Below are 144,179 nucleotides of genomic sequence, written 5' to 3'. Positions count from 1 at the left end.
CATGCATGAAGAGAAGCAAAAAGCACTCAGTCATTTGAATGGGAAATATTCAGAATCACTAGAGAAAGATAAAGCCAGTATTAATCATAAAAAATAGGCATACAGAATTCCCATGTACTTCCTACACACAGATGCACATTCTAATCTTCTATACTAAGATTTCTAAAAGGCATCACATACATACATCACTCTAACCTTTTATCTGCTTTGACATAACCCACATGATATCCTTCAGCCTCAATCAGTCTGACATAGTCTGATTTCTAATAACAAAGAAAAGCATTAAGTGACAAAATGCGGTGATAGAAAGAAAAAATCAAAGCTGAAATAACACTTTTAAGAAGTGTTATACTACAAGCACTAGTGTAAGACTAAAAGAGAGATTTAGCTCTGGATTAAGACATCAACAGCTGGACATGGTCCCATACGCACCTGAGCTCACATCTTGGCAGATGTGAGCTTAGAGGATGCAAGAGGGAGCCAAGACTGCTTTTAGAGCTCACACTAAATTATGACACAGGAGACCAACCCAACCACACTCCAGGCTCTGCTGCCTGCACCTCCACTGCACCACCATGCAGGCTACGAGACACAACTTGTACATTGGCCCCAACAACTTGGCTTTTTGGGCTCAACTGAATTCTGTCTACAGCTGATTATTGCTAGCAAAAACACTGCCTTGACTTAAGTCAACTACAGTTGCAGGGGACTGGGAAGTGGCGGATAAAACAAGTGGTAGAGGCAATCTTGGGAATTTCTTTCCTTGGCATATCTGTTTCTGACTGCAAAGGAAAGAAAAACATTGTTACCATGTTTATTTTGAGCATAGCTCCTACCTTTAGCACAGAGCAAGATTACTTTTACAGAAAGTGCTGAAATTCCCCATATGACTCCATTGTATAAAAGTTAGTTATCCTACTCAGATTTTATAGATGTCGAGCAGCCGAAAGAAAACCTGAAATACCCAATCTCATCAAAGGCTGAAAAAAAGTTTAAAAATATAAATTGCATAACCTGATTTAAATGCTAATTTTTGAATGACAAACTATGACAGCACTGCCTTTAGCAGCAGGGAATGAAATTCAAGAATGCACAGACACACCCTGTTATCTGAACCTGCGCAAGTTACTAACTGTGCAACACAGAGATTCAAATAATTAATTGGAACTTCAAAAACAAAGAGCACCAAGTAATCACAATGGCAGTGTCCACATGCAGCTTTGTTGTGATTTTGTCCACAGGGAAAGGGATGTTATCACTAGTTCTCGTCAAGGTTTAAGTGTTCCTGGCATGTCTCAAACACTGAATGAAGAAACAGACTCTGCCATGTGCTTTTGCCTCTTGACTAAAATTTTCTTAATCACTGATTTGATCTTCTAGTTTTAGTCAGATCTTTGAGATTTAAAGTGAAAAGGTTAATAGCTACAAAGACTCCTTTTCTGATGTTTTATTTGAAAGCCTGTGACATAGCTAAAACAGGGGGCAGAGCTAAGATTTACTCTGACCACCAGTAAATTAATATATTCAGTTATAAAGAAACTTGGTGAAATAAAACTGTTAAGAAAACAAACTGAAAACTTTTTCTGCTCTCAGCTAAGCAAAGAATGACTGGATATTAAAACAGGTTTGCCAGAACTGCACACATACATTTAACTGCTCACTGGTTTGAAGTTTCTTTTTATTACTTCAACTTACTTTTTAAGGAAGCACTTGAAAACTGAAAAACAAAAGCATTGTAAAGCTTAATTTAGAATATTGAAATGTTTCCTGAAACCTATCCGTGGATGGCTAAAACAGACACCGATTTTGGGTTTGTACAGTTTTATACAGACCTAGAATAATTCCACTGAAAGGGCATTCAAAATTAGAATTTCCTGGTCAGCTTAGTGTCTACTGGAAACAATCTGAGATTACAATTGTAGAGGAAACATCAAGAGGATTCCCATGCTCAAACAATTTTTAAAAAACATTCATAGTATTTATTTAATGATTCTACATAACTTCAGGGAATTACGCATTTTGAGAAGTTAACAAGCTTTGAGAGGAACTGTTTATTTGACTGACAGACAATTAGAATCTCTTAATATTAATATTGTCAAAATTAGATTTAGAGGATTTCTATGGAAATTGGTGTTGCCCATAAGGGAAGTTAACAGAGAACAGGACACCCCATAAAAAGCAGACTCACATATTTTAACTGCTGTTTCAGCACAGATACATTTGGAAAGAAGCCCTTCTCCTTTAATGGCAACTTAAATAATGGACACCAAAGTTATGAGTGAAGACTATTAACAAAAATACAGTTTACTCTAAATGAAGTCTCAGAAGTAATCAAAATAACTAAAGTATCAGAGAAAAAAATCTACATATGGCACAGGTTTGGGATATGTTACAGTAGTTTACCTACTTAATATTGTTAAGACCCTGGGATGTTCCAAGAAGATGACAAGAAGAGACACATTAATCTGTCTGTGTAACAATGGGGTTAGAGAATGAAGATCAGTGTGAAGAGAGAACAGGTATTCACTCCACAGTTTCTCTTTGCCTGGCCACTGGCTTACCCACGTTGTCTACTGTGGACAGCAGCATTTCAGCAAGTAAAGCATTCCTGTACATGGATTTGGATTAACAGCAACAGCACAGCTAAGACTTTACATGAGATGCTATCCTGAAGTCATCTGAATTATTAATACAAGGTTACTTACAAAATTAGGTCTAAATTATGGCTTGCAGTACATAGTAACATGAAATAACATGCACCTTAAGGGAAAAGGATTTTATCTAAAATAACTCTAAAATGCTTAGCCTGCAACACCTTATTCCAAAGCTGTGGAAAACAAGGCATAACCTAAACAGATTGCACACTAAAGCCAACAAACAGAGGACTTCTTTCCAAAGATGACCCTTACTCCTAAAGACACTTTCCAAGGCTGTGGCCCACTCTGGATTTAACTTTTTCCATCAAAATAGTCTTAGTTTTCTCTTCCCCAAAAAAATACAAGAAAATTAATTCCAGGTACCTGTAGAGCACCCTCTATTTATTGAAGATGCCAATTTTAAAGAGAGACTACCTGTGAACACTGCAGGTCTAGATTCTGAGTGTGCAATAGTGGGCACTATTGCAAATAAATAACACAATTTTATTCACTATGCATGCAGCACTGGACATTACAAGCCCTGCTGCTGGGTAAGAGAACATCAATGAAAGTAACACAGAATACCTGTAGGAGACAGCAAAACAAAACAAGAACTATCCCAAATACTTTGTGGCTTTTAGCACCATCTAGTGACAAAATGAGAATTTCAGAGAGATTATGATATTCCTACTTTTCACACATTATAAAAGAAGCAAGCACTTAGTTATCTGAGCTGCAATTTACTATTATTTTCCTAATGCAAGTTTTCTACACTGAAATGTGACCAGTTATGCTGCTTAATCTTGATGCATAACTTACAACTATCCAGCAGAGTGGAAAATCCACACAGACTGACAATTTCATTTTAAGTACTGTGCAAGGACAAGTGAAGTTAAAATCTTTCCTACACATGGCTACACTTAATTTGTAGTTTAGTACATTTCACCTAGGAATACATGGTCGGATTGTTGACAGTGTTTTTAAGTAATTTTCACCATGTTGTTACTACAAAAGACAAATTCATTGCTCCATGATGTGTGCCTCAAATGCCTAGATAAAGACACAAGAGATACTTTCAGACATCCTTTAATGCAGAAAACCTCTCACAGGCCAGATGGGCAATCAAGCAGCAACAGTCTTGTACAGCACAATTTCTGCAATGAAGCAGCATGGTACAGCTTTTAGCCTTGCATACTATTTAAGTGCAAAACTGCAGAGCTCACTTGTTTTACAGGCCTTGTTGATTCTAAAGGTAAATTTTTATATTGTTAGGCAAGAACAGGCTCACAACTACAATGCTGCCAACAGCAGTAAAAACATTATCCTCTCCTAGCTGTTCCTAGTATCTACTGGAAGCTCAGCCCTGTTTGCTGCCAGCTAAGCATGCATGAAAAACACTGAACTATGAATGTGTATGTTAAGCTACAGGAAAGGTTACAAGTACAGAGGCACTAAAACATGACATTGTCAGAGCAGCCTTTGACTAGTCTCCTAATCAGCATCTAATGTGCTTATTTAGCATGCTCTAAAAAATACCTCAGATAAGTTTACACACAGGTGACAGGTGGCTTGGTTTTCTGACAGACTTTTTGATGGTTTGGGGCATTTGTTTTGTTTTACACTAATGGAGACTATACTATAAAAACGTACAAAACCACTCCAGGTGAAGGAACCAAAGTTTCACAAAAGCACTAAAATTATTTAAGCCTTACTCAAAAATAGAAAGCACTTAGTAAAAGCAGAGGAGGGAATGCTGTACATACCCACTACTTCTGTTGCACCACCAGAGGAGAGTGCTTCAGCAGTGCAGATGAAATACCTGGACTCTAAACACTGCTGCAATACAATGTTACTCCAGTACCCAATACAAACCTAAAACCTGCTAAGTTTGACAACACAAACCACTCCCAGAAACTAGTCCTAACTCCCAGTACCTAGAAGTCCAATCAACAGTTAGGAATCTTGCTAATGCACTCCACACCAACAATCCCTCTTACACCAAGGACCACTAGCACAGGATTGAGTCCCACTCACAGGAAAACATCTGTCACTACAGGGACTTTCCTCCCCTTCCAAGGGCAGAATATGATGTAGAGAGAGAGATTATAGACAGGTATGAAAGCTGCATGTGAATGGAGTGTCCCAGTTCTGAAAAGACTACTGTATTGTTATTTGGTTTTGCAGAGACAACTTTCAAATGAATTTGCCTGTGTTTAATCACATGAAAATAGTTCTGGTCTTACAGTTCAAATTGGAGCTCCTTGCAGCACCAAAGCTGTAAAAGGACAACTACTGTATAAAACCTGCAGCCATAAGAAGCAGCACCAAAAAGCACACATTTTTATTTCATAAATAAAAATATTACTTCTTGTTTCATAAAAGCTAGTTAGCAAACTAAATTACACCAGATTGCATGCAGCTCACTAATGCCACTATATCCTTTGGTATGATAGCTGAGTGCAGAGGACTTACACATGAAATCAAGACTATCTTTACTCACTGCCTGTACAAAGTGTAAGAAAAGGGAATGAAATGTTTCAGTGAGTGAAACATTCAATATGTCTTATTTGGAAAAAAACCCCAGTAATTATTAGACAGAAAAACAAATCCATATCTGAGAGGAGGTTTGAACAGCACTTTGTTTACCAGTTCTCACTCATCCCAAGTACTTAAGGCACACCAGTTTTAACAGACATCAGTTCACAAAAAACAAGTGCTTTTTAATGTCTGAGATTTTACCTTTCGAGCTTGTTCTTCAGCTCTTTCTTTCTTGATTTTTTCCAGTTCAGCCAGAAGGGCTGCAGTGTCATCATCATCACTGTCTTCCAAGTCCTCATCTTCATCATCTTCCTAATAGTAACAAATGGAAAGCAAGAATCAGCTCATTTCCTTTAATAAAAAATGGCCCTGGGCTGCCAAACTAAGGCTACATTTTGCTGCTGGCTGATTTCTGAAATACTTGGGTAGCAACAAATACAATACAAATAGGGTTTTTGCTCTTTTATAGTAAAGTCAAGAGAAAAATATGTTTATGCTTTTGGGATGACTGCAATTAAAAATGCTATGTAACTGACAGGCTCTAGAGAATGGCTGTCCCCAGTCACTCTCCAATCATTGTGATACAAGTCATTCTGTGTGCCTGATTAACCTGTCCAGTACTGCTGGGACCAAAAACCACAGGATTAAAAAACACAGAGCTTACTGTCAAGCCTCTGACTTAACTCCTAGATATCAGCAATAAGAAGCACAGTCAAAGGCAAGCACTGGTGGCTCCTGCAGACAGTCATTCGCAGGTACCCCAACAGCTCTACCCTTGGGGAATTCTTACTAAGCCAGTGGTAATTCCCCATACTGCAAGTGGTATTTTCAGTTTCCTAGATTTTTTGTGCTTTCCAAGAATACCACTACAGCATGGACCAGAGTCCTCTGAACCACTCTGGACTTTCACCACACTTCAGAAGCTGTAAAAGGAAAATACATTGGAACCTGTCTGAAATCTTTAGGCAACCTAGAAGTACCTATAGCATTAACAGCAAATCCTTCAGGCAGGGTAACAAATGGAAAGAAGACAGAAAAGAAGATACATACATCAGTAAGAGGATCATCTGCATCAAGATTTGCAGCAGGAATCTGGTCTAGCCGAGGCTTCTTAGACACAGAAGATGATGTTGTATGTTCTACGGTGTAAGAGTAAAAACAAAAAGTGTCTAAGTCACTTCATTTAACAGCATCTAGTGTCAGAAAGCAAAAATCTTCACAATTTGTCTTGCATTAGAGTAAGAGAAACAAGCTTATGCTTACCTTCCCCTCACTTCTCAAATTTAATGCCCACGTTCATTCCCACTGCAGGAAACCTCAAGAGCAGCAATAACATCCCACACTTGTAGTTTGGCCTCCAGAAGTTTTTTTAAGTAATTATTATTGACATTATTATTAATCAGAAAAAAAAATCCATAAAAAACAGAAGTGGAGAAATATTTTTATTACGTATATCCAACTGGAGGGTTGCCATTTAGGATGATCTCAAAGCATTACTGTCTGCTAGTTTGGTCCAAACCACATCTACTTTCTCCTGTGAATTTGAAAGCCATGCAATAGCTTCACAGCTAAACCTAAAGTACAAGAGGTTGTACTTAAATACTAAAAATGAGAATTTCTCAAAAGGCTCTTTGATTTTGTTATTACTTCACCATATGTGAAAAGAATAGCACACTTTCAAACAGATTTATTGTTACACTGGTGCTGTAACAGCAGAAAATGAGTCATTACTTTCTCCTTCCTGTCTTGCTTGTCCAAGTACAAAAAAAAAAGCCTTTATTAGCTGTACACACTTGTTGCCAATTCATTACAATTATCCTGTATCAGCTGGCCATGCTTCTCTATGGGCTGGCCTAGATTTCTGCTAGCAGGAAGCCAGCGTGAAAGACAGTGGACATTCCCGTGCAGGTCAACAGCTCTGAACTATCAGGCCAATACCTTAAATTCTACTCTCATGACATGCTGTCTGCAACTGCAAACTTCTTACAACACCAAATTTCATGCAAGAGCAATGTTTCACAAAGGAGTTAATATTTTTGTTTCTTGGTTTTTACCTCTGGTTGGTCTGTCTCTGTTCTTTTCTCTGGCAGCAACTCGTTCTCTCTCCTCCAGCTCCCTTCTGAAATCCCGGTTACGCACCTCCTCAGGAGCATCCTGAGTGGTCTGTCTACAACAACAAACAGGGAGAAAGCCTGGAGTTTGACACTCTGCAGCTGGGGACAAGTTTTTCATGGAGGCCACTAAATCCTGGGCTGAACAGGTAAGGACAGGGAACAAGAACTGGGTTCCATGTACATATATGTTTATTCTCTCTTCAGCAGAGCCCTCCTGTGTGCGTATCCATTGCACACACAGACCTGCCACACCACACAGCCCTGCTCCTCCTGGTGGCTCTTGAATGGATGAAAAGAGCCTGCTTAAATTCCTACAAAACAGGATGGTAACATCTGTCTGCATTTCACTAGGTTGAAATATTCTGTTCTCCAGCAGTCCAATCCCAGTGTCCTGGCAGACATCTACAAACATCATGGTCACTTTTCTTCACTGTTTTACCACCCAAAGTTGCTGCTGCAAACCCAATCTCTAAGGTTCACGGATAGGATGTTCTACAGGTAAGACCAAGACTAGAACATCCTCTCCATGAACCTTTTCTTCTCCATGAGCACAGACCATGACCAATAATAAAAAAGTTGGGACAACAGGCAAAATACCTTGTAAATACATACGACCTCTCTTTTATATAACAACACACCAGTGCACTACATATATCTGAGCCAGATTAAATTCCACCTAGAGGCTGCTGAAATTTTTGTGGATATCTTGAAAAGAACTAGTGAATAAAAACAAGCACCTCTCTTTGAACCCAGTGCTGGAAGTAAGAGTGCCTGGAAGAAGCCCAGACGTGAGCCATTATAAACACATTGTGTGCACAGCCCGTCTTTATAATGAAGCCTTTAATTTGCTTTTGTAATTAAAAAACTGAATTTGGAATCCCTGTTAGAGCTGCAAAATCTCCCCAAACCCTGTGCCATGCACACAAACATAAGTGGGATTGAAACACTGGACTTCTCCTGCAGTGATGCAGTCCTGGCAATTTAACAAAGACAACTTTTTATTAGCTATTTGGGAGGAAGAAGAGAAGACACTTGATGCTCCCTCCATCTCTCCCTCTCACACAAAAGGAGGGACTTAAAACATATATTGTATATTCCTGTCCCCGCAGACATCTTCCAAAGCAACAGACTGGTGCTCCAAACCCCAATTTTTTTTTACAAAACAAACCACCAGATATTTTCCCCATTTGGGAGCACTTTTTGTGTTGTTTGTTTTGGTATTCTCCAAAACACTCAGCTCCCTTATGAATACATATTCTTGAAAACCAAAGGGGCAGGAGGGAAGAGGTGGCAGGGTAAATATCTACACAAAAAAGTGCAAAAGCAAAACCTTAACAGTAATTTCACTGACAAGAGTAACATCGATTAGATAAAATGAGCATTCTTAGAGTGACAGATTTAATTTAAATTTTATCATACTGACTCAAGGTTTTATTTACTCTTTCAAAAAGAAAAAAAAAATATTCATTTCAAACATAGGAAAATATTACTGAGATCACATTATCTTTCTCACAGGTTAAAGAAATTTCTTCTCCCAGGACCTGTGTAAACCACCTACAGCTTAACATCAGCTCTTCCAACACATCCCACTACCTGAGTGCTATTCCATGGCTCCCCTGCCTCCTCTCAATGCCCTTACACAGTGGTCCTTTGCCAAATACATGACGTGGTTTTCCAGCTCTCAAGATGTGCTCAACTTCATTTCTCTCATCCCAACCTGCTCTGCAGGTGACAGTACTCCCTGTGGTTCAGCCACAATGCCAACTCACTTTCTACTTCACTGCCCAAGAAGTTCAGTCTCCAATGTTCATCTTCTGATAATTCATGAACATAAACAGCAACAAATTATCACTAAAACTAAACCTCCCCAAATCACCTGCAATGCATTTGAACTCCTAGCTCTGCTTTTGAGACTTTCACTTTTAGCCCACCTGTTCAGCACTCCTGCACAATCTGTGGACCTTGCTCAGTGTCAAGCACATCAATATTTATTGAGAAAATTTTAGAGTGCCACTCATAACAAAACAGTCATTCCCAGCCTGCTTTGCCCTGACACTCCAAAAATGATACTAACCTGTATTTGATTTTAGTATGAGAAGGAAGATCTCTGCTAGAATACTGTTTGGATAGCTGGCTTAAGTCTCCTTCACCTTTTCCTCTTCCTCCTCTGGCAGGTTCAAATGTCGGCCTGGCTGCTGTCGTCATCTTCACTCCTACAGAACCAAGGGATGAGACAAGTTGTTACTACAAGTTGTTACTACTTCACAGGGTAAGGCACTCATGAGGAGCTACTCTGCCCCTGGAACAGTAGAAGCAGAGACAAGCCCCAGTGGTAACACATAGGTGGTATACCAGCTGTCACTCAGCTCACGATCCTCCAAGTTTAAATAGCATTTTATTGACAGAATCTATTCAGGTTTCACAACAGTCTTTTCCAATATGCTTGGGAAATGATACATGGACTCTATTTAAGTATGAAGCTATGTTTGTAAAGCAAATAACACAGCCAGGAACTGATCTCCCATCCCTAAAGCAAGCAGTACAGTCTGGTAACTAAACTCTTTCCCCTCCTGAAAAACCACCCTCAAGAAGGACTGCCTACTGGGCTGAGCCCTTCATCACTCCCCAGAGCACTCCTGGCTCACAGGGACACAGCGTGCCTAGGATGGTGCTGATCATTAACCACTCATGAACACCAGGCAACATAAACAATGGGCAAGGAAAAAAGCTTGGATAAAGAAACTGCAGGAACCCAGCACGTCCTAAAAACCAAACTGGCAGATGCCCAAATTTCTACTATCAGCTCTTCCATGCATGAGAGTGAAACAGGCTCCAAGCAGCCTCAGCCACCCCGGGAGCACACACCGTGTTCAGCACTGCCTGATAGGACCTGGAGACCCTGCAAGCCCAAACCAAGCTTAGTTTGTTAGTTTGTCACTCTGAATGAGAGCACAAAATACCCAACTTCAGCATCAAAATTATAAGATCATGTGTGGCCCAAAGTAACATCCCATCAGGAACAGTTACTGTCACTGAACTACTACTCAAAAAACAAAATTAACAGAGGGAAACACCTTTTAAAAGAAGTGAGATGGTAACTAGCCTTGGTTTATTTAATCAAGGACAGCTGTCACTCTTCAGTGATGCTGTACCAGCCACCTGAAGATCAGTGAGCGATTTTAGATCGCTTGGCACACATTCTGCCAGACCCATGATCCAAGAAAGTCACTTGTTCCCACAACTTATCCTGTTCTAATTATGTATAACAGGGGGATCCAGGAAATCAAGTGAAGAATAAGATCTGGTGTGGCTCCAGTATTTTCAGGAAGCATCTGGAAAGCATCCCTGCTTCTCTTAGGTTACAGAATTAACCAGGTTGGAAAAGACCTCTGACATTGTTGAGTCCAACCTGTGACTGAATATAGCCTTGTCAACTAGACCAGGGCACTAAGTGCCAAAATCCAGTCTTTCCTTAAACACCTCGAGGGATAATGGCTCCACTATCCTTAGGCAGCTCATTCCAATGTCCAATCACTCCTTCGGTGAAGAAATTCTTCCTAATGCCCAACCTAAACCCCCGCTGGCACAACTTCAGGTCATTTTCTCTTGTCCTGGAACAAGCGCCCACCCAACTGGCCCCAGCCTCCCTTCAGGCACTTGTAGAAAGCGATGAGGTTCCCCTGAGCCTCCTCTTCTCCAGGATAAACAACCGCAGCTCCACGCAGAACTAACTCAGTCTGGATTCAACCTGGCCTTCAAAGACCCAGACTCAACACTAAACCTCTCGGATTTCAGAAATACCTGCAGAAGCCTCTTTAGCACTACCAGGAGCTGTCAGCCAAGAGGGAACGACCGAGCTCGGCCCGCAGCCGGATCGCCTTGGCCTTGCCGGGCTGAGCCCTGACCGGGGGATCCAAATCGCAGCGTCAGGCCCGGCCGCAACCCGGCCCCTCGCCGAGCCCGCGACACCCCCTGCTCCAGAGCCGCCTTTCCGCCTTCAGACACCTCCCGCAGCCCCCCTGCCGCTTTCCCGGGCACTCACAGCACGGCCTCCTCCACCCTGCACAGCCGAGCCCTACACCGCCACCATAACTCCGCCAGGCACCCACAATGCCCCGCGGCGGGCCATAGACACGGGAGCGCTGACCATAGAGACAGGCACAGAGAGCGCGTCCGCCATGATGGGGCCGGAAGTGCTGGAGCGGCAGCGCCGCCTCGGCGGCAATGGCGGCTGCGCTGCGGGGTCAGGGCCGGGAGGGATGGGGTTAGGAGAAAGGAGGGTTGAGTAGCCTTGGACAGATAACAGGGGAGGATAGAAACAATGGCAGGCGGAGGAGAAGGCATTCTCTTTATGCGGCGGGGTGTATTAGGAACATCAGCCTAACTCTGACTGTAAGGTCGCAAGTCACGTCTGACTTGTCCCTGCCCTCCTTGCGAAGAAGTCCTTTACATGGTGGAGATGTTCATACGATAGATTTAGATTGGCTGTAAGGCAGACGTCTTTTACTGTGACAGTCTTGAGGCTGTGAAAAACGCCAGTCACTTGTTTTTAAAATTTTAAAAGTTTAATAGTAATAAAATTATTATAAAAATAGTAATACAATTAGAGTAATAATAATTTGGACAGTTTGAATTAGGACAATATGAGACAACAGAGACAAAGAGTTACGGACGTCCGGGTACCTTTTTCTGGGCAGCACGAACTCGAAGAAGGACACACATTAACAAAGCATTAATCCTTAAAAACAGCCTGTTGCATATTCATACACTTCATACATGCTGCATAAATTCCCTTCAAATACAGGATTCTGTCTGGTCATAGTCAACTTCTTCCTCTGAATCCTAACAGCACCTTCGAGGTGGGAAGAAGTTTGTTTCTTCTGATAAGAGGGCAATAAATTCTTTTTCTCTGAAAGATTCAGGTGTCCTGTGGCTGCTATCGCACTGCAAGTCCTTTCTTTTAAAAAAAGTATCCTACATAGCATAGTTTCTATTTTAACTTTTTTTATAACCTAAAACTATACTTAACACACTTCCTAAGAGAATTAATACAGCATTACTTTCTAACACAGCAAATGTAATATTCATTTTAATATTTGCGAAAAGTCAATCATAAAACACGCATTTTTCACAAGGCGCTGGAACAGGGTGCACAGGGAAGCCAAGGATGCTCTATCCCTGGAAGCATCCAGGGCCAGGCTGGACAGGGCTTTGAGCCATTCGACAGGGGGTTAGAACAGATGCTTTTTAAGGTCCCTTCCATCCCAAAGTGTTCTGTGATACTGTAATCATTGCTGTCTGTGTAAAGAAGCCAAAGCACGAATGACTATCACTAGAGGAATTAAATTCCCTCTCTTAAAATGCAGCTCCCTCCTTGTGTTTATTGCTCCTTTTAGATGCACTTTATTGTCAAGCTTCTGCGAATCCACACTTATGCATGTGAAGTAAAAGGCTCTCTGATGTACCTACAAGTGAGCACAGAAACATTTTCCCGAGTGCCGGACATCCAAAATGCAGTTTAGGAGAGAGCCCACAAGAGGTCCCACAGATATTGCTGTCCAGGGAGCTACAGCAACCATGGCAATTGCACCCTTTGCCTCAACGAGCCGTCAGAGAAAGCACTTGGAAGAACTGGACCTTTAGTACAGGAAAAACCCAAATATTTTAAGCAAGTTAAGCTTCGCTCTGAAGTTGAATAAATAGTGGCAGTAATTAGTGTGTCACGTTCTCAGAGCTATACCTGTCAGTAACCAAGTATCCAGTATTGCATTTTCTCATCTGCAAGCCTCTATCAGCACCCTGTGAAATGGGTTTATGATTTCTGCCACTACAGGCAGTTTAAACTCAAGATCAAACCTTGCAGAGAAGTCTGGCTTTGGGAAATTGGTGGTGTTGGGCTACAGCTCACAGCAGCCTGAACTGAATGCATCATTTGCTCTGGTGGTGTTAATCCTAGATTATGGGATCTGTGGATGCACTGACTGTTATGCTAATTTGACTTTCGTGGTGCGGCAGAATGTCATGTTTTGCTCAGTAGCATGTCCTGAAGGCAGTGCCTACTGTCCAGTTGTAATATCCATCTGGCAGAAGGTATCAAGTCTTGATTAAAGACCTCCAGAACTGAAGGGACCTCTCCTGCTCTTGGGTTAGAGGAAAAGGCAAGCATTCCATTGTGTGTTAAAAACTAGCACAGTCCCTGCTCTGAACAGATTGGAAATTCTTCAAACAGTAAAGGAATGGCTTTGTGGCTTTGGCCAAAATTGTTCCCCAGGGAGCTTCCCTTCCCCCAGATTGTGTGTACCAAGATGTGGTTTATGGTCAAGAGCTTGATTTTCTTAGAGGACTTGAGCACTAAAGAAAGGTATTGGTGAAGTGGAGGTGCCTGAGCCCAGACTCCTAAAAATACAAACTCAGTTTTGTTGCAGAAGCACCTAACCTTCACAAGTGCACAACTTTTGGGTTTAAAGATGTCAAATCATACAGAGTTTTTCCCAATCTTGAACTTGTTTGGGTTTAGTTTAGGAGTAAGAAGTGTAGCACCGTGTTGTCTCCAGGGCCTAACAATAACAGCTGGTCTATTCCCCAGCTCAAGTGCTCAGAGAGCCTTCCCCAGTAATTATTCTCAGAGCACATCCACATTCATCAATATCTATCACCATCAGCTTCTCAGTCCCTATGGGTCACACCACAGAGCTCCTTCCCAAGCAGGGCTCACCCACACATGGAGAATTATTGACCCACCAGGCAGGCTTTGACATTTAGGGGCATTCTCTGTGTGTTTTTGACTAGCCAAGCCTATGGGAAGGGATTAAAGATCCACCAAAGTGCAGGGATGTAGAAGGGGACATCACTCAGGTTCAGTGGTAAAGGTGGAAAGTGTGAATTCCTGTGTCCTGGATTCTGCATTGAAATGTCATCAGATAATGTAAGCAAGTAGACAATAAAGAACCCCCAGATCTTCCCCCTTCCCATGGCTGCTCCAGTCTTTGCTGAGCAATTTAGCTGTGGCAATGCTTAGAAAGGTATTATGTGCTGCATGGAAAACATGAAAAGCAGAAGTCAACACTTCCCTTGATCATTTCCTTCAGTGATTAATTATCCTCACAATTAAAACTGCACCTTATTTTTAATTTCAGTTGTCTTTGTTTCCAACCACAAGTGCCTTTTGTGCCTTTGTATGGTAATTTTAAAAGCCTGTGTTCTCACTAGGTATTTATACTTTGTAATCTAGTCTTGCTGCTGCCTGGGCTCTTCTAGTCTTGGGATTGTTTTCTTCCTCACACCAATTATTTGAGGGCTTTTTCTTGCTCTCTATCCAATCCGTCAACAACAAAAATATAAAAACTGTTTCAGCATCAGCTCCATCAATGTAAACTAGAGAGATGTAATCACTTTCTTACTACAGCTTTCTATGTAGTTGTTTATCTGAGGATCACGCTGGCCTTTTTACCCACACCACTGCACTGGGGGCTTGAATCCAGGTATATGTCCATGGTGACTCTTGAATCCTTCTCAGAGTTGTCATTTTCTGGATTAGAAAATGCCATGTAGTCTTTGAGCTGCAACAAATAAACATATTTGGTTGTGTTACAGGCATCGGTCTTAAAAATAAATCCTTTGCTGGTGTCACTGGCAGGCATACCCTCTTAGTGTCCCAAATCCTTTATGGTACCTTACACATTCCCAGTACAATTTTGTATTTGCTTGTGGATCACACCAGGAGACCAACATTCTTTGGCTATCCCAGTGCTTTAGGATATAGGTCTCACCAAAGTGCTGGTCCTTCTCTGAGATCATGGCAGGACTGAAAAAGACATTGTGTCCTGACAGAGAACAAAAACATTTCTAAAAACCTTGTGCCTGTCTGGAGCCTTGTTAATGTTTTTCTCATCTACTGCTTGGCCTGTAGTGTTATGAAGATTGTTTATGTTTCTAATGGACTTTAAAAACTCCCTTTTAACCTTGCCAGTGTAGGGATTTTTTCCTGTTTCCTGTGTAATTTTTCTGTTCTTGAAATCTTTCAATGTATATTCTTTGGGTTTTGGTTCTCCTTTCTTCCATCTCTAGCATTCTTCTTACTTATTGATTTTCACAGATTTTTTTTCTGGATCCAGAAAGGCATTTAGTTGAAGCAATTGTAATTCCTGAGTTTTCATGTCTCCCACTGTAGGCTGTCTTTTTCCCACCCTTAAGTACAGCAGAACAATGTGCATCTCCTCTTTCAAAGCAGTGCTCTGAAGGTGAGCGTTTTCCCCAGCAGGGCAGAGGTTCAGTGCTGGAATGGAAATCTCCCAGCTTGAATTTTCCCCTTGCCTCCCGTTTCTTGAGAGAGCCTGTTTTTGGCCATCTAAGGCACAGCTTGCATGGCTGATCAGCAGTAAATGTAAATCCTGTTTCTGCTTTGGAGTGGCCACAGAATCACAGCACTGTTTCCTCCCTCAGGACGCTGTGTGCTTTGAAGGTTTGTGTCTCCTGCTAGGAAACAGATACAGAAGGGCACAGGGGACTGTCAAGAGTGGAAACTCGGTGCAGGAATGCTCAGCATCCAAACCAGCCTTAAAAGACGTTCCTGGGAAGTTGCTGTTTCCTTGATTGGAAAAAGAATAGAAGCTGGGCAGGGCTGTGAGTCAGCTGGTGAGTCAGCAGGGGCTGCTTTCCGATGTTGTGTTCTTTTGCTGTCTGCCACACCTTCCCTGCTGCCTGCCATGGGACAGTAAAGGCCATTTACTGCTGCTTCTCTCTGATCACAAAGTCATTCCAGCCTGTAGCCTCTGCCCTGACTCCTCCCACTGCACCATCTCTCCAACTCTCTGCTTCTGCCCTCCATTCCATTCCCTGGCCTGCTGGGATTTTTGTGCCTTCAGTACTCAAGTCATGGGTGCATTTAGCAGCTGCAGACTCTTGCTTTGCAGCAACAGAGACGTGACCTAGATTGGGACCTATTCACTACACCGGGAAAATCCCAGGAATGAGCAGGAATTCCCTGGAAGAAAAGACACAGGATGAGGAGCTGATCTGGATCCTCCCGAGGCAGGGATGACCTGCATCAGACACTGCAGACTGTGGCTCCTCAGCCAGCCATTAAACGAGCCAGACCAGTGCTGCAGGTCCAACACACTGGGATTTGAATACATCTTCTGTCAATTGTTTCTCCTCTGTCTGCTTCCCCACAGCACGGCTCTCCGCTGAGATCCCAGTGCTTTTCCAACGTGAGCCGTGATGTCAGCCAAAAGGCACTCAGGGACTTGGGGAAGGGAGGGTGCTGCAGGAAGGAGTGGCGCCCCAAGACACACACAGCTAATGCTTCCTGGACTCACGGTCTTGGATGCATGCTCAGCTCCATGGAAGCTCTCTTGTTTCTACTGAAGGGGGGTTTTTTTAGCTTGGACAAAGCAAATAATTTTAGCCATGCACTATTTACATCCAGGCAAGCAGCCAGGACATACCTCTGTCTATGGTTGCATCCACTGTTAAGCAAAAGTGTCCTACTGTTTTATTTATTAACCAAACATTTCTAATAGCCAAGCTAATTTTATCCTTTCCTTAATGCTGACTGACGATGACTCAGTCTGGCTGGGAGGAGCCTCAGGAGCCCGGTGCCCAGATTTTGAAAACTGGTGTTATAGTAGGGAGGGGCTGGCTGTCCATGTTCCACAGTGGCTCTGGCCTTGAACCTGCTCACTTTACCTCTGCCTTTGTGTAGGTGTGGAATAAAGCAACCAGTGAAGTAACTCACAAGTGAGTTTGTTAGGCAGGGTGGAGTGGAGATGACCTTGTCTCTGTAAGAGTCAGCTGCAGTTATAACTTTTAGCAACAACATCAGTTGCTGGTACACGTACTTCTTTGGTAGTTTTTTAATGTTTTAATGCTTTATCAATATTTTCTGTCTGAATCAGTCCTCAGTTTATGTGCATCTCTCCCTTAGCTTTAGGCTTACTCTCATACCACTCCAGGTAAGTGAGATATATAGTCTAGGCAAATCTTTAGGGTCATTTATCTGTTCAGTGGACAGTGACAGGTTCCTCACCTCAAGGGAGGTGATTCACTCCCTTGCTTGAGCAATCCCAGAAAATCCTGCTCTATATTTCATTAGTAATTTACAAAGCAACCAGAAGATGTGGAGTTTACAATGTAAAACTATCTAAAAAGATGAGGTTAAGTTAAATGAGATCCTTCTGGATTCAAAATTTCAGTTACTGAAAGTTTCAAGATGCAGGTAAGTACTTCTTGTAAACACGGCTCTAAGGAATAGAGAACCCAGTGTGGAAGGACAGAATCTTCTAATTTATCTCCAGTCTCCAAACCAGGAATACAAGGAAGAGTTTATAAGAAAAGTGAAGCAGTTCTATGTCATCCTGACCAAGTTAAAACACAATTCAGGTGCCTTTCCAGCAACATCTCAGTAGTGCAGTCCTCAAACCAATTGAAAGAAGGTCAGCCATAGGATCAATTTCTACTACCTGCAAAGATGTCACACAAATATCATATGTGCTCCTACTTAAGAGGATTCTAGCTGGTATCAGCCAGCAGTGAGTTCTCTTAACCACTGTGATAACCTTTAGTTATTCTTAGTTATCCTTTATTTACTGAACTGGCATACTGAGTAAAGGGTTCGGCCAGTAATGAGGCCTCTTGGGCTTTGAAAGAGTTTTAATCAGCCACATTGTTTCTTTCAGACGTGGGCAGAAGTGAGTTTATTCTGATTCAGATGGAAACAAAGAACAAGAGCTTGAAAAACAATGAAATCCCCACAAGTGGGATCAAGCAGGTTGTTTTTCTTTTAGTTCTTGATTGCAAATTCACAGTATTTTAGCTTCTGGGGCCTCAAGGGAGCCTTTTGCTTTTGTGGAACTAAGTCAGTGCAGAGGCCTGGCACTCAGGAAACTCTTATTTTCTTCCTAGCACTGCCACTAGCCAGGGGACCTTGATAAAGTCACCCCCTCTCCCCAAGTCTTGTGCATTTCCCTTTTTGTAAAATCACAAATAATGGACCAAAGGCTTTTACTCTGCAACTTCTAGATGTAATGTCCCATTTAAGTGCAGGCTCTGAAATTTTATTTCCCATATTACAAAGCCCATAGGGCTTTGACATTTAATTTTACCATCCAAACCATCATCTCTATTTGAGCAAGACTTGTGAACTGTGTCCTGTTGTGGGACTCAGACTAAGGATAAAGCAGGCTTCTCTTACCAGATCAGTAATGTTGACTTAAGCCACTTACAGATTACACCAGCCTCGCAAAACTTGTTCCCATCCTGGGTTTTAATCTCTGCTTTGTGATTTGTGCAGAAAGACAGGAGGGGTTCAGTTGAAGTTTAAGTGGTTAATACTGGTTAGGAGTATGAAAACACGATTAGCAGAATTGGTTTGTTCAGGATTTCTGGTGGCCAGTTCCTTCAGCTGAACATGGAGCTCCACTATGGGTGTAAGCAGGAGGCCTTTTGAACGGGGCATTGCATGCTCCCCTGAAGACTTGGGGCACACCAAGAAGGTGTGTGTGCTGCAAATGCCTCTGCAGACGTTCCTCATCTTGGCAAGACACTGCCTGTTTCTGTATCACTGCTATTGAGGATTAGTAATTGCATCCAAGCTTTGCATTTCCCTCCATTTTCCTGATCTCCTTGTCCAGTTGCCTGTCATGAGCATGGTGAAAGCAGCCACATCTCTGTCCCTGTAAACACATGCTTAGTGAGCAGCTTGACCTCATTGCTCCTGTCCAGAACTATCTTACTGTGCCCCTAATGACTTGGCTTTGCTATCCTTGGAGGTAAAAATTTAGGCAGGAATAGAGGGAGGAGTGAGTCCTGGTCCTGTGCAAGGTGCTGCATCCCACTGGTGGGGAGTCCCACCCACCAGAGCACGGCAGCTTGTGAGCAGCTGTGGAGGGAGGACTGATAGAGCTGGTGCCTGTGGGGGTAGGGCCTGCACAGGAATGTTTGGCGTGTGATGAATGTGCCTCACTGTTTACATCTCTCCCCCCTTCAAGTTTTCTTTGTGCAGGACCCTGCCTACTCCAGCAACTCCAGCTCCTGCAGTGTTTACCAGCTATGAGCTTGGTAGTCCCTGCTTCAAAGCACTTCCCATCAGGTGTAAGGATGCTCAGTTAGGAACACGTGGGGTGGTTACACAGGCCTTGTGCTGGAGGGAGGTTAGAGGGCTGTGGTGCTCTCAAGGGAGTTCTGGCTCCTTTGGCTGCTGCTCACAGGAGATTGAGAGCACCATGTCCTGGCACAGGGATTGCTGCTCAGAGGCACTGTAAGCAGGGTGGTCCAGGCTGCACTGTGAGACTCTTGCTCTTGTGCTTTCACTATAGAACTAAGGGGCAGAAGGTGATTCTCCTTCTGACTATTTGTGCAAAGTTCAGTGGCAAGCCGCCCAGGGCAGCAGAACAGTGACTCCTGTCTCTGGCTCTTGCACGGGTGACACACTTGATGCCAAACCTCCTCTGCCTCCTGATGGAAATAAGATCTAAACCTCAATTTCCTAGATGCTGAACTAGCTTGAGAGAGACAAACAAAGTTACCTTGAGCTTGAGAGAGACAGAGTTACCTTTCCTCAGGGACTTTGGGTTTTGCACTTGTAATTTACCTGCAATCCCAACAGCCACCTGTTTGTTTAGACATCTAATTTGAGGCCAGTACTTCCTTCCACCCTGCTGTCAGTGTGACGAAAAGCATTGCTGCTTTTTTATTTTAGAGGAAATACCCTGTCCTGGCTGTCATGCACTGATGCTATTCTGTGAGCTCTAAGGGCAGGATCTGAGCCCTATATTCATGGTAGTGACAGGATCCTGGGACTGGTGATTGTGTTTTTCACATCTGAATTTTTCCCTAGGCAGTACTGTCCAAGAAGCAACATATGTGGAAAATATGATATTACATTTATGCCTAGAGCAGTTGCTATATATATTTCAGTAGCAAGCCAAGGCCTGAAATGAGAATGGAGAAAGAGCTGCTCACTCTTCTCTCACACAGCCAACACACTTAATTTTTCATGAACTAAGTCTCTGTGGTGGCAGAAGTACATTAGATCCTGCCTGAGGTTTGTCTGACCAGCTGGATGTGGAGATCCTGGATTCACTTTAAGCTGGTGCAGAGACAGAGGCACATCTGGAGGTGCCACCTCATCCTCACCTGGCCATGTAGAGTGATGCAAGTCAGAGCCTTGTGGTGCCTGCCTCTCTGCTTTGGCTGTTGGGATGACTGGGCTCCATAGGGGCATCTCCATGGCCAATCTGAGTGGCACAGAGGGTGCTGGAGCTGGGGGGCAGCTGAAACCTCAGAGCCATCTATCAGGTCTGGCCAAACCTTTAGTGCAGAACATCTCACTCCTCCTACTACTCCTTGGTTCCAAAACACAGTGCTGTTTCTGGAGACAGGCAGTCCTGGGTGTGGTTGCTATCTTGCCTCTTGATTAGAGGTTCTGGATCCCGCCAGCAGGTTTAGCTTTCTCAAGGGTTATGGCTTTCTCCTTCCCTCTTCTGAAGATGATGCAAGCCTAACAAGCCTGTACTTCTAATTTTCTTCCCACTCACCAGTCTTTTGTCAATGCAGACTGTCAGGAGCTCTCTCACGCCTTGTTTTGGGCAGCATGCAGCACAGCAAGCTCTCATCGTTGACTGAATCACACCGCACTTTTGAAAATACAAAATAAAACAAATAGTAAAAAAAAAATCAATATTAATACATAGAAGAAAAGCATGTAAGTGGATAACTTCCCTGTCCAAAACAGATTTAAAGTGTGGAAGAACTGTTGTGGCTCTGACTAATTGACAATCTGTGAAACAAAGGCCATTACAGTTGAAACATCATCTCTTTTTTTTTAGCTGTTATCATGTTAAAAAGCACCTCCTAATTTAAAGAATGGACATACTGCAGCTTTCAGCAGATCTCTAAATAGCTCATTTTGACAGATAATCATTTGCACTATTAAAAACATTGCCTTATACTGCTAATCTACATCCATCCTGCTTTTGCTGTCTAGCATGGGATTGTCATTGTGCTTCTTTTAGACAGTCTGAAGATTAACAGAGATCTCTTGGGTATGAAGACTGTGATAAAATGCCAAAGGAAGCAGCATTTGGATTTTATTAATTTTATTCAGTATTTATGCAATGCATTTATACGTCATGATGCATGGTTCATTTATACTTTACAAGGTGCCTGTCAGACTTCCACTGTGCAAGTTTTTGTACAAAATGAGAATGTCTCTTTCCTAATGGTGTTACCATCCATAGACAAATGTGGGTGTTTCACTCTTCCCAGTTGTCACCTTTTCCTCTGATTGTGCACCATGGACAACCTCCTCTATAATGTTTTGTTTAAAACTTCATGCTCTTTTTCTCTTCTGAATTCAACTGTGACACCACTTCAGGGCATCCACTGTCTGCTGTGGGTGGACACTGAGTCTGGACAGGAGAAAATGCAAGTGAAGAAGCAGAGGAGCCAGATCAGCATCCTTGGCAGTCTGAGGCATTCGTGGCCTCTCCGAGGGCACCCTTGCTAGTGAGCATCATGGCAGAGCTGAGCAACAAAGCGGCACTGCCAGTGGAGGGCCATTCCTCACCAGCACCAGGGACACCGTGGGGAAGGTGGGAAGACAAAAGGCAGCAGAGATTGGCATTAAAACCTCATTTTAGGTGGGACTCAAAATCCCAAAAAATGTGTTTTTAAGCTCTTCCCTAGAGTTCGTTGTCCTTCTGCCCACCCCCTCCCCTTGCCCTTGAATCTCTTAGTTACAATAGGAAAATTGTTTCCCTCTTGCTTTTCCCTGTAGCTCAGCACTGGGCTCCCTTCCCAGAGCAAGTTTTAAAACTGATTTTTAAAAGAGACTGTTTCCCCATGAGACAGTGAGGAGGCAGATGTGCTCTCTGACATGCCATGGCGTGTCTGCTGGCACTGCTGTGCTCCAAGTCCAAGCTTGGCATGCCTACTGAAACAAATGGTGTCTCTCTGATGAGACTGCTTGCCCTTGGAGACACTGTCTTCTTCCTTTTCTTCTCAGTCACATACAACACTTGAGTCTCACAGAGGCCATGATAGGAGACTGGAGATCCAGCCTGGAAAAATATTTGGAGTCAAGAATGTTTTGAAAGGCTAGGGTAGAGGGGTCAAGCATGTGAGGGGATAGATTTTCTATTTGTAGCAAATCCAGTGTCAGTCGTGTGAACAGAGACAGGGCTGGAGAAGCAGTGTGGGAAAGCAGACAGACAAGCCTGGCAGCTTCTTAATGGCTAGAGAGTTTGGATGCTGACACGCTTTTCAGGTTTGTTTTGCAGGGAGGTATTCTTCTTTTGAGACATTGTTCTTGATGCTTGTTCTTGGTCCTGCTCTTGACCCTTGGAGAAAAACTGCTCATCTATGGCAGGTCAATGAAGATGGATGTAAACCTTTCATTTTCCTTTCCCCCTATTCCTCCTCATATTTTCTCCTCATTTTCTTATCACAAGAGACTTTCCTCGGATTTCTCTCATCTTCTCACTTGACCTGTCAGAACCCGCCTCCTGGGTTTCCTCACACCTATTTCCATTTGTTTTCCTTCTTCACCTTTTCTTAGCACCCTAGATTTTCAGGAATGCAGATCCTCCTCCATTCTAATTTTTGCCCAATATCTTCCTTTTCCTGCTGGTCAATGCCATTTTTTGGATCCTTACCTCTTTTCTTCCCTTCCTTCTCTCCAGCCTCTCTTAATTTTCCCAAACACTCTACCTGTGTCATGTCTTGCAAACTCTGTGTCTATACAGTTTGTTGTCTACAGCTTCTCTTGTCTCCCACAGCCTCTGTCTGCCACTGAGTGATCAGCTTCCTCATGAGGGGAAGAGGAGGGGCAGGCACTAATCTCTTCTCTCTGGTGACCAGTGACATAACTCAAGGGAATGGCCTGAAGCTGTGTCAGGGGAGGTTTAGGTTGGATATCAGGAAAAGGTTCTTCACCCAGAGGGTGGTTGGACACTGGAACTGGCTCCACAGGGAAATGGTCACAGCACCAGCCTGACAGAGTTCAAGAAGCATTTGGACAATGCTCTCTGGCACATGGTGTGACTCTTGGGGTGTCCTGTGCAGGGCCAGGAGCTGGACTCAATGGTCCTTGTGGGTCCCTTCCAACTGGGGATACTCTGCGATTCCACGATCACTTTTCTCACATGTCCCTTTGGCCACATCACTCTGCATCCTCCCTGGGTTCCCTCTGCTCCATCACATGAAACATCAGGTTCTTGCCTGCACTGTTGGCACTGCTCAGCTTATTGCACTGTCACTCCTTGATGGGTTTGGAGAAGGCAGCCCCAGGTCCCAGGGCCACACTGCTTCCACAGTTCATGCTGACACCACCAGCTCACACTGCCCATTGCCAACCCAATGTGTATTTTGCCAGAGTCCTTCTGCTCACATCAACAGCCTTAGGGCTGTTTTGAATCTGATCTTAACATTCCTTCTGGCATCAGCTCCTACAGGCATCACCGCTATCACAGCCTATAGGCATCACTCCCTATGATGCCTATAAAAGTGTCTGATAGCAGATAAGCTACTGCAGCACCAGCTCATCAAAACCTCTGGCCAACTCCATTTCTCTGTGTTTGAGCCCTCTGTCTGTGGTGCCTTGGCTGAGAATGTAACCTTCCTAGGGCAGGGCAGTCCTTTTGTCTTTATCTTTTCAGCATGGTGAGTGACACAGCACGATGGTGGCACGAGTCCCTTTAGTAGTAGTGATGTTAGCAAGAGCTAACATCAGCTCTGTGTTCAAGGATCACAACAGCTATCTTAAATGAGATAGAAACTGGACAGGCACCTCGTTTGGACAGCAAATCAAACTGGGAGCAGAGGAGTGGAAATCCATGCTGGCTTTCAACTGATGCTCTTCATGGGAGGTGAGAACCTGAAGCTCCTGCTCTTCAGGATGAGTCAGATTTAGCTGTTTGCTGGTAAATGCAGAGCTGAATTGGCAGACAGACCCCAGCCTCACACCCTGAAAGGAAAGAACTCCTCAGAGTTTCCCAAAAGCCCATAAAAGCCCTTTAGGCTCAGAAGACAACTTGGGGCTGCACATCTGATGAGTCAGAGTTGCTGCTTTGAGGCAAGGGGTTGATTCACAGGTGTAGGACAGAGGCAGGATGTTTCCTGGTGGGAATCATTGATCTGTTCAGCTAGTGCCTGCTGTCTTGCACATTTTGAGGCACCTCATGCTGCTTTTTCATTGGACTGGGACCATGCCCATCCTGAGGTAATGCATGCCAGCCTTGAAGTGGGGTGTTCAAATTCATTGTCTGACCTAGCTTTGCCTGGTAGTAGAGCTTACCAGGCTTATGAAAATATTTTCTTCTTCTGCCCAGGCAATTGCAAGTCTGGGATCAGAAAAGCTCCTAACAGCAAAGGTTCAGCTTCAGTTCTTGATTTTCCAGGAGCCTTTTTACATCCAGGAAAATGAAATTTTATGTCTGTTCTTTCCTTTCCATCACCTTTCCTGAACATGACTAACTCTTTCTGGCAGGGCTGGGTGACCAGTCATCTGCCTGGACCAAACCCAAGCCCACTTACTACATTTCCTGTTGTTCCCCAGCCTGTCCAGGCTGCCTCCCCTAGCTGATATCACCACACCAAGAGGCGTTGACGTATTTCCTTGTCTTGGTACTTCCAGAAGTCATCCCTGAGCAGAGGAATGATAGTCATACAGTGTGGTCTATTTTTAGCCTTTCACAGGCTCCTTCTCTGCCCTTGGGCAGGCTCACCACCTTTAACCATTTACTGTTCCCCCTCATCATTTTCAGTATGGACATAATCCTACCTTGTCTGCAAGCTACTTGTGGGATGGTAGCACTTGGGAGGTTTTTTTTGCTTGGAAATTGTATTACAAAAGGGACTTGTGTCCTATTGGCATCAAGGATTTTTAAAAATTGTTGGCAACACAGCTGATGGCATCTCACTTCTTGGGTGGGAAAATGCTACCTTTTCTTGACTCCAAAGTACTGCTCTGTAATCCCCTTTCCATCTCCATTATTTTGAAAACATCATTTTCCCAGTCACTGAAGGAATGCTGCTTTTACCCAGCAGTGGCCAAGGTATCATAGGCAGCTGCTTATTGGGGAGATGGTTACTCTACTGAACATAAACTCAGGGGAGCAGCTTCATTTCCTTTTTTTTTTGCCAGTTCCATAGGTTTGACCAAAATGTTCTGTGGTGGATGCTGATTAGGGGTACCTGATCTGAGGGTCCTCATCCTTCTGCCTGTTGTTAATCTCCTCTGAGAGAGGGTCTCCCAAGATGAGGTGATGAGGGAGGGTTCTGAATTCCCCAAACAGCGCCAGGAGAGATGGAAGCTGAATGCCTTTCCCAAGCATCTAAGCAGCATTTGGCTGGCAGCAATAGTGATGACAGACACCCCAAAAAGGGACAAAGGGGGCTCCCTGCAGCTCCAATGTTGCCACCTCTCTTCTATCTCTCCCTCTCCTTTGGCCAGCCTCACAGCCGGAGAGAGGACGGCTAATACCTTCTTTGGGGTGGTGGAATCTGACTTTGCAGCATCCCCTCTGTCAGCCTCAGGAACATTTCTGGCTGTGTCAGCCAAAATTCCTGCCGGGGACTGCTGCAATGCAGCACACCACACCCCCAGCCCGGACAGCCGGCGCTGCTGCTCGGCCCCAGCCCTGCCGCTGCCACGGCCGTCCCTGCTGCCGCTCCCGTTGCCCGGGAGCAGCGCCGGTGACCGCGGGTTGCCGGGCATCCCGTCCCGCGGGCAGCGCCCTCCGTCCGTCCGTCCGTCCGTCCGTCCGTCCGTGCGTGCGCGGCGTGTGTCGGAGCGCCTCGCGCACGTTCCGTGTCCAACGCGCCGCCCGCAGAACGCGCTGCCGCCCCGGGCACCGGCCGCGGTTTCGGGTTGCATTCCCCGCACACCCCGGCTGCAGACGCTCCCCGGCCGCGCTGCTGCATGGACTCTGCGCGCAGGGCCCTGGCCGTACCCCGCTATGGCACACGGCGCTCCCCTCGGCTCCAGGGACTGCACCATGAAGACGTCAATTGCGCTCTTGCTTTGCATCTCGCTTTTCCCAGGCTTTTCCCAGGGCAGAGTTGTTAGGAAGGACGAAGCTGGTTTTGCGGAGTGTAACGTGTTCTTCTCTGGACAAGTCCCACCCGAAGGATTTACGCAGCCGTTCCATGTGAAAATCTGTCAGCAGTACAACAAAGAGCCACGCTTTGCAACCCTCTACAGTACTAAGGACAAAATCCCTCTTTATTCGGCTTTTAAGTTTACAAAGTCAGCTCGAAGTGGGAAGGAGAAGTGGCTGGTTGAACCGCAGGTAAGGCAGCTTTTCCTTTGCTGAAAAGCGACTCTTCCTGGAGAACGTTTCCTCTGGGGTGAAGCTGGGGCTAGAATTTGGCTGAGGAGGCAGGAACTCTGCTTATTGAACTTGTGTTGGTATGAATCTAGCATGAGCAGAACTTATTTTTGTGCTTGGAACTGAGCAAACAAATAGTTTCTTGTCCCAGGGAGCTTGTAATGAAAACGGAGAGGCTGCTGCATGAAAGTGCAGTGCCAGAGGAGAGGAAAGCCCTCTCTGACACCCGTGATGTGTTTGTCCTGCCCAGCCAGCTCTTGTGGGCAGGGAGCTGCTGGTGGGTTAAACATCGCAGTGTCAAGTTCAAGTTTGTTCTGCTGCCAGTATGATCACAGTGTTGATAGGGACTCTTTAGCTTCACTGAGCAGAGATAAAGCATCCATTTGTGGTTCACCAAGTTGATGCTGCAGCTTTTCAGTGTGTCCCAGTGTTGCAGACTGAGGAAGGAAAATGAGTTGCTGTGTTGTGGGGCGTGCAGGTTACAGTCAGGTCAGAAATATGCAGTATCAAATGAATTTTTCCAGAGCCTCGATGATTTTTGTCTCCCCTGTCACTTGGCATGTTTAGCAAGGCCTTCGGGCTGTTCAATTTAATGGAAATCCTTTAAAAACTGGTGGTTCTGTAAGAAAATTTTAGCTCTTCTCTCCCCCTCCCCCCCATGTTTTAGATTTTTCAGCAGTGATAATGACGAATATTGTAGCAACATTAGGCTACCCCATCTGTTGAGCTCAGTAGAGATTATCAGTGTGCAATGTGCTTTGTTAGGGCAGGAGTGGCTGCAGAGTCAGAGCAGTGTGTTGGGAGTGTGGCCTTCAGCTGCTGGATGTTGCCACCATCCAGTGGCAGCTCACCCCTCTCCCAGGAGGATGCTGTGCTTATTTTTCTCATGTGTGGGGATGAGATACTGAGGCCACAAGACCACAGGCATTGAAGACAGGAGATATTAAGTGGTTATCTTAGCCTGGACTGTCTTCTGTCTCTCTGGGCTGGGTTTTGAGTTAAAGGAGTTTCTAAGAGCGTTTTGGTTTAAGCTCCTTCCACTTCACAGGTAAGCTGTGGGAGCTTGCCCTTTTAAAACAGAGCAAACTTTTTGCAGAATCTGTCATTATTGAGTTGTGGAAGGGTGGCAAATTTTTAAAGCACAAAGGGAACCAAGGCTGGCAGAATCTTTGGGCAGTGCCATGGAGGCAGCAAGGTAAAGCAGCAGAGATGCGATCCTTTCCCATTTACCTTGGCCTGTGGCACCCTTCATCACCTCTAGCGCCCACATCTGCTCCTGCTTCTTGTGGTCCAGCTCTCCCAGCCCACCTAGGTAGGCTCAGGAGCTGCTTCTGCCAGGGAGCAGTGGCCAGGTCCCCCATCACCCTGTAACTTTGGTCCCCCTTGAGCTGCTTCTCTGCCCTTCCTGCTCCATCTTTTTGACCCCTCATCTTGTCTTGACTCCTGCCAGCACTCCAGAGTCCCAAACCTTGTGTGTCCTGTCACCAAAGCCACCTATGGCCTCAGAAATTATAGGGTAGGTGCTGCCTTTATTTGGTCTGGCTTCTCCAGAGCAGCCTCACAGGATGACAGTAGTTCATAGTCAACACTAATGGGTCTCCTTCGTCCAGACCTGAAATGCAGATGTCCCTTAGCAGCACCTGCTCTGCAGCACGGCCCAGTGAGCTCCTATCACTGATTTCCTGGGTAATTTCCTTGCCAAGACAGGCATGGCTGGGTAGGGGCTGGCTCAGCTGCACAGTGCCATGTGCTTGCTCATGGAGATGCAGACACACAGCAAACAGAAAGAAATCACTATAAAAACACTCTCAGCACTCCAGTGAGGGCCTCAGAGTTGTCATATGCGTTTTTTGGGATAATGATGTAAGCGGTGAGGGCACCATCTCACTCCCTCCTCAGGAATGTCTGCCAGAGAAACAAATGCCAAATGTAGCACAGAGGCAGTAATTGGGTGAGAAGTGTGAGGAATGTCAGTGCCACCCACTGCAGACTGGCAGCTGGAAACAATGAATTAATTCAGCAATTAGTGAAAAATTAGAGAGCAGGAAGGATAGGCTGATGAGCAGGGTACTGATGGGACTCCCCCAGGCACAGGTCTGAAAATATGCTCTGCCACAGATTTCCTAGGGGTTGTGAGCAAGTCACTCAGGTGTCTTTTACCTCACTCCATTTTGGTTGTCTGAAAATCTCTGATTCTTTCTGTAGCTTAGAGAGAGACAGAAAACTCTGGAGTTGCTTTTTCCATCCTAATTTATGAGGGGCTGGATGAATTACCTTGTGTATTCATTTGGTTAATGGCCACCACCAGGCAGACAACCAAGGTGGGATTCTTGCCCAGCTCTAGTGCAGCTACCTCTGAGCTGCTCCTGCAATCTCTCTTGGTAGAGAGTCAAGAGAACAGGCGCTTCTAGAGCCCCTGGTGAATGTCCTACTGCAGAAACTTCAGTGTAAGGTGCAGTGTGCCTCCTCCCTGAGGTATGAATCCCGGCTAAGGTTGGATCCAACATTTCCACTTCAATCAAAGGTGCAAAGGTGCCTGAGGAAGTGGTGGTGGGAGAGGGAAGCTGAAGTTCAGGGATCCTGCATAGCAGGGTGGGGAAGGTGGGGGGTGGCAGCGTCCTGCCTTGTTAAATGACCAAACTCAGTGGAAGCTGCCTGCCCTAATAACTGTGTGGTGCCATGCTTCTAATCCCCCTCCGCCTCTGTCCCTTCTGTCAAACTGCGCCCTCCACTTAGTGACACACATCAATATTGTTATGTGCTAACATCCATACAGGCTGCAGGCACATTAGTTATTTTTAAACCCCCATTCTGTGACAGGGAGTTTATCTGTCTGCTTGGGTTTTGCCCTGAGCTCTTCCAGGTTGTTTGGACAGGTGTCTTCATGGCTGACTCCATGAACACAGGTATGTTTTGGGGTGACACAAGCCAGAAGCTTTTTGAAGGAGGGAGCGAAGGTATCTTGCAATGCAGATTAGATGCAGTGCTGAGACAGCCTGCCTTTGGGACTGAGCTGGAGGAGGCGTGGAAACCTCAGGTGCACATTAGTTATGACAAACCATAATAGGATTATTATAAGCATAATTAGGTGATGTCAGAGCCTGACACATGAGCAGCACACAGCTGTATTTTTGTCATATTCTATTTTAATTGCACCCAAACAATCTTGATGATAGGTGCAAAGGCCTGCAATGGGACATATTTTCTTGATAGGATCTTCAAGGTTTGCATGCAGCAGCTCATAGGGAGAGTTTGTTTTGCTTCATGTAGGTTGGTAATTCCTGCCAGGAGGCAGAGGTAATCCATTTTAGGTCTGTGTGTCCTTGTAGATTGGCAGCACTCACCATGGGGGTGAGATGGGATGAGTGTCTCTGAGAGGATGTCAAACTCCAAAGGATCATAGCACTGAGGACAGTTCCTGGACACAGCCTCACATCTGTGCCCAATCTCCCTCACGTCTTCTGTGCTATTAAACACACTGGGTGCATCCCTTGTCCCATGGCACACCATCATCTCATCAGAAGGGGAGAATGGCAAGGGAAGGGGGGGCAGGAAGAGACAGTGGAATGCAAAATGTCTGGCCTCATCAGCCAGCTGCAGCCTGTTGTTTGGGGTCACTGAGAAAGAGGAGCAGAATAAGGCAGCAAAAGTGCAGAATAAGTCTTTTTAAGTGGTGCATTTAGAAAAAGCTGTGACTTGTGCTTCAGCACATGGGACTCACCATGATCCTCCCAGTCCCAAAGCAATAAGCACCAGATACTTCAAAAAAAAAAAAGCGAGAAGCCTCCTTTGCAGGAGGTGGGGTAATGCAGCCCTCTGCAATGGCCAGGCTTGGCACTGTGACCAGGCTTGGTGCAGAGGGAGCCCTGTGCCTAGACTGCAGGGGTTTGGCTGGTTCAGGAGGCCAGCCAGAGCTTAGCTCCCAGGTGAGGGTGATGGACAGCTGCTGACACTGGCCCTTTCCCCCTGACAGGCCTGTGCAGAGCTGTGAGGAGGTGATGTGCCACTAAGAGGATGCAAACTCTGTGTAAGGTTGCAAGGACATAGTTGGGTATCTGTCCAAGGGCACTGCAGGGTGGTCAGGAGACAAGGATGAATGACCTGGCAGTGATTCAAGGTTGACTATGAGCTGTCTGTCATAGTGTCTCCAAAGTGCACATTATATAGTGCAGTAAACAATTTATGGGCCAGCGGCAAAGGCAGAAGGTTTAATTGGGCCAGCACAGTGTGGGGAACCTGAGGGCCACACCCTCTGAAACAGAGACTACAGAAGGCAGTGGCTGCCAGAGATCATCTGCCACCCCTGAGCTTCTAGCAACGTGTTCACCCTCTAATAATCTGAGGAACAAAATGACAATTTGGCACAGCCCTCTGGAGCGGCTGCAGCAGTGTCAGTAGGAATGACTATGGATCAGACAGAGCTGTGGTCACCTGAGAAGGACCTGAACACACCCTGGCATTTAGTGCTTCTCCTCCCACTGCTCTTTGCCTCCCCTGCCCGCTCCCTTCCCTGGCGCGTGGCTCCAGGACAAATTCCCACTGCAGTAATTGCTACCTCTGGCTCCGCTGCTTGGGAGCCGCAGACACAAGCAGGGAGCACAGATTCCATCGAGGGCCTTGGGTGATGGCACCCTCACCCATGTTGTGCCAGGTGGTCATTAAGGATGAGGTTCAGACTGTTAATGACATGAGGATCAGGTTACTGATGACCAGCCCTCCAACAGCCCTGGGAGCTCACTGCTGTGTCTCCTGTTCAAGGTGGGGCAGTTCAGGTCATCTGACATGAACTTGCTTCATTCTTGCTTCTTACACAATAAGCAATGAGAGGTAAATGCCTTCTGTAGACATCTTATACACCATGGCTTGTTTGGTTTTTGTTTTTTGTTTTGTTTGGGGTTTTTTTTGTTTTGTTTTGTTTTTCTTTCCCCATGACTTGGATTTGATAGTTCAGAGGGTCTTAAGTAAAACCATGGTTAAGTTCTTAATTGAACTGCAGGTACAACCACAGTAGGAAGTGTGACTATAGATGGCTAAATCTAGCCATCTATTGGTCTTAAAATCTCTTCCAGGACAAATTACAAGTCAGAGGCTTGGTATGTGGTGCCTGGTGAGACTTTGAAGGCTGTGCTATGCTATATACCAGGCTGAGAGCTGCAAATATTCTTTGGAGCCTAACCCAATGTGTTTGGCTGAGAAGCTGAGTAGAGAATACACTCCTCTGAAGCACTTCAAGGAAAGTAATGACAGGATGCAGGATATAATCCAAGGCATGGCATGTACTAGTAGTGCTATGTCAGGGCTCATTTTACACGTTGTTTTCTAGGAAGGCGAATTGCATGCAGTAACGCTTCTCCCTACTCTTTCAGATAGATGATCCAGAAAATGACTTGCATGAAATGGTGCGTGAAGCTGATATTCGTGGCACTGTGGCCAACCTTGGTGCAAACCAAGCCCTGACCTCAGACTACGTGGGCTCTGGCTACGAGAGAGGCCTTCTCAATCCCAGTTTGCTCAATGAGAAGGATTTCCAGGTGGCCACTTACACACTCACGAATGCCGTCCCTCTGAGCCCGGCTCTGAGCAAAAGCTGGCACAGAGACATTGGGAAGGTAGTGGAGCAAGCTCTGGTCCCTCACTGTTCCGAGATGGATCATCTATACCTCCTTGCAGGTGCGGTTCCTTCCAGTATCAAAGTTAAAGACAAGGTGTCAGTGCCAGAGAGCCTCTGGCTGGCAGCCTGCTGTGATGCTTCAGAGGGATGGTCCTTGGGACTAGTGAAAAAAACCAATGATGAAAACAGCTTGGCAGACCTCACGGTGAGAGACCTGGAGAAGCAGCTTCTCCGAGGAGCCCGCTTGTTCAAGGGCAACTGTGGGAAAGGCAAACAAAGCCAGGAGAAAAGAGAAGCAGTACTGCAAGCTGTCAGTCAGATCCGCTCTGGAGAGCAAGTAGGAACAAAAAACGACCAGGAGACCAAAGAGAATGGCTTGGTGAGAACAGTGGCTGGCATAATTTCTACCCCTTTCATCAAACTTCTGGAACTCCTCATCTACATCTTTGTGGAACTGGTGAAATTTGTGTTTTACTTTCTGTGGCTTGTTGTAAAGCAAGTTGTTGGCACAATTCTGGGTGGAGTCTGCAGCCTGTGGAATGAGATGGTGTCCTACCTTAAAGCCATCAGCATGGTGCTCATCAGCATCCCCTATGATGTTGGGAGGGTCATTGTCAACATCTTCCTGGGCTTCCTGCAAATTGTTCAAGATGCGATGTCCCTCACCTACGGGATCCTGAGCATCCCCGTGGAATTCATCCTTCACCTTGCTGCTTTCCCTTACCACTCCATCTGTGCCATTCCCTCTGTCCTTCAGGACATGGCCACCGGGATCCTGGGCACCTTCTTGCTGGTCATCGATGCCATGGCCACGGTTCTGCATGGCTCTTGTTACCTGGCTTGGTACATCCTCAAACCGTTTGTGCCTAAAGGCTCTTCTGGCGACTGAGAGGAACAGAAACCAAGGCTGCAGATACATGGAATAAAGGAGGAACGGGGCAATGCTTTAAGATACACGGCCAAATGCTGTCAATTTCATTCTGGTATTTATTGTAGTGACATTAATAATAATGAACTGACTGGGGAATTACAAGGAGGGCCAAGGCGGTGTCGCTCGGGGCCGCCACCACTGTAACTAGAGTTCTGTCTGCTGTCAAATGTTCGGGTTTTATTGGTGCGGGCCACTAAGTTTCTGTGATTTGCAGGTGTCAAGAGGCTTCCTCTGGGAAATGCACACTAAATGTGGTATGAGGTAATTTTTTTCTGGCTGTGATGACACTGAGACTTATGCAGTGGCAGTGAGCTCTGCAGCCCTTCCAAGGAGCAGGTGGTGGTCGTTAGGGGGGGACATGAGTTACAGGGGGTTGCTGGGACTTGATGGAAGGAGAGGCAGGCAAGAGTGCAAGGACTTGGGGGTGGGAAACAGCAGGGAGCAGAGTGAAATAGAGGCAAGGTCCTGATATTGACTGCATTGCTCATTTCTCTGGTGTCCCACTTGTGGAGGGGAGGCAGCTGGGTATATCTCACAGTCTTCAGGCCTTTCCAGACATCTGAAATTGCATGGATCTTGCTGCAAGGAAAGACCTACTTCCCGTTTTTTTTTTTTTTTTTTTTGCATGGTGGGAAAGCATTTTTCCTTAGCTCTATACCAATATCAAGGTTGTCTTCCTCCAAGCCTTCCTTGCTGTCTGGTGACCACGGAAGGTCTGAGCCCTGAATCTTCAAGATGTGGTGTTCTCTGAAGGTCTAAACCCACAAATACCTTAGCCCTGAAGCCCTCGTGTCTGCTCCAATGCCCAGCAGATCCGGGAGCCACACTTTTGGATTCAAATCTGTTGCAAACTGCCTTGTCTCCCCTGAGAGCTGACTGCTCCCGGAGCACGCAGGGGACTATGGACTATCAGGTGGGAGGAGAGGCAGGAGGGATCCCGGGCTGCAGCGCTTGTTTTGCTGGGTGCAGATCCACACACAAAGAGACACCTTAATGTCAGAGGCAGAGCCAACTCCTCTTCTGCACTGCACATCCTCTCTGCTCACTCTGCATGAGTCATGTCCCCCCACATCTGTGAAATTGGAGCTGGGGCACATGTCAGGGCTTTTCAGGGGACCAGCAAGTGTTTGCAGCCAGATGAGGGGCACAGAGACATCTGCCACTGCTGGAGAAGGGCACAGGAGTGCTGCCCTTCCCTGGGGCTCAGCAAGGGGCTTTGGATCTCTTGGTGCAGTTGCCCACAGGAGGGAGCTTCCCGTCTCAGCAGCATTTACTTTGGTGGGACTCCACGAGGTGTTTGGGAGTCCTACATGCATGGTTCCTTCCTTTCACACCCATCTGTGTCTCTCCCTCCAGTGCCAGCTTGGTGTGGACCCTAATCTACTGTAGCATCCCATAATGAGTCCCAGGAGTGAGCAAGCAGGTGCTGCCATCCCAGTGGTGCTGTGTTGGTGGTGGCCTGCCCTGGGTTGAAGAGAGCTCGGTTACTAAGATGGCAGCTTTGCCTCTCTGCATCATGCAGCAAGGCTGAGCTGGTATGGATGGATTCAGAGGGAAAAGGAGATTTGGTTCATGATGGGACAGAGCTGTTTCTTTATCTCAGGGGCTGTGTTCAGTGCAACCAGATGTGTGTGCACATCCCAGCCCAGCACACCTGGCCAGGTGGCACCCTGTTCAGCAGTGATGCAGATGGCAAAGCTGGGGATGTCAGCAGTGGTGATGAAGTGGGGAAGCAGTGGCATGAGTGGAAAGAGAGGATGACTCCTTGCCTTGCCCTTCCTGGGCTGCTGCTGTTTGGTGGAGAAAGAGAGGCTGTCTGCAAGCAGAACTGGCTTTGTTCAGAAGGAAAAGCAGCTTTTGGGTGCCAGTATGGGTTGCAGTTGGGTAAAGTCAGTGGCGTTTTGATATAGGTATGTTGGGTGCAAGGTCATGGCTCCTAACAGGCAGAGAGCAGCCAGTGGATGCTCTCCAAACTGAACTTTGCATGTCTGCCCACTCAAACATGCCTGGTCTGCTGTCAAGACAGATGTGGAGCTGATTTCCCACTCCTTCATGAGACCCTGTCTTAACCCTGGTGCTCCTCAACAGCTACATGGCAGCTGTGAAGGCAGGAAAGAAGCCAGCTCAAGCCCCAGGGGATGCTAGGGTGGGGTGACAGGATCCCCAGCAGCCTCTGAAGGCAGGTGTGATGGTGACAGCTCTCAATTGCAGCCCAAGCACTGGGGAGAAGGGGGAGCTGCCCCCCACAGCTGTCTTGCACCTTCTGTGTGACCTTGTTTCTGGCCCATTTTAGCTGCATGGCACTGCACAGCAGCCAGCCATGCACTTCCTGGGGCTCTTCCCTGCACCTGAGCCCAGTAGCCCCTGCATCCCAGGTTCACCAGCATCTCCAGGGCAGCTCTGCAGTCACAGTGACATGGGGGCTCGTGGGCTGACAAGCAGCAGAGCTGAGGCACCTCAGGAGGTCTGCGCTGTCAGTTTGCCACCACCATTGCTACCCCACCTAGCTCAGGCCAGCTTGTCTCTGCTGCAGCCATGGCTGCTGACAGCAAGCGGACAGTCCTTGAAATCCGGGGCGCTGCAGCTGTACAGGATTTGGGCAGAGGTGCAACAGTATTATAAAAATTGTCTTAACATGCTCAGATTTCAAATGGTAAGAACAGTAACTGGCATGGGGCATTTCTCTTCTGTGCTGCGTGTCTGAGCAGGCAGTGGGAAATCTGCCTTGAGCATCGAGCAATTATCACAGAACAAGCAACATCCTGCAAAAAACCACTGTTTGAGATTCTTCTTATCTAGGCATGATTTATGGCTCCTGAGCTTTACTCTATCCTTGGAAACGTATGGCTTCAACAAAATAAAATGACTTTTCCTAAGAGGGGCTGGTATCATTTTCTGTCAGAGAAATGCAAATGAGATAACAACCTAGGGTGTCCTGACTAATCAAGAAAACAGCAGCAGCACAGTTTTTCCTTGTAACAGCTTGCCATCTGATATTAATGGCTCTTTTGCGCTTTTTGAACACCTTTCCTCTCTCAAAGCAATTAATTAAACTGCAGAATAAGTGGGTAAAAGCTGAGGTGTTGCAGGCAGTATGACAGTGTGTGTGCCAGGAGAGGGGATTGTTTTATTCTTGAGAGATGCGGTGAGATGCACCTGGAGTGCAGCATGATAGCCAGTTTCATACAGAAATCACAGCACAGCAGCACAGTTCTTCTCAGCTCACAGGGAGAAACTCCCTCTTGTGCAGTGCTGGTCCCTGGACTGGCTTTGTCACAACTTCCTTACCTTCTCTAACAGGGGTAATTATATTCCACTGAAGGTATGGAGGTCCTGTGGTGAGTAAACCAGATGCTGGCACCTCCATTTTGCAGGTACCTCTCTTTGGGCAGATGAACCCCTGCAGCTGAGTGTATCTGTCTCAAGTCTGCAGGGACTGGTGAGGCACTGGTACAGGTTGCCTGGAGAAGCTGTGGATGCCCCATCACTGGAAATGGTCAAGGTCAAGTTGGCAGGTTGGATGGAGCTTTGATCAAGGGGGTCTAGTGGAAGGTGTCCCTGCCTTAACCAGATCACCCCGAGCTCTGACACAGGGGTCTCTGCACCTCGAGGTGCCCCTTGTCTCTGCTGCATCCACCTTGGGGCTGGGCACCCATAAAGGCGGAGGGACTCAGTAGCCCTGCAGGACAGCCCTCTGGGTCATACTGCACATTTTGAAGCTGCTCACCTTGCATGGAGCTCCGTCAGCAGCTCTGTCCCTCCCTTGGTCAGGGAGCAGCTCCTGTTCAGCAGAGAAGTGAGCCATGCTTGCTCGCAGCTTATCTCTCCAGCCTAGCCAGTGCCAGAAAATGGAAAAGGTATTGGATAATAAACACCAGTGTAACTCGTTTGGCCAGGAGGGATTGTCTGGGAGCAAGGAGTGTGAGGTGTGTCCAGGGTGTGTGTGTATTAGTGAGGTTGCAATACTGTGGGTTTGGCATGGGCTGATTTCTCTTTGCTGCACAGACTCCTGGGCTCTTGGACTCACTTTGGTGGATCTCACACTGGGTAACATCTGCTATTGATTTCCACACAACTGGTGTTTCCAGCCAGGCAGAAACGCCTAAAGACTTTCCAGTGGTGTTAGTGTTACAGCTGGTTGGAAAATCTCCAAGGAATTGTATTCTGTCAGAATGGGGTGATTTATCATACAGGGTTCTTTTCATGGCAATTTACCATTTTTAGTGGAAAATAGTTTTCAAGTCCAGGTTGGAACAAGGACAGGAAACCTCCAAGAGCAGCCCAGGGTCTGGATTAGCAGTTTGGATGCTGACATTCAGCACCCACTCCTGCCTAACAGCAGGTTTGGCATGTGAACGTGGCTCTTTCTGTCTCAGAGGCATATCCTTCAGCCATGGCCCATCTTAGCACATATGTGATTTTATTCCATTTGTAAGGGTGAAAAAACCTTGTCTCCTTTCCAAAAATACTGAAATTGTGACAGTGTTCCTGGGAGGTAGAAGCCATTTTCTACTAAGCCAGCAGCAAAGTTGCCTGCAAAACTGAGGCACAGGCTTCAAATTCTTCTGCAGTATCATCTTTATTAATAAGTTGATGTTTTAATCTAATTTGACATGGTGAAGAATGGACATCTGGAGCAGATGTCACTGTGTGACTTTTCCAAATCCCCAGTACCTGCTGGTAGAAGATGGTTATGGACCAATGCCAGGAGCTGCAGCAGGTGGGCAGGACTCTGCTGGTGAGCAGGGGAGGATATATGGGGGAGGAACATCAGACTAAGTAAAAGGAAGAAATTTCCTTTTAAATGAAGGTAAATTACAATGAGTAAAACCCTTGCACACGTTGTCCAGAGAGGTAGTAGGTGCCACAGCCCTGGAAACATTCAAGGTTAGGCTGGATGGGACTCTGAGCAACCTGATGTGGTTGAAGATGTCCCAGGTTGAGCTCTGTGGCCCTTAAAGGTCCCCTCCAACCCAAATGTTCCATGACTCTGTGAAACCAAAAGGCCAGCAGCTAAACAGTGAGCAGTAGGGGCTGAGAAATGGTCTCTGCTTGGTCTGACACCGACCAGCTGCTGATGTGAGTGAAACAGCTCCAGAGGGATGATACAATAGGCTCATGGAGACATCACTTTCTGGATTTGTGCCATCTAAATGTAGCCATTTAAAAATTCTTCTCTGCAGGCACAGGGGTCCCTGTGTTCAGTAGAAATGTGTCATCTGCCTTTCACCTGGGCCTCTCAGCTGGGACCAGTGAAGCTTGGCTGGGGTTGGGGGCTGATGGGGCTTGTCCCATCACCCTTGAAGACCTTTGAGGTGCCCATTGACATGGTTCACCCAGATGATGGTACAGGTGGGATGGTGTTTCCCACAGCCCCTTGGAAGGGGTTAATAAATCCTTCCATGCAGGTAGGACTAATATCAGGGCCTGATGCCTCCTGAGTGCTGCTGGCCATGACCTGCAGTGCTCACAGCCACGTTTGGGTGGTGGGGGTTGTGTGTGGCCCTGTTGAAACAGATGGGATTAACCACAGTGTGCACCTCAACCACACAGCTTGGCCTGACCTGTGTGGCATGAATCCAGCTCCCAAAGAATTTGGCCCAGTTTTTTTGAGTTCATGGAAAACATGTGCATTTGTGGGTTGGATGACTTCATCCCTCACCCTCAGGCACGTTTGCCCTGGAGGTGACAGCCTGCACTTGAAAACACCACTACACCTGCAAAAATGAGCTGAGTGTCTGATGTAGGGCAGGGGGCTGCCTTCCCAGGGATCTGTGAGGGCACAGAGCCCATGGCTGCAGAAGAGGCTTGAATGGTAACAGTGCCTTTCCTTGGTGTCAGAGGGGTGCCAGTCTGAGGCTCATCACCACAGCAGCTGAGGATGACTACTCAGACACAATCATTAAGGTTGGAAGAGACCTCTAAGATCATCGAGTCCTACACAGCACTACCAAATGCACCCCTAAACTGCATCCCCAAGTGCCACATCCATGTGTTCCTTGAGTTCTTCCAAGGTGGTGATTCACAATTCCCTAAGCATTCTGCTCCAATGCCTGACCATCCTTTCAGTAAGGAAATTTTTCTTAATCTCCAAACTAAACTTCCCCTGGTGCATCCTGGGGCCATTTCTCTTGTCCTGTCACTTGCTACCTGGGAGAAGAGACCGATCTGCTCCTGGCTACAATCAACTTTCATGTGTGATCAAAGACAAGTGAACAGGCTCAGGCTCCAGCAATGAAGGATAATTTTGTCCATTCCCTGATCCTGTAATACTTTAGATCATGCTCCCATTCCCAACCCAAGGGAGGCTTGGTGGTGCAGGATCTGTCTGGGAACCTGGTCCCTGTTCTTTATTTCTCTGAGGAGTTTATTCAGCATCTCATTCTTTCTCCATCCCCAATTTCCAGCTGTGAACAGATGCAGGTGCTCACCATTGAGCACATTCCCACAACATGTCCTGCTGGCACTGCTGGGGCCCCTGTGGGCACAGCACTGAGGCTTTGGACCTCTCCAGTTGTGGGGATTTGCACTCAGGTCTGCTAATTAGAGCTGGTAATGAAGCCTCCAATGGAACTGCTCCTGTTCCTGTTTTTCACAAAAAATTCATTTTTGTTGTTTTGTTTTTTCATCACGAAAAAAAAAAAAACCAACCCAGAAAGAAAAAGCCTAGGGGTTAGCTTAAATCTAATACCGCGTTTTCAGCTGATATTTTCAGCATCGCTGTGCTGTATTGCAGATGTGAGCTGCAGTTTCACCTGCGAGGTGAACGCTACATCCCAGCCGCGTTTCCCCTGGCGTGGAGGGTGAGGTGGATCAGAGTCCCCCAGGAGATGATTCAGGGCAGATGCCACCCTCTGGTGGAGTCTCTGCCTCTCTCCATGCATTGCAGAGGGAGCCTAGAGAGAGTGGCTAGGTAATTTTGCCAGGCAAATTAAACGCCTGTGTTCAGGCAGCAGCACCTCCCCAGCCCAGCCCTGCTGGTGCTTTCGGGGACATAAATCAGCAGGACAGAGGTGCTCTGGGCTGAAGCTAAGCCCCCTCCACGGGGCTGCACCTTGTGGCAGCAAACTGCTGGGAACTCTTTCCTGAGCAAGTCAGCACTGAATGTTGCAGCTCACCACTGCTGAAACACTTCTGTTTTGACTGTAATCACATTTTGCTGCATTTGCTGTATCTAGTTTTTGGCTATGTTTTATTGCCTGGATATACAGATACTCTGAACACCAGCCCCAGGCAGGAGAAGGAGGAGAAGGAGGAGAGGGAGGAGAAGGAGGAAAGGAGGAGAAGGAGGAGAGGAGGAGAAGGAGGAGAGGAGGAGAAGGAGGGCTTCCCTTCTGCAAAAGCACTTTCCTGCAGGTCAGAATGGTTCCAGGTTTGCTCCAAGGGCGTTAGAAAAGCCTGAGAGAAAAAAACACTCATGGAAGATGAGGAGGGTTTTAATTTAGCAGGGAATACAAATGCAGTGATCCTTATGTATTGAAAAGCTTACAAAAAATCAATGATGTTTCCATGAGCTCATTGGCATGATGAATGATGTTATTTAATATCTATGTAATTCCAGCTTGGGTTTGTAGAGCCTCTGGTCCTCTGCCCAGGTGCCTCACCAAATAACTCCATCATGATCCAACTGAAAGCTTCTGGGGGGAGTTTTCATGACCCCACATTGCATAAAATTTGGTCTAATTAAGCATGTAGTGCTGAAATGAAGTGGTGCAGGTGGGTGCACTTCAGTTAATGTACACTTGGGAGAGCAGATCCACTGATGGCTCTGTACAGGATCTGAGGCTGGTCACCATTTCTCCCCCATGCTATGGCACAAGGAGCATGAGGTGATGCTGGGAAGAAGCAAAGGAGATCCCAGCAGAAGTGGAAATCCAGCCCTGCAGCTGTGGGCTTGCTTGGGCCATGAGTGGGCAGGCAGTGTCCATGGGCAGTGGCACACCGCTCTGCCAGCCACCCTGGCATGCTCGTGGCTCCTTGGCTCCAGCCAGGAGGCTGGGGGTGCCCACACTCCAGGCTGATGGCCTTGGGGCACACCAGGGCGTCCCCCTGTGCTCCCTGAGGAGGGAGGAACCTGGTGAGGCATGGGGTCAGCCCAGCCAGGTGTCTCCCCAGGGATGTGCTGCCCATGGCAGGGCTGCCTACCTTTATCTCAGCCATGGCCCTTTGCCAGGTGCCAGGGACATCCCACAGCTGTCACCATGGGCTGCGGGGAGATTGTCCCACAGCCACTCAGTGTGGGCGCACTGAGCATCCCTGTGACACGGTCCCTGGTCTGCCACCACCCTGTGGTGTCCAGAGTGGGCACAGGGGCAGGGGATAGATGGCAGCAGAGTGGTGGCCCAGGAGGATGGGCAAAGAGGTCTTGGGGGAATCACCAACACACAAATGTTTTTGGCTCTGAATTTCCTGTGGGAAACCAGCTGGAGAGGTGAGGTTGGGGTGTGGGGGAGCAGGGCTGTCCTCTCCTGTGCTGGGTACCCCATCTGAGCACTCACACCACACACAGGGTGTGAGCAGGCACCAGAATCAGGGCATGGCTCACTTGAGGGTGGCACTGTCCTGCCCTGCTGATCATCCATGTTCTGGGACTTCTAAGGGCTAAAGCAGGAATTCCACAGCAGCCCTTGGCTTTGAGGAATGCTACAAGATTTTTATCTTTTTCAGGATGGTGCTGGTGACATGGTGCCCCTCCCAGTCCCTCTAGTGACTGGAGGTGACAGCCACACCACCTGTACCAGGGACCTGGACCTCAGAGTTTTGGAACTCCCACTGAAAGCAAATAAATAAGCACTTTATATATGTGCAGATATTTATATACATACATGTATTTATCCTATTGTGATGTGTGCATCCTGCAGCTGGAGGCAAAGTTACACCTGAAATATCCCAGGTCTGCAGCTTGTGTTAACTAGTTTAGTCTTTCTGAGGGGAAATGATCATCTCGGCCAGGACAAACTTCCCTGGTGATCCCTCAGCATTAAGTCACCCTTCTCTGGGGATAGATGGGGCAGGGTTTGGGGACTTGGGGACAATTTGACTGCCAGGTAAGCTTGGCACTGCCCTGAGCCAGCACCCTCAGCACACATTTCCTCTCACCTTTGCTTGCCCTTCCTGTTTTTATGGCTCTCACCCACTTCTGCCCTGGGGTTTGCCCAGGTCTCCCTGGAAGAGGGATTAAATAATCTCTGTATTGAATGATGCATAAATTAAAACCCACTACAAAGGCATGGAGAGGAAGGACATTTTGAGGACTGGATTTTCCCAAAACACAGGATGTTCTGCTCTAAAGATGTGTTCCCCAGCATGTGGCAAATGATGGCTCAAGCAGGAGTCAGGTTTTATCCATTTTATTTAACCAATGAAATTCCTACTGATAACAATGAAAGTAATTTCAGCAAGTATAAATGCGATACAGTTTTAAACAAACCCCATTGTTCCGTACCTATAAATAGATTTTTCAAAACCTCATAAAAAGTGCAGATTTATGAATTGCTGTTAAAATGTTAATACATGATTCCTTTGTTTAAAAATGCATTTTTGTCTCTTAACTCACAAAAAAAAAGAAAGTTCCTTCTGCATCTGTTCAGATAAATTCAAGTCGGGTAACTTAAAAACTAACAAAAGTCACACACAAAAAATTCCATCTCACTAGGTCAGTCTGTCCTTTCAAAAAAAAGAAAAAAAACCAACAAACCCAACCAGCAACAACAGGAAAGAAATTACAAAAGCTGCTGTGGGAACCCACAGTGAGCTCCTAGCAGCTGCCTCACCTTGCAGGCAAACCTCCCATGAAAGCAAGGAGCCCGTGGCGTATCCCTGGGGCTCAGGACAGGTGGTGACCTGGGAGGCAGGACAGGAGATGTGCCACTGCCCACAGGATGCTGCAGGGACTGTGGGACCCACAGTGCCGCACTTCCTCCCTTCCTGGTGGTGGCAGGGAGCTACAGTGTCAGAGCTCTGGCCTTAGCCCTCCGTCCCAAACGCCCGCGCGGCCGCAGCACAGGGAGGCAGGAGCTGACAGCTGCTGGGCTGGGCACAATCCACCCCCTGTCCAGAGGGCCAGAAGTGGGAGATGCAGTGAAATGCCCCTCTCTGGGCACGGCACTGCCCTGCCTGCTGCCCCAGCCTAGGGGGCTCAGACCCACGGCTGCCAACAGGGAGCCAGTGCTGCTTCTCACCCCCATGTGCCAGGCTCTGCAGTCAGCAAATCAGGGGCTAATGTTTGCACTCGAGAGAGGCTTGGAAGCTTTTTGGCTGCAGAAGTGCCATGACCATGTTTGTGGTCCAGCAGCTGCTCTGTCCATCCCTCTCATGCCAGCGAGCTCGTGCGTGCCCCGTGCACTGGTGAGCAGAGTGTGGGAGGCAGCCTGCAGCAGGTTCAGGGGTACAGGGGGCTGAAACAGACACCAGGCCCCAGCCCTGGCTGTGTTTGGGTCACACACAGGGTGGCTGTGTGGCTCCTGCTTTGTGCAGAGAGGGGCTTGGCTCCCACAGTCGAGAGAGGTCAGCTGGTGCTTCTCCCTGTATCTACAGTGGTATCATATCTACAGCAGGGTCTGTTTAGCAAGAGCAGTTTAAAGTGGCTATGTTTATCAAGTTTGCTACTTTATGAATTAAAAAAAAAACCAAAAAACAAAACAACAAAACAAAAAAAACCAAACCCCAACAACTATAAATACAAAGACTCTCACACACCAGACACTTGCAGCCTGCGTGACTCATCAATAACCGCATCAATATTCTGTTAAAAAGCTTATTCTACTTAGAACTATACATAGTACAAGAGACCGAGAGTGGCAGTCGTGTTCGGGCACGCTACCTGCCCCAGGGTGGCCCACAGTCAGGTGCTTCCTAAAAAATCAAGGAGTTACAGTAACATGGCACAGGACTGCAAAGCCGATCACAGCTTCTGCTTACACTGCATACGAAGTACCAAGGGGAACACAAAAAAGAACTGGTGTTAATACTGATGGATTAAAGAGTAACTATAAAGATCAAAACAGACGTTCACAGCATGCTACATATATTGCTCACAAACTTTCCTTTTTTTAAAAAAAAGGCTAATACAAAACAAGGAGTCGGCAGTCTGATTTTCAGTTTTGTCAGATAGAAGGGTAAAGCATATACATTCATCGTGTGGCTTTCCAGCAAAAGGAGAAAAGGGTAAAATCCAGAGATTTCAAGTTTGCAAAATTCCTATTTTTTTAAGCTACAATTCATATCCAGTTCTGGTCACAGTCATGAAAAGACCTCTGACTGCACTGCCTAGCAGAGTCCAAGGGTTGTAGCCTACATATTATTATTTTCCCCCTAAAAGTGGCCACATCACCCACCACCATGAGCAGGCTGCTCCTGCAGCCACCTGGGCACATGGCAGCTGGGCTGGAGGGAAGAGGTTTGGGTCTGGTGGCACGACATGAGCATGAAGTGAGGAATGAGACACAGTTTTGGACTGTTGGTGTTTGGAGCTGCTGCTGTTGCTGCCACCCAGACTCCTCAGCTGGAGACACAATGCTTGGTGATTGACCCATTTTGCCTCAAAACTCCCTTCAAAGGGCTGATGGGGATGTGAAAATGCAATTCAACAGCAGCAAGTTTTTCTTGGGCAGAATGGTTCCCTTCCCCTACTTCATCTCTGGAGTAAGGAAAGGGTCCCAGCTCTGTTCCCAAAGAAACCATCTGGACACCGTGGAGGGAGGCATCCTCCACCACCTCCCCTATGCACAGGCACACAAAAGAACCTCTCAGACAACTTCCCTCAAACATCAGGGAAGTTTCTTCAGCTGACCAATCCCTCAACTCCTCCTGAGCTGGCCGTGTCCCCTTGGAGTGCCTGTGCCTCCCAGTGCTGACAGACTGGCTTGCTCCCCACAGTTAGGGTAACAATTGGCATCTCCAGTACCTCTAACTACTGTCAGGAACAAAGTTTCTATTTTCCACGAGCCTGATGATACTCAGTACCCTAGGAACACCCAACTCTGTCTCCAGCAGCTGCTCCACAACATGCATTTGGATTTTTTCCTATAGATAAATGAAAAACCCAAATCCACTTGTTCCAGAGGCTGGATGCAGTCTGCCCGGCTGCAAAGCACCCAAGGGACTGCAAGCCAGGTGGCCTTGTAAGCCTGCCTGGCAGAAAGGGACCTCAAATTCCCTGTTAGATGTCCCTCTGAGAAACCTGCACAGCTGATAGCTCAAGCATGGGGCGTTTCACCAAAGAAAGAATTTCCTTAGTGAATCCACTGCATTTTTTACTGTAACTCCAGACACACTCTTTGACTCTGTAACTCTTTGACACACTACTAAGCAAATACTGAGTTTCATCCTTTTGAACAACATTTAGCATTTTCCTGTCCAGAAACAATCTACTATGGCAATTAAGTGTCTCTAAATGCGAGAAAGAGCCTCTGCCCTTACCAACAGGCAATGACAGAGGAACCTTGTTTTCAAGGTTAAGGCTGGGAGGTTGTCCCTGCATCTGGGAGGCTGCTTGGGGTTGGGAATTGGGAAAACAGGAAGCACTTGATGCAGGACAGGGGTGGTGGCAGGTTGGAAAATGACAATTTTTCCCCTGATGAGCAGCAAAGGATTAAATATCTGCAAGAGAGACCTGATGCAGACTGGGGGAGCAGCAGCACGACCACCTGCCAGGAAATGTGCTCTAAGGAATAAATTAACACTGATCAAGATGCTCCTGAAGTTTCCTCATACTACTGTGCTCTCTCCATCTCTCACACCTGTAATCTATGCAGTAGGTATGAAATACTATATTAATTTTCATTTGGAGATAAAATGTTTCACTTACAATTCCCAAATATAGGAAAGCTGGTGGATGCATCTTTTCAGACAGACATAGTGCTGGGGGACATGAGGAACTGTAAACCTGAAGTTCAGGTAATGAAAACTGATATTTTGTCCAGCTCTTGGAATGACTGCTAACAGCAACTAAATCTTACAGCTTTATAGTCAGATCTGCTCTGGCAAAGTTCATTTACAACAAATCCACTCCCTCTTTTGGTTTGTGCAATATCACCCCTTATTTATGGGAGAAGGATCCAAACATACAGAAAGTAACTGAAAGATCACTTGAGATCAAGAAGATTTGGGGTATTTCTTTTGATCCAAAAATGTTTGGTTCAGTTACATGCTATCCGCTTACTCCCACCAATGAATGTTTTCTGCAAGTAGAGCCTAAACAACCCAGCTCTTCTAAAAGGGAGTCCAAATTCTGGATCATGAGCCTGAAATGTATGCCTATGTTCATGGAAAACACACATGCATGAGAAACATTGAGAACCTGTTCTGCAAGAGCAGTGGCTTACAGTTTAACTGCTTTAGGAGAGATTTCTCTAAGTCTACATTAGGTCCCCAAAACAACTCATTTCATTAACAATCACTGTGAATCACATGGATCTGGTGTATATTATTCCTTTAGTCTCTGTGGAAATTAATTTTATTCTATTTTATTTAGGTGATTCAGTTTCTTTAAAAATCTGACTCAAACATTCAAATGGGCATTTTCTAGGATTTTGCTGAGTGCCTGGGTGCTTAAATCCCCACTGAAATTTAGGCAGCTAGCTGGTTTTCTCAAATCCCATGAAAATATCAGTAGCACTACAAACAAAAACACACTTGAAAAATCTGGTGCTTTGACTTTCTGCACTCAAGTAATAGAGCAACAAAATGTCTTCCTTTTCGTTCTCTTCTGATCTGTTCTAAATTTATACTTACATTTGTAATTGTTTACAAGCACTGACTTTCCTGTCCTTAAAGCTTTTTTTTAATACATAGGAAGAGCTGATAGTGGCAATTCTTTAACTCTTACAGCTGAAGTAAATCCTTTTCAAGGATCAAGGTGTTGAGCAAGGGAGGGGATTGTCCCACTGTGCTCTGCACTGGGGCAGCCTCACCTTGAGTGCTCTGTGCTGCGTTGGGTGCCACAATAAGCAAGATATGAAACTACCAGGGAGCATCCAAAGAAGGGCAACAAGGATGTGAAGGGCTTTGAGGGGAAGCCGCATGAGGAGTGGCTGAGGGCACTCGGTCTGTTCAGCCTGGAGGAGACTGAGGGGAGACCTCACTGTACAGTTACAAATTCTTTGAGAGGGAAGAGGAGGGGCAGGCACCGATCTCTTTGGTGACCACTGACAGCACTGGAGAGAATGGCCTGAAGTTGTGTCAGGGGAGGTTCAGGTTGGACATTAGGAAAAGTTTGTTCCCCCAGAGGGTGGTTGGGCACTGGAACAGGCTCCCCAGAGAAGCCTGACAGAGTTCAAGAAGTGTTTGGACAATGCTGTCAAGCATATGGTGTGACTCTTGGGCCTGTCCTGTGCAGGGTCAGGAGCTGGGCCTCTTGTGGGCCTCTTCCAACTCCACATTTTATGATTCTGTGATTTTCATTTTAATGAAGGCTTTAGGACAAAGGATATATGTTTCAGTTCAGCCTTGATGAAAATAAATCCATCTACAGCTCACCAAAATTCTCATAGGACACCACAGCACTAGCTGTAGTAGCTATCTGCACAAACTGCACCCAAATTTAAAATTATTATTTCTGTTTTAATGATTATTTCTGTTCTTGTATAATGATACTCTCATGAAATTCAGCTGTGGGTAGAGTGTTCTGGGAAATGCAAATGCTTTCTCCAGTTGGCACCTTTTTCACTTCTCTTCATTACCAAAAAAAATAGAGCAAGGACATACTCTACAGCAACACACAAGTTTTAAGTGACTCTGCAATGATAAGAAGCTGTTCATGCTCAAAAGCTCTGCTCCCTACTCACAGTGTTCCCTGTGCTAGCTGGTTAATTTGTACCTATCAGGCTTTCTCTTCAGCAGACAGGAGACTGTACACTTTGTTTTTATGTTGGTCACGGCTGGGATTTTGTGGACTAACATGAATGCTGGTAATTACCAATTCCAATGAAGGAACACAGAGGGAGAGGATCTACACTTCCAATCATTATGGTACCCTTAAGAAAAATATTAATGAACAAAGTGTGAAGATTCACATTCATGCATGCTTTAAAAATGCAAAAAAAATTCCAAGAACACTTGCACATTAAAACCTGGCACAGTGTGAACCTAAAGCACACATAAAGTGTATGGCAGCGTTGTCTGACTTTAAACACCTATTTCTGAGCAAACATCTATTAAAAATCCCAAATTTGTGTATAAAAACTAGGCTATAAATTGTTGCACTGTAAATGCAATACTTTCAAAAACTGCCACGTGGAAAACATTTCCAGATGTTTCAAGTTTGCATGTAATATTAAAGAAAAAAAACCAGAAATAGCAAACTAGTTTTACAATGACATTTCCTGTGATGGAATGTCTTGCAGGCCATATGGGACTTGATATGGCACTTAAAAAACCAAAACAAAACACTGGTTTACTACAAGTTTTATGAAGCAATCCATTTATGGTTTCTGTATTTCAAATCTGCTCATGTACTTTGCTCATGAAGGCATTTGAGCTGGCAAGTATATTTCATAAGGAAAGAAGTAAAGGCACTCATGTTTCCAAATGTAAAACTCAACCTACTCCAGAAGTCTTTGCATTTCTGAGGGGAAACAAGCCATCATATTAGTTATCCCAATCTAGTTTCACCTCCTTTCCAGAGATCAACTGTGCTTCTTGAGGACTACTTGACTTTTCAATGCAAAGAAATTTAAAGTAGTACTGAACAGTTCCCATCACTTGAAAAAAACCAGAAGTATTGCATGAAAACTTCTCTCAGCAGAAGCCATTAGGTATGGCCACTACAATCACAAGAGGGGGGAAAAGGATCATAACAATTTAGAAAGCAAATCTAAGTTCACACATAAGAGCATCTCAGTATTTCTGAGAAATCTTTGCCGTTAGCTATACAAGATGATGTTCTACCCAATGCTCTCCAGCAGACAGACCAGTGCTGTCTGTTGGGTAGTTTTCTAAATAGCCAACATGACACTTAAAAAAAATTAATTACTGATTTTTTTCTTCAAAAGGTTTTCACATGCAGAGTCTGCAGTCTGAAAGTGCAGAAAAGTGTACAATCATTGGGCTTTCCAATCTGGAACGGATAGATAAAGCAGAAAAAACAACATGCAAAGTCAAAGCAAGGATCATGAAAAGGAAGAAAAGAGAAAACTAACTTCAGTAGAGTACTGGTCCATGGTTTTGTAAATTGAAAGTGTCAAAATATGACTGGTAGTATTTTTTTTCTAACTATTCTGCAATCACCAATAAAAAAAAAAGTCCTGCATTAACTACTGCAATCCAACAGAACATTAAAAATAAACCTGTCTAGTTAGTTTTGAATGTATACCACAGAAATAAAGGTCACCCTCCTCAAAAGAAATATGAAAAGTCCAAACCAACAGACAAATTTGAAGCAGTTAACTTGTGTTCTACTGGGTAAGTTTAAGCATCTCTTTAGGCACTTCACTGGTTCATTAAATGCAATACAAAATAAAGCTATAAATATCAACATTTTGTGCTCTCAAAAATTAGTCAAAAGCAACAGAAAACAGCACAAAAGTGTGACATTTTTGGCAGCTTATTTCTTCCCTTCCCCAATATTACTGGTTGTCCAAAAATGGTCTGTTTTGGGGATGCTTTGGCATCTCAGTATCAAGTTGTCTTAAGCCATAAAAGCTAAAACAAAACTGCTAGGCCTTAGACATTAAAGAAATTTGGTTTTAAAATTTCTTTATGGCTATATAAGAAGGACACTTTAGCAGGGGCATGTCAGGGAAAAAAGCTTGCTTTCTTTTTAAATATTGCACTTTTCTTTTGTTCACTCACACTAATGCATAGAAACTTTTAAAACTTTGAATATTACAATTTCATGCTATGAAAAAGTTATGGGAAATAATTTCTATACATCCAATATGAAAGAATAGATATACTAGCCTTCCTTTACTTTCCTTATTTAAAACATTGATAAAGAAGAGAGTGCAAAAAACCCCACAACCCAATTTTTGGTCAGCCTGTGTATTAATTTTATAGGTGCCAACTAAACAAATTGCAACACGTGATGAGCATGGATGTTGTCAGGACAACTGAGGGTGACTGTCAGTAAAACAAGACTATGCATGATTGAAACACAGTAAGCGTGGCTGAAATGGCAAATCGTGAGGCCTCTTCTCCTTGCGAAGGGGCACGACAAAGCGTGAATGAATTTTGCACTTCAGTAGCATGCTGTAAGATTTATCAAGATTAATTTCACATTAAAGTGTGCTCGATGTTTGCATCCACATCTTGCATCACCTCCAATTGCTGTAGTAAGACAGTGACTGGCAGCAGTCTCCGGGACACACAGGAGAATCCAGTGGGCGATTCGATGCAGCACAGCCCGCGCATCTCCGTCGTGAGTCACGACGTGGTGGGACGTTCTCAGGACAGGCAGAACTGATCTTCTGCTGGACTCCACTCATCTGAAAAATGATTGCTTGGAAAAAGAAGTCTCTAAGCACTTCACTCCAGTGCCTAAAGAACAAAGCGCTAGGATTGGATACAATAAAACCAGTTCCAGGATCCTGACCGCTGTGCAGAAATCCAGCCGGAAACAATGCAGAGTAGCGCTCCTCAGTGTTACTTTTGTTATCATTAGTAATGTTAAGCATCAAGAAAATAAAACACGTCATTGCACATTACAGCCGCCAAGAAGCACGGCTAAACTTTGACACTAGAGAATTGAATAACCTGATGCTACATCACAAATAGCTTCTGGTGTGTATCTATTTCAAAAAGTCTTTACATACTCAGTAAAAGCCCTGTACTCCTGGCCAGCGAGTGCTTCAGGTTAAGTGACGAGTTATGGCACGAAGGGCATACAGAAGTTCAGCTTGCATCCGAGCTTCCATCAGAAGTAGATTGACATGAACCTGTAAAAAATTGCATCAGCCATTTAGCTCACCTCTGAGTGCAACACGGTTTATTCATTCAGGCTGAAAATTCTAACCTTTAGTAAAGTATAGCTGCAAGAAAACTTTGCCATTTCTCCCTGTACCCCGCTGCAGGACTACAGTTCCTCTAGAAACAGCTGTGTAGTGATGCCAATATGGACAACATCCCAGGATGTTGTCAGGACAACAAACAAGATTGCTGCTTCAAGCAATCTTCCATCTGAGAAGCCAACCTTAAATATTTTTTTGTATCCTAATGGAATTAGTTCTTTCAAATTATATTTGGTTATCTTTACTACCACCTGGGACCATTATATAGGAGAACAGAATAAGGAACAGTTTCCATGCCAGATAAGCTAGAAGGCACTCATGCACTGAACCCTTCTCAGGAAGCATTTAATGTGATATCTGAAAGCATGTTGACATTTTTATTGCTGAAAACCACTATAAAGTATACATATATATATATATATATATATATGAGTTTAGTATTTCTTGATCTCCAAATCCCAAGTATTGGCATAGTTGATCACTTCTGCATTCTCAAGTTTATCTTTAAAACTTTTTAAAAGTAAACTATCTTGACTTTTCTTTTACAGTTGTCCATTCAATTTTATGGAGAAGTGACTCAAAATAATAACAATAAAAGTTATTTCCAGCACACTAAGAAGCATTTTTGTCAGACTGGTATCTAACACTCAAGGAATGCTTCTCATTTGTTTTTCTCTGATTTAAAACAGTTCATGTGCCAGATGCTGCCATTTTAGGTGTCCTCATATTTTAATTTTCAAAGAGCACAGGGCTCTGTGTGAAGCCACTTTGGTTTTGGAGCACATACCTTCTCCGAGTGCTTGAACTGGCGCCAGTAGCTGTCGTACATGCGCTTGGTGGTTCTCTCGGGGTAGCAGGTCACTGTCTTTATGTAAACCTTCAGGCTGCGTTCAAGTAGCTGATTCACTTCTCCATAATCGTAGTCATCATACCTACACAACACAAGCAATCATTCTGCTTGATGTAACTTTCTAAAAGCGCTGTCTTTTGCAGCATCATGTTCTTAAGCCTGGGAACTGGAATGTTTATCATACATGACCAAAAACCATGTGCTAAGAGAGGATCTTAAAGGCTTAGTAGGATCATAGAATTTTAAGGCTGGAAAAGACCTTTAACATCATCAAATCCAATGGTTAACCCAAAACCACAACCATGCTCACCATTAAACCACGTGCCCTATCCACCATTTTATGAACACTTCCAGGGATGTTTTTTCTCCCACTTCTGTGGGCTGTTCAAATGCTTTACAAATCTTTCTGTGAAGAAATTTTCCCTAATATCCAATCTAAACCTCCCTTGGTGCTACTTGAAGCCATTTGTTCTCATCCTGTCACTTGTTACCTGGGAGAAGAGGCTGACTGACCCCCACCTGGCTACAGTCTCCTCTCTCCTCTCAGGTTGTTGTAGACAGTGATAAGGTGCCCCCTGAGCCTCCAGACTAAAGACCTCCAGCTCCCTCAGCTGCTCCTCTTAGGACTTATTCTCTAGACCCTTCCCTAGCACCACTGCCCTCTCTGGACATGCTCCTGCTCCTCTCCTCAATGTCCTTCCTGTAGTGAGGGACCCAAAGCTGAGCACAGGATTGGAGCTGTGGCCTCAGCAGTGCTGGGTACAGGGGGACGGTCACTGCCCTGCTCCTGCTGGCCACACCAGTGCTGATCCAGGCCAGGATGCCATCGGCCTTCTTCACCACCTGGGCACACCCTGGATCATGTTCAGCTGCTGTTGTCCAGCACCCCCAGCAGCACTGAGCAGCTTCCCAGCCACTGTCCCCAGCTGTAGTGCTGCCTGGGGTTGTTGTGACCCAAGTGCAGGACTCGGCACTTGGCATCGCTGAACCTCATACAATTGGCCTTGGCCCACTGATCCAGCCTATCCAGAGCCCTCTGTAGGGCCTTTATCCACAGCCCTCTGTAGGGCCTTCCTAGCTCCTTCCAGCAAATCAACACTCCTCCCCAACTGAGTATTGTCTGTGAACTTGCTAAGGGATACTGTTTTTCCTAAGTGAAGGATACAGGCTGGCTTCAGAGAAGACATTTCTGTAAAAATTTCCATCCTGACTAATTTTCTGCACTGGAAGGAGAAATTATACTAATATGCCAGCAAAACTGCTCTAACTTCCAGACAGAGGTACCATTTCCACTTTAAACACCCAACCTAAAATGATGCTTTACACATGGTTGATTTTTCTGTTTACATAGTTTTAACATGTATTCATAAGCCAGGGAATTTTTGTCCATACCTGATTCCATACATACAGTGGACATAGTTAAATAAAGCTCTTCTTAGTGTAGTTGTATCAACATCTTCATGTGTTGCCATAGTGTTATATGTGAGGTTATACACCATCCGAAACTTCTCATCCAGGAGATGCCCAATATCAGAATAAAGCCTGTTTACAAGGGAAAAGCCATGATTTTCCCAAGTATAGTCCTGCAGGAAGAGAAGAAAATATATAAAGGCACAAATGAAGTGAATTCCTTATGTCATCTTCTCTACAACTCAACAGTTTTTGTTATCTGATAGTTATGACTTTATTCTCTTCCAAAAGTTTGCATTTTGAATCCTTCATCCACATCACTTACTCCATTTCCTGAGAATTCTTGGCAATGAATATCACATTGCAACACCCCAACCCTGGATATCATTAGCCTATAGACGAAAAAATCCCAAGCTTCTCCTGAAGTGCTTATGGAATCTTCTTCTGCTTTTCCACTGTGATCAGTATCATTCCATGTGGGATTGGCTTTTAAGTTTAAAAACTTGCTCCTCTTGGAAGCTTTGGTGCTTAGCCTCAAGCAGAGATGGAATCTACTTCCAGCGAGGATGTACAATCATTGGGTAAAGTACTGAACCATCCCTAAAAACCAGATAAAATCCAGGCTGCTTTGGTCTTAGACAGCCACCTGGATTGCAAGATAAAAGCCTGCCTGCTTATATGAGGAATGGGGAATCTTTGCAGAGTGGTGGCACAGCAGGAAGAACCATCCTGCTCCAGAGCAGGGAGCAAGGGCGCTCCGCACAGCCGTCACACAGACAGTGAGAGTGTGCCCACATCCTTGTCAAGTGCTCTGTCATCCCATCACTGATGGCATCTTTACAACTGAGGGCATCATCTCCATGTCCCTCCTGTTTCTGGCTGTTTTCCAAAGGTACTGCCAGGCCAGGATGCTCACCTGGGCACCTTGAAGCATGTCCACTGTCCTGTCCCCCGAGCAGGACAGCAGGGAAGAGCAGAACAGTGCTCCGTTGTCTCACAGAGGCATCAATACAACATCTAAAATATGTCACACTATCACGTTTGGCCTCTGGCTGCCAACACAAAAGACTATAAGGCGTGTGAGAAATATGCCATACTCATACAGCCCTGGAAAGGTGTCCAGGACATCACAAAAGCCTCTCAGAGCCAGAAGGCCCAGAAAGGGGAAAGTGCCGTTGACTAATAGCCATTGATCCCCATTATCAGTGAAACCTCCAACCCAAAAACAAGCTTAAAGACATTCTGCTGTGTATAGAATAGCTTTTCTCTATTAATAAATTTAAAACCATAGAGACAAAGGCAGTTTCGGTTTTTCAGAGTAAGGATTAGACTTATTGCAGGTGTCTGGGATGCTTAAAATTTAAAATAGCATTAATAGGAGAAAATTTGGGAGGCTGTGGGTACATACATCCAACTGCTAAAAGTAGGACATAATAAAGTTAAATTATCAAGGTGACTCCTTTGAATGTAAGCCAGAAGCTGTCCTGTTTATTTAAGAGCAGAGAGGTTTCAGTTCCGATTTCAGCTTCTTTGGAGCTTTTTTCCAAGGGAGTCTGTTGCTCCTAAAGTAGTTAGGCAGATTGTTTGATATATAGGCACTGACTGTGCCTTATTCTTTTTGGCAGTAATAACCTACTTCAGGATCATATAAAGACCACAGAATAAATTATCCAGTTCAGCAGAGACTGCTACAAAGCTAAATACATTTCCTGAGAGCAATCGTGGATTCTTTATTTTAAAGTCTCAGATACATCTTCTGACCATGGAGTTTTCCTGCACCCACTGTCATTTTAATTGAAGTTCTCTGATTTGAAGATTCCTTCCATTGCTTTCCATTTACTTCTAGACTGCTTATGAATGTGCTCTGTAAGATAGAACAGAACCACCCAGAATGTCCCTACTGTTATATATAATATGAACGTCATGATTCTGGTCATGGCAAAGGATGTCAGTATAGAAGACAATCTACACATAAAATGTATATTCTGTACTTCCAACAGCACTGAGAGATACATATTAAAATACTGCGAAAACTTCAGTAATCATATTTCAGAATTCCTTTTCTTTCATAGCATTCCAAGTCCAGAGATTTGGTGCACATATGAGAACAATACTCCCCAAATCACTCTCACAGACCTGTATGTATCCAGGTATTGAAACCCACTGGACAGAGAGTACTTGGTAAAGTGACAGGAATAAAGAGTTGCTCCAGTGGATTTTTTTCTACAACATCTGAAGGGATGGGAAAGAAATTCTTGCTTTTCTACCTTTCCTTTTTATTTCAGATATGCTTTACAGTTTTCAAACAATAATACTAGTAATAACTGAAGTAAGGTGGAAAGCCCAGTACTGCCTTGCCAGAGATTGACAAATAGTGAAAGACTCCATCTCAGGGAGATTTATGCAAGGTTGTGAGTTATTTAATGAACCAGAACAAGAAAAGGAGCATGCAACCAACATACCCCACTATAATCACTTTATGCTTTGTAGTGCAATATATAAACATTCTTTGAGTTGAATGTGGTTTTAAGAGATGGTACCTGAGCTCTGAATGTTGGCAGATGGTCTTCTCCTCGCCTTGCAAAGTCTTTGTACCCAAACCCAGGATCTTCAACATAACGGGAGACATCTGTAGAAACTATTTCATCATCAAATGCTGGGAATAAAACAGTAAAATGCTTTGCTTTAGGCAAGAACATGAGTTAATGCTGACTTCCAACTACCACTCTACTACAGGACTAGAGGACAACTTTAGAAGTTATGCAAAGGAGAAGAGTGATACAAAGGAAAAAAACATTTCAATCCTCATATGCTTATATTGGATACATTACTTTCATTGAGCCCATTAAATGTCAGCCTGTACCAGATATCTAATGTACTTCTACAAAAAGACAAGAGATGGGCTATACTTCTGTCTGGAGGTTTCCTTTTCTCTCTGTTGACTTCTGAGGGAGGCTAATTAAGTCAGGAAGATGAACATCATTAGCAAAGTCACTGTGTTAGCGTAAGAAACAAAATAATGGATCCTTGACAGCAGGATTGTTGTACTGATTAGCCTTTGTGTCAGGAATCACACTGGCTCTGTCTGTAAGCTGGAGTATGAGCACCAGACAGCAACACAACACTCCACTGGTAAATATCAGCTGAAGACTATGTGAAAGCAAAGAGCTCCACAGTACATCAGGGTGAAATTCTGCCAGAAGCTGTAGTAACTAAGCATATTCAAAGAGCTCCAAAACATATCACTAAGCACACGCAGGTTCTCTATCAGGAGTCAGTCTTTCCCTCCCGAATAAACAGGTGGCTTGATTGTGTAACTACCTCTGCAGAAGTTTGCTGCATAGCTGACTGCATTTGACCCTGATGTTAAAATCATGGCTTGCTTCCACATGCACTGGTAGAACAGTTGCCATATGTCCACTGTTAGCACCTTGAAAAGTCTGTTAATCTAAGAATTGCAGAAGTGCTTTATCTCCTCTTTGCCTCATTAAACAATCAAAACATAACCGTGTAGGAAGAAGCTTGGACAACATCTGCTACAGTAAATTCTCAGCAAAGAATAAAAAAAGCCTGTACACATACACTCCTCTGCCCTGACAAGGACTGGATTTCATGAAAGGGTAAAGGGCCAACACACACAGACTCCTCAACTGAAATCAGCAAATGGTAAAGAGGAAAGAAAGTCAACAAAACTATCAGCAACCCTACTCAAAATCCCCTTCTGTCTTGAATGACCCCTTTTCCTTAAACACCTGAAGTTGCACAGACACATGGAAGTCCTGATTTGATAAAGAAACTGCAATGAGTGTCCATTTAACTGCACTGCTAATACTGCCTGACCAAAGGAAACTACAGCAGGAATTTACAATATCCATTTCAAAAAATCCAGCCTGATGTTGCTGGATGTATCTTCCTTCACAGATTTTTCCATGTTCCTGGAGAGCCACAGAACAATCTCTCTGCTGATCCTCAGTGCATTCTTCCTCCCTTTGGGGCTCTTTGCAAAAACCCATTGATTCTTTCAAACACATTTGGTCTGAAGCTGTGGAGATCTAAATTCACTAAGAACAGTGCAGTAAAATGTGAAGCATTTTAGTGGTCACTTTTTAAAAAGACACAAGCAATCATCTTCAAGTAGCTTCTACTATGAGGAAATAGCTAGAGATTCTGATTGTCTTAATAATATTCTTTCTTTCAACACTTTCTTGGGGGAAAAACCACTTTTCTGTCTGTATGAAGCAGTCTTCATTCAGTAGTTTGTTAGAGATGAAGGCCTCCAGAGCATATGAAGAATATGGGAAAAGAAGGTTTCAGCTCAAAATTTGGAAAATCATTTGAGAAAAAAAAATGCTATCAATCTCCATCACAAGATAGGCAGTGGAACAGCACAGCAGTATGATCACTGAGAGCAGCAAATTGGTAATGTCCTTTCCAGGTGGGCAGTAAATAGTAAAGCAGTTGAGTCTCATCATCTAATTCCTAAACTAAATGCCATATCTGAAAGCTACTTACGAGTGTCATTGAAGTTCTAAGCTCCACAGAACCTACACCTGTGAAATATCACTGAATATTTATTACTAATTTATTAATTATAATTAATAAATTATTAATTATAATTGATAAAGTAATTGTTTTGGTTATACAGAACATATAAAGAAAAATGTCCACCCTACTTTTTAAGGAAGCCTACAGGCCTTTTTTCCCCTTAATATACAAAAGCTAAATTCAAGTAGTAAAAAGGATATTTGCCAATCAAGAAATCCTAAGATGATGAAGCAAAAGGTAAGACCACCCTTACTACACACCTCCTACATGAAGAGCCAGAATAAAGAAATGGACAGAAAACATTTCAGTCACTGAACTAGCCTCAAGCATTTATTTCTGAAAAAGCACACATGATATTGAACCGGAAAAGCCCAGATACCTCCACTAATTACTAGCAGACTCTCCTTTTTTTCCTTCTCAAAGCGAGTTGCCATTTCTTCCTGAGAGGCTTCTTCATCCTCTTTATCTTCCTGTAGTCTCTTCATCCTTTCCATCAGGGCCTCCAGCTCACTTAAAGAATCTGTAATCTGCAAAAAACACCATGACATTCTGCAAAATTAGAAGATAGACAACCTGTGTCATCTTTGGATTACATGCTTGACAGTAAACGTTCTCAAAACCAGCCAGCAGCAGCAAACACAAAAACTCAAGGCAGAATGCATTTTGCCACATAGATCATAGACAAACAGCTTTCACACAGCAGGGAGGCAGGAGCTGGGAAGTGTTAATGTGGCCTGCTGCAGCAATTTACTGCAGGGGGATTAACAGTGAAGAGGTGGTGTTTGAGTGTGGAAACCACAGTCACTCATATTCCACCACATAGACAGCTCAGGAAAATCCATCTGCGTGCCCTATGTCTCCCATAAACAACTTTTCATACTAAGGGAACTATATTCAGTCCATTGGCAAGGGAAAATATGCTTCTGAAGAGATGCAGTGCAGCACTGCCTCATAGAAACACAACCTGAGATGGCAAATCAGTACTTTTCTTTCATTATGTGTAACCAAAACAGCCACTTTTCCTTACTTTTGTGAGGAAAAAAGACCTCTTTTAATTAGAAATGCGTCAAAATTTTGGGTGCCCTGTACCTATCATTCAGATTTTTTATAAGATAAATTATTTTATTTTTCTTTTCCATCTTTTTGAGTCTGTTCTTTTGCCCACAGTTCCAATTCTAGCAGACTCCTCACTGCTTAGCAATAGGCACAGTCAGCAGCAATGCTCTGCCCACTACAAATTGGGAATACGGGACCTCCATGGCATGAGCTGGCATGTTTTACAGCCCAGAAATTTAATACACAGTGATTGAACTGAGTGATGACATGCTTACATTCTACTGGTAATTGTAAAAATTGTATCTAGCAACTCTGCTCATAATCCTGATTTTCCATCAAAGGCAATGAGGCTAATTCATCAGTCGGCATTAATTCAAGGGCATGTCTTCAAAAGCATTCTAGAGCACCTTCCAGGAAAAAATGTCCAGTTAATTAACTAATAATCAAATTAATCAAGTTAATTAACTTAGTAATCAAAGTTCTCTGCTGATTCAAGACAGGAATGCCAGCATGAAGAATTAAGTAATTTTATATCAGACATTTCCTCCCATCTACATGGAAGTGTTTCAAACTGTTTCGTGACTGTAGGCCTTGAAGTAAAAATAATAATTATTATTATTATTACTACTACTACCATTACTACTTGTATTTTTTTTCCATCTTTCTTTTCACTCCCTATGTTAGGAACATGGATGGAACAATGCTCTAGTCAATGCCCCGCTGTCTAAAGAAACTGGGACTTTGAGTTTTCTGCTGAAAGCAAAGTTTTAGTCTTGCCCGATGGGTGGTGAGATTAACTATCAAAATCACACTGCTCTGACTGCCATCCACTGTTACAGGGTGGTTTTCAACAGATTACACTGGAAATTGCCAGAGTGTATCTAAGAATTACCGGACTCAAGCATTCCTGTAAAGTAGACGAAAAAGAAATTTCAAACTAAAATTTAAACAGGACAGAATGGAAGTAAGTTTTCTAATGCAAAACAGAGGCAAGCAAAATAATTTTCTTGCAACACTAACCCCGAAGTTGCTACTTGTGAGGGATGCATTTTCTATGTTGTTGTCATTGGCAAGATCACAGACACAGAAGTTGTTGACTGCTATAAGTCTGACTCCATTGGATGTATCCGGATCTCTCTCTGGATTAATGCCACTACCAAACACAAAACTTGCCAAGGCATGATAATGGGCCAACAGGACAACAGCATGAACCAGTTCAGGAAGAGACCAATTATTTTCCCCAGTCTTGACAAGTTTCTGAAATGAGAATAAAAAAAGTGTAAATATAAAATTTCTTTTGGCCCCCAGATTTTCTATAAAACACTACACATTTCAAAAAGGCATCAATTCTTTCTTCCAATAATACCATATTCCCCTTGCACACAAACTCTCATGGGATAAAAAAAGAGACACCTAATATATTACTTCTTTTCTTTTGGGCTATTTTAGCCAATGCTATTCCTCAAAAGAAAATCTTACTGGCTTTGTCACACAGGAGAATCAGCTTGTTTGGTGCACTAGTACTGCCCTGAACTTTTTAACTCAGGGTAATGAAGCCTAACTAGGCAGAGTTCTGCCTGTAGTTCCAAGCCTACCTTTGCACAGTTCTAGGCAGTTCTTTTCACTAGACATTTACTGGTTGGTATTTGCAGGGCATGACTGAAGAGGTACCTGGATGTGCTCTTTTGTGATCAGCCAGGGCCGGTGTGCAAGAAGTTTGTTTATTTCGTTCAGGTTTTTCAGTCTTTGGGGAATGTATTCTAAACCATTCAACCACTCTGCAATCCCACCAGTCTTCAGAAACTCATCAACGTGCATATTTATTAGGTAGGAACACTGATGTCTGGCAGCAGCCTGGAATAAACACAGAGGGAACAGTGCAGCACATTAGTGTGAGATCTGCTTTTGCTGTGGGTGAGAGACAGGTTAATAACACAAAACAAAAGTAAAATATCATTCCAAAAGGCCTCGTGCAAATGCATTTCAATGCACTTCTATACAGTATAGAGGATTCTCCAACAAAAATATATTTGATTACTCTGGATTGCAAAATATAATTTTGAGTGGAAGTGACCACTAGAAGAGAAACCTCACAGAGCTGACTTAGAACTTGTTGCTTGGAACCTTATCCAGACAAGATCTTCACCCTTGGAGATCACAGAACCTTTCTTGCTGCAATGTCTCAACATCCTCAGAGAGAGAATTGTTTTCCTAGTGTCCCTCTGGAATTTCTTGTGACTTGAGTCCACTGCCTCTCACCCTACTGCTGCACAGTGATGTGGGCATGTGAGAGGAGCATCACTGCAGGAAACAGGGCATGATGTAGGTTGCCAATTCTCCTCCCTCACTGAAAACCTTCTGGCTAGGCATGCTTTACTGTGATTAAAGTCTACAACAAAAATTCAGCCTCTGTCAAAATACCACCCTAATTTCTCCTTTCTAAATTCTTCCTGCTTTTTTTCTTGTTTTAAATCCAGAAGTCAGAGTTGCAGGAGAGGAGGCCCAGCCTGCTGGTACATACCATGATGGCAATGTAGTGCCTGTAGGGCAAAGGAAGGGGCCCATCCATGCGCAGCATGTAGAACTGGCTGCGGAGGAAGGACTCCAGGTACTGAGTGTGGATGCTCATGACCTGGGTGATGTTGTCCAGGCGACCAGACGTAGAATATTCTTCCACAAGAAGATTAGTACGTTCATCCAAACCATTTGCTTGCATAACCTTGAAAATAAGATGGAGAAAATTTAACAGAGGGAGAGATTTTCTGTAGCTTTAGCCTTTGGGAGAAACACACTGTGGTATGAAAGGTTTATCTGTGTCCAGATTTAAAGACAATGATGGAGTTCTGGATGTGTACTTGCAAACACACATGCCTGCATGAATGCAAATACACACACACAGATCCTGCTTGTATACTGAGAACTGAAGAGGACTTTACACTGAACCTCTGTTATTTTTTATACGTTTCTAAAAACCCAAAGCCATTTTTCTATACATCTTCTTGAAACAGAGGAAGTCGCAGATGCTGAAATCAAACCTGCACAAGGAGCTGAAAGTAAGTAAGAGCTAAATGGGAAGTAAATTCTTTATGGAAGACAACCTGTTTAGACACACACCACCTGAGTGCTCAGCCCTAAAATCAATTTCAAAATTAATGGAGAGGAACTGGATTATGTAACCAAATTATAGAAACAGCCTGGCAATCTAGGCTGTGCTTGTATAATTGAAGAGGAGATCAAATGCTAATTTGTCCATAACATTCAGGTATTATTTAGAATAGGAATTTAATGCTTTCTTTAAACAAAAGCTGTTCTTTAATTATCCCAACCAATCCAAACCTTGGGCACAAGATGAAATGAAACAGCAGAAGAGTAAGTAGCTCTTGCATTGCAAGCCCTGACACAGTATGAGTGCTATTACTCAGTGTTTATCACCAGGAACAGCCATTCTCAACATGTTCACCACTGAAGTTACAAGCACAAGACTAGAAAACCCAGTATTTATTCTGACACTGTGCAGTAATAAACCAGCCAGCTTACTATTGCAAACACCATGAAATGAGAACATATTTTAGTTGTTTTACTGCACATGAAGGTAAAAGTGCCTAAAACCAAGAAACACAATGCTTTTGCTGAAACATTCTATTTAAAATATGTTTTCTTCTTTATGATGGGCTGATGAGTGGGCCATGTCTCAAATATTTTTCTACCAGATCTTATTTAGAAGTCACATGCAAAGAAACAAAACAACATATTACATCTTCATTTCTCACCACTGTACTTTCCTGGTTTAATTTGTGGGCCCAGAAAGAAAGGGGAGAAGCAGCTTCACAGTTAGGCAGCTCCACCTTTTTAACATGTGTATCTTCACTATGGCAACTTTTCTGTGTCTTATACCCAAACTGATGCCTTCTCAGTGGTCCTTAACAATGTTTTTACCATCAGAATTTTATTCACACATTAGAGATCATTTATCTTCCTGTATATACCTCACTCCACTCCTAGGAGTCCCCCTTATTCTTCAGCAAGTGTATCTTCCATGTATTTAAGAGATTCTTGTCTCATTTAGTAGTTTCTTTGGGAAATAATATTTTTCGTATTTCCAGTAAGGTTTCTAATCTTCTCCAGCTTGTCAGGAATTTTTCTTGTAACAGTGCAAGTTATAGAAAGAAATTCTGCTGACAGAATCAAAATATAATCCTGTAGGACTGTGCTGTTGCTATGTTAGGCATAGCAATATGCCATATGATTATTTCTAAGCTTTATCTTCATCTCTATTACTATCCTCTTCATACTGTGCATGTACTTCCTCCTGATTTATTTCCATCTACAGACATTTTTTTTTAAATTCTGCTTTCCAAGCCTTGTGGCATGTTAATAGGAACCTTTACAATTAAGTCATTATTCTCTGCCCATATTCTTTCCATTGCAACAATAAAGCAGCCTTTAACACCAGTAGTGTTATTATCACTTCGGTGTGTTACTATTCTGTCACTAAACCCTCTCTATTCACTGCACTATTTCATGACAAGGAGTGAGGGAGAAAGGCAGTCGTTTGTTCAACAAACCACAGTTGGCATTTGTCATGGTAGAAATCTCCAGTCTGAAATCCACTCCTTCCTTTCAACCATAAATTCTCTCAAGAGCCACAGCTATAGTCTAAGGAGTGAAGTCATATTTGCAGGTTCACTCAAACTGAAGGTCAGGCACTGCTCTGAGAGCTAAATAATCACGCTGCTGCAATATTGGACAGGCCTCCCCTCAGGTCTGGCATTATAAATAATGTGCTCACACCTACCTGAGAGGAGCAGAGCTGTCACTCATGGCTGTCTCTGGGAAAGCTGCTAACAGAAAAGATGTCAAACAGTACCACTTGTGTGAAAGGATGGGGTGGGTGTTACCCACTGGAACCTGCTCCAGAGACACCATTGCTTTTGCTTTCAAGGGAGCTCATCCAGGTATCATGGAACAAGCAGGGTCACAGAACCATCCTTCAGTGTCATTATTTTCAGAACTATCACCCAAGCCCAGCCAACTGCAAACTTACTTCATTCTCTGGTATAAAGGCACTTGGTCCTCTTGTCAACGGCGGGGAGACCTGTACTCTCTTTTCCTGCAAAACAGTCACACAGTTCAGTCACTGTCAGGAATTACATATTCACCTCAGGATGAGATCTTCAAGGTCTAGATTCTATTCTCTTCTCAAAGCCCCCTGAGTGTTCACTGAGGATGTATGGCACCACACCACATTAGATCAGCTTTGCATCCCCTGTACTTTGCATGAAGGAATGGCATTCATTTTGGCAAGAAATAGCACCAATTTTGGGCAGGGGTAAGGCAGAAACAAACCCCAAAAATCCAATTCCAGTTGGTTGACAGACTAGTTTGAAGATACACAGACAATAGCAACAAAACATGTGGCATGATGCTAAAATTAGCCAATTTACTGGATTGAATGGAAATTTGAAAACAGAGGGGGAAAGAAACCGCACTCAGGAAATTATAAGCAAGATGCTGGCTTTTTTCAACATTGGCATCTGATGAGATCCTTAATGTTGTGAAGACTGTAAGAACTTTTTGTGCCAAATATTGGCATGAAAAGCAAACCAGCAAGACCCAGTTACATGCATTTTCAAGAAACCTGATGAAAAGGCCACCTGGCTCACTGCTGAGCCTGGAGCACACTGCAAGCAGCACGAGCCTCGGTGTGCAAACTGCAGCTACAAGGCAGGAGGATATATTTAGTACAGAACAAGCTGATAGTGTAAGAAGAGCTAAAGGACTTTTTTGATTTATTAGGGATAAGAAGCTGGATTAAGATAAACTGTGCTGCCAACCAGAGGAGTGAAGGGGACCTGGGGAGGCTGTCTGCTCCTCCAACTCATCAAGGGCAGGACCAACACTGTCCACATGTCCTGAACAGTGTTGGTCCAATTCTCCTGGAGGTTCCTTCCTCTCCATGGGTCATTTATTTCAGTGACTAACTCCTCAAACTGTTAAAGTTTTCCTAATGTCTAATCTGAATTTCCCTTGCAATAATTTAAAGCAGTTGCTTCTTGTCTTTACTTCTTTTCCTCTTTATGGTTATTTTCCACCTATCTGGCTGGCTGCACACTTGTCTCAAGTCCCTAATTGCAACCACAGTGTTGGTGACTCTTAATATGTTATCCATAAACAGCAGTATTGGATTTGCATACTAAGTATTTCATGCCCCTAACATAAAAGGCTGAAGTTTTCCATAACAAATGACTCTTAAATACCTCTACCAGGGGGGCTTTAGGCTTAGCTGCCAGTGTGCACAAACAGCAGTGCCAGTCCCATAATGAATGTGCCACTGATTTCCACCCAGGAAAATTAAGCCACTGGAGCTGCGTAACTATTGTCCTGATCCTTAAAAACATCCTGTCCTTTCTAAATTAGATTAAAGAATAACATGCAAAAATCAGCAATGATTATTCAGGAAAGATGTTCCAAAGCAAACTCTCACAGGACAATTGAATTTGTGACTTTGGAACAATTAGCTGCTAAAAGATGCAGAAATAAGCTGGATCAACCACATGAAGCCCAGCAGCCAGGAGACAACTTCCTGCATCTGCTGCCTACTGTCACAGCCCCAAAAATCCTGTAAGACATTTCTCATGTACAAAAAGTACTCAATCTAAAGTATGAAGAAACGGTGAAGAGAGTATCTGCACATGCAACCCCTTCCTCACACAGTTACACAAGGCACAGGAAGACATCTTCTGCCCTCAAATACACTGTCTTGCCAGCAGCCAGTCATTTCCACCAACATTAAAAAAAAGAAATGCTTTTCAAGATTGGATCCAAGCTTGGATTTTACTTGGTTCATGAAGGTTATCTGGAAATTAAAGTTTAAAACCATTATTTCACACTACATAATCTGGAGGAAGCAGCTTGTGTGAGTGATACAACTTGGATACCTGCACACGGTCAGCTTTTGCTGGAGCATACCAGAGCTCAACCTTCTCCATCCTGCTCTCTGATCTGTGCCTTCTTCAGGCTCTGCAAAGCTGCTCCTTAAGGCCAGACCATGGCAAAAAAATCCCTTTGTTGCTTCTGGCAGGATCTGGGCTCCATTCCCCTGTTCTCCCATTCAGTGTGACTGCAATTACTCCTTTGTGCCTGCAGATAAGCTACTGCTGAGGAAAGGAGGAAACAGTACTTGGGTGGATGAATATAGGCAAGTATCAACAGTTAATTCCTGTGAATGATGACAGAAAGTTCAGGAGATAGTCAGACATGAAAAATGTGTGCAAATCTACTACAAAAAGAACAAAATCCAACTCCTTTTGGGTGGTGGCAATTCTAAAAAAAAAACAAACCTGGGGAAAAAAAACCACAAACAACCAGAACAAGAACAAAATCCCAAAAGCCTGAACATGATCATTCAAGCGGATGAGTCTTATCACTAGACACTTACAGGGAGCTGGGCTTTTTTGATATTAGAAATTATATTCTTCTCTTCCACCAACAAGAAAGATTATTTTGCCTTCTTGCCAAAGCTTCTGTTTTATTAAAACTGGTTAAAACAAGATTGTGAGGAGAAAAGGAGCAAACATCATCTGGTTGCCCAAGTTCTTGGGATGCTATAAATAAAACCACGTGAAGTTTACAAGCATTGAGAAAGATAATGTTGGCTTTGTTGAGCTGCAGATAAGAACCACTCCTTCTGGGCATGCTTTATCTAGAACAATGATTTAAGGTCTACCCGAGAACCCAAACATAAAAACCAGTTCATGGGAATTAGAAAGCAACAGTGCAGATTTATTGCAAAGCTTCTTGTTTTCCAAGAAAGCCATTTTGTTTTCCTGTCCAAGTAGTCTTTGCAGATTACACTATCACTAAGTCAGCCAGGGTCCTAAATATCTTATTTGAAACTGGATTCTTTTGCTAAGAGGCTGAAGCAAGAAACAGGTTGCTCAGCAACTAAAATGCTGCATGCACATCTACCAGTCATTCTCTGCTTCATGATCCTCCAGAAACAAAATTACTTGAGTAAGAACAATTTCCATTTACATCAACACTAATACCTTTTTGAGGGCTGTTTCCTCAGAAGGAATGAGATATGAAGGGTTTCAAAGCAGAAAAAAGTGTGCCTGAGCATGTTCCTGAGAGAGGGGCTGCTGCAAGCCAGAGCCTCAGAGCAGGTTTAGCAGCAGTGTCACTGTCACACTGTGGTGTCAGACAGCAGAACAAGTCCCCTGCAGAGCATGGGAGAGCTGATGCAGGAATTAATGAAAAATCTGACATAAGCTCAACCTGTGACTTCTTCCTGTCCTTAAACTGCACTTGCAATGGTGTTAGAACCTTCATCAGGAATCTGAATGGTGACAAAGTAGCAGCATTTCCCCTTTGCCCAGGATAAACTGTAAGAAATACCTTTGTCCTTGGGCGAGCTCCACACAAACCCAGCCACAAATCTGCAACTTGCCATCTCACGGGTTTATTTTCAGTTGTGGCAGTGACTGCACACCCTTCCCTCCAGAGCCAAGACGGGCACTGGAATGCAGCACCTGCATCCCAAATAGCTGCCAAGTGGCAGAGCAAGGAATGCCAGAGCCACTGGGGGTGGTGATGTGGCCATGAAGGCCAAGGGGGAGCAAGCATGAGCCCAGCTGGCACTGGGATAGCACAGCAGCTTTCTTCCCAAAGCCCAAAGCTAAAGAAATAACCTTTCTTCCTCACCACCACCACATGAATCACCGTGTCCTCAGGCTTTAAAGAAATGGCTATTTTTAGCAAGCTGTAAAAGGAGGCTGTTTTGCCTGAGAATGGAAGTGCTAGCTGGTGGGGCTGATCAAACAGCTGCTTTAGCAAGCACTTCTGAATATCTACGGATTCAGAAAACATGGACAAGAAGCAAGTGCTTGCATTGCTATGGGTGCAGGGAGGATTCTTACACACATGGCACATAAAATCTAATTCATCCTGAGCTTGACATCAAGGTGGCCATGCTTCAACAGGATGGGGGGAGGGGGATCACAGGGAAGAAACATTCAAGAGGGAATTTTGTGAGCCATGACAGCGCTGCCACTTGTGTCCCTGCAAACTCTTAGCGCAGTGCAAGTGTCTGGGAAACACTCACGAAGGGGCTCAGAACCTCCACTCTCACAACACCTGCCACCACTGCCAAGACATCAGGATAATAAGCAACACCAGATCAAATATAAATCCTAAGGGCATCCCAAAATTAGCTTTTCCTGAGGAACAAATTATTTTTCTTAAACAAGCAGAAATGTTTTGGGGGGGAAGGTAATGAGTAACTTATTATTTATTAAACCTTTTCTTCTATTATAATCTACAAGCCGTTTTGCTACCATCTAGGATTTGTAAGGATCTTTGTTACTTAAATTCAGTGGTCCATCTCTTTAAAATACTCATTATCATCTGCAGCAATAATCTGAGTCAAGTGTGTCACTGGATGGGAGTGGAGAACTAGGTTTAGGATTCCCTATCCGGGGCTGAATCTTACCAAAGGAATAGCTTTTCTTCCCCAGTCTCAGTTTTATCTTACAGTTCTTCAAACTCAAAATACACCAGCTCAATCTCACAGACTTAATGTAATGGAGCACATATTTGCTTTTCAGCTGACACACACAAATGCCTTGAATTTTAGTTCACATTACAAGCAGCATTATTTGCTGCTGCTGCTGGTTAAAACCCCACCTATAAACTGCTTTCTCCTACTCCCACTGTTGTTACTGAACATATTTAATTTTTTGTTCTTGGATCCTGGAACAGGGTCTACACCGACTGGCTCTAATTACAGTCAAATGCTCTGATTTTCGGTAAATTGTAACACAATTTTAGTCATACAGTCATACTGGACCATCTGCTTATTCCATCCTCACTGGAAACAGAAGAAAGCATTAAAAAAAGTTATCTGAATGCCAGTTGTGTCTTAGCATCTACTTTTATTCAAATTCTTCCCTAGGATGCAGGAGGGATTTTGTCTATTTCTGCACAAGTTGCCTTTTGATTTAGCTCCCCAACCTTGGCAGACGAACAGTAGTTTAGAAATGTGGCAGAAGTTTAGGATGTCTCTAATTCATTTTAGGTGGTAACTTTATTATTTGTTGTAAATTTGCAGAGGATTAATGTAATAGTTAAAACTACACATAGTCTTGCTGACTAAAATGAAAACCTCAATAGTCACAGTTTACCAGTCGTCACATGTAAGTTCTCCTGGGAGAGACTGATTTACAAGAACAAATTAGTATATTCAGCAAAGCTGAGAAATTTTGACATTTATTGACAACAATTTACTGATGTATCATTCTTTAAAGAAAAAAGAAACTGTTTATGGTATCTAATGTAATAAAACTGGGAGCTTTATAGCTTCAGAACATATCTACAATTCATGTCACATGAAGTTTCCATTGCAACTTCAAAATTTTAGATATACATTTAAAGGGTAAACCTTGGTGTCCTGTTATTCAAAACAATTTATGTAGAAAAAGAAAAGCCAAATGACAGAAATGTGAAGAGCAATGATTTGAATGATGCATAACATTTTATTTGCTGGCAGTGCAGAACTCCTTACAGCTGACCTATTCCTATAACTAAACCCAGGATATAACTCCAGAAGCAATAAAAGAAATGTTGAGAACAAACAATGTCAAAATGTTGAGAGTTCACAAAGCAAAAGTCCTTGCCTAGGGTCATTTGTTAGGGGTATTTCAAGTGATTTTGCAACAGTTTCTTCCTCTTAACAGACTGTCCAACTCCAAAAACGCAAACTAAGCCATAAAGATGAAAATTAGCAGAGGAAGTCAAACAGCAGGAAATCTTGTTTTTAAATGAAACAGCATTTCAAAATACTCAAACCAGTAACTTTTAACATTAAGAATTTGGCATCTTTGTGCCTCACAGCTGATGAAGTGGTGCAAAGAGCTGGGAAAAGAGCCAACGTAGCACAATTGATGGAGAGCTTTTGCTCTGGTAACAGGTTACAGCCCTTTTGGATTTCACACAATAAAAGGAAGCCTATCCCAAGTTCCCATCCCTCTACCAGCTATTAAGAACACAATCCACACTAATTAGAAACCAAAGGTCAGCAATTTCTACCCAGCCCAAGATGGATGGTCAGGCAGGAGAAGTCTCACAATGGCTCCTTGCTCTTTGAAAGATATCCGGTACACACGGGACAAAAACTCAGCAGTGAACACGAAGTTCTGGCAGAAAAGCCTATCACCTTTTCCATAAAGGAAACTTCTTCTGCATCCTTACTGCTCCTACTGCTGTGTCTCTCTCCTTGTGCTGGAGATCATTCCTATGAACCAAAACCAGCCTCCAACTGCACCTTGGAACCTCCAACTGCACCAAGGACCACAAGTCACATGGCAGAAAAACAAGTATGCTGAAATACAATTCTTTATTTAAGAAACCTCAAATGTATTTAACTTTTTTTCTTTTATCAGAATGTATCAAAATGTATCAAGTTAAAGACACACCTGTAGCTTAATATTGACTGAAGTTCAGGGTACATCTAGTTGTGTAACTAAATCTCAGGCTCCTCAATAGAAAAATGGAAAGACCTTCACAGCGAAATTTGCACAACTAATGGTGCCAAGCCAAACCTAAACATTGATTATTAACACCTGAAAAGGATGAGAGACAACCAACAACCTTTTCTACTTCCTTGTTGCTTGAGAAACTCTTCTATTTAATAGAAGCCAAACCTCAAAGTCTGACTTTTCACTCATGCCCCAGTTTTCTCAGATACCAAGGATGAAACTCAACTGACCAAACACAGGCACTCAAATCAGAGTTAGCCTGCTGGTTCAAATGAAAAAAGGAAGGTGATGTCTAACTCAGGATGAGAACAACTGTGTCATGGAAAAGCCTGAATTTTCACCATAGACTAAAAGGACTTCATGGCTAACCAGGTATTGGTCTGAAGACCAGCAAAACATGCATCACCAGCAGACAACAAATGGTCTTCTGGTCTATTTCAGCCTTCAAAAAACTGCTCAAAAAACCAAACAAAACAAAAAATCAAAATTATGGGGAGAACAGAAAAAAGGAGAAACAATGCTTCTCTCATCCATCCATGGAGAACTTCCTCCTTCCCTCCCTGCACACCCAGCAGTAAGACTGGAGTTTGTGTGCTCCTTAAAAACTGCCCTCAGGACAGAAGATCTTGTGAGTGAATGTCTAGATGACTCAATACACTACAAGCGCAGCAGAAAAGCATTTTCTATGTTTCAACAGCACCAGATATTAAGAGCAAAAGTTAGAAAACTTCAGTGGTTTTAGCTGGGACTTGTTTCATCTGTACCTTGGCTCCCTTCCACCTTCAGGTTTAGTCCACATCTAACATACTGAGACAGACCAGCATTATCTAGTTTGGAGAACATAGCCTTTAGCCATTAAGTTGGCAAAACTGCAGAACTGCACGGAGTTAATCTGGCTGCTCATCAGCCAGGACAGGAGTGCTGCGTGTTGAGAAAGGCTCACTGAAGCAGCACAGCATATCCTTTAATCCCCTGCCTCCTTGCAGAGGGCTGCCTTGTCCTGCCTGGGCACAGCCCATCTAAGCAAGCCTGGTTTTGCTCTGCCAGAAGGGTCCCATGAGCTCAGGAGGCTGCAGGCACAGCGTGGGCAAGGGCAGTGACTGTGGTGACACGTGTGGCCTCCATCCTCTAAGGGAGAGACCGGATCGACCTCCCCGTTGGATCCGTGCAGCAGAACACTGCCAACAGGTACAGCAAACATTTGCTACCAAGTGCAGACAGAACAGCAGCTGCTTTGACAGGCCTGAATTAATACCTAAATTAATGACTGAGAGCACAGCCTCTTTACAATGCAGTAATTGAATGGTTAAATACTTCAATTCATAAACACACACACATTTGATTTATTGGGCATACTGCCAATTGGAGATTAAAAAACAAAAAGAGAGAAAGACCCCTGGGGTATGCAAATCCATCATGTATCTCTGGCAGAACTGTCTCCCAAGAATGCTCTACCGAATTTTTAATAGAAGTATTGTCTAAAAGGCATGCCTTGTAAGCAAGCAAAATAGAATGGTATTCATCCATACTGTAAATGCATAATGGTATCCTCCTACTGTTAAGAAAGTGGCCCAGGGTTTGGTGTTTTTTTGTTGTTTGGTTTTGGTTTTTCCAAGTATTTCAAAGATACTAAATGATTGAAACACTAAATTAATGTAAGGGCAGTACACTGCACAACACTCTGACAATTTTTAAAAGAAAGTCTTGAAAGGAATCCACTGCAATTCATGCTAGAAAAACTTCAAATGCTAGTATTTCAGCAGAGACATCATCACCAAGGGTTTATAGAAAAGAAGATGCATTTAACAGCATGTTACTATAAAAACAAACCGGTTGAATTTTTAACTAGGGACCATCATCAAGGCTGCATTCTCTCATCACTCCTCTTTGTTACTGGTGTTGCATTCATTATGACAAACAGCAGAGAGAGAGAGATTTTAGGCACAGTGTGCCCTAAAACATTAGGATTTGGATTTTTACCATGGTAAGATTCTTGAGGTTATGCCTACATTGCAGTCACTAGCACAACTGCTGCTCTTCTACAAGTCAGCCTTAAAGAAGTTCTTGAGATTCACTGGTTTTGAAGAAGTCCTTGGTTAACAGTTCCTAAGTCAGGCAGGCACATGAAGCTCTGCTGTACAACAGGCTTGAGAAACCAGACAAATGTTGAGTCAGCCACTGCTGAGTTTCCAGTTAAAAGGATGAAGCTTGACAGCTCAGAGTGAACATAAAGAGATCTGCTAACAGCAAGTATGGAGTCCTACCTTTGCACTTTAATGGAAAAAATAATAACAATATCCTCCTCTGATTAGCATCTCAGTCCCCCACAGCTGCAGGGGAGGAAGCTGGGCTCTGACCTCTGCACCAGCTCACTAAAATTATTTTCCTTCCCAGCTTCAACTTACCTGCATGACAGACTACCAAAAGCAACAAGGTCTCCTGCACTGGTCTCCTGGCCACAGAAAGTATTTTGCTGCCTGAGATGTTATTCAAGCAATGTTTGTGACTAATGTCAAACACTTGATGTTTGCAGGCTACCAAACACTGAAAAATCTTCACAAGCTGAGTGTGGTGGAAATCCACCACAGAATTTAACTTGAGAAGGCAAAGGTTGAGGACCTTTTCCATGTGAAAACCTGTTTGACCTGTAACTATGAGATTTTAGATCACACAATCCAGTTTCCCAGGCATTTCCACTCCTTTTCACCCTGCAATATCACTGTACAGCTTACTCTTCTTGTAGTTGTTCTTTTAAAATTCAGTAGGAGGTGCACTCTGCCAGCTCCCCCGACTGGCCATTGAACCAGGACATATAAGTGGGAAGTCTGAATTTTATCAGAAGAGCAGCAAATCCGCTGCAGAGACACATTTTGCTACCTGGAGCACATCACAGGTGCTTCTTTGTTGCATTTCAGGGAATAGGTACATGAGCAGAAGCCCCACCCTCCAGAAATAAACTTAGCATGTGTCCCTGCCAACACTCCTTTCTGATAAGTCTGTGTCCTTGTAGTGTTTTCAGCTCAATAAAAATTTCTAGGAGACCATCTCTTTGCTGAGTAGCAAATGCTGCTGCAGACATACACTCCCAAGCACCTTTCACTAACCAAGTAGTACATAAAACCAAATTCTCTTCAGAGACATAAGAAAGTCAAACAAATGGCACAAGCATGGGCTTTCAAACTGCTTTTCCCATACCTTTAATGTACCAAATGATCATAGCAGTTATTTTGAATCTCTGTGTATGAACTATCTTAAGTGACATGGAAGTAACTTGCCAAGCTTTAGAAAACAAAATCCTCTCACACAGATTAAAGAGGGAAATGTGCTCTGCTCAGTACTGGAGCTCCTTTAGCTAGTTTTCTGCCATCTTTTTCATACATGATTGTGAAACACAGTAGCTTGAGTCTTAGAAACAGCAACTCTGAAGATGTTGCTGTCACAAGCAACATCTTTATTTTAATTGATTGCCTCCTTGCTGTCACAGTCCATGCATAGTGTGCTTGTGCCACCTTCAATAAAAAATTATCAATCAACCAGCGGGCGACAAGCTCAAGCAGAGATACTTAGCTTTTTCCACAATGTGCAACTAAGCTGTGGAAATCCTTGCTTAAGATGCTAAGGACAAAAAGCCAGAGTGTGTTTAAAAATGAAGTGTTCAAGTTCATGGAAGAGAAATAGAAGAACAGTTATTAAATACAGAAAATTCACCTCAGGCTCAGGAAGATTTCAAATGGCAAATACTTGGATCCTGGGAGGTAGTGCTGTGGGAGTGCATAACAAACTGTTCTATTTTGTGTCTCCTTTCTTTGATATCTTCCCCTGGCCACTGTCAGGGACTGGAATCTGAGTTGCAATCCGACCTACTGTATCTGCCCTAATGTTCTCATATATCTGCAATAGATTGGTGTAAAGATAATACTTATTTTTTATCTTCTATTAAAAATGGAACTTATTTTCTAATAGAGACAGGAATTGACATCCCCCAAGCAAGGAAGCATTTTAGCTAAACTGAACCATTTCAGAAATAAGCATTGTGCTAATCCAGGGTAGATGATGCAAGCCATGTTATGGAGCTCCTTAGTGCCTGGGCGAGCACATTCCTGCACTGCCTGTTCAACACAGGTGGTATCATATAATTTACTTCAGAATCTGAAGTACATTACCCTTTAATTCTTTACTAATATGGTTTTAGGAAGCTGGTGTTATTATTCCCATTTTCTAAATGCACCTCATCAGAAATGTCCTCAATTTAGATTTGAAAAAGGTGAAGGACAAAATGCCTATTGTCTTTATGTTTTAATGCCTTAAAACATGAAGACAATACACTTATGATCTTCACTACTCACCTAATGGGCAGAGGATGTTTATTTAGATAGATGGTACTGGAAGAAAAGCATATTTTGGCTATGCTACCTCACCATGGAGAACTTTAACCCATTTGCATTCACATTCAAGACGACATCAAACATGAAAACATGAGCCAGAAACATAAGGTTTCTAATTTATAGCAAAATTTGTAGTTGATGTTCCTTAAATTTTAAGTTAATCCATTGAAAAGCTTTTAAAAGAAAAGGAGAAGCCCCCTTGGCACAAGTTTCTTGGACAAATGCTCACATACAAGTGATGGTCACTGACATCTTTGCAACAGTTCAAGCAATGTAAGGCATACTGATGCTGTTCTCCTCACTCTGCCTGGGAAGGGACAGCCCTCCTGGACATCCAAAAGGAGCAATATCCTCCTGCTTTAAGAGAAGCACCTTTTTTCCTCCATCTTTCTTTGGCTGATGATTCAAACAGAGAGAATGTGCCAGACGAAAATAAAATCTCCCTGACTAACATGCTTTATGTCTAGCCTAAAGGTACAATTTCCAAGAGCGAGCGCCTCGCTGTCTATGCCAGGAGTTTAAGCCTCTTTTGATTAGTTGACTTGTAAGCATTTTTCAGAAGGAGGTGGCATCCACACCATGCCTCTGAGTTTACTGAACTAAGTCTTCTTACACAGTCTTCCTGAAGGAAGCCCAGAAAAATCCTATAGGTGCTAGGGCCACAGATGGAAAACCACGGGTGAGCCCTTTTGATTTTTCACCTGATAGGAAATCCTAAAATGGTCACCAATTAGAACAAATTATTTCTGCAAGGAGTCTTGTTTGCAAAGGCAGGAGACTGTTTTACAATGAGCAGGGAGCTGACACACTGTTTTACATTTGATTAGTCTGGGAAAGTCTGGCTAAGAGACAGACAGGGAAAGGCTTCATCCCAGTAGCACATTCACAAGCCACCGACTTGCTGGAACGACCATAAGAATTCTTGCAGTCAGGCCGTTTCTTCCCTTTTTTTTTCTTTTTAAAGAACATTTTGCATCTTAAGTTACATCTTACCAAAGTGAGTCATTAGTGAGATACAATCTTCAAAACACACTGACTTAATGTAGCTGAGCTGGTGGCAGCAAAGACCTAAGATACAAATGTATTTTCATGACGGAGCTTAAAAGATATGCTGATTTTCAAAAATGAAGACTCCTAACTGTTAGAGAAGATTTATTGCATGTAAATACAAGAATTGTCTAGAGACAGATCAGCTACTCCTGCTCTCTCCAGCCACCCAAGCCAGCAGATTGACAGAACTTCAGATTTACCTCCAGCCTCTGCTGGCAGGTGCTACCATTTTCTCAGAGTACTGCCTATACTTTTACTAAGAGGGCTTTTGCTACAGTTTGGTCACTTAACGACTCTACCAAAAAAAAAAAAAGCACCAGCAATAAATAAATAATAAATAAAAAAATAATAAACTCACTTATTTTATACTGTTTGAATAATGACTTCTGTAGCTATGGGAGAGTGATTTACATGCACTGCCTAATAAGGTTCTTCATTGCCCTCCAGTCGACTTGCCCTTTTTCTTAATGAAGTCACCAAACCCAAACTGAGACCTTTTCAACAGAGTAAACCCAGCTCCAAGGAGACATATTCACAGCCTTTACTTGCCCCAGCCCTACCTCTATACAGACAGAGGTACAATTTTTTGTCCAGCTTTTCTGGGAAACAAGAACTGACACCATAGACCTACCTTCTCAAACAAGACAAATTAATTATTTTGGATGGCTGGATGCTGCCTCTATGCATTCATGAGGCACAGCTTAACTCCAAGGAGTGTTCCATACAAAACAGCAACAGCACTGGATAGTCAAACTGCTTTTGCTTGTATGGCGAGTTTCTGTTGGATAAATAGGTCAAGTAACTACACCTTTATCTAATACCTTTGGCATTAGTGGCCTAAAGAGCAGGGGCACGGAGGGAGACCCTCCTTCCCCCTCCTGCTTTTCTAAGCCATGTGTGAAAGATGTTTGCAGCAAACCCTCCATGGCTGCAGCCTGCTTTCCTTCCCCTTGGACTCTGCCTGCACCAAGCTCCATCTCTCCTGAAGAACTACAATGCTGGCTGCAGGCTCCTTCAGCCTTTAATTACATTAAGTTGACCTTTTCAACCAACACACCTTTCCTCCTAACTACTTGTCAAGCACCAGCACAGAAGTGAGACAACGTTTAAATTGCTGGAATAAAAATCACTTATTTCAAAGCAGATTCTACTTGAATGACCCCCAATGTTACTGCCTCATCCAGTCTTTCCTCAGTAACACAAAACTTAAAGTAATAATGTAATTGAACAATTTGTTTGTGTTTTCTGGAGGGAAAAGAAGATGAAAATATTCTATGAACCATTAATATGGTATAAACTAGTCAGGAGTTTTTCTAGTTCAACCACTGCATTTGGTTAAATGTGACAACTGCAAAATGTAAAAATATTAAATATGGTGGAGAAACAGAACTGAAAAAAAAACCCCAAAAAACAAAAGAAAAGAAAGAACACAAAAGGCCATATCTGATTCTAGTGAGATGCATTAGAGCCTGTCTTCTGGATTTCACAGGGAGAAGGCAACCAATCAAAATGAACTGTTGACTCCTGAATACCAAGCACCTCAAGTGTTCCTAAAGTATTTTGATACATCTCCTACCACTGGGGACTGGAAGTGTCCACCACAGGATATTAACAGAGTTCCAATTTAGAGTTTTCTAGCCATAGTGGTCTAGAGTGAAATTGGCTGCAACTGAATTAAAGAGGACTTACAAAACATGGGTGCTCAAACAGCTGCCACTGCACATAATGGGTGTTGCAATCAGCTTCTGGAGGGAACTGAAGGAGCCAGCTCATAATGGGGAGAGAAATGTGGTGCTTCAACTTTAAATTCTTATTAATAGTGTGTTGTTGTCACCTTATTACTGGACAACAACAGGGACAAACTGGGAACTTCAGCATGTTTCTACCTCATATACACATCAAGCTGTGTATAATGTATGCGCACAAGCACCTGAAGTCCAGCTTACAGAGTTACTTCTCTATTAACAGTTGCCTTAATTTTCTAACTCTAAGCCAGATATTGCAGTCAGGCAATCATTGCTCACTGGAATAATCACATCCTGATGCTGATTTCCAGGGAGGCACAAGGTTTGCTCTGCCTGCTGAATAGCCAGTGGGTATTTGCATGCAGGCAGCACGTTGACTTCAAGACACAGAACATATTGTAGTGAAGCAACATTTCAAGTGTTCTTCCACACTGGATGAGATCCAGCTGGTGTCAGGTAGAATATTTAGACAGCATGTAGGCGCTCCATTTCATTAGAGGTCTAATCAAATTTCTAAATGCTAGAACAAATTACTATTTCCACACCTCTAATCAGCAAGGAGGGTGCTTTACTGAGAGGAATGTCAATCAACTCAGAGGGGAATATTTTTTATTTTTTTAGTTAATAGGCATAATTACTTTAAAACAGATTTAGAACCATATGGCCAAAACCCCTCCAGATACATTTAGACAATAATGTAACTATATTCCCTTTACCACATGCTACAGCAGGAGATATTAAACATATTTACAAGCACGTGCTATTAAATTAGGTTCAACACTGTTAAGACACTGTCTTATTAAACAGTTTTTAACTGCAGAATTCATATGGAGGAGAGAACATATGCTGGCTTTCAATTGTTCTGTTAGTATCAGCCAGAGCAAATCCAATGCAATAACAAACTGCCGAGAGACAAATAAATGATGATTTTGAATAAGCAGCTGTGTACTGCTCTAGAATGGTTTACACCAAGACAGCTTGTATTCCTTCACTGTCATGAGTATAACTTTGTTTACTGAGGTTATGTGCAATTGCTCAGAAGCATGAATTTTCATTTGAAAATGATAAGTGAGGAATCATTCCTGCAACCATTCCTCCCTTCTAAGGAACAATTTTAATCCATCCTATAAAGTGTCAAATGACTCTGAAGGAATTTACATTTCTCTCCAGTTTAATGACAAAACTAATTTGAAATTTAATATGCTTTAAAACAGATACACAATTACACATTTTGATTCCAAACTGCAGCAATTGAGACATATTGACTGTATTTATGACTTTACTGCTCATTCTGAATAGACAAAAACCTGATTTTCAAGTTACCTTTTACTTTTCTTCTAAATGTCTTTTGCACTTGCAGAGGTAACAGATCTATGACTCCAAAGAATTCTCATGAATGCGATTCCTCCTGGTTTTCCTACACTTTAACCTAAATTAGTGTTTGTTGGAAGACTTAAATCACAAGCCAAAGGGTGGTCCACACACCGACCACACCATATTCCCTTGTGATAAAGACTTATTACTTCTGTTCCAGCCTACTCTCAACACATGGAGCCAAGAATACTTCATATTCCACTCCATTATTGCTTTTTACCACCTGATCCCCTGAGGAAGGGGACTACAGGTAGCCTCACACTATTACCAAATTCAAAAGGTTGGAGGCTGAGCTCAGAATCCATTAGAAATCCATTGCTAGTCTAACAAAACAAGCTGCTTACCTTAGGAGCAACATGAGAGTCATTAACAACAACAAAAGGTGTTTAATCAGGAGGTTGTATCTGTTTATTTATCTTACCCTAATTCAGGTAAGCAGGGACATTCAGGGAAGAATGAATATATCTTGCTCGACTAAGAGCACTGACTTCTGTCTCTTACCCTGAGCACCATCACTTACATCAGCCTCTCCCTAACTTAAATCCATGACTGCCACAAAGATTATGCCCACAAGAAAAAAGCCCATGCTTCAAAACACCTTCCTCTCAATTTAAGAACGATGTGAGAATGAAGATATCTGAATAAATAAGTGGTTGATATGGTCTGTAACAGGAACAAAATAGTTATTCAGCTTCATAAACACATAATATTGTCTACCATCTCTACCAGTATTTTGGCCCAAGTGATAGTTATCTAATGTCTGATATGCAAGAAGCATCCTATAATAAAAATTTGAAACTAGTAATTAAGAGAGACATTTAAAATTAATACCCCTTGATCATGCCTCCCCTGTTATCAGTAACACTGCTCTGCCCAGGATGGCACACCAAGAACTGCATAGAATTTCTTGAACTATCTGTAATGTATTTCATGGACTGACTGATAGGCAAACAATCAGAAAAAAATTGTTTGTGGAGAGTATCCCTACCCCCCTCTAATGGTATTTCCCAATTTGATTCATCTGCATTACATTTCCTACAGCTTCTACTCAAAGCACAAAGACTACCAGGCTGGGCTGCAGAGACAACAATGGGGAGCACCTCTGCATACAAACAGGAACACCTGCAAAGAACAGAGAAATTAAACAGCATAAATTATTTCCATACAGGTTTTTCCAAAGATGATGAGGTGCAATTTCTCATTAACTGAGGTCTCCCTCCTGAGAATTCAAATTTCTTTTCTACTGAAAATGCCCCATTTCCCCCTGGTCCATCCTGACCCACTTAGAAAAAAGCCAATATTCAGCCCGGACACGCAAACTATGCTTGAGATCCCCCATTTTTCTCTAGCCCTGTACATGGAAATCTGATAATAAAATCTCCAGACCCCAGCTATGCACAGCCAGGGGAGAATTATACCACTATCTTCTCTCTCTCAAATCTCCCTAGCCAGGAAAATACCAGTTCAAATCAAGAACTAAATGAGTATTAGCAGCTCCCTCACCAATGTGGGAGAGAGGAAAAACCAAGGATGCTTAATGAACCATAGTATTTTTTTCAGATTTCAAAACACTGCCATTTAAAGAGATGTGAGATTTGAAGCCCTAATTAAGTAATATGCATAAATTTAAAGCAAATGTTCACAGAGTCCACATCTCCAAACCACAGCCTGTGATTTGGCTAATGCAATGCTCCACTCCCAGAAGTAAGTCTAGCAGAAGACAACCTCCACACTTGGCTAACCCACTCGCAACACTAAACCTCAAAGTTTCTTTTGAAGAAAATCCTCCTGCCCACTTTCTTTCCTTTCTCACCTCAATTCCCTCCCTGTAATTCAGGAAAGATTGTGTTTTTGCTTTTGTTCTTTTTTTTTTTTTTTTTAAATAGAATGACTACTCTAAATGAACATGGTTGCTACAAGGCCACCTCTTACAGCTTTTCATTGCAAAACAGCGTCGCTCACCAGAGGTTCATTTCACTCATGCCACTCTCATTACAGGTCTAATGAAAATTTAATAGTTCTGACATCTCATTTTCAGCCAGTAAAACTAGGAAAACACAAGGAAGTTTCTTTACAGTAGTTTTTAAGGCAAAAGTGGGAGAACCCAGGCAGCCTTAGGACCAGCATACATGTGCAAAGAGCAATACTGCCCTTTGATTTCAGGATACAAAGAGACTCTACTCAGGGGATGGGAGAACAACCAGTTAAATGGATCAGATTCTGAAAAGGTACAAATTACTGAAACACTCATGAGGATGGGGAAGGAGAGAAACCAGTCAACTCTGGATTTTCACTGCATTTATTTCACAGGAAAGAACCTTGTTCTTAGTTGTTCATTTGTTGGGAGTTTTTTTAAATCAAATCTTTCAATAAAAAAATGAGAGTGAATTATGAGAGTGAGCGGCCTGTTGCTGTCAACTTTAACTGCCCTAAAACGTTTAGTTTGTTGCTCTTGGTTTACACCTTTACATTTTTGGATCCTAAAAATTCCATCTTGTCCCCCAGCTGCGCATGCAGGATTAGTTGGAGGAGTGACCTGAGCTGGTTTCACCATGTTTCACCAGGGCTCCAGGGGACTGGAAGACACAAACACTGAAGGCAGACACAATGTTTTACACAACAGAATGTTGCTAAAATTAGAACCAATGAAAACAAGAGTTGATTTTTCATGACAGACTTTGCAAATCATTTTGAGAACTCCTTTAAGAAGAAACACATTGGAGATTTAAAGCCATCTAGGCAGCTCCTCACACCCTCTACAATATGAAGAGAGATTATTATTAAGAGGCATCAAACTATAGAAGATATAATGTGGTTTTACAAATTAAGATTCTCTGTGACAGCCAACGTTTGTTGATGAGATTTCCAAAGCCAACTAGACTATGCAGGTTTTTTCCAAGCAACGACATAGCAACTTTGGTTTGCCTATGCACAGAATAGACTGAACCAGGTTCACTTCCCTCAAAATAGCTGAGATATCCTTGAAAGGCCTCTGGATTTTTACAGCGCAGGTAACAGCATCTCCATGCATCTTCATGACTCATGGTGACACATATTTTAACTTACACAGGCTTATGAGACCTGACATTAAACTATTTTTGGCTCACTTTTGGGCTACTTTCTTATTCACCCACACAGAAGAATAACGTGAATGAAAGTGTGTCTTTTCTTTTTTTTTGGATATGACCTCAACTCCCTGAGCCCAGGTTAGTGCTATTGTAAGCACAGCATCATTTAATGATGTTCACACATTTTTCTATCTTAAAAGCAGGTGCTTTTTTTGGCAGCATCAGAACTAGAACAAACTCTTCCAGATCCTCGTACCTGTGGACACTTCAATTTTCCAGCCTAAATGATTTATGACCATATTACATCCATCTACTCTTGAGCTAATTTCTCCTCACTTGCTCTTACCATGAGATGTATTTATAGACACTGATCATATCCCTGTTAGCCTTTGTTTCTGCTGGATTAAAAAACCAAACTTTTTTAGTTTCCTTCTGCAAAATCAGCACACCCTTTCTCCCAGCACCCAGCCAGCTCCCCTCTGTGCCTGTTTAATTAGGGACCATCCTTCCCAGCTTCCCTCCTCTTCAGCACCACAGCCCTGCAGGGGGACAGGAAGGTGCTGCTCCTGCACTGGCATCCTTCTCCCTGCTCCTTCCAAGGAGCTGCTCTTATTAAAGTGATCAGCAGCAAACAGCCAAGCCTGTAATCCTCACCTTTCACACCACTGGATTTCACACCACTTCAAGTATGCCTGTGCTCAACATCTCCCAGCTCTCCATGAAATGTCCCTGTCTCCCTGGACCAACAACATTTATCACTTGTATTGTCCTCTCCGCACAGTGACTTCTCCTTCCAGCATGGCCCACCATAATTCCCATTCTCTTCAATTCCCAATCCCTGTAATTAACAGTAACAGAAAAATAGACAAACCGTGTCAGATCAAAGGTCCCTCCTGCCCAGTAACCTGTCACTGCCAGGGGACAACAGGATACATGTAACAGCCAGGAAAGCATACAGAAACTATACTGAGAGGTGTTGCTATTTCATATTTACATGTGTTGTTTAATTTTTCTCTTATGAATTTGTGCAAATAGTTTTCAAATCCAGTTAAACTTTTTGATATATAGAACATTTGATGTAAGTAAATACAAATATTTAATTAGCACTGACTTGCCGTGTCAAGTTAAACCTTTGATGTTACTTCAGATGTTTAATGACTACAGTGCAGTTTTAGTCCATTGAAAGCTTTTTAAAGAGGACACGAGTAGCTGTCTTATCAACAGAAGACCACTACATTAGTCTAGAATGGCCTGCTTTTGGTGATATCATGTAATATATATTTTTTTCCATATTTGCTTTAGTAACTTTGTACATATTGAGAGTTGTACTAAAGGAGGAGACATGCATGGGAGGATGAGGAGCAAATTATGTCCATCATTTTTATGGGTATTTCCCATCTATCAGGATCACCCTGATCAGGTAGGTCTATAAATACCAGGAAAGGCCTGGATTTAACATGCCTTGATGCTGCACTCCAGCACAGACACTGGCTCAGGCCAGGAGGGCCAGCTAAGTCAGCTCCACTTCCACCTTGCCAATACTGAAGGTTGCTTTTAAACCACACTCCCCTGTCACCCACCTGGCCACTGCTCTTCTATCTCCCTCACTGAAATCTAACACAAACCAAATATTCAACCCTGGAACCATGTTTATATTTTTCTGTCCTACCAACTTGTATGTACACGCAAAAGAACCTTTTACTTCACACGCTTTGCAATTTGCAACCAAGCTTGAACAGTTGGCAAATCCTCCCTGTTCCTACATTTCCTGACATATCAGGATTTTTCCATCCCCTGAAGACTTTTTGCTCATTCCTACAAGCCTTCTTGAAGCAGTGATTTATCCAAATAAACACTGAGCTCTTCCTATATAATATTCTCTTATTTCTTGCTTGGATATTGATTTTGTTTAGGCAGGAGAACCTTGGGTGCTCCAGGATAACACCCAGGTACTCCCCTACATGTTGCATTTTCCAAGGGGAGAGCTGGAGCTGTCCTGGTTACTGAAGTGGCAGCAACTCTCAGGCACCTCTAGCAAAGACTTGGCAACAGCACCCCTGTGCCCTGCTAAGCACTTTCCCCTCCTGGTATGCCAAAGGCTGACCATCCATCCCATGAACCAGAGCTACTCCGCTTGTTTTGGTCATTCCTCCATGTATTTAAAACTGATTTTTAAGAGCATTAGCCTTGGTTGTGTGTTCAACAAGCTCACTCACCAAACCCAAGACGGTATCACCTATAATCACCTATTACTGGCTGTCCTTTTCTTTTTTCCCTCCTAAACCAAATAAGGATGCAGTTGTTGTACCTGTGACTGTCTAAGCCCTTCTGATTAGCAACAATTCTTCTGCAAGCAGATCTGATTATCTATAGAGTGCCATAAAAATAAACTCAACTGGAATATATATCCTTTTATTATGAGAAACCTTCTTCATAGGCAAATCCAACCCATGAATCCTTAGCAAGATTCTCAGTGCTGCCCTCATAGAACTTTCCATAATAAATGTAACTTTGATTAATCTGAAATTGAATGAAGCACAAAGTGCTGCATCTAGCTTTTCCTGTTTCCCAGCTGAAAGAGAAACTTACCTTCACCCATGAGAAACCAAAACCTGCTAGACTATTTCAAATTTCATTATATGCCACTGAGTTGAAAGCTTGCTTTGCCCCTTATGATTTTGACAACAGCTCTATCTAAACTGTGAGCATTCAAATGACTTCAAATAAAGACTTAAAACGGAGGAGGGCAGAAGAGATTCAACATGTTCCGAGGCAAATAATTTTTTCCAGTATATTATCACATGAACATTAAGAAAAAAAACCCCAACACCATCAAAAGAACAGATGAGGCAGCACTTATCTGAAGATTATTACTCCTCAAGATTAAGGTCAAATTTACATCTTGCTTCTATCAAGCGTTTTGTTTTGGTTTTTTCCTCATGTCTTCTACTTGCATGCTAGCCCATGAGGTGCAAAAGATTAAAATTTACAGTGATTTTTAATACACCAACTTTTAAATAACGACAGATGTAGTCAGAAGCTTTGCACTTCTGTTTTTATTGTCCAGCCTACAACAGAGATGGAACCATGTCCCAGTGCCACCAATGAAAGCACAGAACACCTTTCAAGAGGCTTTCATGACTCAGTTTCTTTATTCTTCCCCAATTTTGTATGGTTGGAATGACCACAGCCAAAGCAGAGCAGCACTAAATTGCCTTCCTCAACAGACCCAGCTGGGTTCCTATGTTTCACCATCATCCCTAAACTACTTTAAAATAAAATTAAAATACAACAATAAATCAAATCCAGCAAATTTCCCGTTACCAGAAAAGTACTATCTAACCTTGCCCCCACCTCCTACCTCCCACTGATATTAAAGAGGTATACAAAAAAGTCCTACCCAGCAGGATGGGAATACGACTTCAAAAAAATTCACTAAGTTAAATTTAATTTTAGATCTACAAGTGCTGCCAAGCACCACTTTATTTGTCAACAAAACATTTTGATTATTTGGCAGAACAAAGCAAGCTCCCTCCCTGCTTGTTCTACAGACATATTTGGCACTGGTTAATTTGTATGTCTTCAGACATATGTCAAGTCTGAAGCTGTTTCAGGCTTTAACCCTGCAGAACTTCTGTGTTTTAAGTACTTGTTTTTCTTTAAGTGGAAACAGCAGCAAGCTAAAGCCAAGAAGGGGTTTGGTCCTGCAACGAAATGGTTAAAAATCAGACTCTGCTGATGTGTGCTTCTCTGATCCATTACATTTCTCGCAAGCTGAGCTAAGAGCTGAGCACCAAGTATCAACTGTAATATGATCCAAGAGTTTATGGAAAAAATAACTGCACATACCAAGCATGCACATTTAATAAGATTTTGTTTCCATTAAAATATTCAAGAAACACGATTTTTAAGATCTGCTTCTCTCTCTGACCGATTTTTAACGTTTCTCCTCCCCCTCCCCTAAATACACACCTCCTTTCCAAAAACCAAACCCTTAAAAAAAAAAAAAAGGAAGAAAGAAAAAAGCAGTCCTACTGCAGGGAAGAGAGGCTTGAAAAACAACTTTGATTGGCACTTGGCCTGACCCACAGAGGAAGAAAAACAGTTTTCGGACAAAGAGCGCAAATATTTGAGCTCATTGACTTACAGGCTTTCTTAGCATTTGCAAGGAGCAAAATGTGTTGGGAGAGATTGAATTCAAATAAAACCAAAACCGGCATCGCGTTCATCTCGGGCGCTCGGAGACTCGGCGCATTTGAACAGCTCAGCAATTTTAATTCATTTGCGCTGGACAAACAAAAAGCACCTCCACCGATGCTCCCCGAGAGGCAGATGCGGGCACCGGGGGGTGCAGCCGCCGCACCCCGGGGCATCGGGGAGGCGGCCGGGGCTGCCCCGGGGCTGCGCTCTGCGGGCCGGGCCGGGGGCTGCCCATTCCTGCTGCTTTCCTTACATCTTTAAAGCTCTGATCCCAAATCCCCCCGCACAAAGACCTGACGGAGATCGCGGGGGTGAGTTTCGCCGCTGCAATACGTGGATAATAAACTTTACGAGCGCGGCGGGGCCCCAGGTCAAGCCCCGCAATGCCGAGCGCCCCCCAAACCCTCGGGATGCAGGGGGGCAGCCTGGGACAAGCCTGGGCAAGTGACAGCCGTCCCAAGGGGGATGGGGGCGATGGGGGCGCGGCACTTGGCTCCCTCGGCGCCCCCCGGGTTCCCCTCGCCCTGCTCCCCCCTGCTCCCCGCTGCACCCCACACTCCCGGCACTCTCTTCCTGGGAAGCCCCCATCCCATCGCCTCCTCCATCCCCCGCCCCACTGCCGCCCTATTGCCCATTTCCCCTCTGGCCACTGCCGCCGTACGCGTCCCACCCGCCTAGTCTGTCCCGCTGCCCCTCGCTCCCCGAATCCCCCCACAAACCTCTCCCGCCGCTCCCGCCGCCTCCGTGCGGGCGCCCCCCGATACCTGTCTCGGCACCTTCCGGCAATTGCCGCACACCCGGTACTGGCCGGCGGCGGCGGCAGCGGCGGCGCTGCCCACGGGTCCGGAGCCGAGGCGGTTCATGGTGGCGGGGACGGCGGGGACGGCGGCGACGGCCGGGCGGGACGGGGAGGCCCAGGACGCTCCGCGCCGCTCAGCTGCCCGCGCCGCCGGCCGCCCCCATCCCCGGCCGCGGCCCCAGCGCCCGCTCCGCGCCACCGCCCCCCGCGCACACCCCCGCGGGCCCCGCCAATCCGCGCCGTCCGCCCCGCCCACCGCCGCCGCCGCCGGCCAATCGCGACTGGCCGTCCGCCGCCGGCCAATGGGCAGCGCCCGCTCCGGCTCCCATCTCCGGGCAGCCTGCGAGAGAGGGCGGAGTGAGAGGCGTGGCCGTCGAAGCGGAGGGGCGTGGCCGGCGGCGTCTCTGGGCAGCCTTGGGCAGAGAGAGGCGGGGCCCGCGCCTCGGCGCGTGCTTCCCGCTGACCAATAGCGTGGGCGCCATGCAAAGCAGGCCCGGAGACCACGCCCACGGGGCCGGGGTCCCCGCGGCGGCGGCTCCCTCAGGGCCGCTCCCGCTCCCCTGAGGCGTCCCCGGGGTCCCGGTGTGGGCACCGCGGGCATGAGGGGCTGGCCCCGCTCCCCAGCCCGCCCGGCTGCCGGCCCCCGGGACCAGAGCCAGTCCCCGGCCATCGCCGTACTCGAGATACCCCGGCTCCCGGGACAGGGGGGCAAGCTGCTCTCGCCGCCAGGGCGGCGGGCTGTACATGCAGGGACGCGGCTGCGCTGGAGCAGGATGAGCTGCTTGCTCTGGAGGAAACTGGGAGCACCATGCGAGAGTCTGTGTGTGTGTGTGTGTGTGTGTGTGTGTGTGTGTATAGGTGTGTCTGTGAGAGTGTGTGTGTGTGTGTGTGTGAGTGTGTGTGTGTCTGTCTGTCTGTGTAGTGTGTGTGTGTGTGTGTCTGCCTCAGGTCGCCGGGATTTTAGGGATGATGAGTCAGGTTTTCTAGGCTCCATGCTAATGCACGGACATGGAGTGTATAATTAGGACAGAGGCAAATCTATTATCTGCAGCCTCGGAGAGCTGGAGTATGAACCTCTTTTTTTTTTTTTTTTTTTTTTTCTTTTTTTTCATCCCGGCATCACTGCAGCTTCCCTTGCCTGTGTGCTCCTTAGCTTTTAAGTGTGCACAGAGGAGCTTCAGCATAAGTAGTCCCACCGACGTCAATAAAAGTTCATTATACGTCGAGCGTTATATAACTCATATTTTGAAAGATGATGATATAGAAGGATTTTATTTTTTAATGGGATCAGAATGCTATTATTATTCTACAAAATTTCTAAGCAGATTTGGAATTTTACATTTTTTTCAAGGTTTCTCTTGGAGAAAGAATTTGAAATCAGCTGCTTTTGCTTTGCCTGGGAATACTTTCTATTTTTGTAAAATGAAGTGTTGTATAATTTAGTCAACTGGCTGGCTAAAAAGGCCACAATGCAATTAGTAATTTACATATCTTAAAGGAGACTGATTGAACCTAGATCTGTCTTTGAGAACGACCGAAAAGTTTCGCATATCAGACTTTGCCAGCTTGAGTAAAACCACATCCACAGAAACATTCTCCTCCATGCTTTCCCTTCTATCCATTTGAAAAGGGATCTTTTTCTCAGGCAGAGCAGCCTTCAACAGACGGACACTCTGTGGACTCCACTGTTGGGAATGCATCCAAATGTTACATTCACAGGCAGCCGTACAAAATGCTTGGAGAGGAATATATGGAAGGGGGTTGGGTTCTTTTGTTTTGTTGTTTTGGGTTTTTTTTCCCCCAAACAGTGTACTAGAAATGGCATCCCAACATGAGAAAACAGTTTGTTTGTCTGAGTGCAGGTACTTGCTGTTGTGCCATGTCTGAGTCCCACACACTGCAGCACGGTGCTATTTAACCCAGGGGAGAAGGTCAGCCAAACAGGTTAGTTTTCATCATGTAGTCTGAATGTAATGCTAAATTCTAAGTAAACTATGTGAATGATGTAAACAGCCTTTTATTTCTTGCTGAACTTCATTATAATGTTATCTGAAATAGGAATGTTTAAAAGAAGCAGTAGAGGGTCAGTGTTATTAAGCCACAAGCAAAGGGGAGTTTTCTCTTCAGCTCAAGTAAGATCACTTTGAGCCATTTGCTGTTAAAGTGTTTGGTTCAAAACTCAAACCCATTGGCAATGATGGTAGCCAGGTAAGAGAAAGATTTTGGCTGAGTTACTCCTAACATTTAAGATCAGAATATTTGCAAATACTCAGATATCTGTGATAGCATCCATTCATTTATTTTATATCCACAGTGGCAAGTACACATGACTAAACATTCTTAGAAACCTGGTTGGGTCCCATTCCCCTGCTGAAATTGTTTCTGCCTTGAGTGACAACTTCAGGTCTTCAGCATAGTCCATTAAACCCAGGAAAATTTTCCATTAGCCAGGTGTGAAAGTTTGGCTGACTTGTAAGGCAGTTTAAAATTAAAGAAATTTGGTATCTAGTCTCTGTTCTGCCACAAACATCTTGTGAAAGAAAGCAGGACATGCATGCCTAGATGCTTAAGTATTTGGTTGACTAACCCTTAATTAAACAAGAAGCACTTAAGTACCTTTGTGGCTCCCAGTCTTGCCTTTTAGTACTTTAGTATCTGAGAAATGTCAAGAGAAATATAAACTTTGAAAGTGTTTCATTGTTTTTGGAAACAATACAGCAAATAGAAGTTGCCTAAAACCCTTTTTTGCCTTCAATAAAAATCTATTGGATATCTTTTCTGGAGTTCATTTTTCCTGTCTGCAATTTTTTTTAATAAAGAGTTTTAATGCTACTAGAGATCAGACATGTACTTAACAGGGCCAATGCTTACTCAGTATCAGTCTTAGAAAACTCGTGTATAGACAATATGACAATTCTCAAAACACCTGAACTCCTTCTAGGTGTCATATTTGGAAATGAACTGCTGGGCTCTATGTGACAATGCTCCTGTAAAACGCTGGGTTTGTGCTCTGTTTACAGCATCCATGGAGTCCTGCTGCCTGCAAAGGCTTGAGCCTGTGGGCTGGATTTTGAGCTCTTGGATTACTCCATTTTGAGTTAAACATGTGCATACATTCTCCAGAATAAAAGCCTGTCTTTGTGTAGGCTGGTTTCTTGGTGAACATGTCTGCATTCTTGAAAGTTCTCCTTGTAAGCTTAGTGCTCAAACAAAATATGCAAAAATATCCAATGCTCCCTTCACAATTGTCTGGCTGTTCTTATGATTCAACTGTACCTCACTTGCCATCCACTGCTGTGGATTTCCTTCAGTTTTTGCCCAACTACTGAATCATAAAGGAAAGCAAAATGCTGAAATTAGGAGGTACTTGAGTTACAAGCAGCATGGCATCTTGACCTGCCCGGGAATTTTACAAAGATTATCAGTTTCGTAAACCCAGTCAGTTGTCTCTGCTGAGCTCACTTAGGCTGTGAACTGTGGCTGTGTAATGGTAAGGTGGAGATATTTTTTTAATCTTGATGGCATGGAGCATACTGTCTTGAGGCCATCACATCCTTTCACAGAGATTTCTGACTTGCTGGGATAGATTTGCACAAGTGGTTACTGGTTTAAGTAGATTTTTATCATCAATGATCATAACTTTCCTAAAGTTTAAAAAACAAACACTGTGATGAAACAACAAGGCAGGAACAAACTTCCAAAGGAAGTAAGGATTACTCTGCCTCCTGAAATCATCAGATGCATTTTTGGCAGACACATTGCAGCCAGGTGTGGACTGCTGCCCTTGCCATAGGAGTGGCTGAGATGTGATGGCCTTGGCTAGAAGGTCAAATCTCTCCTAATGCCTTATGCAGCCTTCAAGCTAACATTGTTCAAACAGATTGGCTGAGAGACGCAGGTGCATCCAAACACTGAGGAGCCTTCATCCCCCAGATGTTTTAGCAGTGTTTTAGCAGTGTCATACCAGCTTTGAACCCCTGCTGAGGCTGCACTATTTCCACCTGGAATTTGGACAAAATGCATCTCCACTGTCTTCCAGAGAGCATCACACCCAACAAGCATCTGCTGCACAACCATTCTGTAAGGGAGCACGGAGTTATAAACATAAACCTTTTTCAAGAGCAGTAACAAGCTGATCTGTAGATTGACTGCACCGATCATCTTGTCTGTCCCAGAACAGTCAGCCTGGTGGCAATGTGCTGTGCAGGTGCTATGGGATACTCACAAAATCTACATGATCTTTCCCTAAATTATGCACCTATTCTACAAGTGTGCAGTGCTTTTGTTGTTCATACATTATTGAACAGCTTGATGCTTCCTGAAAAGGCTAGATTGACAAGATCAAGTGCTGTGAAATTGCACTCGTTGTGCAGTGGGAACGTTTGTTATTCATAGACACCCAGCAGCTTGGAGAGAGAGGACAGGAGGGGGCAGCTGCCATGCAATAGCTCTGACTGGATTGCTGCAAGACTACAAATCCCGTAGGAAATTAGAAGATCCTCAAGTTTTGCCCAGAAGCAGGAAGAGAGAGCATACCAGAGCACCCAGCTCTGGAGCCTTACCCAGCTCCCTGACTGCCACAGAGAAGTGCTGTGATTAAATGAGCTGATTGACACATGTCACATGCCTTACATTTCATGAGTCATTCAGTAAAGCCATACTGAACATGAATTCACACGCAAATAGTTGTAGTTTCTTCAGGCCAAAACTCCAGCCCATTGACATGAGGTCAAATGAATGATAGCCCCGCCTTCATTATCATAATTTTTGTTGCACAGTCCTAATATCATTTGCACAGCATTTATATTATGTTGTTAGGGAAAGGAAGAGCAACAGGTAAAGTCTGTGCCCTGAGTGATGTTATGCACAGTCTGACACTATAAAACGACTTCCCCTCCTTACTATTACATATCCTAATAATTATGTGAGACAGGGAGATGTGATAGTTTGTGGAATTCTTCCTTGAGGGTGATAGTACACGCCTTTTCATTTGCAGGGTTTAAACTCTAACTAGATAAAGCTCTTGAATTTATGTTTATAAGAAACAATTGTGGCCTGGCCCAGGAAAGCTGAGCTCATGACCTAATAGGCCTTTTTAATATCTGATTTCTTTGACAGAAAACATTAAATCACTATCCGACCAAGAAAGCTCTTCTCTCTCTCTTCATGTTCTTCTGTGGTTTGCATGATAATTCACTAAAATGTATTTCAATATGTTGTTTACTTCAATTTAGCCTTCTGAGACCACACTGGCCAGTGCTTCAAGCCCATAAATAGGGATCATCTGGAAAAAAAATACTTTATGCTTCAAGTTAAAGTTGGAAATGTTTCAGCCTGTACAATTTCTGGGAGCGATACAGAGGGGAAAAGTATTAAATGGAAAAAATCATATCTGAAAATCAGGACAAAGGCAGCCTGGTCTAACACTCTACAAAAGGAGAACTGCAAATAATCCCTTATAATGTATTCCTATTAATATTGATGGTAGTCCTACAAAACAGACTTAATGACAGCAGCAAGGCTACCTGTGGGGTCAGAAAACGCTCTCCCCTCCAGGACTGGAGGTGGAGTTCATGGGGCAGACAGGGATGCCTGGGGACAGGCAGGATGCAGAGCAGGGACAAGTCTGGGTCTCAGCGCTGGCTGCGCTGCCACAAGGAAAGGCACCAGTTCCAGCCCCGGTAAGGATGTGCCTGAGGTTTTGTTCCTCTCCTAAACATGTGTGGCTGTATCAAAGCTGCAGTTGTGACATCTCTGTCAGATGTAAGTGTCCTCTGGCACTGTGGACCAGTGGCAAAATTTCCTCAAGAACACAGAAATGCTGCTGGCCTTTGGGTGAGAAGTGGGAGCTCCTGCCTTGGCTCCCAGCTACAGTGTGTGTCACTGAAGAGCACAGCCTAACCACACCTGTGCAGCTCAGGCTGGGCAAACACCTCCAGCTTTCCCTTTTGCAGCCAGGATGCCATGAGGCCAAGAGTTCAAAAGCCAAGGAGCCAGAAGAGGGCAAGCAGGAGGCAGCTGGCTGGGGAAGAGAACTGGAACCTGGGGTTTGCTGCCTGTTTCCTCCCACTGCTTTGGCTCAGTTTTGTGCCTGGCCAATGCAAAGCGCACAAATGTCTTTGTCTGACTGAAAAACTGAAATGTTTTTCAAGCAGCAGAACTTGTCTGTTTGTATTTTGCAAATGAAACACTTGGTACAGCATGATGCCACATTAAGGATGGAGTTGATAAGTGAAATTAACTTCCTGTATTCACTGGCAAAAATATGGCTTTCATTATTTTCAAATACAAAACACAAATACAAAAAACCCAAAAACAGAACTTAACAGTCTGTGGGATATGGCACATATTTTAGCTTCATTTATCCTTGAAACCCATGAGATATGAACGTAAATATGTTGGAAGATCAGGCTAAATTATGGCAGAGTTTTATTCCTTGTTTTTGGACAAAGAAGATCTAAAGTGCTGAAAAATATGAATCTGTTAGGGACTTGGCTTATTGTTATTTTAAAAATGTTTTTACCCTAGTTCATTATTTTTCCAATGGTTACACCCTGAAAAACCAGTGTGTCAGTGCAAGTGGGATTTTCTGAGAAAGTACCATACTTAGAAGCAATTAGGCGTGTGAGTGGAGGCAGTTAGCACATGGGATCTTCCCCAGCAAAATCAGCAAAGTGCTGAAGGCTTGTTTGCATGGTGTGTTTTCTTCTTTCATTCATCTCTGTCTGGATGCTGGGGACGTTCTTGGACAGGAGAGGCGTTGAGATTCAGCCTTAAAGAAAGCCCCCTGCAGGGGAGTTGGCTGACTGAATCAGCAGCACAATTTGCCTGCGCGGAGCCTCACAGCCCGCTAACCTTGGCACTCGCACCTCCCTCCCTCCTGCACAGCTAGGCGTGCCTGCTGCGATACGCCGAAATGCAGCGAGCGGGACGGACCGGCCATCTGGCGCTGCAGAGCAGAGAAAAGGAGCAGCAGTTCCCCTGGACCAGCACCAGCCAGCTCCTTTCTGCTTCTGCCTCCTCGAGCCTGCTGCTTGTCTGCTGCTGGATGGAAATTCATGACTCCTGCGTGTAGATTTTTCTTTGAAGGCTCCCTGACCTATTTGAGCTCAGTGTTGCAGTAGACGTGAGCTCTGTTTGTAATGTCAGGAGAGGGGAAAGGGAGGGTCAGTCTGGAAGGGAACAAAGGTGTAATCAATGCACCTTGCTCTGCTGGTGAAACCCTGACAGTCACTGCTCCAGTGCTGGGTCTCCTGAGCTGGAAATGGCAGAACCCAACTCCTGTTTGGGCAAATAAATTAATACTAACATGGGTCATTGCATCTTGCTCTGCTAACTTCCAGACCTGTCTGGTATAACTGTCAGGCACACAGACCAGGCTATTTGCTAAGGCCACTGAAGCATTTATATTGATGAAGATTCGTGAGAATAGTGGATAGTAGAACCAGAGACTGCTTTATAGGCGAAGTGATGTCTTTGTACAGCACAGGGTTTGAGATGGAAAACATAAAAGGATTCTATTTCCACAGCAAGGTCATGTCTTAAGAATTTTATTTGTCCTTATTTCTATTAAAAGGTCATTTTACAGGGAGAAATAACTTATTTTAGTCAGGTTGTATTGCTCTTGAACTTCACCTTCCTCTAGCTGGACTCTAAATCACTGGAGAGCATGGATTTTCTTGTAAACAGACTTCAGAGCAGTTTTCTTTTTTGCATTATTTGGCTCCCTTGTTTCAGAAAGAGTATGGACCAAATTCCTCCCTGGCATAACTCCAGTCCCAGTCCTACTACTCCTGTTCTGAGAATATTGGGCCAAATTTCCACTCCTTGTTTTGTCAATATATGTTCAGATCAACTCTGCTACAACCACTGGAGTCATATATCATTAGCACTAATCTACTGCTGAGCAGAATGCAGCCCCCTCTATAAATATCACTTTGGTGAAGGGAAGTAAGGAAAATAATGCTGAATGTGGCCTTAAATGTATTACTTACTCTGTTGAAAGATCATTCACTCTTGGCTTAACTTATTTCAGGCATGACAGTCCTGGAAAAAATGTATATCTGTGAGTGGCATAGGACTCAATAAGAGTCAATAAAGGCCTGGTGTTATGTGGTATTAATAAATGTATATTTGTGCTGAAGCATGCTAAACCTCAAAGGCTGGGTATAAATATCGATGTCTATTGAATTTCAGGAAGAGATGGCTGGCGGTAACTACGCTCGATGTCATTCTCCAATATGCAATCTGTGTTTACACAGTGGCTATTCATAGGCACATTCCTGCTGGTAGGCAGAGAATTTGCCTCTTTCTAGTCAGTTTATGAGAAGTGAATTTCTTCCCTTACATCCCTGGCAGGATTGTTAGACTTCCTTTGAGTAAAGTAGCAGCGATGTGCTATCGAGCAAGTAACGTGTGAGCCACAAGCGCTGGAGAAAGAGTGCCAAGCAGTCCACTATTGGATGAGGACAGCACTTGGCTAAAGGCAAAGGGGGTCCTGGTGCCTGAAGCAAGTTTCTGCAGCTGGTGGGCAAAGCATCTTCTGTGCAGACTGGGGATCCTCTGAGCATCCCCAGTGACTTCTCTCTGCGATGGAACGTGGCATTCATGCATTTAATCAGAAAGCGTGTGTTGTAAGCAGTGGCGACAAGTCATTCTGCAACAGAAGGATGTGGTTTCCAAGCGCTGTCTGCAACATGATTAAGCTTGGAGAGCAGAAGAAAGTGGTTGGTAACTGTTTGTCAGTGTGGTGAACAACTTCCAACTGTGCCAGGTAATTTTCTTGGTAGCGTTCTGAGCTGCCATGTGCAGCTGTTGTTAAAGCATCGCCAATTTGTTTGGCTGTGGGTGGGAGAGAGGGTCACAAGTGAATAAATCACGCCTTTGGGTTTGCATACCTGTAGCTAGCCATCCCAAAGCGGAGAAGCTGGCATTTAATATGAAAAAGGCTGGAAAAAATATTGTTTGATTAATAAAATAATCAAGGCATGTCCTATCTGTAGCATGTTTTCTTTTTCCCCACTGGGATGATGTTCATGAGAGATTATTCAGAAACAAAAACGGAGGCTGCTCAGCTGCTTTGGAGGCACCTGTCTGGGGTGGGTACCTGGGCACTGTGGCAGCAGTGAAAATCCTAAATGCTAAAAAATTTGTCATCTTCCCAAGCCACCTGGTACCTGAGGCTGAGTCTCCACTACCTCCTTGCATGAGACTCACAGTTAAAACAAGGCACAAGGGGCTGGGACAGCTGACTGCTGCCTTCTGGGACTGCTACAGACTTCTTGTGTCTTCTGTGTGAAAATTATTTTCTCGAGACACAAGGTCTGCCAGCATACAACTTCATCATGAAAAGCAGACAGGATCTGTAATTCTGTGAAACTGGATTCTGCTTTCCCACACCTCAAATTGCTTTGCAGGCCTTTAAGCTTTATGTTATTATGAAGGGCAGCACGAGGTACTGGAGAATCAGACATCTGCCTCCAGATATTCCTTTCCAGAGCTTCCTGAAGTATATGGAGATCCACTCCTGTAAGATGCTTGATAAACAGTGAAAATAAAAGTCCAGAAATAGCAGTTATTTGTGGAGTTGTCAAAGAACACTGTCTGTACTTGATAAGATGCAGAGAAAGTAAAACAGGAAAGTACTCATACTGAAGGCAAAGCTGATGTGGCTGCTGAATTCTTGATAATAGCATGAAGGGGAAGAACCCAGCAGATCATGCACAGCGTGTCTGAAGTTATCTGAGCGATAGACGGAAGTTTTATTCTCCTCACCAAGAAAGGCAGTGTGATGGTTTTAATGTGAAATAATTTTCTTCTTCTATCCAGAGTTTTCTCACAGTTGATGCTAAAATGATTAGCCAGGTTGGGGTTTCTTAGGAGAGCCAAAAGGCATGGGGGGACATTTGCCATCTAATTAGCTGCCACTGGTTAGTGCAGGGAAAAAGCTGAGCAGCAGCTTCTCTCTCCCCCTCAGTACCATGTTTCCATCTATCCCTGAAAGCTGGGATGCTGTCAGAAGAACAGAATACTTCTGATCTTGAGGAATCCAAGGCATGGTCGTAGGCTGTGCTGGAGCATGGTGTCCAGACTGACAATCTTGTGTTTCCTAGGATTTGTAGTGACACACAGGACAGTGGTGTGCTGGGGGTGATTCATGAGCAGAGCCTGTTAGCTTCCCCAGCTCCGGGTTGAATGCCGGAGCATTCCTCTCCCAGCCCTTGAGCAGAGCCAGTGAGCAGCCCCACGAGCCTTAATCCCATCACATCCTGTTCCTTGACAGGACAAATACCTATCTGAGAAGAGCCCATAGGAAGGCAGGTGGGTTCTGGGCCTCTGAGTTTTCCTGCATGCCTTGCCTAACTGCTGCAAAATTTCTCAGGGACTTGGAGTTAAGGTGATCTATTCCAATGCCACGCTTCCCATGAGAACTGCAATGGCCACCATTTTTTTGCATGTTTTACTGATCTTCAAAGTTTGCATTTGGACCTGAACACCCCTGCAGCACAGCAATGGTGTGACAGGGGGTTTCCAGCCCCAAGTCCCATGCACTGCAGCTGAAATCAGAAATGGACCTGCTCTGTGCAGCAGCATTATGGGCATGTGGTGGGCTTGCTGTTTTCCCACACAATCTGTTGTATTACCATGCCTCGCTCTCCATCTTCTAAGAAGAGGTGCATGCTGTGGGCTTCTCACACCACTGAAGGTATTGGCAAAGGTTTGGGGTTTGCTGAAGAGCTACTAAAAACTGCTGGCTGAAGTCAGTGCTCGTGGTATAATGAAAACCAAAGGTAGTGTGCACGAGGAGAATATCCTGAGCAGCACCAGGAGATTTGCATAAAGTTCTTGCACAAATATGCATTGGAAGGAAGAAATCCTCAAATATTTGTGTTTAAGGCTCTCTTTTGCATTTCTGTACATGAAGACCCACGGCAGACTTGCAGCCTGGGGTGGTTAGCAACTTTCCTCTTTGATTAAGAAGCTAAAAAGTTGAAAACAGGAAGACCCTCTAGAGGTCAGGACAGGCACTCTGCCATCACAGGCAGCATTCAAACGACTCTGTAATCAAAACTGTACTTCACAGCAAGCGAGGTCGCAGCAGTGAATTTGAAAGAAACTGCAGGAAGAACCGGACATTTTAAGCAAACTTTGCTGTTTCTAGGTCTCCTGTGGCTTATCCAAATGGCCCCAGCTCCAAAGGTTCCTCATGGCCAGAGGCTGCAGCGCTGTGAAGCAAGAGTCCTGACGGTAATTGCAGAGGTCAGGCAAGTGCAAGGCTTTTGGCTTTTGGCTGGTGAAAATGGGACTCTGGAGCCGCAGATGAGAAACAGTGATACTGAAACTCCATCTGAGACAATTGCTACCAGGAAGATGAAACCAGCAGTTAAGGGTGTCGGTGTGAAATGAGGCAGCCAGTCAAAGAGGCGCGTTGGCTTCAGGCACCTAGGAACAAAAGGCTGTTTCATGAAGACGATGCCCTGAGAACAGTGCTGGTGGGGGGAGGAGGGCAGAAATCAAAGAGTGGGCAAAAAATAAGGTGGCTGGATATCAGTGGACAGGGTGACTCCAAAGACTGCCAGTCCTCCCAGCTGAGATGAATGGTTTCTTTCTATTTACGTAGATCTGTATGCAGAAAAACATTATAACTATGATCTAAGCAGAGTCACAGACATTTTGGCGCCTGGGCTGGTTCCCTCCTCCCACTCCAAGAGCAGGGCTCGACCCGAGTGGTGAAACGCATCCCGCCAGCGCTGTGCGTGTCACCCCGCCATGCCGAGCCCCCGCCCGCCACTTCATCCTTGGCCTCCTCTGGAGGGACTGGGGTGACCACATCACTTGGGGGAGGTTGTGTGGGTAACACATCCCCCTGCCCACCAGTGCTGCAGAGCTCTCTGCCATGTCCCACACTTTTACATTGCATCTCTGCGAGCGTTTCACCTAGAATCCAACCAAGCCAACAGAGCCTCAGCCGCCATCCCAGGCTGAGCATGTGCTGGAGTGCTCTGGGAGCAGCCAGCTGAGTCATAAGCCGATCCAGCAATTCCTATTCAAAGGCTGCTGTCTCTGCCCTTGTGGAAAATGCATTTATTGTTTTGGTTTTTTGCTTCTTTGTGCTAAGGTTCAAGCAGTGCTTTGCTTGTTATTGCATGTAATGGTTTGTAGGCAGCACACAGCCCAGTGAGGCTGATGCCAGGTTGCAGCAGCGCTGGGACTGAGCAGGTGCCCTTTGTGAGCACAGCACAGCCGTGGCTGGCACGGTGGAGCTGCACTGGGCACCCCCTCAGCATCAGACAAAATGGGAAACTCGGCAACTACCAAGCTAAGATGGGTCTGAGCACAAAGCTACCAAAGGGACTTGCTTGCCTCAAGACTGAATTTATTGAACTGCTTACTTACCTCAAGATTAAGTTTATAAAATTATTTGTAAGTTTTTGTTTTTTTTCTCTCTGCAGGCTCAAGGTGTAATATGTAAATGGATAAGATCTGAGGAAGGTCTCATCTCCTCTCTTGCTTCACAAATCTGCCTGCAGGCTGGACTTTGCCACAGGTTCCAGGACCCTGCAGCAAGTAATTTCACCTCTCACCTTGGGAGGGGCGATTCCAGAAACCCGCTTTGGCATTTTATTCATGCAAATGAACAAATGGGAGGCATCTTGCTGTGGACTGGAGCTCTGCCCCTGGGCGTCCCACCTTTCCCCAGTGCATTGCACTGTACTCAGCCCTCGGGGGTGGTGATTCCCTCCCCAGAACCTCTCCAAAAGGTCCGTGTGTGAGGTGGCTCTTGGGTGCTGTCACCTTGCTGGCATGGTGTACGTGCACGCTCCAAGGCCCCCAGCACTGACCCCAGCTGCATGGTGGTCACTCCTTGTCACCCACCCTGGGCAATCTGCATCACCTGCTGGCAACCAGGGTTCTAGGAGGAGAATTAAATGAAGATGCACATTGTTATAGGCAGAATAATGACCCATTATCCCAATTTTAGCAGCAGGCTAGTAGGACACCACACTCCATAAGAAGCTAGCCGTATCTGTCAACAATAAGATAGAAAGTCTATGTTTCCTCCTTGCCAGCCCCTTTTCTTACTGCCTGGAGGGCTGCCCTGAGCAGCACATAGGGAGCAGGCAGATTTTGGCTCAGCAGTGCTGTTTGGAGGAGGGGAGGAGTGCTGGGCCACCAGCATCGTGTGCGGCAGGATGCAGAGAAACGTGGAGCTGGCCTGATGGAAAGGGTGAAAAAACCCCACTGACAGCCCCACAGCCTTTGAAGGGCAGCATCCTCCTTTGTAAACAGAATATGCAGATATATTATGTAACTCCTGGTAAATTAACTGTTTTTCCATACTGTTAAAAGAGACAGTAATTAAATGTTTGCTTGTCTAGTGCCTTTGCAACAGCAACAGTTTGACTCTCCACTGCTTTTACTGTTGTGGCTGTGTCATTTGTGTCCTTTCTGTGTTACTGCCGTTCTGCTAACACCAAATGTTAAAAATAACCCCATCTCACCTCTGCATATATTCTCAAGTATGAATAACTAGTGTATGCATTTTCAAGCTTGACTGAAAATCTACTTTTCTTTTAAATGAAAAATTAATTTAGTGCAACATCCCAAGAAAGGATATTTCATTACAGCCTTCAAACATGCAGACATTCAGTAAATCCCCAAGAACTGGTAACACTGGCAGTGCCAAGTGGCACAAATCAGGCTGACAGCTCTGGTTTACTATGCATTGTACAAACACAATGAAACTCATCTGCCCAGCTCACAAACTGTAGAGATAAATACAGAAAGGATGGAATGGAAAAGGAAGCATGAGAAGATGAAGTGACTGGCACAGGTCACAGCACAGGTCATGGGCACAGCTGAGAACTGAACTTTTGAATCTGTCTTTCTAAAGTGGTGCAATCTAGAAGCAACTTGATTTGACTGTACTCTTACTTAGGTTGTACTTTGAGCTCTCTCCCACCAGCAGACAAATCAATTGCCAGTAGAGACTCTTTTTAGTTGAGGGTATCACACAGGATATATCAGTGATAATGCAAAATCATCACCTAAAGGGATGGTATCAAGCAAGTGAGATGGAGATTTTTAACAGCAGTACTTTTGTAACAACCGCTGCTATGAGAAGCCCTTCTTTTTCTGCTTAGTTGATGCAAATAAAGCAGGTCCTTGGATGTAAACCTTATTTGGAAAATCCATGATGGAATAAGGTGTTCAAATGTCTGCTTTTATTGAATGTATGCAACAGCAGCACTTTGCTGCTCTGGTTGGTGTCTGGTCACTTCTGCTGTAGCTGTTGATACACAGACCGTGGTGAGGGGCACAAACGTACTTAGAGTGCTGCAGGTCCCCTGCTTACTCTCTGCATTTGCCCATCACACAAGAATGAGGTAGGATAAAAAAAAATGGTGCTTAGGCAACTTCAAAACTGAATCCATATTAAAAAATAATGCCTCAGGCTTTCATTCAAACCAAACTGCATCTTCCTTTTTCAGTTCATGCCCTCTTTTTGCCACCTGTTTCAAAATGCTACTGCATTGAGAACCCCTGTTTGGCCCACAGAGCTGATCTCCTTCCCTTGCCCATCACTATTGAGCCAAATCCCTTGGCCTGTTTTAGCAGTGCCCCAGATAAGGGGTCAAGGAATGAACAAACATTTTCCTCTCAGGAGTTCAGTGTGTGTTTGCACAGGCTCGTGGACAGCTCTTGGGCATTATTCAGCTCACCTAAGCTCAGTTAGACACTTGAGGTCACCCTGGGTAGCCCTACTCCAGCCATGGGTCCAGGCCAGGGAGGCAACCCAGGTCTTGGTGTTGGTGAGTCCTGTCTTGGCACAGGCAGGAGAAATCAGGAGCCACAGTGCAGTGCAGCTGTGTTGGCTGTCACTTACTGGCCTGAGCCTTGGTGGCCTGACTTCAGTGGGAGGTCACACAGTCTCATGGAGGGGAGGTGGGTGGTGTGGGTTTTTACAGATATACAGCGCACTAACATGGGATGGACAGCAGTGAGTCACAAGCACTGCTCTACCCAAAGGGGGTTGAGCAGCTGAAATCCTCCATCCATTTAATGAATGGAAGATCTCCAGCCAAGCCCCTGCACCTGGGCTGACTGCCCCAGCCCTGCAGGAGGTGGTGAGCATTCAGGGCGCTGCAGGAGCATAACGGGGCCCCCAGACAGCCAACCTGACTGCTGTCTCAAGTCTGTCCTCCCATTTCCAACCCTGAGTTCTAGTTTCTGTCCTTTTTGAGATCCCAGAACAGCCCTTTGTAAACTGCAGTAGTTATTTATAAAGACAAACGATATTAGGAAATAGCTTGATATCTTTTAAATTGCATCTGATGAAATCTGCTTGCAATGGCCACATATGTGAGAAAGTCCTTTTGGCTCCCTTGGAGCCTTTTAGCTCTCGGTGCTGGGCCCATACATCACAGCCACTCCATTATCCCTAGCTTAGGGCCCTCATCTTCAAGTGAAGTCCCTGCCCTCTCAGCATTCATGAACCCTTTAACCTGTTTGTCCCATGTTCGCCCCAAAGCTGGTGCTTTGGCCACTGCAACTGGCAGTGACTAACTCATGGGCCAAGGCCAAAGCCGGAAGGCTCAGAATTTTGTTTCTTACATGTGAGAAGTATCCAGCATTCTTCTAAAGTCAGTAGGAAACTTTCAGGTGGCTTTACCTTGCCTTGTTTCAGACCTCAGATTTGAAATTAATTTTTGAGCCAGTCCCATTAGCATCCAGTGAGGGATGTGCTTTGTACAAGCTGACCATCCTCCCCTCAAACACATACACAGACCTGGGAGGACAGAGAGGTAGAAAAATAATAAAGTGAATATAACAGAAGTAAATCAATATGAAAAAAAATAAGTGTTCCATCTTAATTTCAAACATTATTAGAAATGACATAACATGAAGAGGTGAAACTGTTTCTCTCACAGGCAACTTACAGACAACCCAAAGATGGCCATGCTGTTAAATCTGTTCATGTTCTAATAATGCCAAAGAAGCTCAAATGGAAATGGAGCCCCATTTTCCTATGTGCTTTCCAAAGCCAAGGTTTTTCCTGCACTGCCTCCTTGCCTCATGCTTCCAGGGTGGTGAGCTGTAAAACGAGGTGCCTGTGTTGCTTGGTGGATGTTCCTGTGCTCCCTTGGTGCCAGGATGGGCAGTGGCTGCACCCATGATGACCTGAGCCAGCAGGAGACAAATCTCTCTCCTAGACTTCCTTATTACTGCATCTCAGTTAATGTGAGTGAAATTAATGTGTATTATTGCTCTTAATCCCCTAGTTGCTCCAACCTGCAAAATTTCCTGTGAAACTTGAGGCATGGCTCAGAGTTAGCTTTCCAAAGTGGCAGGTACCAGCGAGTTTCATCACTGCTTGGTGGATTTGGGAATGCAAGATGATTGAGAAATTATGGGTGCAGATGCTCTGTATGAATAGAAGATAGGACTCATGGCATCCAGTTTTGGTACTCTGTAAGCCAAGTGATGCATTTTGGTGGCCCATCTCCTCTGATCACCTGCAGAAGCAGGAGTGCTCAGCAGATGGTTTATCCCTTCTGTTTCAGAGGCTCAGGGCCATGTGAGTCACCACTTCTCTCTGTGGATTTGGAGGGCTCATGGCAGGTTACTTGTTCTGCAGCACCATCACTGCCCCCAGTCACAGAGGGGCATGAGGTGATTCTCAGAACAGCTGCTCAAATTTGTGCCAGACCACACCAGGGGAAAGAGTAACAAAACAGAGCTGTGCTGGCCAGACCTAGGAAGCTGGGCTGGTTTTCTGCTGATGTGGAAACAGAATCTGCACTATTGTTCCTACCCAGGGCTGTGAGCAAGGGCACACGCTGTGCTCTGCCTTTGCCGAGCAGGTTCAAGGTCTCCATTTCCTGCTCACCTTACAGCAGTTCTATAGATAAACATCTGCACTTTTCTAGGCTGAGAGTGCTAAAAGCAAATGCCACCCCTGCTCAGCTTTTCAGAGGGTTGACAAAGCACTGTAAAGGTCCAAGTTTTATTTGGAAATGAAAAGATCTTTGTACCAAACAGAATATAGCTTGTGCGCTGCTGAGGCCGACAGTCACTAAAAGCGAGCACATCTGCTGATGCAACCTAATTGCTGTTTTGATTGCCCAGCCATGACGGGGCATAAAAATATTGTCTGTCTACAAAAAAAGAATGAAACCTCACTTGACCGTTTTGTGCCCAAATACCTTGGCACCCAGCCCTGCCGAGCTAGAGTTGGGCAATCTGAATTCAAAAATTTCCCAGTGGAACCAGCTCCTAACAATACAAAGCTGTGCCTGTCTGACTGGATGGGCTATTTTCATGACTCTGAATAAAAACCATGTCTAGAGCACTGCACGTTTCTGTGGGGCCTGTGCAAGCAGGCGGGCATGCTGGCCTGTGCCCGGGAGCTTTCTAAGCTAAGAAGGTAGAGAATGAGCCACTGTTGAAAGGCAGTCTCTAAAGGGCTTATGGGCTTTCTGCTTGCCAGTGGACAAGGATCCTTACAAAACATCATTAGGAACATTTCTAAACCAACATGGCAGGGCTGGAGCTAATAGCTTATTAGGAGAGGCCACATCTGCTTACTGAAAGAAGTCCTCGACTCTTGTGGGAAACAGGAGAGTGGCCTCCTCAAATTCAGGTATAAATCACAAGGATGTCTCACTTTCCCTTGATTTCTATGAAAACCAGTTGTTGTACCTAGCCCTGCTGTCTAACAGGACAGCTTTTTAACAAGTTACACCAGCATGGCTGACCCTAACTTTTCTCCTCCCTGCCCCAAGTAATGTGGACATTGCAGAGCCGCAGTTCTGTGCTGGGGCTGGACTGGGATGGAGTGGGGACCCTGCCACAGCCAGCACAGCCCTGCAGGAGACTGCTCCAGCACAAGTTTTCTGGGTCAAGTCCAGCCTCCCACAGTCCAGCTCTTCTGGACTTACCTGGTTACAGGAAGTGAATAGAAGGGAGCTGGGGTAGCAGTAAGCCACAGAATCATAGAAACAGAATTCTTTGCATTTCCAAGTCCACTACTACACATGTTCCCAGTGTGACATCTACACATCATTTAAGTACCTCCAGGGGTGGTGACTCCACCACTTCCCTGGACAGCCTGATCTGGTGCTTTCTTTTAGGTCAATATATTCTTTGTGATATCCAAACTAAACCTCCCCTGGTGTATCTTGAGGTTATTTCCCCTTGTCCTATTGCTTGCTGCTTGAGAAAATAGACTGACCCCTACCCCACTACAACCTTCTTTCATAGATCAATAAGATCTCTCCTCAGCCATGTTTTCTCCAGGTTAAACAACCCCACTTCCCTCAGCCACTCCTCATCAGAGCTGTGCTCTATAAACTTCAACAGCTTCATTTCTCTTGCAGAGAAAAAGATTGATCCTTCCCTCCCATTAAAAGGGGTATTGATTGATCTGCCCATTTAATAGGCTTCACCTGCTAAACCCCAGCTTGAAGCCTGTCTCTGCCTCTTCAGCCAGCTCCTCATACCAGTGCTTTTGTGTTTTTCTTCCTCCGTGGTGGAGCCTTTCAAGTTTTTCTTTAAACAGTGAACCAAGTGATTTCAATCAGCTGCCAGCCCAGCCCTGTACCAGTGAAGGGCTCCTGGCTGCTCCCTGGCTTGGTGTTGCAGCATATGAAATCCCCAAGATCCTCTTCCCTCAATACAAAAATGTCAGACTGGCTTAAGACTTTTGAATGTGTGTAGGGGTTTTGTTTGTTTTTTGAGGTGTTTTTGTTTGCTTTTTTCTTTTTTTTTGCCTTTTTTTTTTTCTTATACCTTTTTTTCTTTTTTTTCCCCCTCAAATTCCTCTTGGGAACCAGTGTGTTTTACACACTTGTTCAGAGAGAAGCTGCTGTGCAGCAGAGTCAAGCTCTTGCAGAGCTCTGCCTGCAGCATACATCAAACACTGTGGGGCATTGCATTCACCTGATCACAGGTGAGAAAACAATGGAAAAGATGGGCTGCCCCTTTTCACAGCCTGCTGGGCAGACCCTACCTGCAAATCTGGCTGTGTCTCTTCTGTATTCAAACCTCCAAGGAAAAATCAGTGAGTCTAAAATCAGTCCTGAATTGCATGTTTTCTCTGAATTATGAGACTGTGTAATAGAGTCGTCAAAAGAGCTGGTATGGCTTTCACCACGTCTCCATGTTGCCATAATCACCCTCACCTTGCCTCCACTGGGTTCTCTTTGGATTATCCTTGGCAGTGCACCAATGGTTCCCATTTAGAACATCACCTGTGTTCTCCAGACCAGAGGATCCAGTGCCTTGACTTTGGCCACTGTAGACCTGATAAAAAGAAAGGAATGCTGCATCTTGCTGAGTAGCCTTTGCTTTTGGTCACAGGCAACAAGGGAAGTTGTCAGGATTAACATCTTTCGATGTTCCACAGTCAAAAGCCCTTTGGGAGGATGTGTGGGAAGTGGAACCATTTTTGGAGATCTCCCAGAGAGAAAGAATGAGGCTGCTGAGAAGAGGTTGTGTCTACTCCCAGCAGCATTTGCAGGCAGTGCAGCAACACCTTGCTGTTGATAGAGTCAGAGGTAACCAGTAATTTGAACAGATGGATCTACATTGTATTCCATGTTCAGCTCCACAGATGACACAAAAAAAATTAGTTTACTCCAAAATAAGTAAGCATTTGCAATGGTGAAATTTCAGAAGTCATTTGAGAAAACTTTTAGACAGTATTAAACAGTGTGTCAAGCATTTACAAGTATTCCCAAGGCTCTCAGAGAGAAGCCTTGGGGAGGATGGCTTTCTTAGCATGGCAGCCCTGAGATCACTCACCTTTCTGTGCAGCAAAGGGAAGCTCCAGGAACTTGGTATACCCATGATCCTTGTGCCTGTGACCCAGCAGGGCAGTCTGCCAGGGGTGCTCTGTGTGAGCTGACAAGAAACAGAGAGGGTTTGGAAACCCACCTGGCAAGTGAGACTGCATTGGAAAATTGCCCGGTTTCTGTCAAAGTATTGTCAAAATCATCTCATTCTCAAAGTATGGGGTTTTTTTGTGTCAGGTCAGCATTTTCAGGGTAAAAAAACCCCAAACCAAAAAACCCCCCGAGGAAGACAACAAAAAAAAGTTGGAAAGTTTTCAACCAGCAATCAGCCCAATGGCCGTATGTTGTTGGCCTTCACAAGTCTCCAAAAGGAGGTTTCTAAGCCAACTTGCATTTTACACAGAGAGAGTGAGGAGGGTGAAGGGAGAGCAAAGGCACTTGGCTCCTCTGGGATCTGCTTCTTCACAATCTGATCCCAGAAAGAAAATGCTGTAGCTGAGTGTGACCAGAATTACAAATACTCAGCAATGACTTCTAGAGCAAAAACCACTTATTTACTCCTTCAAAGCAAAAACAGTCTGTCTTGATCAAAAGCAATGCTGAGCATTTCTAAGTCAAGGACCTGATGTTCTCCACCAGCTTTCATCTACCACAGATGATACAGATGCAAGATATTTTCTTTTTTTTCCAACATCTACACCACCTAAGCAGTACCTGTTGTCCATGCTTTACGGAAGATGAGTACTGTGTTACCTTATGGGTTTGTTCCACCACCAAATCAGTCCTATCCACAAAAAGGCAATTCCCTTCCTCATTCTAAGAACCTGGCTTTGCTGTGAAAGCAAGATCATCCAGATTTACCAGTCTGTCTAAGAACAGAAGAAACCTGTCAGAAATCTGGATAGCAAAAAGGACAAAGCCATGCCATGCATGGAAAAGAGGTTGTTTCAGGGAGGGATGTGCTTCCCCTCTGAAATGCTGAGGTAGTGGTTGATGCACAGTGTAAGATCTACACTTACACTGTGCATCAGTGTAAGTGTACTCCCCAGTTGAAAATGAGATCCAAACATTCAGGTATTGGTAATCACTGATGTGTAGCTGCTTTATGAACAGAAAATTCACATCTGCCTTCCCAGATCTGCCATTTCCAGGCAGGTGGACAGTGCCCCAAGTGACCATGTCTAGTGTCACTGTATCAAAGAATGCATTTAAGCTGTGAAGTGACATGAACTAAGCTGATGGTACACCTGGGGAAACAACACACTAAATCCAGTGTCATTTCATGCTGAAGTAGACATTTTCATCTCTGAGGACAAGCTCCCTTCAGAGATCAGTACAGCCTCCTCTTCTCCCCAATGGTCTTAAATCTTGGTCCACTGCTACATGATGGGCATGTTCAATACCATTCTTGTGCATTGGTAACACACTACTTCTAATTTTTGGATTGCAGGTTGCTGATTTTTCCACCTAGAGAACATGTCTTGTAGTTAATGAGGTTTTTTGGGTGACATTAATCTCACCCTATTTAAAAGTCCACAGTAATAATCTATATCTGACCTGATTTCTCTGGAAATTTTTTGATGGTTGTTGGAAGAAACAGGCAATGCAATGTACCTGTTTTACTTTAAAATTCTTATTTAGGATTGAAACAATGCAAAGTGATCTCAAAGTCTCCAGGTGAATTCCACCCTTATATCACAAGGATTTAAGGTCCTCAGAGCATGAACTGTAAAGAACCAAAATTAAACTCTTTGTGCAGGATGTGCGGTCTCTGTGGTTTCCCTTACCTTGTTTCAAGGAGCCACTGGGACTGAGGACACAAGACTCTGCTGCTGATGTTCATCTTGGGTCCCTGTTGTTGCACCAGTGACAGCAGCCTCTGATGAAGGCAGCTGACAAGCAAAGAAGTCGATAACAAGAGTGACCTTGTACCACCGTACCAGAAAAGAACTCAAATTTTCTACCCAGCTCCTGCTCCTTGTCTCACAATGAAGGGCTTTCCAGGCATTATACTTCTGCCCCTCTTATGCCCTTCTTAAATTGCCTTTTGTCACTGTGGCCAAAGAGAGGTGAATGTGAATGCAGTCACTCCTCAGGCTGGTCTCTGGCTAACCGCTAAGTCCTGCTGCCAGAGTCCTAGGAATGAGGGGAGAGTCAAAATTGGTTTGTCTCACACCAGCAGGGGTTTCACCCATCTGCAGTACAAGTCCTTCCTCTCTCCTCTCCCCATGATAAGACCACCTTTAAAGAAAGAGATGACTCCTTATGCAACTAGAAGGCTCCCTAGAGCCTGACAGTACCAGTTGTGCCCATTTCTGGCTGCTCTTTCTCTCACAGAAGCCAAACTATATGAATTGCTTTAGGGATTCAGCATTTAATGAAGTCTTGTTCTTTCCTCTTGCTCACACAGCAGAACCATCACACCCTATCCCACTGAGTCTCTCAATATAACCAATATGTAAGGACTGGAAGGAAGGAATTTTTATAGCCAGGGAGGTACGAAGGTAAGTCCTTATCCTAGATATGAGTTCCCACTGACTGAGAAACTCCTCTGCCCACCAGAGTGGTGGTAGATGGGGAGCAAACAGCAAGGGAAGGTTCTGAGCTGTGTGGTACTTCCCCACTGCCTGGGAAGAGCCCCTCTTGCAGGCCAGGTCCTTCACTAGTAATCCTCTCTCTTGCTGGCAATGTGGGTCTGCTATGTAAGGCGAAATGAATTAAAAAATCCAAACTGGTATTGATGCAAATGAAAAACAGGGATTTTTTTTTTTTTAACAGCTGTCAGCTATTTGAATTCTTGCAAAAGTCTTACTCAGTGTTGGAGCTGAGTCACTCCTACAGTGCATGGCCAAACTAACATCTTGTGGGGATATGTTTGGGGAGGGGAGTGGGAGTAAAGGGGAGGGAGGGGGCTAATCATACTCATAATTTCTCATCTTCCAAAATAATCTGTTTTCTAAATGCACTGCTAAACCCTTGTGCTAGCAATCCACCATCTGCTCCTTCTTTCAAAACACCCACTATGTAGTCTGCTGTCTTGTTATACTGCCAAAACTCTCTATACTGTGGGTAGAATAGTCTCTTCTTTCAGATGCTTTTCTTAGGTGACAGGGGAAAAAAACCTTTGGAATTAGCACCAAATATAAGTTAGTGCATGGCCATGCAGCTTGCTCTTATCCTGCAATCTGTGATGTAATCTCAGCAGCAAATAAGCAACTAAATTTTATCCATCTAATTCCAGGCAGGGGCTCTGGTATCACCCTCCAGCATAGACTGGAGCTGGAATGTTTTGGGTAATCTCTGGAATGCCTCAATAGAATTATAAATCCATAAATCAAAGCAGTCATTATGTATTTGAATAATATGTGGATCAAAGTCTCAGATTGAGGGCCCCTTTGTTCCCATGCTCTTTTTATATCTTACTCAGTGAGCATCTATTCAATGAGAAACAATTACAGTGAATTTAGAGCAAAAACATACAGTGCTAATGGAGCTCTGAAGACCTCCTCTGGCAAAGCATTTGAGCATATGCTTAATTTTAAGCACATGAGTGGTAAGAGTGAAACTGCACACAAAAGAGTGGTATTTAGTTCAGCAATATGTTGAATTGGTATCTAAATTTAAATTATCCATCTCTCCAAATTGAGCCTTTTTCAAAGTAGTTCATCTTTACTCTCCCACCCAAACACTTTGTTAGCAGCATCTCATACCACAGGTCTGTGCAAATACTGCACTAAATCCTGCTCATCCTACTCTAAGGCGAGTCTGTCCTCAGTAGGAGCAATTAAAGAAAGAGGAGCAAGACAAAGGCCATGTCTTGTTAAACAGTGCAATTATCCTGGGATATATGAGTGCTGGTTTTTTGCCAAAGGGAAGCTGAAACAAAGGAACCAAGTGAGTTATGATGTGCATCGACTCCGTTCCATGACAGACACGGGACCAGACCGTTGGATCACAAAATGCCGCCACCAGAAACATCAGCCAAAAACCTTCTGCCTCCAGTCCAGGATAATCCCAGCCAGTCCAGGGCTCCTTTCTCATCTGAAAGGACATTGTGATGAAAGGCAATGTTTGCAACGCTGTGCTGGTAAGCCTCTGAAAAGCAGTACAAACAAAGACAGGTATGACTGTGCCTCCAATAAAGGAAAAAGTAGCACTGATGGATCTGGAAAGGTTCTTCACATAGCTGTGCTAATGCTTGCCAGGCAAAAGTGAGGCCAGCGAGACAAGGGCTTTGGTGCACTTTGCTTACACAGGGAGAAGTAGAAAAACCCCCCTGGCTTTAAACCACCTGTGGCAAACAAAACAAATCTGACATCTTTGCTCTGCTCTGCTCCACAGAGGCTCCACTGGATGTGCTCTGATGCTGAGATGAAACAAGGCCTTGAGGTGGCCTGCACAAATGTTTGGGAAGGATGAGGATCATCCTCCAGCACGGCTCCTGCCCCAGCGCCTGGGCTCTGCCTGAGGAGCCTTCCAGCTGCTCAGGGGCCACTTCCCTGCTCCAGCCCAGCTCACGTGGGTGGTCTGGCTCAGTCCCTGCCTGACAACTTCCCGCTGCAACTTGCCCTGTCACACTGGCAAAAGTAGGAATTGTGAAACGTGTCAAGGCAATTGGGAGCGCAAAGGTGGTCTGCTCACAAGGTGCAAACGAAAACATTATTTTAAAAGATAGATGTTGCAAAATACTTAATAAGATCAGAAGATTGCGTCAAGAGCGGTGAGAGGAGCTCACATCACTGAGAAAATGAGCCAATTTTGTTTTATCCCACAACCTGCTGTGTGGACTGGGGTAGAAACCTTTTCCTCCAGAAAGCAGGAGAGTTTCTGTCTTGCTTTAGCACACATCAACTCACCTGCATAACTTTAAACATTTTCCTAACGCTTAAGGTCTTTCCAAGCTGCCAAATCCTAGATCATCTTGCTCTATTAAAAAAAAAATAATTGCTTATTCGTCAGCTATAAAATCTCCTACTCCACTTCTCATATAAACACCAGACCAAATATGAGCCTCCAACCAGGCAGCAAAGATGAAATTCTTTCTAGACTTGTAGTTAATGAACATCCTAAAGACTGCCATGCTTTGTCTAAGAATCTCCCTGTAGGGATGCTGCTACAAAACTTCCCTGGTGGACATGATTAAAATCCAATGAAAATAATGGCAAAGACTTATTCAGGTCAGCTACTGTAATGTGAGAAAATGTTGTTTATGTGTAAGCCCTTTTTCCCTTGTATGTGTTTCCCCCTTTTTAAATGCTCTTCAGTTTGGCCCCAACTGAATCACAGATCAAAGCATTTCGGCTTTTGAGACCAAATTGCAATTTATAATGTCTGTGGTTTGAGCTAATCTGTCTCTGTGTCATCTCATTTTAAATCAACAGAAAGCAGCACAAAATAACTCATTTTGGTATGTCCTGCTGAATGAGGATTTTAACTCAAGCATCCTGTTACCAGTTGTCTCCACAGGTAGATGGGGTTTTCTGCCTTTATCTGAGAGTGTTTTGTTCCTATTGTAGATATCAGTTTTGTAAACAACTTGTGTTCTACTGAGGTGAAACAACCACATCTCCAAGCTTAAACTCAAGGTCTGGTTTTCCCTTCTTCTAACTTTAACTGTATCAAAGGGTAGTTTAATGCTGTAAATAGCCTTTCATTTTTAATTAAGACAGTCCTAATTTCAAACCCACTTGAACGATCTGGGTTTAAAAGTTCAATTCATGATTCATGCCACAGTCTTATTTATTCTCCACAGCAAATACCATAGCAAACAGGCCAGTTCTAGTGGAAGCACTGCTCCCCAGCTCCCAATATCACTGCTGTGTGACTCCTTGCTTCGTCCTGATCCTGCTCCCCTGACAACAAAGGGGATGCACCAAAGCATCATGAGGATGAGTCAGCCCCAGGGTACAGCACACATCAGCATATCACTGGCACAGCTGAGTGCATCTCCATGGGCTCTCTTCTGGGCTATCACCATCCCTGCATCCCTGCCCATTTTGCTGTGTATCACTGTTTGTGAAGAGAAAATCCAACCTAATGTACCCATTTCCTATTCTGATTTCACTCTTCCAGCTGACCTTCCTCTCCTTTTTCTTGCAGCCGGGCAGACTCTCTCATGCTGTGCCTGGCTTAGTTGTCTCCCTATTCCTGCATCCCCCACCTTGAGCCCAAGGGAGGGAGAGGAGGGTGCATGCTGGATGGTGGCTGGAGCAGCCACAGGTGACTTTTATGTCATAATACCCTGGGAAAGTCAGAGACAGAGACATGGGCTCCTGGTGTTGAGACTACAGATTAGCTCTGTTGGAGCAGATCTCCTTGAGGAACGAGTAACACATGAAACTCCCACTAATGCCAACCTGGCTTTTGTTTGGTATTGCTTAACTTTGATGAATAATGGAAGAGTCCGGCCTGTGGTTCTTTTTATTTAACCACATCCCTCTTCAAAACAAAACCAACCAAAACCCAAGCAAACAAATACCCCTTCAGAGCAAAAAGTGTGGCTCTACAGAATAAGGTGCACTGGAGAAAAATGAGCTTCATGTGCATGGCAGAGATGCTGTGTGTGGAGGGAAGAACCACATTTTGCAGCCAGGGCAAAAGTCCACACAGCTCAGTCCATGCTCAGTCTGGTCCATAACAGGAGTTCAAGTAAAGAGATAAAAGCAAAGAGATAAAGCAAAGCCAAGATCTTCTTGGCCTGGAGGTTGTACCCAGAACATTACTTTCAGCAGCCCTTGGTAGATCTGTCCTTTATGAACTTGTCTGAACTATTGGCCTCCAATATCCATGCCACCAAGTCCCACAATTTAATTTTGTGTTGGATGAAAAAGTACACCAACTTGTTTGTTTTAAAGTTCAGGCTGGGTAATGGCATATCACAGATCAAATAGAGTAAAAGCTAAAAGAACAAATGAGATTTTCAGAGCTGTTATTTGCACTCACATTCTTAAAATATGACCCAATTTCTTTCCACATCGGTTGACTAAGTTCATACTGAGGTTGTGTGACAAAAATGACTCTTGTATATTTGAGTGTCCAGAGACCAAAGCCTGTTTAGGGCCTCAAAACCCCAGGTGCTGCACTCCTGTTCTTGGGGAGGTTTGGGTGCAGGGGACAAGGGTTTCCAAGGATGACGCCAAAGCAGGGCTGTCACCAGACCCCAATGGGAGGAGGGGCAGATGCTGTAGAACAGCTTATCTTTGGTCCCCATGATCTCCCCATTTAAGTTTGAATCAATTTTTTCCCACACCAGTGTAAAGCAGCCATCTTCTCCCAGTCAAGGGGACCAAGCCCATCCTGAAAGGATATGGGCCACTCTTGCTTCTGCAGTAATTTCCAGCCCCCAGCTTCCTCTGACAATGTGTCCTAAACCTCTCAGGGTGCTGGTGGAAACTCTGAATAGGAACATGATTGATAGCCAGAATGAGCTTCCCATGGAGAATGCACAAGCCTGCAGACAGGGTAGTGCTGCCTCCAGCTCTGCTGCTGGCTCATCCCCCAGAGAGAAACATCCATCTGGCTCTGCCCAGCTCTCCTGGTGGCACACTGCCTGCCTTCTGGGCTGTGCAGAACCCCAGGTCTGCCAGGATGCCCACCCTCCTGGGAGACAGGGAGAGTTTGTGTCACTGCACACGGGGTAGCTGAAGGGAGACATGAATTACACCATGTCAGCAGTGCAGTGCTTTTAAAGTTGGGGTGTATCTTGGGGAGGGATCCAGTTCATCCAGTTCAGCAGGGGTAAGGGGGGAGCATGGAGGAGGAAGGAGAGCAATGCTGTCAGAAAAAGATAGCTTACCTCTAAGCCTCTTTCACTAAAAAAGAGCAAACGGCACTCTGCCTGTCAGACAGAAACTGAAATAAACTCTGCAAGATGGAGAGATTCCTGGCATGGCTGAGCTCTGCAGGAGCACGTACCCCGGTCATCTTTCCAGATCTGTTGCCACAGGTTTACAGCCAGAACACAGAATTGCCTGAAAAGCAGCATTCCAAGAAAACAGAGTTAAAACAGCTCAAATGTGGCAGGCCTAGCCCTACCCTGCAGAAGGCATTGGCAAAAATACCTCTTGATTTCTTCTTTGTGGTTTTCATGTTATAGTGTCCTGTTTTGCCCTCGAGTACCTACTGGTATCCCCTGTAAGGGGTGGGTAGCAGGGCCCAGTGCCCAGGAGAGGTACACACTGGCACAGTGAGTCAGAGGACCCTCCCAATGTGCCCAGAACCCACCACTGGGAGAAGCCAATGCTGGCTGGATTCAAGCAGTGGGCTGGGTAGCAGGAGGTGGTAACACCCACGAGGGACAGAATGGGGAGAGTATGACCAGACAATGGCCAAGGCTCAAGAGATTGAGAAGTGAGGAGAAGACACCAAGAGAAGGATGGAAGAATGAAGAGGTGAGACAGCAGCAGAGACTGTGTGGTCGTGGCCTCTGATGAGGATGTGATGAGACATTTCCAAATGGTTATTGAGGAATGTTTGTAAGTAGAAAGTTGGATTTTCTATTTCAAGTGTAATTTGAAATATTTTATTTGACTTTCAAGACCTTCTTCTTCTTCATGGGTTCATCAAGGTCAGGACCTGCCTGACCAGCTGTGGGCAATAGTGGCCTTCTATGATAGAATGATTACAGCAGTGGACAAGGAAAGGGCCAGAGGTGTCATCTACCTGGAATTCTGCACAGCCTTTGACACAGACCCCCACAACATCCTCTCTCTGAACTGGAGAAGAAGGATTTGATTGGTGGACTGTACAGTGGAGGAATTGGTTGGATGGTCGCATCCAGAGGACAGTGGTCAAGACCTCAGAGTCCCAATGGACAGCAGTGTCTCTCCAGGGAGTTTGGACCTCCAAGTTGATTGGCCAAGGTGTATACTGAAGTAATTTTTTCCTTTGGCTGAGTCCAGTCCTTGGAATATCTTCCATATTATTTAGTACAGTCCTGTAAAAGCTCCCCAGCATTTGGAGGGAAGCTGTATTTATGCTGGTATGCTTCAGCGCATAAATATAATCATGATCAATATTAAAGAAATAACTTTGCAGGGTGCCTTGATGCAAGTTTTTTTCCATTGAGGTAGTCTGCACGAGTTGTTCAGCTGTACTTATATTTGAGATTTTGATCTTTCGTACTGGTTCGAGACAAAACAGTTTTACACTATTTTAGTAATTTCTGCAGCAAAAGAAATGCTGTTCTTTCCAAGTCTACCTTGACTTGGCTGCAATATCCTGAGGCGAACGCTGTTTGTGCCTGTTAGTAATTGCAGTTGTTCTGCTAATTGCAGATGGAGCACTTATCAATACAACGGCTTTGTGAGTTTTAATTCTGCTAAGCTTATTGACAGAATGGAATCTCTAAGCTCTTCAGGCTGCTCAGCCATTGTGAAAAATCAATTCCTTTGAAAAACATCCATCTTCTTTATTCCAACCAACTTCCTTTGCTCCTGGAGTTGCAAGAATGGTCCATTAGCCATCCAGCCCAGTGGAGCCCAGCAGGGAGTGCCGATACCTCTGGGAGAACATAACCCATTTTGGAGTGATGCCTGGCCTGCCAGGGCACAGGAATCATTGGCTCTGACAATACACAGCAAAGTGCATTTGGGAACTTGTGCTCTCCACCACTCGTTACTGACCTGTGATTCATCCTCTCCTGCTCTGAAAGAACCTCTGACCTTTCTGTCTTTATTTTCTTCTTGCCATATCCTTGCAGAGACTGCTTTAAAGGGCACCAAGCAAACTGGGAACTGCAATACCTGCAGCCTATGTCATGCTTTCTGAATTTCCCTTCCTTGCAGCCATGTGTGTCACCCTGTTGGGTGATTTCATTTCAGGAGCACCTTGAGCTTTTCCTTGGGGACTGCAGGTAATCCTCATGCCTCAGGGAGCCTGGGCAGCTCATGCTGCTCCTACCAGCAACTCTGCTGCTACATTTTATCATTTTATTGATGCAGCTCTGGAGCTGATGGCTTTACAAAAATGGTATTGCTTTTCTGCACTGGGATGCAGTGAGCAGGAAGGATCTGTTTACTTTTAGGGTTTAAATCCAAGGGGGTGCTTTCCCTTTCAGGATGGGACAGATTAGGATTGCCTATTTTTGCTATCATAAATCCTAGCAGAAGGCTTGAGTGTGGCAGTCCCCTGCATCCCCTCCTTGTGCTCACCACCCTGCAGAGTGGCTGTGAGCTGTCTCTGTCCTGCCTCAATTTCCCTATCTCTGAGTGGGAATTATTATCCTGAAGAACCTTGGCACTTACTGGTGAAAATGCAGTTTAAGCCCTGCAGTGTGCTAGGGACCCTGCCTGTTCCCATGCTTCCAACTTCATTAGACAGCTCTGAAAGCTGCATTTATCATCTGTATTTCAACAATACGACCGGCTTCTCCAAAGCAAAGAACCCCTTATCCCATGTGTTATTTGAGCACGGTCTGCCTCCTGAAAAGTCTTGGAATCTCTTCAGTTTTGGCTGCAATACATCACTTCGAGCCATTTGCAGATCTTTCCCTGAGCTTCTGTTCCTCCCTGCAGGCACCAAGGAGTCTGTACAGCTCAGAAAGCCTCTGAAGGGACATGAAGTGTTCTGTCTGGTGTTGCATGGACCCTGTCACTGGTGTCTGGGTGGATTGCTGCTCCAAACCAGGCGCTGGGGCAAGGCCATAATGCTGGGATGTGGAGGATGCCTTTGAGCAGGGATCACTGCATGTGGTGCCCTGGAAGATGACATGTGCCCTGCTTGTCCCTGGCACCATGCTGAGACACCAGAGGGGTCCCACACCCATTCCATGCCTGCCATGTGTCACAGGGCAGGACAGAAGCCACAGAAGCAGCGAGGGAGCACAATGCAGGAAGCATTGCTAGGTCTATTTTTGGATTTTCACCAGAGGGTCAGTCACTATCAAGACATTTGACAGGCTCAGCAACAGGTCAGAGACTGAGCTACCATAGCAGGATATGGTGGTTGAATGTCCTTCCCAAGCTGGAATACAGGCAGAGCTGCTGACCCTGTGAGAACCAACACAAAACAGATCCCAAATGCAAGATATGAGACCAAGAAGCAGGAGATTTAAGTTCTGATACCTCTCCACTCACCAAGGGTAGCTGGAACCAGTTTCTATGCCCAGACAGGATGCAGGATTTTTAATGATCAGCCTTTCTGGTCCTTGGTGATCCCTGAGTCATTACCACTTGGGCAAACTTGGGCAAATTCTTGTTACCTGGGCCAATTTGAGAAGCTCAGCTACTCCTGATGGAGCTGGGAGGTCCACTCATGTACAGCAATCTGTCCAGCTGAACTTAATGAGAAATCTTGCAGCCTTTGTTTCAACCTTGACACTGCTGGTGCTTCTCAGTGCATGGAAATTCCAATCCAAGGGTCAGAGAAATCAGTCACAGAATTTTCATTGGTTCTGAAGAACTTCAGACTTAAAAGGATTGTTTCATGGTCCATTTTATATCCTCCCTCCCCCTGCTCCCAGCATATCTTGTCCCTCAGTAATGCTGATAACATGGTTTTGGCAGATATTGACTGACCATATTCCCAGTTCTGGGAAGAGGCCCGCAGTGCCAGGTATCTAGGGAGCATCTAACCTTACTTTGCATCTCCTCAGCCTCCCCCTTGTTCGACTTCCTGCCTCTTCTCCTCCTGCACCCAGTGTCTTTTATATCTCATGGAAGCAGGTTGGCTCTAAATACACCCAAAATGTAGCAGCAGGCAGATTCTGCCCATACCTTTGCGCAACAAAGGAGAGTGAAGAGAGCAGGAAACAAAAGTGAAAAGCAATCTGGAAGGAATCTACGTGGGAAGAGTATTGTGCTTTGGAGGTGTATTTTATTTTTTACTTGTTTGTTTTGTAGCTTTGAAGCTTGTCACAGGAGGTACAGTTTGCTCCTGGCAGCAGGGTAGGAGACTGTGGGGATGAATTCCCACTAAGAAGTGCCCAAGAAGTGCTCAGACTCAGTCTCCGTGCCCACAAATAGACGTGCAGACCATTTTATGCACAATGAAAGAAGCTGCACCGAGAACTACAATGCCTAACCTAGTTCTTATTCATCCTATTTTGATCAAGGCCTCTAAAAGGTTTCTGGCTCTTTTAAAGCTAAGGCAAATGTGGATAGATGCCCAGACGCTGTCCTGCTGACAGTGCACTTCTCTGACGCATGTACCCTGTGCTGCTGAAGCGCTGATAGTGGTTTCTCACAGAGGTCTGCAATCTATTAGACAGCACTTACTGCTATGTTTCGATGCATCTGCCGATCCAAGGCTGAGCAGACCATAAAAAACTATGAAATATTTGGCTACATGGCAAAGATCCTTTTAACCATCAATGTGCATGTATTGCACTGTGCATGGATATAAATAATACACACACACAAAATCAGTGGCAGTGATCCTGATAAACTGATTGTGTACCTTTGATCACTGCTGCTCCGCTCAGCCACGCTACTTCATCTCCTAAGGGTGCTTCTCTCACTCCCAAACCTCCCAAGAGGCTGTCAGCAGGAGACATCATTGGCGTAAATCAACTTGACACAAAACTGCTTCACTCCTTACCCCACACTGGGAAATTCCTCTCCCACCCACCCCATACAATTTCACATGGAAGAGCAGACTAGACAATATTATGAGTTCTAGACCAAAAATGAGATTGAGGTCCAATTTTTGTTTGATCATGCAGGACAGAAAAAAGGGAATTTTATATGACAGGAAAAGGTAAATTCTCAGCCTTCTTCAAGGATCACTGACATCATCTTTGACTGTCAAATTGAGACACAGCAGACCTTAAAGTCATGATGTTTTCAGCTCCAGCAAATGTAATTTACATGATTACTGGAGATGTTGAAAATTCATTAATTGGAGGTTTTACTCTGTTTTAGTTCCTGGGCAGTTGAACTTATGCAAAGAAAGATTTGACTTAACAAAAAAGGGCCTGTAAGGAATATTTTGTGTTAATATTACCTTCTCCAATTGCATGAAGGATTTTCTTTTTGAAGGAAGATGCACAAAATGCATGTTAAGAGTTGAGTGACATAAATTGGTTTGTTCTCTTTTAGGTTTCCTTCCACAATCAGTTTATCATAAAATCATTAATGTTGGAAAATACTACTAAGTCCATCAAGCCATTAACCCAGCACCACCATGTTCACCACTAAACCATGCTCCCAAATGCCACATCCATGCAACTTTTGAATACTTGCGTGCATGGCAATTCCACCACTTATCTGAGCAGAGTATTTCCATGTCTGACCATCCTTTCAGTGAAGAAGTTTTTCCTAATATCTAATCTGAGCCTCCCCTGGCACAACTTTAGGCCATACCTTGTTGGCCTCTCACTTGTTACCTGGGAGAAGAGACTGACCCATCTCTCCTTTCAGGCAGTTGCAGAGAGCAATAAGGTTTGCCCTGAGCCTCCTTTTCTCCAGGCCAAACACCCCCAGCTGCTCCTCATAGGAGTGGTCTTGGTTATTGTGTTAACCAAGAGTTTACACAGATTTGTAGACACTTTGGATCCGAGCATTGCTCTGCCATGTACGATACATGGCACCAAACATTTGTGCAGTAAAATCTTTACGCTGTGCCTTATGCTGCAGGTGGAGTGGATTTCAAGTACTGTCTGAGCACAGGTTTGAAAGGTACCTCAGAGCTGCGTTCTCAGAATTACCCGCTTTTAACCCCCATAATTTAGAAAGCAGTTCCTCTAAACACCAAAAAGCCTCCCGAACAAAGATCCATTAAGCTTGGCAGACCCTTCTGGCTTATGTTTCTCTAAAAGTGTGCTTGCAAGGACTGAGATGATGTCAATGTGGTAATGGCCTTTCCTATTTCAACCAGCACTCAGACAGGACTGCAGAAGTGATGTTAATATTGTGTCTGCTTCATTAGTTCACCTACTGGCAGTTGCCTTGCTGAGATCACTGTTTTTTCTCTTTCTGTATTTATAGCTTTGTGTGCAATTTTCAGCATTCAGATTATCAGAGTCCAAATCACCACATTTTGTAGTTCATCAAGACCTTGTTTTGCTAATCATGAAAAAATAGTCTCAAGCAACAGGACGGAGGGAAATTTTATTTCTCCCTTTCTCTTCCATAAATTTGTGTATGTGGTTCAAGTATTTAGACACACACAGAGTAGCTTACAAAATAACTAGTGCAAATGTTGTCATTTCCAGCATGAAGCTGCTATCGTGTAAGATCTTTAGAAATGTTTAAAGCCCAAACAGGCTCAACTTATTATTAGCTTGAGAGGTCACACAGGACAGGAGAATAGCTGTTTACAGATGGACATGCTGTTTACATGGAGCCCGTGCCTGGGTTTAGGACTGGTAACCAAGTTCTCTTCATCCTTTCTCCACATCGACACCAGCGGGTGCTTGGCAGACAGAGCTCAATCTGCTGGTTATTCTTGAGTTTTTGCTGTTTTAAAGCGTTAAAGCTTTTTGCTCAGGAGACAAGTGATCTCGCATTAATATCAACCACTGCCTTTTAAGAGAAAGTCTGATTTTTAAAGCTGAAGATGAAGCTTGCAATCAAACTGAGGAGCTCTAAAATCTTGGATGCCAGCAAGTAAATGAAGAAAGACATACACTTCCTATTAAAAAGAATGGAATGATATAACTCTTGGCTGAGGGCCATTAACTGCTGTCAACATTATTTCTGTGTGCTAGGGCCAGGGCTGAATGCACAGGGCATGTCTGTGCTCCAGAATGAGCCAGTGAGGGCTTCAGCTGTGTGCCAGCTCAGCACACCCAGCCCAGCCCTGGATGGGGTTCTGGATGATCTGGATGATGACTGGCCATGCTAATGGATGGCTCCTGGGCCACTATGGCATTGCCATGCCTGCACCCAGCCCCAATGTCATGCTGGGCATGGCTCAGAGGCACCTGGAGCACTGGCAAGTCTCTGCATGAAGGCCCATCATGAGACAAAGGAATCTACTAGAGGATTCCTTTTCCATTTTTTTTGATGAAGGGTTATTTCTTGTATCTTGTTGCTTTTAAGAGAGGGCTTTGGCTTAAGCACAGAAATGTACATTTCCCCAAATGCTTGTCTTTTGTTGAGTAGTTTCCCCTTTTCATACTTCCTTTATAAGAAGCTTGGATCCATTTTTGTGTGGTCAGCAAATAATTCCCACCAGCTGAAAAGGAAGAAAGTTTATAATGTCAACTCCTATTTGACTGACTTGGCTGATTGTAGGACAATACAAAATTGTTCTGTCAATGTGAGGCAGGTTCTTGGACAAGAAGACATGGACGGAAATTGAGGAAAATTCAGTTGTACAAAAGGTTTTGTGTGTAGTGTTCAAGATTAGATTAAAACAATAGCATATTGTGAGGGTGGTGTACTGTAAGACAAGTAATGCCAAAAAAGATGCCTAAAGCGGATGGGATTGATCACCTTCTGATTTTACTTCTTGTTCCTCATCAGTGGCCCAGAAGAATTAAACAATTACCTCACACTGAGTACTAAGTCATCATTAGGTTACCTGAACCCAGCATTTTGAGCCATTTGAGACCCTTGAGGCCACGTGAGACACCTGCATGAGGCTGGTGGGTATGAGTGCCCCAATGAGCAATGGCTGGAAGGCAGGCAGGACAGTCAGGGGCACATCACATGGCACAAGATATTGGTGATGGGCAGTGACGCTCAGCCTCGAGGGTGGGGTGCAGCTGCCGATTCAGACACCTGCTTTTAGATATTGACTACGTGAGGTGGACGTCCAAACTCTCACTGTAATCAGGACAGACCGAATCCCTGTAATTAATGGAGCCTAGAGAGAGATTCAGGTGGGCACATAGAGATAGCTACTTACAGGAAACATGAATTAGTCTCTGGTCTCCAATGGCTCAGGTAAGATTTGGTTGTCTACTCATGACACGTAGTGCTACGTGAGATGATTTGCAGGATCAAGATACCCATATAGGGTGGGTAGATTGGAGCTTGAGCTGAGACCTTCTGGAGACTAAGATGAAGGATAGGCAGGATACCCTGGGACATACCAAATACCTGCACCATGTGAATCAAGTCTCCAGATCTCAATGGGTATGGAGGAATTTTGACACACAGCTCACATGTGCACCTATGTGGCCGACATCCTCATAAAGCTGTCTCGATCTGCAACTCCTCTCACTTCCAACTTTCAGATGGCAAAAAAAAAATGTATTCATTTTAAAATAGATCTTTACCCTTAACACCTCATGTTAGTTCACAAGATCCCTTGAATTCCTAACTTCTCATTCTTTTAAGGACTTTAGGAAGGAAGAGAGTAATTACGTTATCAGCTAGGTCTTACCTTGGGAGTTAGCTGCAATTCAGGATACACTTACAAACTCAGTGCTCACATAACTGAAGAACACTCATCTGCTGGTTTTCTCAATCAAGAGTCTGCAAAGTTTAGAAATTCCATCAAGTGCCTGATCTCTTGTATAACACAGGGCATAGTATAAGTTTTGGTCACCAACTGAAGCCAGAACATTTAAATCTGCGACTTCCATGAATCAACCAGAACTAAGGTATGACTTCTGTGGAAAAACATGAGCCCTGAGTTTAAACTTTCCTTTGATAAAGAATTCCCCACAGCACTTGGTGACCTAATCTGTTGATTAACCCTTTCACATTAAATCTTTCTACTCTGGGTGCGCCAAAGGCCAGCTTATAGGCATTGGATCATATTGTAGGTTTGCTCGTGATATTAGCTAACATTTTGTTGTTCCAATACCTGCATGAGGCACTCAGCATTTTTATGTTTGTTCAATCACTTTGGCTTCATTTGCTTTTGGCTGCAAGTATTTATTTACCCACACGTGGCCTTAATAATTGTTTTCCTTAGCATTCCCTGCTTTTATATAAAACCAATAGTCTTTGTTGTTAGATATTTACTCTGTCAGTGTTGTACTGTCCTCATTAGTTGCTACTGTGCATATATTTATGCTATCAACTTTATTAAAGAATTCTTTTTCCATGTCATTGTCAAAAAAGTTAAATAACATGAAGTCTCAGGGGATCTGGTCTGAGGATGTTTCCCTGGTTACCATTGGATCTCAAATTTGTCATTGCTAGCAGTTAACCCTTGTCCAACCATGTGCTGTTCTGTTTTTCCCATGTTTTGAGCCGGTGAGTGAAAGTGCCACATATAAGGCCATTCTGGTGCTTTCTGGGAATCTCTTGGATGAGCATTACACCTTTATCAACTCAACCTGTGATTCCATCAATAAAAGCCAGCAAGTTACCTCTTGTCACAATATTTTATGTACCAGTATCCTGAGGGAAGGAATCCCTTCTCTATCCAGTGGCTTTTCCTTTTCAATAGGGACAGTCTCGTTCCTTGTCTTCAGGAGGAAGGGCACACAGAAGACAGCAGTGGCCCAACACCTTGTCACGCACAAGTTGAATTGGGTGGCAGTGGAGAGCTTCATCCTCACAGGGCTTTGCCGGGGCTGCTTGCCCTCCCTGCTGCCCAAGGAGTGCTGCTGAAACAGGGCTCAGCTCAGCAGCTCAGGGGACGCACACCCTGCCCAGGGGAGCTGGGCTGGGGGCGCTGCCACAGCTCACTCAGCCCCAGCGCTGCTGCGCTGTCCCCTTCTGTCAGGTCAGCACAGCAAACACCCACCCACCTGCTGTACACTGGCTAATTACTGCTCAAGCTGTCCTTTGGAAATGCAGAGCATTGTGAAGGCATGATGTGTTGTCACCAGTAAATCAGGGTTAGTCCCCAGTTCTGCTTAAATTTACAGCGCTGTGCTAGAAGGTGTGAAAAAGAGCATCACAAGAGGGGCTGGACTCCAGGTGTACGCTCAGACTTCAGCAGCACTTTGGACATGCAGTTTGAATAATTGCAGGATTATGGAAGATGTGGGACTGAAAGGTTACAAAATATTCACATTATTATACTGCCTCCCTGCACTGCTTCAACTCACAGACAGCAAAATCACTGAAGTTGAGGGAATGATATCAAGCTTAATTTGACAGAGAGCATTGGTTAAAATAACAGTAATGTACCATATGCAGTAAATTACCAGGACCTGGAAGGAGGAAGGGAAAAATCAAAGGTATATATGTTTATTGTTAGAGCAATTGATTATGGCATGCATAAAATTAATAATTAGGTTTAAAATCCTGAAAATGTATTTTTGGTTCTGTGAGCCATCTGGGCAACTGGATTTTTAACAAATCATAGATAGTATCAGAATGCAGTGCTGTTACAGTCATCTGCTTGTGCTCACATGGTTTTGTCATAAGGCTCATGCTATTTTGTGAATTCTCGCTGGATCATCAGTGAATATCACTATCTTCAGCTTCTGTTTACTGCAGCTTCTGAATATTGTAAATTTTACAGGCTTAAAAGAATGATGCCAGAGGCTCTCAGAGTCTGGACTTGGTTAAAATTTGTGGTGCAGAGAAAAGAGAAAGGAGGTGGAATGGAAATGAAGATTTCCATCTGAGGTAAATTAAGATAGTGCTACTCCAATCTATGGCAGCTCAAGACCACTTTAAGGAAAAAGCATATGCTGAGAGCTCATGGAGGTTAGCTCAGAGGGCCCCTGCTGAGTAGCCAGCCAGGTGGTATTTTAATCCCTTTGTTTTGTTTAGCTGAAAAACCTGAATTAAGTTCACGGTTGTATTCTGGTTTTGTTTCTTCCTCTCTACTGTACTGATAGTGCAGTGGCAAGAAAAAGAAGTCTACTTGTAAACCAACTACTTGCTTTTTCCAGATAAAAGTTTAGATATCCCATTTGCGGTGGGATAAGGTAAGAGAGGGTGGTTCTGAGGCTGGTGATTTATTTCCTGACTTTAGAAGGAAAGAATTAATTGGCAAAGTTTACAGGAATTTCAACTATTGCAAATCCTGGGATATCCTTACCTAGATTTTGGATTTCAGTCTCTATGTCCTTTAAGGAAAAAGCACTAAAATGTTAAAGTGGTCTGTGACCCCATATTCTGCCCTTCTTCTGGCTTCTATCAAGTACTTTCACAATAAACTTCATGTTATGAAGGGCAACTCAAATTTTCCAATATTTTAAGACAGTTTAGGGAAATGTCTCAGTTCTGGTATCACAGAATGTCAGCCTTCACCTTCCAAATGTGTGTGTTGGGGGCTTAGGTGGTTACAGCTTGCGAAGTATTTGGTACTTTATAAATTTTGTGCATTTCTTGAACGGCTGTGCACTTCACCTCCTGTGCCACCATGAGAAACAGTCTCCTTAGACAACTAGCCTCAACAGGTATGCAAAGGTGAGCTTGCTAGTCAGCATTCACAAACTCTATCCTTATTAAGGATGAGGCCAGATTTAGTCCATCATCCCAGGGGATGCAGACTCAGGAAGGCTACTGAGCATTTTCAGCAATTGCAGTAAGTATTTTCTTGAGGTCAGCAAATGCTTGTCTGAAAATGAGTTTTAGGATTACAGCTGGAATGCTTCGAATGGGATTGAAAAAATGCATTGCTCTGTTTCCCTAGGCTTCCTAAGGTGTTATCCCAGTGAATATGACAAGTGAACCTGGAGTGATTTGTTGAGCCTGGATCTCAAAGTGCCTCTGAGCTTGTAGAGCATTCAGCTGGGCATCTGTGTTTGGGGTGATTTACTATCAGGATTACTTCCCACTTGTTTGTTGTACCTAAATCTTGATGCTGGTTTCAGCAGTCAGCAAAAGCCACCTTTTTCCTGAGTTATTTTACTGGCATTGCACAGACTTACAGAACAGAGCTTCATTTTACTTTTCTTTTTATTTTTTTTTCTTTCTAGAGAAAAGTTTTTCTTTTTTGTTTTTTCTTTTTACTATTCAAATACCCTATTAGGTGTTTCTAAATGTAGTGCTTTTATACATCATAGTGGATTTGTTAACAACTGTGTGCATCTGGCCTAAATTAGACCACCTATGAAGCTCGCCTACAAAATCTAGATATTACCAGAGGTAACAGTGGAAAAGGCAGTTCACTACCAAGAAGAGAAATATTTTAAAGCCAGCCCACCAGCAAAGAGACCCTGGCAGCCCATAAAGAACTTTTCAACAGAAAGTGCATGTGAAGGAGAGATGTTGATCCTAATTCCACCAAAGGTAATTAGCTGCGTTGACCTTGGGGTACTTGCTGCAGGCTTACAGTTGTGGGGCAGAATGAGGCATAGAGAGCAAGATGCAGTTCTGAGCCCCTGTGAAGCCATTGAAGATTATATGCTTAAATTTCACCTGCAGGAAGAGAAACCCACTAGGAAACGAAAATATTTCAAGAAATTTTTGGAGAGCATTGATAGCCTAGAACTCTGCTAGAAGTAGCAGGCTGTAACAAAAGTAAAACTTTGTGGCTTGTAGTGAGTTTGACCCACATAATAATCCAAAAAATAAAGGAAATTAAAGTGAAGATGCATACAATTAAAGTACTTCCTATTTCCTCTCTGCAGAGCTGAGAAGTATTGATGCCTACCTCACACACCACAGCAGAAGGACCACATGCTGTCCTGTATAAACACTGCCAGTCCAAGACTGATTTTATGGAGTCCAGGTTTGGCTCAAGAAATTAAGGCTGCTTGCAGCCCTATGCACTCACCCTTGGCTTCATCACCATTGCACAAAGCTAAGTGGGAATAACAACTCTTACAAACAGGGTTTATCTCTCCATTACTGAAAGAAAAAGGAGTGTATTATATTGTGGCAACCTGAGAACAGGAACTGAGCATAGAGTGCCAGTGTTTTTTGCAGCCTGCTGTTAGGGATCCTGTTACATGTCTGGTATTCTTTCAGCTAAACCATCACAGAGGATCTCGTGCTTGGTGCTCAGCTGTTGCTATTTGCTTTTAAGACTATTTAGGTGGTGAAATATTTGGAATAAGATTTGAGGTTGGTGCATTCTTCCACCCTGCTGGATGAACAGAGTGGTCCAGCAGCCTTGAGGGGAAGCACACGAAATGTGAGGTCTTTCCTGGATCCTCTTTGTTCTCAGGATGTCTGGATGGGTGCCTCATCCTACAGACTCAGGTGATTATGGTACTCTTGGGTACTCCATTAGGTCCTCTGCTAAACCCTCAGGACAGCAGCCAAGAGGCAGCAGTCTCTGACAAGAGTTTAAAGGTGAGCAGGGGCTGTAGGTCATTAGCATCACCCTTTTTGGATAGTCCTGCTTGCCATTTGTGTGAATACTTGGTCTCTCTCACTTTGGGGCTTTGGCACAGATGAGGGAACAGCAGTGAAAGACCAACTTAAGCTGCTTCAGAAGAAGGTGTAAGAAACCCTGTTAGGACAAATTGACTGTGAGAAAAGTTTATCTCTAAATTTTATGAGACAGTAGTTTGTTTACACCAACTGTTTGATTGGTCAAAGGGATATCTCAAGCCTAGAAGATTAATGAGTTAATGTGGTGGAGACATGTTGGCACCTGAAGAGTGTTTCCATCTTGTCCATCCACTTTGGACTGTCAAGTCCAGACTCTGTGGCACAGCTACAAACCAAGATGAAGGATTGAGTTTATACCCCTGAGTCAAGGACAGGAGCCATTCAGACATGAAAACAAATGAATTACACAGACTGGCTCATTGCCTTATGCTGGTGCACTGTCCTGAACAAGAGGCACTTCACCTTGTGCTCCTCCAAAGCCTCAAATCCCTCTGGTAAAGCAGGCATCATGTACGTAGGCTCTTAGTCTTACTCCTTTCCTCACAGAGTGTCTTTATCTCTGCTTCAGACAGAATGGCAGATGACTGTTTGCCATAAATAGTGGATGATACAGAGGCAGCCGGGTCAGGGACATGGTAACATGAATACTGGAAGGGCATTTATGTTACCAGTCCTGCTGTGGGGGATACTGGTGCTTGGGGGTGAATATGACATATGAAAGAGCCAATGTAATCTACTGCTTACATTTCAGTAGATAACCATGCTGTGGCTGCACTTGCCATTTTCTAGCACCCGCCTGTAGTTCATTTCATCCCTGGTTTGGGTTTCCTGAAGACACAGGGCGAAGGGTGAAATGGTCTTGTGTCTCTGAGACCTAAACATGAGTAAACTGCACAGGTGAGCCTGTGGAGACAGCTCTAGGAAGAAGGAAAGGGGTGAGTTTCCACACCCCTGGAGCAACAGGAAACTCCTTACACTGAATCACTTGGTATGGGAGAGTCTGCAGAGTGGAACTCTGTCTGGGGAAAGGCACAAAATCACTCCATAGTTTTCCATCTCCTGTTTCCCTGCTCATAGCAGCTCCCATCTTGTGCTGGTTTTGCATTAATTGGTTTGTGGTGAAGAGGGAAAAAGTCAACCACAGAAGTGGCTTAAGTCTTATAGAGAGTGTAGAGAAACTGGAGGCAAGCAGGGAAGATATGGATAGGAGCACATCACTGATGTGATCTGTTAAGAAAGGTGAAGCTTCCTAAGCCTATTCACTGACTCTGTCACTTTACATCCATGGCACTTGTGAGAAGATCGCGAGGAACGGACCAAGTAAAACCCACCAGTGCCAATGTCATCTGGTTTAGGCAAGGTCCCAATGCAGATGAGCCCCGCTAAATTTGGATAAAAGTACCTCTAGACTGAAGGGAAAAAATCAATCTGCAGTCCTATTCTGCAGTCATTCAGCCTTTCAGGGCTTGGGGAGCAAGAAGCTGATCTCCACCTGCGGATGGCTCTTGTGAGGATAATGCGAACAGTCCTGGACTGCACTGTTGCCTGTGGCTGATGGTGACTGGCACCTGCTCTGAGCTCAGTTTGCTGTGAGATACCACAGCATTATTCGTGCTTTCTGCTCAATACCACCTGGGTTCACAGTGGAGAAGGAGATCCAGCACTGATGCTATTGTGGAGCAGACATAAGGAATCAAGGACCAACATCTGAGGAAAAGGGAACCAAAGTAAATAAGGTCACTAGTGCCTGGGAAAGAGGTAGCAGCCACACTGGGGGTCAGCGTGTGCCGGAGGCAGATTTTTTAAGTAGTGTGAAGGCAATGTCTGATTTTACCAGGCAGTTTGCCTACAGTAGACTCAACTCTCCTGGACAGGGTGCTAGCGGTGTAAACAGAGAGGTTCTGCTACATAGAACATTGAGGGATTTTGTTAGGGTGCAGGATGGCCATGTCTGTCCAAGCTAGTCACATTAGTTTTGATGAGTGTTACTGCTTCTTGACCAAACCCGCATGCATATGGGATGAACTTTGAAGGAAACCATTGTTTTCTTGTAGAAACAGGACTAACTTGTCCTTCAAATGTTTGTCTCATTCCTGCACGGATTCAGACTTGATTGCCTGCTGTAACCAGTGAGGGCTAGGCAGGGACTCTAAACATCCCACTTTTAAAGATTAAATTCAGCTAGCTGTGGTGGAGGATTATTTCTGAGCTCTGCCCAGCTCCTGAGGGGCTCAGGTGTAGCAGGACAAGGAAATAGACATCTTTCCTAGCTTGTATGCCAGTAGTTTGGACTGGAGCCCCAAAACTGCTGTGTGTGAGGGAGGAGGCAGTTGTTGTCCTCACTAACTGCTTGGAAGAAGCAGAAAGGGTGTTATTTGTGCTGCTTCAAGTTTATGAACTCTGAGTTCTATCAACCCTTAGGTACTTTTTGAACTGTTGTCCTCCTAAACTCCCACAGCAGAACACACACTGCCTGTTGCCATCAGCTTCAGGCAAAATGGAGTTTCCTTGTGGGCAGGAAGAATATGCCTGATTTTAGGTGTTTCAGATATTTTACTGGCCTACACCAGATTTTTTCACCAGTGAAGGTTTTTTTTCATAATAAACATAGCAAGCAATTCTTATTCAAGAGCTTGGGCATCTCCCAGATTGGGTGTATGAAGTTATTCACAGAAGTACACAGCAAAATCTTTGCTTTATTGGTGGAAAAACCTCCCTAATCTATTGTCAATGCTGCTTTTGCCCGTAGTTTATAACTCCCAGTACTCTGAGATGTAGGGTACCAGCTCAGAATCAGTTTAGGTATCTAGTTTTTCTCCAACAAAGGATCCTCAAAATCCTGTTTTACCACTCAGGTCACACCAACAGCTCCATCTACATTCATGATCTGACTTCTGTCTAGCAATTGCTTCAGAGGTTTGCTACTGTGAGACTATGCTAGAAGCGATCCAGAAGAGCAGCACAGGGCATACTGGAGAAGCCACAGATGCCTGTACTTCCCATTGCAGGCAGAAGAAAAATTCCTCTTCTGCCCTTGCTACTGAGGTTCCCAGGGCATGAGTAATGCATCCTCTTGCCAGGTAAGTAACTTTAGCTACTTGATATAAAATGCATTTATTATTTTTTAAAGGACTAAACCAAAAATAAAAAGCATTGCTAATTGCATCCCAGGTGTTGCTATTTGCATTTGCAAGACTGGGAGAACTGATGCTGAGGGTCTCAGATGTGAAGCTGTTCCTCTGAGGGCCCATCTGACCCTGCTCCCCACCTTTCTCCTCCCTTCCTGCAGACTGCAGCAGCATCTGTTGCTGCATGGAGCAATCCTTGATGTTGGGTTTTGAGGTGCAGGACAGCTAATTGGGCTTAAACTTTGTCTAGCATTTTTGTGAATAATCTGGTGTGTCATGTGTTCCAGGCCACTGAGCAATCACCTCACTACCTCTGTGTTGAGGCCAGTTACTTACAATTTGATAAAGCACACCTTGTGCATTTTGACTCCCTTTTAATTCTTCTGAGCAGAGATTTCCAGTTTTTATGTCTTTTCATGTCCTGCTAAGCACAATAGCCAGCTGAGACCACCCATTTTTCTTGGCAAGGGTCCTTACCCATTCCAGTCAGAGCTACCTCTCAATTTTCTTCTTGATAGATTGTGTAGCACAAGACTCACATAATTCTCCTTGCAGGAATTTCTCCTTATCCTCACATTGTTTATGTTAGTATTTTTTTGCCACCTTTACAATTTTTTTCAAAAACGCTGACATTTAACTCAAATTCAGTTTTATGGTACTTAACAAATCTGTATGAAGAGGTAAAATCACCTTCCTTGTTGTAATCACCATTCTCTTGTTTAAATATCCAAAGGTCATTTAACCAGTCTTGCTACATGCTTTGGAGAGGTGCTTCACTTTTCTGGTCCTAAATGCTCTGAATCACCTGAGCTTTGCTCAGTATACTGGCAGATACAAATCAGGCCTTGTTAAAACATATTTTGTTTGAATGAATCCTAATTGCTTTCTATAATGGTCTCATTATTTACTATTCTGGTTGTGTTGGACCACCCACATGTCATATCAGCAGTGCCTTTATGGTTCATTCCAGACAGCTGATGGCCCTGCTGGGGCACTAGCTGAACATCCATCCTGCTTTCCTGGTGGTGTCTGCTAGCTCTGCAGACCTGGATAAAGCCATTGAGGTTACCAGCAGAGCCACCTCACTAATGAACCTCTCCACATTAATTCAGAGGCTTACACCCTTTGGGAAGGGGTGTGCAAAGCTTTCTAGCTCCCCAAGGCTTTTCCATCCCAACACTGAACCTTCTTGCTTCAAAAAACCAAAACCCTTCCCTGTGCTGAGTTTTCACCCTGGAAACATTGTGTGTTGATGGTTTTTATCGATTTCAAGCGAAATACAGTCAGAAAAGGCACAGTTGTCTGCAGATGAAAGCTCCAAATATGAAGAGGCAAAATCTGACCTAAGTTTTGAGAAGAAATGCACTTGTCCCTGCTGTTTCACCCACTGTTGTGTTTATCAGAGTGGATCATGCCCAGAGCCTGTGGGAAAGCCCCTGGCAGCCCCAGGCAGCACCAGCACGGGTGCAGGAGCTGTGGCTGGCTTCTTGGCCGGGCTCTGGACCACAGAAACATGGCATGCAGAGAACTTCTCACAGCCCTCCCTTGCTTGTAGGAAGGGAAGGAGCCCAGCAAGCAGCCAGGTATGCTCTGTGCCTCAAGGAGCCTCCCAGGCCAAGCAGGAGACAAAGTGAACACACCAGGGATACGCTAAAACCCAAAGGATGACCTGAAGCTCTATAAAAGCAACGTGGGTGCATCAGCTGATTCAACATGGCTGATGTTCTTCACCTCACATCTGGAAAAAAAATGAGGACTCTTGCTGGGACAAGGAGGCTTGTGCCAAGCAGCAATTATTTTAGTAGTCAAATACTTTCTAGGAGCTTCTCCCAGCAGAATGGAGTTCTTCTTCCTCTCTCCCTCTGTTCATCATTGCTCCTTTGTGTAAGGGAGTGGGCAGGTGAGCGTAGGTGGCTGGTGTGCAGACTGAGCACATCATTGCAAATTATCTGCAGGCTTCAGGTAAAATGTAGATCAGAAAGTATCACATAGCAGGAGCTGTTTTTCATATTTAGATAAGCAAGGCTTGATGTGGGATTTTATGAAGTTTCTGTACTGTTACCGTAGCACCTGGTTCCCACTAAGGAAACATTGAAAACCGAAAGTAAAATCTCCCTGGTGGGGTCCTGAAATGTGTGTATCAGGCTGGGGCCATGTTGGTCCTTCCAGACTGTGTGCCTGCCCAAAGAGCAGAGAAGAAAATTACAATTGTCATTGACTGTTAGCAAGCACTGTGTTAACTCATATTAGGTCTGTGACCAGAACTTATCCATGAGAAAACCATGGCTTATTCTCTTCTTCATCCAAATGTTAATTAGCTTCATTCTCTATGAGGGAAACATCAGTCAATATGGCAGGTATTAATGTGTGCCCCTCCTTTTATTCCAGGTAGAGCACTATGTCTTGGAAATCCCAGTGACCTACTCCATTTGTTATGGAGAAGTAACTTCTTGTTTCCATGTAATACTTATTTGTATGCCAGTTCATGGTGCTCTGTGAATTAGTAGCAAAGGACTGTATAAGCTTTATGGCGTTTTCTATAAGTGAGGGGAATGACTTGGTGATTAATGTTTTGAAGGATGACATTATTCCCAGATCTCAGATTCTTTGGACTCAGTGATCCGAGCAACTGCACCCAGAAACACTACTCACAACAATAGAAACGTGATCTGAGAAATTGTGATAACATCCAGGATTTAAAAGCACACTTCTTCCAAGCACATAAGAGGAAGAAATCATAAGACAGGCAAAGTGAGGTGTGAAGCTGTTGGTTCTTGGTGAAATGGAGCCCTGTCTGGAGTGTGGGGGTTGGGCTGGGACCCAAAGGTCTCTGGATCTGCTGCAGATTGCCTGGCTGACCTGGGCAAGTCCCTGCCCCTCCACTTCCCTTCCTTGTTCAAAGAGCCAGAGCTATCTTTTACAAATATTTGCCTTGGTAGTGCCTATCACTAAGAGTCAAATGTCAAAATTGCCCCTTATTCTTCTTCAGGCTTAAAGTTTGCAGGTGCTATTTCCTCTTCCAAGGGTGATGCCAAAGGCTCGTGCTCTACATGCAGTGCCAGGGGACACTAAAAGGCATCACACATCAATGACATCAGTGTGCAGGCTACATTTCATAACTTGGTGTGGTCTTCTCTCTGGGGTATCAGAGTACCCCCTCTGCAAGCAAGAGGTCAAGCAAGCCTTCTCCAGTGGCTGGGGTCTGGGTGGGAGCTGCCTCTCACCGAGTCACAGATTCCTGTGGGACATGCTGGGCTATGCTTGCCCTTCCAGCCAGGCTGGAAAGCGATACCCAGCATTCACTCCTCAGCACTTGTCAGCATGCTCCAAAGCAGATCCTTTCCCCTGAGGAGCCCCAGCACTGTGGAGCATCCACCAGTGGCATTTTGCCTGAGCAGGGGCAGCCAGGATCAGGCCACATGACACCAACATGAGGGAGCAGCTTTCCTCTGATCTAGGAAACTGATCTGGGCATGCTACTGGCTGAAACGCTTCTCTGGGATGGGAAAGAGTATCATGTGTCCTCTTAGGAAGGATAGAAATGTTGTCCAGTTGTCAATCAGATGAGAGGGATTGATTGTCCCTTCTGTTGTGACTTACCATGTGAAAGACAAACCAAATGGTGTGCAGGAACTCTGTGAAAGAGAAGGAAGAGACTCACTTGTGTGTAACATCCATGTATAAAACTCATTCTTGTGGGAACTATCTTCAGAAATCTTGTGCATCAGACAAGACCACAGAATCAGTCCCACTAAAGAGGCTCTTCTGCCTGATGGCATCATTTGAATGGTCTGATTTTCAGGTGTACTGAGTACCCAGTGACCTCCTGGCAGACACTCAGTGACTGAGAAACAAGACCCCTTAGCCAAGGTGGTTTCTGTTTTTGGAACACGTAAAAGAACCACAGTCCACCTTGTTCAGAAATCAGCATAGCTCTCCAGCTATGAAAGCTCCCCCTTACTAATTCAAGACTGCATTGCATCAGCCATCTCAACTCCTAACCCTGACCTCTGATTTGAGGAGCTGCAGATCGTTTGGGCCATAAGCCAGAGATTGTTACAGCTCCTAGCTACCTCCTGTGTCCAAGTCATCCTTCCTACATGTTCAGAGATAATTTACTTATCCTCAGATGTATCTCTAAGCTGTACAGCAGCACAGCGGTGAGGCAGTCTCTCTCTCATCCTCATAGTGTTAGGCAATGCAGAAGGTACCCAGATGCACTTGGTACTCAAAGCCTGATCCTTCTCTTGTTGTATGCCAGACTTACCCCATTATAAATCCACATGTGGTAATCTTGATTTATAGCAGAGCAAATGGTATCAAAGTTAAGCTTCTGATCTGTCTTGCTTGTGGTTATAAAATTTGAGTTTGCAAATCCTTGTGAACTTAGTTATCTGAAAATTTACTCATCCTTCTTCTTATTTTTTTCTGTGCATTTTTTTCCCCACCACAATTAACCCAGCAGCTTGTCATTGTCTTATAAACGCTGAAAATGACCTTGCTTATTTTGATGGGCTCTGGAACAATAGTACTCACTGTATTGCGCTCATTCTCCATCCTGGGGTGTGAGTCATTGTGGTTATTAAAGACAGAACATTGAGTCACTGACTGTCAAAAACCTCTGCTGTGAGAGATAGAGCCTTTCAATAACCCCTGTCCTGGTAATCATTACTCTTCTGTGCTCATGCTGCCACAGGACCCTGATCCCGAGCTGAGGCTGTAGTCACTAAGTGCAGTGCAAACACATTCATCTTACCATAGCCCCTGCCCTGATGAGTAAGTATGGGATTGATTTGGGGCTATCTACATCTGGAGAAACTTCCACCTAGCAGTCTTAACAGATATTGATTAATTACAACTTGCAACAGTTGTATCAGTTAGCCGAGAGTCATCCAGTAGGGCAGTAATTTGGCTGGTCACTACAAAACTAGGGCTTGGCTGGTCAAAGTCCCCACCTGTGTCTCACCACATATTCCCTATGGGACCTTGCATAACTTGTCCGTAGGTGCTGGGCTTCTGAATACCCATGAAGGATGTCTTTTGGCTTAGATGTGCCCCAGAATTATCTCTGTAGGAATGTATTTACACTGTACCTTTCACAGCCTGGTTGAGAAAAGACCACAACCTGACACGTACAGTGGTAGGGAAAGCCTGAAGGTGAAAATGTTTCTGGCACATGGGAACTTAACCCATGTGACAGGGTACCAGGCTTTGTCTCCTGCCAGCTCTGTCCTGGTTCCACATGTTCAAATGAGCTTTTTGGGGGGAACACGTTCTGTGAGGTGATGTCATTTGCCGGTGTTAGCAGCAGGTCCAGGGCTGGCACTGCTCTCCCTGTGTTCACTGTACCATTACCATTTGCCTTTCCTAATGCAAAGCACCTCTTATGGGGTCTGGGCTGCTGTGCCCTGAGGGCCATGCCCAAACATTATGAAGGCCTTACTTCTCTCCCAGCCCAGATCCCAGGAGCAAGGTGGTTTCTGGCTGGAGCATGCCTCCCCAAGGGTAGGAGTGTCCATCCTCCAAGCCCCTCTGCATGTTCCAGCAGTGACACCACCTGTGGTTTGTTACAAAGACACATCACACCGCTTGCAGCACTTCCCATCCCATCCACTCTACAGCCAAACTGAGGTTTACATTGCAGCTTGCCTGATCCAGTTCTGTGCTTAATCCTTCCTGCACAGTGCTTTGTCCCAACAGGCCAAGCATAAGCCTCAGTGACGCCTGCTTTGAGCTTTATACAGGTGTCACTGGCAGTGCAGACTCTGGGGCTGAAGCACTAAGCCATGTGGATTTCCCCAGATGGATTTTGTGTTAAGTCAGTTTTGCATTTGTGCCCTGGGAGTTGATGATGCAGAGTGGAGAAAACAAAAGCTTTCAGTACCTGCTTCAGCATGGCACTGGTCTTCAGCAGCCAAGGAGCCAGAGGCTGGTTTCTCATCTTTGCCATGCTTCTACTGACACTGGTGTGAAATGGCAGAAATTCCCGTTGTGTGGAGGACACACAGTTTTCTGTATGGGGTGTCACAGCTGAGCAATTATCTGCTTCTTTAGGGCACTGCATTTGAGCCCTTTGAGGGCTGGCTCGAAGGAGGGTTGGCTCCAAACCATTCAAGGTTTCTAATGACTTGTGTTAATATAATTTTTTTTTTGCAAAGTGAAGTGCACTTTAATGAGTTGTGTTTGCCCTCTTTGGGGTCAGATAAATGATCCCTGATGTTTCCAGCAGTGACCCAATAAGTGAGCACAAGAGCCACATATTAATTAGATCTGTTTCTTTTTTATTATTCTGGCTGTGCTGCAGCCACTAACCTTCACACCTAGCTGGTGAATATCTCACCCCATTACACTGAGCTCAAGCTTTTTCTAATGTCCACTTATGGAAGCCTTGCTCTGTCAAAGTCCATGATAATTTAAAGATTATTATGCAAGCAGACATTGCTCTGTCACTGAAGGACGGCTTGAAATATTGTAGCCAATAAAGTTTGACTGAATTATTTGCAATTAATGATCCAAAGGGCTGGAATGAGAAGTGCTGCCCTGCCTGGTTAGGCAAGAAGGGCTTCCTTCAGGAAGATGGGTTTCATTGCTTGGCTCTTCTATTTTGGGTCTACTTTTTTTTTTTTCAGATGAGTGTGAATCAGCAAGGTGTCTAGGTTGAGAAGTTCAGAGCTCCTTGTTCCCACACCAGTCTTGAGAAACAGGCCCTCTCAAATTGTCTTGAGTTGTGCACCTGGAAGCAAAGTCAAGTGAGAATATCTGGTCATTTTTGAAAGTACCAATTGCACTTAATGGAGGGGGAAGATAATTGTTTAACTCTCTGTATCTATCTCTGTTTTGAGTTCAGAGTACAGAAATGTATATTTCTTGCCCTCTTGGTTAGGTGAAGGATGACATACTGTAAAATAAAACCTCTCCAAGTGTCTCACAGTGGTAAACGACTGCTCATTTTGAAATTTTATACTGAAGATGGCAGAAGTTGCAGGTGGCAGGCATGTTGTGGCAAAGATTTTTTCAGATTCTAACTGGGCAGCAAATTAAATTAAAAAACACAGTGACTAGAGGTACTAGGCCTGTAATTAAGTGGATGGGTGGATGCATGGCTTATCTGCTAACATATGAACATTAAAGAATCCCCTGAAACCACATGAAAAAGCTTATACGGTTAAGCTTAATTGCTCTTCTTCTTGTCTTGCAGTTGGTGAAATTAAAGGAAATTTTGGCTTTACAAAAAAATTAAGAGGGTAATTCAGGGAGAGAACCGTCTGGCAGGGTTCTGAAGTTTTATTGCAAAATGCATAAGAAATATTCATCTTTAGTTGGATAAATAGATTATTTTCATACAGGGAAGCAAAATATATAAATGTTTTGCAATAAATAGGGTCTTGTTTTGCGTAATGTAATTCCCATGAGTAATTGCAGTGAGACCACTGGCTTTGTCAGGGCTTCTAACAAGAATATTATTTTCCACCAACTTGCGTCATTCCAAACAATTTCACTCAAGCTGGCCTAGTTGTAATTATTCACCTGGCCTGCTGAACCTCAGCTTTTGATTGCCTGTCTGATATTCTCCACTTGTTCTCTCCTGTCCCATGCAGGATAGGCCAGGACTTTGCTTCCGTGCGAGGACGAGAGGCGCGGGCGATGGACGGAGCCGATGATGTGCCTGGAAGTTCTGGGCAGAGCCAAAAGCAGAAGGCAGCTGTTGACAGCTCAGTGAGGAGCTGCTGGTTTATGAGTCTGGGGATTTGAAATTAAGCTCTAAGCTTCAGGATGTGTCATGTGCTTACTTACAATGCGGTGCTCTGTAAAAATTACAAGAACCACAGAGAAAAGGAGAAAAAAATCAAAGCAAGGCACAAGGTGGTTGTGGCTCACTTTACCCATCCTCACTCAAAAAAAGGATACTTTTCCTATTTTTTTTTCCAATTTCTTATCCCAGAGAAAAGACCTATTAATCCTTTTTTGACTGCATTGCCTTTAAAATCTCATAGAGACTGCCTGCCTTCTGATTTTACTACCTTTTCTACCATACTAGCTCCCCATTTGCTGGAAGAGTATAACTGCAAGCAACAAAAATAACCCCCCCCCCCCCAAAAAAAAAAAAAAAAGGCAGCTTTAGCTTTAGTGTTTTGTTTATGCTAGCCTTTAGGAACCAGGAACCTGCTATATTGCAATACACAGAAGGCTGCCAAATTTTTCTCCAGATTGTAACACAGGAAAACAACTTCCCATGCTACAAGGAACATTGGAAATGCATGCTTCCCTCTTCTACTTTTTATTGCACACCATTTAAGAGGACTAAGCCTGCATCAAATTCTTCATGACCCAGCTCTAAGCGTTCCACTTAGTTAGCCTAAACCTCTTTACATTCCTCAACTCTGATCTGCTAATCCCCCATAAATCACCACCGTTTCTCAACAAACTCAAGTCAGTGTTAAGATTTATGTGGAAAGGATTTGTCATTTCCCACCAGCCTTAACCTGAATTAAGATGGGTGAGTGCTGGGGGGGGGGGGGGGGCGACAGAAGGAGGAGAACCTGCCACATGAGGGGTGCATTTTTGCACAGAGAGCAAAATCATCTTGTTTTGCAGATGACCAAGGATTTCAAGCTGCCAACGGGAATGTTTCTGAGGCTGTTTTCATCAGGACAACCCCATCAGGGAAGGGTCTGGAGAGGAATTGTGTTTTAGCAGCTTGTAGGTGCTGCATACCTTGGGTGCCTGTGCCCGACCACTGGCAGGGCTGTTGGGGTGCAGAGCCCCATGGGCACACACAGCTTGCGCGGCTTGCAGAGAACATGAGGGGCTCAGTCCTTTGGTGCTTAGCCTCCAGTCCAGGTGTGCAGTGGGTAGGAAGCATGCCTGTGCTCTTTGTGGGGTAAAAAGCAAGTGGCAACAAACCCCCTTTGTGCCTCCATTGGGGCTGCCTTGCTTTCCTCAGTTTAGGTGGTTGCATTTCCAGTTACATTCCCTGTACTGCAAACACAGAGGGTTTGTTCCAGCTGTTACAGGTTACCTCTCCTCTGGTGGGGCCAGGTTTTCTTCTCATATCCTGTGAGCAAGGGTTCAGGAGAGCAGTCCCTAGCTGTACCCCCCTGTGTGGCACTGAGACTTCAGCCCCTGCCTACCAGGTTGTTTAGACTTTCCACATGCATCTCTTGCATGGCAGAGCATTTACAGCTGTATTGACTCTCTTCACATCTAGGTTTTCTTGCTTGTTTGCGGTAGAATGTAATCTCTACTCTTGTTCTTCACACCCAAACCATCACCCCTTCCTGACAGCTATCCCCTGTGGCCACCAGGTCCTGACCCCAGCAGCGTCTGCTCTGGCAAAACTGGTCCCTGTGCCCCTCCTGGGGGCCACAAACCCTTCCTTCACCCCTGACTTCTGGGGCTCAGCTGGGCTTACACACAGGTTCTCCAGGACTTGTCCAGCCCAGCTCTACGGAGCTCTGCTGGTCCTTACACTCACCCTTCTCACGCTGCAATCCCCGTGAAAGTTTGCTCCATGAACAGTTCCATCATTAGAGAGTTCTGTGGACACAAAGATTTGCCAGGGTGTCCTGCACAGAGGCATCTCTGCCATACTCTATTCACATGGATGCCAGCAGTCAAACTCCTGCAAACAGATGCTCCCAGCAGTGACACAGATGTGTTTGGTGCATGATAAACTGCATGTTTTGGATGAACATTGAGCATTCCTGAAGAATGAATAGGACCATTCAGAGCCTATCTCCACAGGCATAAAGATTGCATCTAAGGAAAGAACTCTGATGCTGGGTGAAGTTGCATCTGTGGGGTGGGAGTTGAGCTGGCTGGGTTGGAGCTGGCACAAGGATGTAGTGGGGACATGGCATTAAGCAATGTATCAGCAGCCACCAATGTTCCCAAGACAGAATGTGTGTCTTATCCCATAAAGGGTATGAAAAATAATAATAGAAATAACAACAACAACAACAACAATAATAATAATAAAAAAACACCTTGTGCATGAGTCACCTGGGATGAATATGTTCCTTTTGGCAGTGTGTTGTTCTGTATCCTTTGATTGACCTGGGCTCTGATTCAGGATGACCTTTACACCAGGATTAAACAAAATTATGACTATTGATCAGGATTTTTGTCGGCCTGACTGAGTGGACTTTGAACAAAAAGGCAGACATGTTCCTCTGCAAATTTTGTGACTTTATAATCTTGATCTTAACCAACAATGGTAGTCAAAAGACACATGCAGGTGAAAGGGAAGAAAAGGCACCCTTCCAACCTGTCAGGCAGGTTTTCCTTGTCTCTTCTGTTAGTTTTCATATCATGTTTCCTTTGTTTCTGTGTGTGTCAGCTCTTGTCCACTTCACCTTAATTCTTTTCCTTTTTTAATTTCTCTGTCCCTTGTCTTTGATGTTTTCCTCTCTACCTCATATTCCCTGTGTGCCCTCCTCATTTCAGTTTGAAGAGCATCGCTCCAGCAGCAGTGCATTTGTACCTGCTGGACTAGAGCAGGCCCAGGTGGCTGGTGAAACACCAGGACACTGCCTTGATGCCTGCTATTGCTCTGCCTCCCCACAGATAGCTCCAGCGAAACCCTGGGACTTCTGCCCAGGGACACCAGTGCCCCTAACTCCCCAGGGCCCTGCTGCAGTGTCCTGTATCCCATGGTAACACACGCATCAATGTTTTCTGCTTCAGCTCAAATTCTTGAGAGGAGCCTCAGTTTTTAACTCCAGCCTCTGCTACTTCTCACCACTTTCCCAATCTGTAAAAAGCTTTCTCTGCACTTGTTCTCTTGGATTCAGAAAGAGAAGGTCCTGGCTTCTTCCCAGGATTAAAGTGTCAGGCGTCTTTTGCTCATTTGCTGAATCACCCCACCCTGACTGGTGGTGAAGACGCTCTGTGCAGTTGAATGGTGGCAATAGCTGTCCAAAACAGGCTGCTTTGGGGTGAGAGCTGAGCCAGGGTGCCTGGCAAGGCTGTGGGGCTCCAGCATTATTGTAGTTTATTTTAGCAACAAAGCTGTTACAGCTCTTATTCTCCTCCTCATGCAGCAGGCCAGCTCTAATTCTGCTTCAGTTCTTACCTGGAAGCAGAATTTCACACCCAGCTCTAGAATTTTAGTTGCTTCTAGTTAAATACTCAGAACCATCCTGGTTTTGAGCTGTAAGCTGATGACAGGACATTTAAGAAATGCCTGGGCATTCAGCATTCATTCTGCTTGAGGAGCTGTTTCTCCTGGCTCTTTGTCTAGATCAGATTAGAAAAATGCAGCTTAGCTACCCTTTCCATACCATTCTTGCCCTGTTCCCCTGCCTTTGTCAGGTTGGCTTTTCAGCTGAAGCCCTGTTCTAGTTCTGCCAAATCACTTCACTCTCATTCTAATTCCCATGAATCTCAGTTTTTCACTTCTTTTCGCTTGTTAACAGGGACAATGTTGTTTGGATCCAAGTGAAAGTCATTGGCTGGGTAAAGCTAGGTGCATAGGGGTGAAAAGAAGCAGAAACACTCGTGAGGAGAGCAAACAACACAGTGAAGAGGAGCTGGAGAAGCACTTGTGAGAAAGCACTTCTGGGCTGATGGCTGACCAGATCAAGGCTGGAAACAGAAGCTTGTTCAGTTTCTTCTGTGTGTTGGGAAATAGGGGCCTTTTTTGTTCCTGGTAAGTAAGCAGCGTGTGTCACATTGTGTAACTCCATCATCCATTTGTTCTAAAGGAAAAAAAAATTCAATAGCCAGAAAATTGCAAGCTGCTTTGTCTTTAGCATAAGATAACTGCATGGTACACCAGGCTAACAAGCCTTTTAAAATATAACAGGTTTAAACCTGCTTTGCAGTAGGCAAGGGCCTCAGTGTATGAGACAAACCTCTGGAATTTGGTCCAGGTTTACATGTTCTGCTCCCAGTGTGATGATATCCCACACAATACTGAACCTGGCGGCCCCGACACGGTGTCCTACGAGTGGCAGTGTGACTTGCAGAGGGCACCTCAGTCACTCCCTTTGCTTCCATTTGGCTGTTCAATGGCAGTGCTGGGGACAGCATGTCACCCATGAGTTACACAGTACCTGTGGTAACAGCAAGTGGCTCCAGAAACCTGGCTTGTGGGAGCAACCACAGTATGAACCAGGTCCCTGAGGATTCCCAAAGGAGGACCAGGACACCCTACCCTTCTCAAGGCCAAATGATACCAGAGTGGAGCCAGCTGAGCTCCTTGTCCCCGTCTCTTTTATAGTAAAGATGTCGAAGTTCTATTATATATCTGTTACTGCAGCTCCTTTGGATTTAATTTAAGCTACACGACCTTGCATTTAGAGCGCCTGCCCTTGTCTATAATCTAATCAACTCAGTCAAGAGGAATAGTTGGACAAGGATGAATGTAGGCCCAGGAGCCAGAAATTAGATTGTGTGCAATTACATTTGTGGATTTATAGCAGAAATTTACTGCAGAAAGTGGGGATTTTTATCTTCTCAGGAGCCCAACAAGAGGGAAAGTTAATGGCTGACACATTTATTGCATGGAATCTGCAAAGACCTATGGAGTTGTCATTAGATGGATGGAACAGGCATGAGTCAATAAATTGGTTAGTACACAAGTGGAAGCAAAATCTTGCTAGAACCATTCTTTCTTCATTGATGGGACAGCGTTGTGATGGAAGCCATAAACAGGGGTGTAGGAAAAACATAAGGGTTTTTTTTACCTTCTGAGACCACTTCAAGCAAGTGCTTTCTAAAGCACAGTTTGCATTCTGCTGCTGGCATTGCTCAAATCCATTTTAATTCCTCCAACCCAGCCAGAGGCTGCTCAGCTCCCACCCTGGGCTCCCCTCCTCCCTCTACCTTATCAGTGTTATGCCCGGCCCTCATGTTGGATCGACATCCAGGGCTTTGCTTCCTGCATGGCAGAAATGATGCATTTGCCCTGACACGGGCCACAGGGAAGACACACATGTCCATCATGGTCTCGCTCTTGTTTGCTTTCCCCTCCTGTTGTCCTAGGTGCTGTAAAATCACTTCAAAACCCCCCAGATCCTCTTCCAGGAATTGTAATGTAAGGCCAGG

The 144,179-nt window shown here is 44.4% G+C and overlaps 3 protein-coding genes across 5 annotated transcripts in view; 1 reads left to right on the top strand and 2 right to left on the bottom strand.

Annotated features, from left to right (window-relative positions):
• The window catches only part of CWC15 (CWC15 spliceosome associated protein homolog), a 15,120-nt gene extending 3,710 nt beyond the window's left edge, over positions 1–11,410 (bottom strand). Inside the window, exons 1-5 of one of the 2 annotated variants that reach the window (XM_054269841.1) lie at positions 11,331–11,410; positions 9,363–9,501; positions 7,229–7,341; positions 6,225–6,313; positions 5,376–5,486 (exon numbers count right to left, since the gene is read on the bottom strand). In XM_054269841.1, the coding sequence (XP_054125816.1) occupies positions 5,376–5,486; positions 6,225–6,313; positions 7,229–7,341; positions 9,363–9,493 (444 nt within the window). In that variant the 5' untranslated portion in view covers positions 9,494–9,501; positions 11,331–11,410. Of the gene's footprint in view, positions 1–5,375; positions 5,487–6,224; positions 6,314–7,228; positions 7,342–9,362; positions 9,502–11,089; positions 11,178–11,330 lie in introns of those variants that run through there. The other variant, XM_054269842.1, reaches the window with a different exon arrangement.
• Positions 11,411–26,119: 14,709 nt separating this feature from the next.
• On the top strand, positions 26,120–33,181 carry ENDOD1 (endonuclease domain containing 1). Its single transcript, XM_054269791.1, has 2 exons — positions 26,120–26,577; positions 31,983–33,181. Exons 1-2 carry the CDS (start codon positions 26,245–26,247, stop codon positions 33,114–33,116), a joined length of 1,467 nt encoding a protein of 488 aa, XP_054125766.1. The 5' UTR covers positions 26,120–26,244; the 3' UTR covers positions 33,117–33,181.
• Positions 33,182–42,492: 9,311 nt separating this feature from the next.
• SESN3 (sestrin 3) lies at positions 42,493–87,213 on the bottom strand. Of its 2 annotated transcripts, XM_054269730.1 has the most exons (11): positions 87,085–87,213; positions 64,009–64,074; positions 61,486–61,683; positions 60,636–60,818; positions 59,985–60,221; positions 58,288–58,435; positions 55,904–56,019; positions 53,346–53,536; positions 51,891–52,035; positions 50,909–51,031; positions 42,493–50,581 (listed from the first exon to the last, which is right to left on the bottom strand). In XM_054269730.1, exons 1-10 carry the CDS (start codon positions 87,181–87,183, stop codon positions 50,945–50,947), a joined length of 1,470 nt encoding a protein of 489 aa, XP_054125705.1. In that variant the 5' UTR covers positions 87,184–87,213; the 3' UTR covers positions 42,493–50,581; positions 50,909–50,944. The 2 variants fall into 2 exon arrangements, with proteins under 2 accessions (XP_054125705.1, XP_054125704.1); XM_054269729.1 differs by having other exon boundaries at positions 42,493–51,031.
• Positions 87,214–144,179: the final 56,966 nt, after the last annotated feature.

The sequence above is a fragment of the Melozone crissalis genome, unplaced genomic scaffold (genome assembly GCF_028551555.1).
Source record: "Melozone crissalis strain CALT ecotype California unplaced genomic scaffold, PUWL_Pcris_2 ptg000008l_1, whole genome shotgun sequence".
NCBI classification, from domain to species: Eukaryota; Metazoa; Chordata; class Aves; order Passeriformes; family Passerellidae; genus Melozone; species Melozone crissalis.
This window is presented reverse-complemented; position numbering and strand designations above follow the sequence as displayed.

Coding starts and splice junctions, on each gene's coding strand:
- ENDOD1 (XM_054269791.1), top strand. CDS start 26,245: ATGGCACACGGCGCTCCCCTCGGCTCCAGGGACTGCACCATGAAGACG. Junction 26,578..31,982: donor AGTGGCTGGTTGAACCGCAG/GTAAGGCAGCTT, acceptor CTACTCTTTCAG/ATAGATGATCCAGAAAATGA.
- SESN3 (XM_054269729.1), bottom strand. CDS start 87,183: ATGAACCGCCTCGGCTCCGGACCCGTGGGCAGCGCCGCCGCTGCCGCC. Junction 61,684..64,008: donor CCTTTATACCAGAGAATGAA/GTAAGTTTGCAG, acceptor CTTATTTTCAAG/GTTATGCAAGCAAATGGTTT. Junction 52,036..53,345: donor CACTGTATGTATGGAATCAG/GTATGGACAAAA, acceptor TGTGTTGTGTAG/GTATGATGACTACGATTATG.